This window comes from Adiantum capillus-veneris, chromosome 5 (genome assembly GCF_014529385.1).
Source record: "Adiantum capillus-veneris isolate H3 chromosome 5, ASM1452938v2, whole genome shotgun sequence".
Classification (NCBI taxonomy): domain Eukaryota; kingdom Viridiplantae; phylum Streptophyta; class Polypodiopsida; order Polypodiales; family Pteridaceae; genus Adiantum; species Adiantum capillus-veneris.
The window spans coordinates 99,342,867-99,487,045 of record NC_140935.1 but is presented as its reverse complement, the minus strand read 5'-3'; the positions used below and the strand labels follow the sequence as shown (position 1 = coordinate 99,487,045).

General features: G+C 41.3%; 1 protein-coding gene across 5 annotated transcripts; it reads left to right on the top strand.

Annotated features, from left to right (window-relative positions):
- The first annotated feature begins 70,097 nt into the window (after window positions 1-70,097).
- LOC147457804 (uncharacterized) lies at window positions 70,098-108,507 on the top strand. Of its 5 annotated transcripts, none has more exons than XR_015188148.1 (12): window positions 70,098-71,285; window positions 74,023-74,117; window positions 91,835-91,892; window positions 93,175-93,369; window positions 95,593-95,669; window positions 95,759-95,841; window positions 96,225-96,276; window positions 96,355-96,423; window positions 97,081-97,167; window positions 97,229-97,309; window positions 97,429-107,981; window positions 108,106-108,507. XR_015188148.1 is itself a non-coding variant. In XM_086512593.1 (11 exons), exons 1-11 carry the CDS (start codon window positions 71,135-71,137, stop codon window positions 97,556-97,558), a joined length of 1,062 nt encoding a protein of 353 aa, XP_086368719.1. In that variant the 5' UTR covers window positions 70,098-71,134; the 3' UTR covers window positions 97,559-108,506. The 5 variants fall into 5 exon arrangements, 1 of the variants encoding a protein (XP_086368719.1); XR_015188147.1 differs by having other exon boundaries at window positions 97,245-97,309; window positions 108,106-108,506; XR_015188150.1 differs by lacking the exon at window positions 93,175-93,369 and having other exon boundaries at window positions 97,245-97,309.
- Window positions 108,508-144,179: the final 35,672 nt, after the last annotated feature.

The following is a 144,179-nucleotide window of genomic DNA, read 5'->3' as shown; positions in this document are numbered from 1 at the left end:
GAGGGCGAGCCCTACATGAGGGGGGATGAGAGAGAACACCCACACACTCACACAAGGCATGCATGGTACAAAGAAAGCAAAAGGGACACTTGTCAAGTTCCTGCCCTCATTGTGTGCCTGAAGCCTATTAGTTGGCCACCCAAGGAGTCCAATGATAATTTAGGAGATTTAATTAATTTATTTTGCATTTATCTAGCCCTCTCTATCAAAGGGGGAAGGGGGGACACTTGTCTCAAGGCTACCCTTGCTGCTTGTAATGCCTCCAGCTTATGATTGGCTAGGCCTGGAGGGGTCCAATGAGCTTCAAGCATGAGCTACAAGGGGGGGGCGACCCAAGCAAGCTAGGGGGTATACTCACCCACTCACACTCCCAAGCACTCTCATGGTGTGCTAGGCAAGAGCTCCATCTCCTTCTCCAAGCTCCTTGAGAAGTTGAGAGCCTACACCAACACTCTTGGCTATGGAATGCAAATCCAACCAAGAGCTATGCTTCAATGCTTAAGCTTTCCATCTTCTCCATCTTCATTACTAATGATATTATGTATGCTAAGCAAGAAGAGTGATGATAAGTGAGGAATTATTTCTTTCTCCTATGGAATACTTCTTCTTCCTCTTCCCTACCCTCATTCCCTGCTAGCTCTCTCCACCTTCGAAGGTGTTTGAGGTCTTGGGACTGAGGCTTGGGATAGTTAATGCTTTCTACAAAGTGCATGTTATGATTATTGCAAGAAGGCTAATGGTTTATTTCAAGTAGATTAGTTACTTAATGCAAGTAGATTAATTGTATTGCAAGGTAGATTAATTGCTGCTTTAGGCACAAGTTGATGCATAAAAGTATACATCTTCATGCACTCAAATGATTTAGGGAACACAAAGACTAATGATGTTTACGAGTTCTTGATTGTTTTCAAGCTAGGAATGATTGTTGATATTATGCAAAAGCTTGGTATATGAAGCTTCCATCTCCATAATGCCAAAGAGGTCTCAAGGAACACAAAGATTGTATTGTACCAAGTCTCTCTTAATGAGAGAATCTATGATACAAATTCCTTTTGGAGGGGGGACCGGCTCCACAAATCCGGTCCTCAACTGTTGTCATATTCTCTAAAATCTCTCTCTCTCTCTCTCTCTCTCTCTCTCTCTCTCTCTCTCTCTCTCGCAAAGGTATTGCTCATGCCTAGTTAATTAAGTGTTATGATTAAGTTGCTACTACCAATAAAGTCCACCATCTATGCTCTCAAGGTTGCTCACTTTAATTCTCTTAATTCCGCTATTCTCTAAGTTCATAGGCCATTTCCATTACATTGGTATCAGAGCATTTGGTTTCTCTTTTCTTGCTTAAGAAGAGAGGTCCTTAAGTAGCCTATAAATGGTTGATGTTGTTAATTATATCAGGGTAAGTGGAATTGGGATCTATTATCGGTTTTGTTGAGCCCACTATGTGGGATATGGTGCACACCTCGGGAGCTTTGGAGTTAATAATGGAGTCTTTTTAGACTTGCCTACAACTTTACCATTATTGAGCCATAAGAAGTCCGAAAGGAGCTAACCCTCGGCAACTCTGCTATGTTAGACCTACTCCTCTACTCTCTATAATTAACCACTTTGAGCCATGGGTGTAGATACTTAAGAGCCGATTTTCAAAGGCTAAGAAGAGTGGCAACTAAGGTTTTGAATTTCCAAATCATACACTAAGTACATACATAAATTTTGTTAACATGGATGACAATAATCAAGAGAGTAGAACGAGCATTGATAACTTTGATTTTGCACATGAAGGTGCTAATGATGATGCTCCCATGTTTATCAAGTGTCTTGTTTCTAAGCTGCAACAAGCTATGGGAAACCCAACCCTACAAGGTGAAGTTTTCCAAAAACTTCATAGTTATGGGATTATCAAAACTCCCCCAAAAGGGAGAGCACATGATAAGTCTCTTCAAGAGATTTCCAAGAGAGGGCTCTCTACGGTGAGAGAAGAGGAGAACCCATATGAAGTGCTTAAATGATTACTAGCGGGCTTACCTCCATCCAAGAAGAAAGGTGAAGTCTCTACTATAGAGCCTTCCCCAAGAGAAGGAGAAAGAAGTGAGTCTCCCAATACTTCTGAAGATGTGGCTCCAAGAAGACGGTAGCCTCAACCATCTCCAACCCCCCCCAAGAGAAAAAGATTGCCGAAAAGTCCTCCTCCTCGTTATCACAAAAAGGAAGAGAGGTACCAAAAGAAGGAAAAGGAGAGAAAGAGGTCACCCTCTTCTCCATCTTCATCACCTTCCTCATATTCCAATGAAGGTAGCGGCTCTTCTCTCAAAGAGCCCAAAAGGAAAGGCCATCGCAAGCCCTATCTGGTATGGAGAAGGTCCAAGAAGCTGAAGAAGTTCAAGGAGGGAGGAAAGGACACCACTTTTCTTACCTATGATGGCACCTTTGGTGCTACGGACAAGATCTTGGCCTTCATCCAACAGTTTGATGTGGCCTTTGGTGATGAGGACTTCATGGAGTCCTCTAAACTGCGTCAGGTATCTATGCATTTTTAGAGCTCCACTCGTCAATGGTGGGCTAGCCTACGAGCCCAAAGGAAAGCTCCAAGGACATGGAAGGCTTTAAGAGCCTCCATCATGAAACAATTTCTGGCAAGCAACACTAAAGACAATGTCCTCACAGAATGGCAAAGCTTGAAACTCTCTCCCTACGAGTCTATCCAGAAGTATGTAGATAAGTTTTGGGATTTACTTCTCAAAGCCAGTGTCTACAAAAAGATAGGCTTTGAGGAGCAAAAGAAACAATTTTGTGCGGGTCTTTTTGATGAAATGGCCGAGTATATTAACTCACAAAGGCCTAATGCCATATCGGCGGTCATACACCATACTATGGTTGCCTCTCAAATCAATTTTCAACAAGGGGTTAAGAGAAACTCTAAGCCCATGGAAGTGAAGGATCAAAATGAGCCTAGAGGAAGGAATAATGCTCAAACTTCCTCCAAAGGCAACTCTAGCAACACCGATAACAAAGCTAAGAAGAAAGGAGTCTACAAAGGTAAGAATAGACTCTCTCCAACAGAGCTAGAGTGTTATCGTAAGGATAACAAATGCTACAAGTGTGGACAGCAAGGGCATGTCTATCGTGCTTGTCCCCAAAGAAATGCACGCAACAACCCGCCTTGAGTTTCTATGCTGGAAACTCCAAAAGAGGATGCTCATAGCAAAAGGCTTTTGTTTTTCCTAAGCTAGGAGATATGTACATACATGTTTATGAGTCGGGTAGTATCCTATCCCTTGTAAATATGCATGCTTTTCACAAGTGAATGAAAATCTATATATTCATATACATGATTGTTAAGGCGGTTACGCTGCTAGTGGAAGCTAAATAGCGAGAACTCAACCAACAACAGAATTTGTCAGACGAGGACGGAGCTTGACCCGCAGGCGCATGGAAACAACTAGGTGGGTGTCAAATCACCTACTCGACCTTCTAATGACAATCACTACTAAGGAAATCAAATCTAAGTTCTAAAATACGCAAGTGACTGAAATCCGTACTACGAACGAATGCTATACGAAACAGGATCTAGAATCATTGAATTGATCTCAAACTCAAGGGGAAGTCTATACACTAGGTAAGAACAACACCCTAAAGACTTGAACTGCAAAATCAACCTATAACCACTCCGTGCGGTAAACGCGTATGAAGACATGCCAAAATATACAGGTGATCGAAACTTGACCCCGATGGTACTAATGTGTAGCTCTACTCGTTGTGGTTCTATAGATATGCTGCACGCTCAATTCCGACACACGAGTTGGAAGAAAACTCACACCGAAGCTCGTAGGAACTTACCACACATAGAAGCCGATAGCGGGTATCTGTGCGTAGCTCTCGCCGTTGCTAACACAATGGCGGTGTTGCTTCTTCAATGGCGGCTCCGTAGCTCGCGTAGCAAGTAGATAAGACTCTCTCTCTCTCTCTCTCTCTCTCTCAGCACAGTCACGTCGCTCAAAAACTCACTTTGATTAATAATCTGAATCCCTAGGTTACAAAAACTTTGGCTTATATACCTCAGCCTTGGAGGTGAGAACATCTCTAACTAATTACATCAGCAAGTGAAATTACTTCGGGATTACAAGCTGGAAACTCAATTGAGTCCCGTTACTTAATGAATGGCTCAAATCAAAATTAATGTCGGAAAGATATTTATTACAATCAATGGTTACAAAATGATGAGTGGGTGTGATCCTCTGCTGGCTCAATACTCCCCCCCCTCCGCGTTCATGTCGTCCCTGACATGACTTTTATGCTTGGTCAATAAAGTCATGTCGTCTTGAGCATCTGCAAATGTGATTCGTATCGTAGGTTGCCGATGGTCAAGGTTGGGCCGAATATTTTGCTTTCGTGGGTGAAAAAGCCGGTGTAGAAAGCTTCTTCGAATGTTTGCATGTGGAAGCTAGGCAAAAACATAATCCTTTGGTATAGGAGGTGTAACACTTTTGGAGAAGGCTGCAATGAAAGATCGTACATGATATCAGACACCGTGTCGGCCGTCGATAGTAGACTCGAGGTCGTGGCTTTATCTGGCGCGAACACTTCAATGCAAGCTAAGAGAGTCCTGCAGATTTTCTTGAGCATCTGACATGAAAGGTCAGGAGAGCCAGTAAAGAGCTTGATGGTGCCCGTTTAGGGTTTTCACCATGTAGGCTTTACCTATTCTCTCTCCTGCCTTTGGTCCTGGCATCCTGGGATAATTAAGCCAATTTGGCTTCTTTTCTGCAATCCTGCCATGCTCTTTCCAGTTTTTGACTCTTGGCACCGGGCAGAAGGTTGCGTCCTCCCGGATCTCCTTTGGTGCCTCCACCAAGTAGATGAGGTAGGCTGGGTATTTGTTCAGCCAACCTTTCCTCCATCTAGGTTGTGAATCTACTATCTTCTTTGATTGTTCCTCCTTTGTGATGTCGCCTTCGTAAAGAGCGACATACTGCTCCCCTTCTAGTCTCTTTTTCGTCTTTAGCACTTCAAATTTCATCAAAGGGAAAGGCAGGCTGGGTTGCATCCACTGTTCATGGAGCACTTTTGTGTCTAGTCCGTGAAGTCTAATGGAGATTAGGAGTCTCCTCTCCCATTCCATTTCTGCCTTGGCACTCTCCTCTGCTGACTTTTCTATTTGGTCATGGAGCCTTTGTTCTTCTTCTTCAGAGATTCTTGAAGTCGAGGCCACCTCTTGAGCTGGGGCTGGATCTTCAATTGTGGTTGCCTCTCCAGTTTCTGGTAGCTCTATGGCTGCTCCACCTGATTCTTCTTGTGGTGTCTCTGTCTCTCTCCTTTGTTGCTCTTGTAGATCTTGGAGCTGTTTGCGGAGGGCCTCATTCTCTGTCCGTAGTGTTTGATTTTCTAATGTGAGCCTCTCCTCTGCGGCCAATGATCCCTCCGCAATGTGCAACCTTTGCACTTGCTCTAATCTTAGCTCTCTTTGTAAGCTTCAGACCTGGTCTTCCAAAACTGGTACGATAGCTCCCTCTTGTTTGGTTCCTGCTCTGCTAGCTCTAGGGGTAGACTTGAGTCTAGTGATTTTTCTTTCTTGGATCTCGACTCTTTCCCTTAGCTCAATGAGCTCATCCTTAGCCGCCTCCAACTCATCCTCTATCCGCTCCCTTGCTTCCTGTGCACTTGTTACTTCTCTTGAAGCCTCAGCTAGTTGGAGTATCAAGCCGTCTCTCTCGTTTTCCGCGTCATAGAGTGATGCTTTATGAATTTCAGATTCAGTCATAGCATTCTCTAAATTTCTCTGCAACTCCGCTTCCCTTTGTTTGGCTGTCTCAATCTCTACTTCCTTTGCCTTGGACCTTTCTTTTATCTTGCTGAGCAGTTCATGCACCATGTGCATGTCTTTTTCATCATCATCTGTCAACTCTAAAGCTCTTTCCGCCACCACCTCCACTGGCTTTGGCTCTTCTAGTATTTTCGGTTCGTCCAGTTTCTCTTCACTTTCTTTTTTACTCTTTGTCTTTTTCTCCGTCCCTCTCCGTTCATCTTGTTTTTGTAGGGTGATCCCATAAACTGCCTCAAGGGCCTCTTCTTCGGTGTATCCTATCTCTACCAGATCCTCATAATCATTTCTCTTTTGCTGAACTGGATCTATCTTCTTTTCTTTGGTCTCGGCTTCTGGCTTTTCCAAAACATCTGTGTCCACCTCTACTGTGGTCTCTTCCACAATTCTTTCCGTCTTCTTCGGGCTTGGTACATCAGTCATAGAGGGATGTTTGTCCTCAGCTTCCTTGGCTTTCCCTTTGTCGGCTTGCCCATCTTTCTCTTGAGACTTAGTAGACCCATCTACTTTCCTTTTCCCCTTGTCGTCTTTTTTCAGCTCAGCTTTTAATCGCTATACCTCCTCTTCAGTGTATGCTCGACAGGTTGTTGCTCCAAAATAGCCTCTGACTCCTCATAAGCTTTAATATATTGATCGTATTGATCAATATGTGGCCTGGCCAAGCTAGTTCCGACTTTAGTGGGGTCTGGCACCCACTTTTCTTCAAAGTCACCCTTTAGAGCTCTTTCCGCTCTAAACTGCTCCACTAATCTTTCCATTCTTGCCGCTTTCTGACTTTTGGTTTGTTGGGAGCAACCTTCTTCTTTACTTTCTTCTTAAGTGGCTCGTCCACATCCTCTTCAGGTTCTGAAACTACTTCTAGTTTCCGGCGTGCTCTTGTGGATGCCCTCTTGGATACTTCGGGCTGTTCTTCCTCCTCGTCGGCTTCTCTAAGCCACTCATTCCGGGAGGGAGCCTTTGGCCACTGATCTCTAGCTCCAATAGCTTCCTAAGCTATTCTTGTCAGAACTTCCGCTCCTCCTATGTATTTTGGCTTCTCATTGTGCATGGCAATTACTTGCTCGTGGATGTGTTGAGCGTAATTCACCTCTTTTGGCATATTGCTCTTTAATGCCCATGTGATGGTGGTCGCAATGGCATGGGGTGGTGTCGTATACTTTTGCGGTCTTTTACTGCAAACATGAAGAAATTGGTTGTACAGTCGGCAAAGGGTTGCCGCTCTTGGGTCCTTCATATCTCCATAGGTCGCATTCTTTTTCTTGGGCCCATAGACCTCTATGGCCTCCCTTCTTTCCCTGACCGAGCTCCCTTTGTTGTGCAGCTTCAATGCGTCTGTAATTAGCTGTGGAGTGATCTGTACTTCTACCTTCTCTCCATCCATGGCTGTCAATGTGGCTTTTCCATCCTTCTGAATGGATGTTGCCAACTCGTACACTCTTCTTGTATCCACACCTGATGGTCTCGAGGTGAAGAAACTGTGCAAGTCTGCCCTTTCCAGGTACCTGCTGATGTCTTCTGACCTGCTATAATCTACCAATTCCTGTGGGATCATCGGTACATCCACCGCTTGCCCTTGAGGATCTCTGAAAGTCCCCTGGTAGATCTTTATTCCCTCTTTCTCCAATACTGCTTCCTCCACCCAAGTTTTGGTTGGCTTGAGGGTTTCTGCTGGAATGTGAAATGGTTCCGCTTCTGCAATAACATCTTTGATTGTCGGTCTTTTTCTCTTCGTTGCCGATGACTTGGTGGAATCCATGGATCCTGTAACTCCAATTTCAGAAGTTAGCGTCTTTTTAGTACTGAAAGCCGAAATGAAGCTTTTAACTATCCAAATGACTTGAAAATTGAAACATGAGCTATTCAGGGCCTAAGGATGCAAGGTAGGTGAAAAAATATGCAAAGTGGGCTCAAAATCATGCTGGAGACATCATACGCGTATGATGTCTTTTGTGCTAAAATGACTTCATATTGGTTGTGCTTGTAGCTGATAGTGTATACATGATTATCATATGCTTGGATTTGAGTTTGGATCTCATTTGGTCAAGTTTTGGCCAATTTAGTCCAGTTCCGGCTCTTGGCAAAATTTTGAAAGGGAATTGGATTTTATGATCCAAATTGGATAAAACTTGGTGGTTCACTTTCAAATGGCATGTAGATCACTTCTGTTTGGTGGTTGAAACCCTGAGGTGCCAAAATCACATAGTGAGACGTCATACGCGCATGATGTCTTTTAGTGTATTTTTGGACCAAATTTCTCTATAAGCTTGGATTTGGCTTTAGATAGGCTTATTCAGTGGATTTATGAAGTTTGGATAGATTTTGGGCTAAAAATGGCTCTGGAGACATCATACGCGTATGATGTCTTTTTCATCAATTTTGCATGGGATTGGTTCTGTGGACTCCCCATGTACTACTGAAGGACTGTTCCTACTCAAATCTTGGTTTGGACTTGAGTATGTTGGATTTGGGCCAAAAATAGGCTTTAGGTGAAGGATTTTCCCTCAATTGGGCTAATGGGGTGATCCTCTTGACCAAATGGTTCCAAATTTCATATGTAGCATGTATTAGATATATATAATGGATGTATGATGACAAATGAGCAGTTTTGGCTCTGTAAGTGCAAATAGACATCATACGCGTATGATGTCTTTTGTGTCAAAATGGTGCTTTTTGGTTCCAGATAGCTTGTAGATGTGTTTAACAACAATCCTACAAAGTTTCAATGAGTTTGGAGTTATTTTGACAAAATTAGGACCAAAAATCAGTTTTATGGCCTACTTTGCGTTTTTTTGGTTTTCCTTGGGTTTTCTAACTCCAATTCTCATGATACTTGGTTCATAGGATGTGATTAACATGTGGAATGAGGCTATGCACTCAAATGTTGAAATGGATGTGAAATTCATGCTGTGAGACATCATACGCGTATGATGTCTTTTCTTGAAATGTTGGTGTTTTTGTGCAAAGAATGCTTTGTGCTAGTGCCCTAAGCCCTGCTAACTAGTTTTCAACTTAAAAAGTCATCAGTTTAGCTAAAAAGCCCCCTTATAGGCATTTCAGTCTCCGAAGTCGTCTTTTTGCCTTGGAGTTGAATTTCTTCAACTTTTCTTCTCGAGAGTTGCATTTCCAGCTCATTGGATATGTTGTGAAGCCATCTATTTGGTTGAACTTGACTTTGGCTCCCCGTTCTCCATCTTTCTCCCTTTGGTTGCCCGAAAGCGTCTTTTTCACCATCGATAAGTGAATCAGATTTCTTTTGGGTTTTGCTTGCAAACATAAGTCATCGATAGTTACTTGAAGCTGCTTGTGAAGTTTCATTTCATTCGGTCGTCAATTTCAGCCGTTATGCCAAAATGACGCTTTGTGTGTCCGTAGCCAAATCGGTTGTTCCGACCTACTTTTTGTGATTCAAACTTGGAGATATTCTATGGTTGCATTGTCCTTGATGTGGTTGAACTTCTTGTGAAGTTTCATGTTGTTTTGACAACTTTTTCCTGTTTGCCTCTTGCAGGCTCTGTTGACCTAGGGTTTTTCCAGTCGTTCTTTCTCTAGCTTTGAGTGTTAGAAACCCATCTTCTATACTAGGGTAACCCACCTATAAGTTCTTGCAAGGTTTGGTTAGGTGGTTGTGCCACTACCTAGCATTCTACCAAATTCCCCGTCTGCTCTTGTTTCTTGGTTTTGGTCAGTTTTTGCGACAAAAGTTAATGATAAGCATCAAAAGCTTATGGCAATGAGTCTACCTCTCATGTCTGGTGTCTTCTGAGCTCTCGTGGAAGTCGTAGAAGGTCGTAGAAGATCTGTGCTCTTGTGGCTCTCTGCTCTTCTCCAAGAAGGTAATAGTGTGAATGAGCTTGAAAGTGATGTGAAAAATACTTGACTTCGGACTTCCCGGTTCACTTGCCACCAAATTTGTCATGTGCTCCTATCTCGTTGTGAGATGCGCTTTAGGATCTGAAATTTCCCAAATCGGACTCCGTTTGACTTGTTTTCTTAGAATTCCGTCCACTTGCCAAAATTCTGCCGTTTCGAACTTTCCGTAACTTTTTCAGAATTGTACCCAATTTTTACCATGGGTTGCCCTTGTCATTAGGACCATCACCGTCTATTCTTTTCTTTTTTCCGATCTCATTTCACCTGCTTTTTTTTATTTTTCTTTTACTTTTATTAAGAAAATCATAAAAAATAAAGGAAAATAGAAAATTGAAGCCAAAAAATTCCAAACATACACAATAAATAGTTGGTAACCCTGTGTATATGAATATACACTTATTTGTGATTTTTGGACTTGGATTACCACTTTTTTCCACTTTTTAGCTCCAAAAACACTCTTATTTAGTGATATTTACACGTCTAGAGACCCAAATTCATCATTTGATCTCTTCTTGTTGCAAAACAAGGTATATAAGGGCATAAATATTATCAATATCCGCAATCAAACATAAAAATTTCAAAATCATGTAAGACACTGCCCTTGTAATATAATTTTTGGTTTTCTTTGTCTTTGTCGCTTGTAGCTGCTTTGTAGCTCCTGTATACCTGTATACCTCCCCCCCTCCTAGTCTGAGTCCTCCCGGACGACTATGAAGTGTCTGTGGGCGAAACATTGTAGTTGTTTTGGTCATAAGTTTCCAATGCAATTGTAGAGCGATGATACAATAGTCTTTCCAATAAAGCTGCTCTTTGTTTGATTGAAGGATTGGTGGTCGGGTTTTGGGTTGGTTTTGGCACTTCGGTAGTAGAATCAATAGATGGATTCTTCTTTACCTTGTTGTTCTTTTTCACAATCCAAATCTGCTTCCGCTTCGCTTGTGCTTGCCACAAACTCTTTGCGACCCAAACCTGCTTTCTTCTTTGTGTTGATTTCCTCGCCTTGAAATACCTAGGAGTTTCCGTGGATTGTACTGAAGGGAGTTCCTGTTTACAAATCCTTGGGATCCAAATTTGCTTGCTATAGCTTTGTGCCCTCATGAACTTCTTTGGAATCCAGATCTGTTTCACTGTCCTTGATTGTTTGGAATCACTCTGTTGTCTGGTATTGAAGACTGTGTTTTCCACCTTTGTGTTCTCTGGCACAACCTTTTTTGGTCTCCATACCAATTTTGACTCCGTTTTTTCCCAAGGTTGAGCTGTTATATTATTGCTTGTCTTCCTTATCCAATGTTGAGAATTCCTCGTCGAAGAGTAATCCGGTTGTATAGAAACTTTTGGTTGCCATTGCTTCTTCTTTTTCTCTGGTTGTTGTTTACCTTTGTTCTTGGATTCTTCCTTTGGAGTTGGCTCTGCTCCTTTGGTGAACTTAACTGATTGACTTTCACCTTCGTATTTGATAAGCACTGATTTAGAACTCCAGTCAATCATTGCATTGTATTGCTTCTGCCATGGTTGTCCTAGCAATAATGGATGTTGTGTAGCTTGGTCTTCAACCACGTAAAACATATGAGGATACACATACTGGTTAATCTGTATATGTAAAACTGTGCATCCGACAGTTTTGATTGAATTCTCAGAGTAACTCTTTAACTCTTGCTTGGCAGTTTGTAATTTAGTGTCATTTGTCAATTGTCTATACAAACTGAGTGAAAGTAGGTTAGTTTGAGCTCCTGAATCCAATAGTGCTCTAGCTTTGATTTGGTTGGTTCCTACTTTGCATTCAATGATGGGTTCTTCTATGTCATTATCCATTTCTGTTATACTGACTGCGTTTATTAGTATTGCTCCTTCATTGCGCTGTTTCTGATGCAGTAGTCTTATTTTCTCCATTCTTTCCTTCGCCTCGGCTTGAGCTTCCTCCACAATCTTTTTCTTTTTCTGGACACGCAGCTTTTCTTGATGTATTTTGAAAAGCATGTCTTGGGTTAGCGGCAAAAGATACTTTTTCACTCTGCATCCACTAATCCAATTGGACATTTCTTCTCCGTCTAATGTAGCAAGCTTGACGGCTCCACTTGGTGATAGATCTTTAATCACCAGAGGTCCCATCCCTCACTTTTTAAGCTTCTTAGCATGCTGTTTCAGAGTGTAAAATAGGACATAGTCCTCAACCTTAAACTCTTTAGTTCGCACATGCTTATCAAAAAATTCCTTTTGTCACCTTTTTTGAGCGTAGATAGAAGCTACTGCTTTTAGGCGAAGCTCGTCTAGCTTTTCCAGGTCATCTATTCTATCAGAAAGCTCGTGCCCTGTCCACTCTAGATCCTTAGCCACCCTTAAGGTTGAAATCAAGAATTCTATTGGTAAGATAGCATTTAGCCCAAAAACCATGTTATATGGGGTCGTTCCTATTGATGTTTTATATGCTACCCTATATGCCCATAATGTTGAATGCAACTTCTAGTCCCAGTCAGTTCTCGACTCAGATACAATCTTCGTAAGGACCGTGCATATGGTTTTGTTTATTGCTTCAGCTTGTCCGTTTGCTTGTGGATGATACGGGACTGATTTCCTATGGATTACAATGAATTCATCTAGAAGGATCTCTATCACTTCATTTATAAAATGTGTGCCTCGATCACTCACAATTTCTATTAGCAATCCATAATGTACAAAGACGTATTCATATAGAAATTGTGCCGTGGTCCTGGCATCTGCTCTTTGGGTTGCCTTTGCTTCGACCCACTTTGTTAGATAGTCTGTAGCCACAACGATGTATTGTGCATGAGTCTTATATGTAGGAGGTGAAATGGGTCCGACATAATCAATCCCCCATTTTGCAAAAGCTCTTGCCCCCATCATTGGTCTAAGCGGCATATCATCTCTTTTAAGTGGTACTTTGGTCCGCTGACAGTCATCACACCGTTTAACGTATTCCTCAGCGTCCATATGTAATGTTGGCCACCATATTCCTTCGGCTAAGACAAGTTTTGCTGTCTTATCACCTGAGAAATGGCCTCCACCTACTCCTCCATGAGCTTGCTCCAGGATTCGCAAATCCTAAGCTGGTTGTCTTTACCTCTCTTATAGAGTTGATCTCCTATTAAAGAGTAATCTCTATCTTCTTCTGTCTCTACAGATTTCTGACGAGCTTTTGACGTTCCTTCTAGGAAAGTTCTATTTGTGAGATATTCAACAATATACTGACTCCATTCCGGAGCGATCATTATCTGATATAATGTCGAATACTCTGCTGGCGGTTTTGATGAACATACAATACATACAGTGACATATTCATGTACGCTTTCTTTCATTCCTGGCCAATAGACTCCCAATTGTAACAAATTCCTATATGTGTTCCTTCTTGAACAATGAAATGCACATTCCTGAACATGTGCTTCGCGCAGATATATATTATATTCCTCAGAATTGATGCATAGTCGTAAAACATGATCATTTCCCAATTGATACAACCTTCCTGCAACCAATTGAAGATTCTTGGATTGCTGAATAGCAATATGTTTCTGGTTGTATTCTCTTCTATCAAACTCTTCTCCATAGGTTAATAGGCTAACGACATTTTGAGACCACTTCGGTATCATTTCTATGTTGAACAAGTACGCGTCTGGCATGTCGTCATCCACTCCTATAGGGTCTTCTCCATTCGTCAATCGCGAAAGATGATCAACTCTAAGATGTGTTTTTCCTTTCTTTACTACTATCGTGAAGTTGAATTCCAGTAAGATAATTAACCATCTCACTATTCTCCCGGTATTGCATGGTTTATTCACTAGGTAGAGCAAGGCTTGGTGATCCGTAAAAAACACAAACTTGTTGGCTAGAAGATAATGCCGAAATTTCTTCACAGCATATATCATTCCTAATCCCTCTCGCTCTGTTGTGGTGTAATTCTTCTCTGCATTGTTGAGTTGTCGACTGGCGTAACAGATAGGAAAATCCATGTTTCCTTCTTCTGGATGAGCCAGAATGCATCCTATTGCATATGCCGAAGCATCTATATGCACATGGAATATCTTCTCCCAATCTGGTGATTTCAAGACTGGAGCAGTAATGAGTGCCTCTTTCAATTTCTTGAATGATTCCTCACACTCCTCTGTCCATTCAAAGTTCACTATTAGCCTGTAAAGTGGTTGGCCTATTATAGCGTACATGTAAATGAATCGTCTATAATATCCGCAATGTCCCATAAAGCTCTATACTTATTTCGCATTGGTTGGTCTAGGCATATCCACTATAACTTTTATCTTCTCTAAATCCGTGGATATTCCGTTTTGTGAGACAATATGTCCCAGAATTCTGCCCTGTCGGACCATAAACACACATTTCTCAGGATTGAGACAAATGCGATATGTCTTACATTTCTCAAATACTTTTCTTAGGTGTTCTAGATGCTCATCTCTCAGAAGAGAATGTACACATAAGTCATCCATGTATATTTCTAGAAACAACCTTAAGTATTCTTTGAAAGCATGAGTCATCAGCCTCTGGAAGGTTGCGGGAGCATTGGTTAGACCAAAAGGCATAACCCGATAAGCATAAATTTCCCACTCTGTTGCAAAAGCTGTTTTATGTTGATCTTCCGGTGCTATGGCTAGCTGGTTATATCCTGAAAAACCATCAAGAAAGGAGTATGCTGTTTTCCCTGATACACGCTCTAGAACATGATCAGTTACCGGCAGGGGATAATTGTCCCTGATTGTTGCAGCATTCACTTTCTTTAAGTTGACACACACTCGGAGTTTTCCGTTCTTCTTGGGTACCACCACAATCGGAGATACCCAATCGGTGTGTTCAATCTCGTATATGAATTCAGCTTCCATTAGCTTATCTATCTCTTGTTTGATTCGCTTAGCAAACGTATCATTATATGTGTATGGTCTCTGTCTGCTAGGCTTTGTGTCTTGTTTTAGTGGGATTGTGTGTTGGCATATTGATGGGTCAACTCCCTTTAAGTCCTTATAAGACCATGCAAACACATCCCTGTACTCTCTGAGAAGACTCAAAAGTCTCTCTTCCTCGCCTGGAGACAAATCTGTGGCTATGTACACCGGTCTAGGTGTCTCACTTGGAGCTGCTAAATCAACTTTTTTTGCATCCTCCGGTCCGTCATAAGATTCGTTCTCCCTTCTCTCTCGAATAGGTTGGATTAATACCACCTTCCTATCCTCTATTGTGAATTTCCTGTAGTGAGAGGGAACATCCATGTTTTCCTTGATTCCGGCGTTTTCGTCCTCTCCACTCTCAATTTCTGTCGTCCAAACTTCTTTCAGAGTTTTCTTGAGCTCTCTGTACTTGTTTCTATGTTCTAACTTGGACTCCGTGTGTTCTCTGTTGCGCTTGCTCTTTTCTGATTTTTCTGTTTCAGTTTTCGTTTCATTCCTTTGAACTTGCTTTCTTGAGCTTCTTTTGTCTTTTCGTAAACTCTTTTGCTCATTGCCTCTCATTCTTCCAGAAATCTTGTCCTTAACACAATCTTCCGCCTTTACTAGCATTAGGAATTGCTTTTTTCCTCTTATTCTAGGCATCGGATTGTTTCTAACCCCCTTTGTTTTTCTCTTTGCTCTATAGCGTTTCTGGCGTTGTTTAGTTTGGTTCGGAAAATCATAAAATCGGACATCCGTTATAGTTTCTTCGTTTCCGCTTGAATTGTCCGTTGACTCGTTGTCTGCTTCATTTTCCCACTCTGGATGATCAGGAATGTCGTGAAACACCTCTTCTTCATCTTCCTTTTCCAGTGTTTCGTTCTTTTCAGTTTCTTTTTCGAGTATAGTTCTCAGCATGAAGTACGGAACCACGTCGTACCCGTCCTTGTCGCAAAATTTCATTGTGGGACCATCCGGAATTGCACAAACATCTAGGGTTGCTAGAATGTGTGTCCATTCTAATGGTTCAAGCGTGTCCTCTGGAAAGGGTTCTCCTATATAAGTTTCGTCTTCGATTGCCCTTTCTAAAACATATTCTTCTCGCCTCAGACTTCCACATTTCGAGGCTCCACACATCCATAACTCCTTGGGCTTACCTAACCAAGCTGGAAATTCGGATCCCGCCAAAGTAGCTGAATCAAACTCCTCTACCGGTGTTCGGTTCACATCTTTGTAGCTATGGTCTCTCAGGTTCACACGTGTAGTGGTATCCATATTTCTCAGGTATATGTGATTGTAGCCCCAATCCTGGACCATTTTCAACTGTCTCATGAATGGTCTTCCCAGTATGATATCATAGTTATTCTCCTTGCCAAAATCCACAATAGCAAAAGTATGTTCGTATTCAATGCCGCAAGAAGTTACAACGACTTTCTCTAATAACCCCATAGGTTTCTCCATGTGTCCATATGCTAATTGGAGTTTCAACCTAGTCTTCCTTATTGCTGGTTTCCCCCATTTTTTCCAGATTTCTTTTGTAGCAATGGCTACCCCAGCTCCGCTGTCTAGTATTGCCATCGTGTTCACTCCTTGGAATTCAACTGGTAAGGTTGTATTCCCCTGTTCACCTTCGCAATACTCTCCGACCTTGTTTAAGGGTACAGGCTTAGCGTTCTTTTGTGGTTTTCTCAGCTCTTGTATACCCTCTTGCAGTCTTAATGTTGGGTCTTTTATCCCAAATTTCTCCAAGCATTTTCCTACAGTGGTCCACATATGTGTTCTTAGCCTCAAAAGCTCAGCTAGAGTGATAGTGCATGTCACTGGTGTTGACAAGATCTCTATCAATCCTTGCGAGTCCATGAATTTTTCTGATGAGATTCTTCGTGAGGGAAGTGCTCTAATCTCGAATTTTGCTTCATACTCTCCTAAGTATGAAGGTAAGGTATTCAGTGAATGAGGTTTGCTCTCCATTGTTCTAAAAGAGCCCCCATCTCCCCACTTGAGATCCTGCCTCAAATTCCACTATGGGAGGATTCCTGATGTCCTTTTCCCAATTTGTTTGATTAGCTTGGCAACTTAGCTCGTTTGCAAAGTTTGCCTCTCTCACTTGTTTCCAAAATTCATTGTAATCCTCATCTCTTCCGTAAATCCTCTGTATGACTGGATGAAAACTCTCTATCTCCTGATCGGTTGTGTTCAATACTATGCGGTCATCCTTGTGTGTATTTTCAGGCTTTTGTGCACTGGGAGTCTTTTCAGCTACCCGTGAAATGATAGTCTCTTGCTGAATTGGGTTTTCCGTTCCACAATTCATTGTTTCTCTTGGTGGTTCTAATAAGGCTTGTGCAGTCTCGATCATTCTCTGGCACATTTCAAGTCTCTGCTTTTCCAATTCCGCGTTTGGGTATGTCATCCACCTCTGTTCTTGTGTTTGGTTGTTCTTTAACCTAGCTTCGTAAGCTCTCATCAGTGCGTCCAATGGTTCGTGTACTTTGTCAACTAGCACTGATCCCCCTGAGCTTAAGCTCGTTGTTTCTTTGATACTCTTTTGTTTCGTTCTTTCCGGGCTCATCTCTCGTTTCCCATTTTGACTCTCAAGTTTTTCTAATCTATCTTTAGTTCGCTTTAGTTCCTCAGCTAGAATAGCGTCTTCACGTTCTTTTCTCAACTTCATGCGTGCTTTTCTAGCTTTCCATGTGTTTCTCTGACTCCGCGGTCCTTGACTAACCACTTCAGTCGCTAACTTTCCATTGTCAGGTTCTCTAGTGGTTTTCTTAGCTTGAGCTCTAGTAACAACTTGCGTTGGTATCAGAGTTTCATTTTCGGACCCACTGCTGGTAGGAATAGTTTCTAGCATATTCAATGTCGTCTTTTGCACTTTGTTTGGATTCTTTGAACAATCCTCAATGAAGTGAGTAACCCCACACTCAGTGCAATAAGCGTTAATTCTAATGATTTCCGTATGTGGACAAACATTCATCAGATGGTCACCTCCACACTTGTAACAGGGTCCTAGTGCTGGTCTTGGTCCCACTTGATTCGTCCTTTGTGGATAGGATGGTCTTTGTCCTGTTAACCCTCCATGAGCTATGAACATCAATGTTCTTGCATCCAAATTGTATCTCTCTTCATCAGAAGCACTTGTAAGTGTTGGTGTTCCAACATTCCCAATCATGCCCCATGGTTCTGGTTGTTTGGGTTCTTCTGGTGGGTGATACATAGTTGGAGACATGTGTGCACCAGATTCTTCATAATAGGCTTGATTAGGCACTAAGGATTGTTCTTCCTGATTCTCTAAGGTTGGTGCATATCTAATGCCCACTGGTCTTGCTCCTGGTAAAGGTGGTTGTTGTCCCAATACCGGTTGCGGTCTTTCTATCCCCATAGGTCCTGGTACATTTCCCGTTGGGTATCGAGGTACTGGATGTACCTGAGGTGGTGCTAATTGAGCAAGAGGTGCATAGTGACGCTCCCTTACATACCCTTTGTTGTAATAGCACTCCTCTGTTGGATGGTTTGTCCATTTTTGTTCAATAGCACACCATTTTAGTGGTTTTGGCAATGGTTTTTGGTATGGTGCCATCCTCTTTAGAGCATCTTCTATCATTTGCTCTACATTTGGCATGGTTGTTGTTTGAACAATTTTTTTAGTGGTAGTCTCGCTCGCTATGGAGGAAGAGCTACTGGATGCAAAATCTGTATCCGCTGACACCTCTCCATAAACCGTACAGTTATCCACTAAGTACAATGCTTCTCTCGTTACTTGCTCGAAACTTGTACAAGCTTTCAAGTGCAATTCCTTCTTGAGAGTGTCGTTTCTCAATCCTTCAATAAAGAGAACAGATAGTCTGTCATCTTGTGGTTGTTCACGTACTGGACATCTCTCAATGTATTGTTTGAAGCAAAGTGAAGCTTCCTTCACTTTTTCGTGTTCTCTCTGTTTAAAAGCATATATTTGTGAGACCGTATTGTGCTTAATCCCTCGTTTTGAGAATTCCTCAGCAAACTCTCTTAGCAAATGGTCAATGTCATGGAATCCCCCTCTGTTCAGTGGTTGAAACCATGTCAATGCCGTACCTTCTAGAATAAGACCAAATCCCTCGTATTGTGTATGGAAATCTGTTATCTGCTCAGCTCTTAAGACTTGCTTAAAGAGTGACACATGTGCATACGGATCTCCTGAACCACCATACTTCTTTGGCATACACTTGGCTACTTGAGATGGTCTCATACGTCTATGGTCTGCTACCAATCTCATTGCTCCTGTGTCCCGGCCAAAGCTTTCTCTAGCATCATGGACTTCATGGGTTACCCTTGTCGGTTCCCCTGCCCTGAGTCTACTACTAGGGGGTAAATGTGATGGTTGCGCTTCGAACCTTGGACCTGGAGTGGTATATGTGGGGATTGGAACTGCACTACCTCGATTCGTATCCATTGACACTCTGGAATGTAATGATCCCATTGGTCCGGGCTTCGAGTACTGAGGTTGACTGAAAGAGTTAGCAGCCTGAATTCTTTGTCCTCCTGTTGTCATTGGGTTTTGCACTCCATTTGTTGGTGCTGGTCTTTGTGAGCTAGAAGTAACATAATACTGATGTAGTGGTCCCCCAAAGTACGTATATCCTTCTAATTCTTTCTTGCCCATTGTTGAGTATTGCCTCCCATACTTGTCGTAAGCGGCAATTTTCACTTCCGATCCCTCTGTGTAGGTAAAGACATAAAGTCTTTTTTGGTCTGTCAACTCTCCAGTGTAGGGTTCTTCACATCTATAATAGAGATCTTGCTCCCCATTATTATATTTGTATAGCCCCACATAGATGTTATCAGTGCTGATCCTTGTAGTTTCATTCTCTCTTCTTAACCTCGCATCAGGGAAGTTCATTATTGGTGCTTTCTCCTCAAGTTCTTCATCTACTTTGGCTTTGGTGCCCATCAATCCCCACTTGTCCACAATGTTAGGGTTTAGGACTACCAAATACATGGTACCCTCGTCATCTAGATATCTATCTCCGCTATAGCTCACAGGCACTAAGTCCTTGAACTCACTAGGTCTATCTTCTATCTTTACACAATAGCGGTCCATTCCATCTTTGTAGATCTTGGCACCTTGCTCATTGTCGTACTGGTATTTTATGAACAATAGCTTCATTGTGGCGGAAGGGTTTGATGGTCCTGCTGCCATATTTTCTTTGTTGTTCAGGTTCAAGTGTTCCAAGTGTTCGGTGAAAATCTCGTAAGATCTCTCTGAAGAAGTATCAGAAACACTTCCTTCAAAGATCGGCTCTAATGGTTGCACCCAACTTTGGTTTACACTTCCCTCAGTTGATATGACACTTGCTTGTTCCCCTTGTTTTGGTTGGTTATTCTGGAGATTCCTGCCCGATCTCAAATTCATCAATTCCCCTGAAGAACTTTAACTTTTCCGTCTCGGCAATTTGTTTTCCCAAGTTTTTGTGGTCAGAATTGATCCAAACTGATTGATACTTGGTCAATTGTTTAATCTTGTCAGTTGGACAACTTCTGTTTCATCAAGTGAGAATTTTGTTGCAGTTATGCTGAAAAAGACATTATACGCGTATGATGTCTTTTTTCACAGATTTGGACTATTTTGGTTATGCTCACTCTTAGTAGCCCCCTTATGCTCTGTCCACTCACAAAATTCAGTTTGAACTCTGTTTGAGCAAGTTATGGCTAATTTAGGCTTTTCTTGGCAATTTTCCGCTTTTGACTTGTTTTGGGTCAATTGTGATCCAAATGGGATGAAACTTGAAATATAACCTCTAGACAGCTATTACAATGGATCTGTGTTGGCAAAGTATCAAAATATGTCCAAAATTAGGTAAAAGACATCATACGCGTATGATGTCTTTTTCATCAATTTGGGTCAAGACTTGATATTTATGCTTTCTACAGTGTTTGTAACAATCTTGTCATGTCAGATATCAAAAATAAGTAGTGGATGTGCTAAAAGACATTATACGCGTATGATGTCTTTTGTCCCAGATTTTGACTATTCTTGGTTTTAAGCCTTCTCCAATGTTTATAATTGAGTTTCAAGTGTTTTTGTTAGGTTTGAATGTAAAAACAAGATCTGAATCCAAAATTTCCTATTCTTTGCGTTTCTTGGACTCCGACTTGTCTTTTTGGGTTTCTTTGAGTATTAATGCTCTTGTTTTAAGTTGAAATTAGGGTATAACCCCCCTTTTGAACACTCTAGTAAAGTCAAAATTTCTGTTTTGGTCTCTGTTTGGTCATTTAGACATCATACGCGTATGATGTCTAAAGTTGCAGATTTCCAATTTTTTGGCACAGAATCCTTCATAAAGCTTTCTCAAGTGCTCAGCAACTCCCAGATACACAGAAAATTTCTCTGACTTTTGTTTATTGCAAGTTTCACTACTAACTCGACGGTTTAGTGATCTAACATGCAATCAACCATACCAAGAAAATACTCTAATGATTACTAGCTCTAGATCAGGATCAAATGAAGTCCTACCTAAGCTATTCCTAATCATAAAATGGGTTTGGTAATTGTGATTTTAAAGGGATCCACTGCCACTCACGGACTAGCAAATTCTTCTTCTATCAACAACTACTCAACACCAACAAAACAACAAACAAATCTAAGCTAAACTAAAAATAATGTCAACACGGAAGACCCAGGAATACCCCACTTCCTAGTATCTCTCAAGATCTTCGGAGTCCACCACTCCTAGATCTTTTCTAACTAAAGTATACAAAGTAGTTTATACGACTCACCTCGTAGGATTAGTCTAAGGTCACCTACTTAGGGCTCTCGTCCCCGGCAGCGGCGCCAAATGTTAAGGCGGTTACGCCGCTAGCGGAAGCTAAATAGCGAGAACTCAACCAACAACAGAATTTGTCAGACGAGGACGGAGCTTGACCCGCAGGCGCATGGAAACAACTAGGTGGGTGTCAAATCACCTACTCGACCTTCTAATGACAATCACTACTAAGGAAATCAAATCTAAGTTCTAAAATACGCAAGTGACTGAAATCCATACTACGAACGAATGCTATACGAAACAGGATCTAGAATCATTGAATCGATCTCAAACTCAAGGGGAAGTCTATACACTAGGTAAGAACAACACCCTAAAGACTTGAACTGCAAAATCAACCTATAACCACTCCGTGCGGTAAACGTGTATGAAGACAGGCCAAAATATACAGGTGACCGAAACTTGACCCCGATGGTACTAATGTGTAGCTCTACTCGTTGTGGTTCTATAGATATGCTGCACGCTCAATTCCGACACACGAGTTGGAAGAAAACTCACACCGAAGCTTGTAGGAACTTACCACACATAGAAGCCGATAGCGCGCACTCTTGGTATCTGTGCGTAGCTCTCGCCGTTGCTAACACAATGGCGGTGTCGCTTCTCCAATGGCGGCTCCGTAGCTCGCGTAGCAAGTAGGTAAGACTCTCTCTCTCTCTCTCTCTCTCTCTCTCTCTCTCTCTCTCTCTCTCTCTCTCTCTCTCTCTCTCTCTCTCTCTCTCTCTCTCTCTCTCAGACACAGTCACGGCTCTCTCAGACACAGTCACGTGTAGTATCCTATCCCTTGTAAATATGCATGCTTTTCACAAATCAATGAAAATCTATATATTCATATACATGATCTTTGTTAGAAAGTCTGTAAATGAATTCAATGTTTCAACCAATAACAATAAAAAAAAGACGGAAATCAAGAGGAATTAGAATTGTCTACATTCCTAAGTGGATTCCAAAATGTTCTTATTGATGATACCCCCGTGAGCTATCTCCACAATGAGGGGACAATGACCATGCAATGGAGCTTTTACCACGAAGCTCACTGCCTAATAAGCCTTCTTATTGAGCTTTATAAGCTCCACAAGAGGAGTTCAAAAGGCAATAGCATGAACTGGTAAGTTTTGAGAGAGGTTAGGCTTTCCTCTAACCAAAAGAAAAGTGGATTTGTTAAAAAGAGATTCAATAATTAGGTCACATTATCTCTATCGGTGGTATTTGTATGGATCCACAAAAGGTAGAGGTAATAAAAAGATGGCCTAATCCAAGGAGTCTACATGAGTTGCGAAACTCTAAAGGTATGAGTGCATACTAGAGATGCTTCATAGGAAAACTTCATGCTTATAGCAGGTCCAATAGATGACTTAACAAAAAAAGAACGTTAAGTGTACATGGACTACAAAGAGAGAAAAATATTTTTGAAAATTTCAAAGAGAAACTTATCTCTCAACTTATGCTTACACTACGGAATCTCTCAAAGCTATTTGAAGTCCAATGTAATGCCTGGATGCATGCCTTCAAGCAAAAATTTGCTTTAAGAAGGGAATACCATAGAATACAAGATTCAAAGACTCAAATCCAATGAGCGAATGTTGGACATATACAAAAGAAACTACGAGCTGTTTTACATGCTGTTGACACATGGAAGTACTTCTTGCGGGATCCATCCATGATACGAACAAAGCTCTTCGACAATCAAATGAGGTGGGAAAATTTCTTTTTGCAATTTAAATTTTACATTGCTCACATTGCTGGCAAGCACAAACATGTAGCCGATGCACTTTTCCGATGGCCAAGGGTAGATAGGGTATCAATAGCAACTTAAAATGAACTATGTTTTATGATAGTTAAATACGCTTCTAACCCATGCTTTAGGGATATAATCATAGCCTTTACAAATGGAAGAAAAAGAACCACTCACGTTAGAGGATGGTTATCTTCCATACCTCAATAGGCTATATCTTCCTCACTTCCCATGCTCCTCCCATATGCGGGGCAAAGAGGAATTCAAATTTATTCTTTTAGGAATAAAAGCATACTTGTATTGGCTTACCAAGAAACAAGAACATACAAGAGTATGTTTCAAAATGTATGGTATACCAAAAGATGAAGTATGATAGAAGGACCATGGCTTGCCAACATCTAATTGTGTCGGATAGAAATCCTACCATGACCACTAATTTCTGATAGAGTCTCTATCAGAACTAGAGTAACCCTCTTATGTTGGCCTACTATTCCAACGGATGGCCAAAAGGAAAATCACAAAACTAATGATCCTTGATCTACTAAAATCTTGTGATTCGAAGTAGATCAATGCTCAAAATGGGAGAAGTACTTACCCTAACAACATTATGTCTCTAATAACATGAACATACTTCTAAGGGGAAAGTACCTTTCGGGGCTAAAGACGGAAGATCCAAAAGTCCCTTGTAGCTTAGGGTACCTAGGAAGATCTTTTGCAAAGGAGTATAGCCGATATCAAAACGAATCTTTTTAGAAGATTAAACATGCTATATCCATCTATTAGCTAGGCAAAAAAGGCTCCTGCCATTAGGCACAAAAGAGCCTTATCCTTTAAAGAAAAAGAAAAAAAAGTTGGGTCTTACTAAACTTCCCCAAGGCTCATCTAAGGCAAATTACACACAAGAATCCTATGGGCCATTAAAGGTATTATGCTAGGTCAGCACAAAGATACTATGGCCCCTTCTAAAATTTCAAGCCTATTCATTAGATGGCTTATCAATTAAAGTTGCCCAACTACTAGCTCATATATATCATTTTTCACGAGAGCCTATTCGAGCCTTATTAAGGAGATCCACCAATAGAGGCTATAAATGAAGACCCACCAGAGATCGAGGATGAAGCAAAGGAGCTCCAACCCAAGTTCATCCTTCGACACGAACACAAGGTATTAAGAAATGGTAAGATTACTGACGGTATCTTATTTAAGTTAAGAATTATCCTTTCAAAGATGCTAAATGCATGCAAAGAACATAGCTTAAGGATAATATGAACCTTGTTAATGATGCTTACAATGACACATAAGAGTAAGAAAATGTAAAAGAAATGCATTTTAAATGATCCATGTTTTTGTCTTATAAGACTCTCTTTTTATGTTTTGTGCACAAATTTTAAGAAGTATGCATACTTAGGATCATGTTTGTGGTGACTACGTCTCCCAAACACCAGGTAGAACTTGTCACTCTACTTTGGAAGTATGATATGGACTAAAAAGAGTAGACATGCTTGCGGAAGACAATGTCTCTCAAGCACCAAGTGGATTAGTCATCCACTCTGGAATGATGTCGTAGGGTAAAAATGGATCCTCTACCCGCTAAGACCAATGGACTAATGGGTGAGACTTTACCATCTCTACCTCATAGTCGAGGACGACTATGATTTCAAGAGAGAGTAATGTCATAAAATCTAATATCTAATATCTAACCAACCCAAATGATTTTCTCATATTAAATTGATCACTTAATGTGGGAGAATAAACGGGAACAAGTGTTAAGATATAGACATGTGCTTATAGATCTATCTCAACACGGGGCCAATAGTAAAGGGGCCCAAATGAGAGATGGTCTATCAAAGAGCAAGGCTAACAAATGGAGCATAAGACCTTAGGGTTAGCTTCATTGAAGACCTCCAATAATGTCTGTAAAAGGCCTTTGACCTTAGGTAAGCGAGGGCTGAGCTTGAGGCGCGGGAACCCGACCCAGCTCGAGGTGCTTGAGATGCTTGAGGTGCTTGACATGCTTGAGATGTTAGGGTTGCACTTGAGGTGAGCACCCAATAGCCCAAGCTTAAAGTGCTTAAGGGCCAAGCTTGTGGTGGGAACTGGGCCTATGCATGAGGGCTTGAGGTGTCAAAAAGTCAAAGATTCAATCCCTACAAGGAGGGGGTGAGCCCTACATGAGGGGGGATGAGAGAGAACACCCACACACTCACACAAGGCATGCATGGTACAAAGAAAGCAAAAGGGACACTTGTCAAGTTCCTGCCCTCATTGTGTGCCTGAAGCCTATTAGTTGGCCACCCAAGGAGTCCAATGATAATTTAGGAGATTTAATTAATTGATTTTGCATTTATCTAGCCCTCTCTATCAAAGGGGAAAGGGGGGACACTTGTCTCAAGGCTACCCTTGCGGCTTGTAATGCCTCCTGCTTATGATTGGCTAGGCCTGGAGGGGTCCAATGAGCTTCAAGCATGAGCTACAAGGGGGGGTCGACCCAAGAAAGCTAGGGGGTTTCTTAGGGGGTATACTCACCCACACACACTCACAAACACTCTCATGGTGTGCTAGGCAAGAGCTCCACCTCCTTCTCCAAGCTCCTTGACAAGTTGAGAGCCTACACCAACACTCTTGGCTATGGAATGCAAATCCAACCAAGAGCTATTATGCTTCAATGCTTAAGATTTCCATCTTCTCCATCTTCATTACTAATGCTATTATGTATGCTAAGCAAGAAGAGTGATGATAAGTGAGTAATTATTTCTTTCTCCTATGGAATACTTCTTCTTCCTCTTCCCTATCCTCATTCCCTGCTAGCTCTCTCCACCTTCGAAGGTGTTTGAGGTCTTGGGACTGAGGCTTGGGATAGTTAATGATTTCTACAAAGTGCATGTTATGCTTATTGCAAGAAGGCTAATGGTTTATTGCAAGTAGATTAGTTACTTAATGCAAGTAGATTAATTGTATTGCAAGGTAGATTAATTGCTACTTTAGGCACAAGTTGATGCATAAAAGTATACATCTTCATGCACTCAAATGATTTAGGGAACACAAAGACTAATGATGTTTACGAGTTCTTGATTGTTTTCAAGCTAAGATTGATTGTTGATATTATGCAAAAGCTTGGTATATGAAGCTTCCATCTCCATAATGCCAAAGAGGTCTCAAGGAGCACAAAGATTGTATTGTACCAAGTCTCTCTTAATGAGAGAATCTATAATACAAATGCCTTTTGGAGGGGGGACCGGCTCCACATAAATCCGGTTCTCAACTGTTGTCATATTCTCTAAAATCTCTCTCTCTCTCTCTCTCTCTCTTGCAAAGGTATTGCTCATGCCTAGTTAATTAAGTGTTATGATTAAGTTGCTACTACCAATTAAGTCCACCATCTATGCTCTCAAAGTTGCTCACTTTAATTCTCTTAATTCCGCTATTCTCTAAGTTCATAGGCCATTTCCATTACACGTTACATAGCCACGAAGATACTTTGTTACATCTTTCCCATTAAACTGATCCATTTTGTGCACCATTGCTTGAATAGCGTTGGTTGCTGACACTTCTCGTCTTTTTGTAGCATGCTGTTGTTGCATAAACAAGGCAAATGCTTGAAACATTTGCATTATAGCGGGATCAAAAGGCATGCCTTGCTGCTACGGATGATGATCACCCATGGTTGAAGTAGCTTGTAGATCCCCACTAACCCACACTCACAAATTTCGCGTCGGGTTCACCAAAAAGTGTGTCAAAGAGTTGGCGGTCTTGCTAGGAAGGTGTCAGGCCTCTAGCTGTGAGGGTTTGTGGGGAGACTGTGAAGGTTCTCACTGAAGCAAGCTTAGTGTTTGTAGCAAATACAATTGTGTATAGCCATTGGAAACTTACATGCAGACACACACATACGCACACGTGAAACCCCCAAAATAAAACAAAGATGAAAACATCAAGGCTTTGGTCGTATCTAATCAAAGGTAAGATGAAAGGGTTCACTGATCCATTTATAGCAGCAAGTCATTGTGCTCCAAATAGACTGCGAATGGTTCTTTGAAACTGTAACTTAGTGCTCACAAAGATGTAGATGTTTTGCCTATTGATAGGAGTGAGACGTGTGTACAAGTCCTCTTGGTTCATAGTAATATTAAGAAAGCAAGACTCAACCCCTAGAGGAGAATAAATATGTGCACATCGAAAGAATTAGAGTAGTCTAGTAGTGGCAAACTAAGAGGACGTGGAGAAAAAAGAATTTCTTGCAATCTTTCCGGCCCAAAGAGTAACACAATTCTCTATTGAAAGTGGATTTTACGGCTAATACAAACGTTAATCCTAATATTTTGCACAAAGTGAAAGGGTTGAAAGGTTACACCATCGGGATTATTCATCTAAGAAATTAGTTTAGAAAGCAGTCAAACAATGGAGGAAAGAGATAAGAGAGACAACCAACACACAAAGACCCACACAAGCTCAAGCCAAAGAAGTGAAGCACACCTCAAGACTTTGTGGTCTTGTAGCCAACTTGATGAAGTAGAAAATGAGTAGAAGTACCCAACACCATTTGTGAGCCACCAACAATGCGTCTTTATTGATGAAAGAAGGTTACATAGAGTGTATGAGTATTACAAGTGAGGAGATGGAAGACTTGAGGCGTGAAGTAGCAAGCTCAAGATGTGTTGGGCTGAAATTGAGAGAAAGTTTCACTCAAGGAGATGGCTAGGAGGTGGTGATGGATTGATAGAGTGGCTTGATTATGGGGATTGCTTGAGCGCTTGATTGCTTGATGGTTTGCTTCCTACCCAAGTGAGGGGCAAGAGGCTCTATTTATAGGTGAAGTTGCCCCTTGAAGAAGATATTTGCTTAGAAATATCCAAGGGATTTGTGTGACAAGTGTCTATCTTTTCAACATATCTTGAAATTATCTTCAAAATTTCTAGATCTTTCTCTTCAATAAATATCTAGAGGTTCTTCTAGATCTTTCTCCAAATATCTTCTCCTTGCCGCCACATGTCAAGGGTTAAGCCTCCAAGAGTTGTTGAGATATGGTGGGAACATGTGCATAAAGTAGCTTTATAAAAAATTGAGAGAGAGCTTGGCATACATCATGGATGACATCAAAAAAACTCGTAACCATTTTTCTAAGGGATTTTTCTAGGTCCATAATTACTCCAAAGAGCACCTACTATGTGTAGAATGACACCTCATGGGTTATACTATGACTAGGACCACTTTTGACCATGTTACACATGTCATATGCCACCTAGGATGCCTAGTAGATAGGAGGTATGTTTTATAGGCTCATTTCATCATGGCTCCAAGAAGAGGTTCACAAAGAAGCCCGGGATCATAGGACGAAGCCCATTCCCAATAATAGTGACACACCAGACTTCAACTAGCTTTTTGCATGATAAATAGAAAATGCATATACTTATGCACACTTAAGGCATACACATAAAATCCATAATATTGTAGGGCTTAGCTTTCGTTCCCACTATGCACGTGCCACGGCACGACAACGCATTGAGAAGAAAGTCTGCAATATACACACACCCTTTTGCTCACACATAAACACACACACACACACTCACACATGGACACGAGCTCATGCATGCACGCACACGTGCACACACAGATGTAGCGTTAATATGATGGCGTAGAGTACATAGGAAAATCTTTCAAAGCAACATGGATGCATCTAGAAATGAATGGTGGCATGTCACATTTGGAAACCTTCTCATCGTAGCTCGGATTTGAAATTCGACAGCAAATGATCTTGACTATCACATTGGGATACATATCAGGTAGGTGCATTTACACCTACTTAGAACTGGTCATGGAATGTCATTATAGTTTGATGTTCATAAAGATTGTCACCTGGCTAAGTGCAATAGATAAATTTTAAACTTTGAGTCATAGTTCAGAGATATTATAGGAACTTGACTTTTTGACTAGATATCCAAATAATCTGGACTTTTTGACCTTTTGGACTATTGTGGGTGGTGAGACCTCGTAAACTGTTTCTCAAATATACAAGATATTATACCTCATTGAAACACAAATAGAGTTGCTATGAGGCTGTGCCCTAATTTTTTGATATGGGTCCGAGGTATTTTGTATGGCTGGATGGGGCTGACACTTAATGGGGAACTGGTTTTTGATCATACTTAATACCCACTATAGCTGGCAAGAAGTAACCTTCCCATGGAGGATCTCACTGTGTGATGGCATAAACCGAGGTAATGTTGTCCATGCAAAATTGAATTCATACAGGAGGAACATTAGAACACAAATGACAATTGCTATGATGCTATGCCTTACTTTAGGTGATATGGTTGCAAGATAACTTATTATGTGGCTGGATGTGGTTGACACTTATTGTGAAATTAGTTTATTTGCTCACACTTGATACTCACTACGTTTGGCAAACCATAAACCTCCCATGGAGGGTCTCACATGCGAGATGGCATAAACTGATTTTTTTGATAATTTGCTCTAAGTACAGGCAAGGTGTTGTCCCATTTTTGTTAGGCAAGTAATAATGGTGTTGTTTATTAGGATTTTGGTTACTTTGATTCAAGCAGGTAATGCTTCTATCAAAAACACATTAAGTTTCACTCAACTGGTAGATAACCTACTCTACTTCCCACGATAAGCCCTGTAACCCTTTGTAGATTTTCTTGACTAATTCTTCAAATCTATGGTTTTTTCTTTTAAAAAGCTACACAAAAAGCTTTTACTTAGATTTATAACATGGTGATCGGGTTAATTCTCTTAGATATCTTGCATGGTGAATGAAGTTAAATAAGTTTAAAAATATTGCAGACTTCTTATGAGTACATGACTATTTAAAGTTCTCAATTTTGTTTAAAAGCCTTAAACCTCCTGTGAGGGTCTCCAAAGAGATGGCAATTACTGCAATTTTTTTGACATTCTCTCCGTAATACAAACAAGATGCTGTCCGATTTTTAAAAAAAGGGGGATACTACTTGATTTTACTGATATATTTGATGTAATTTGACTTGGATATATAGCTGAAAATAAATGATGGTCCGTAGGGTAAGCTGTAAACTAATTTTGCAAGCATGACATGGATAACAACTGGACCCAGTTCTGACACCTATAATATGCACAAGCATAGCCAGTTCTAACTAAATGCTTTTGTATGGATACAGGCAACAACTGGATCCTTCTCCTTGTAGGATTGGTGGAGGTATCTCTAGGGATTGGATATCTTTAAAGTAGATTACAACAACAATAATACCTGGAGACAAGATGCTTTACAACAAGCAATTTTTCATTTATTAGTTTTTTTGGCTAATGTATACTATTGAAACAAACATGTTACATTGTGTTATATACATGTACGTATCCTTCTGCTTAATATCATTTTCCTTGTCCATATGCCATTGCCCTTGTCCATTTGTCAATTCTGGTCTACTCCATTGTATGGTTCAATAGTTTGTATAATCAAACTATTGTTAGATTTTCATTTCACACACACACACACACACACACACACACACACACACACACACACACACACACACACACACACACACACACACACACACACACACACACACACACACACACACACACAAAATCGAGAGTCACTTATGACCTCCACTCACACCACGTGACATGTTCATTTGGCCCCATAGGTCGTATTTGACCTCGGTACGTGTCTAGAAACACCAGGATGATAATAGAACTCTCTCTCTCTCTCTCTCTCTCTCTCTCTCTCTCTCTCTCTCTCTCTCTCTCTCTCTCTCTCTCTCTCTCTCTGGAAGCCACTGGCAAGAAACACTCAATATCAATATCAAATATGCTCTCAAGCATTTGGATGCAAATACACAGGCAAATGACTACTTTAAGCTCTTATACATTTTGAAAAAGCAATGTTCAATGTGGCGCTCATTAACTCCTGAGCACGCATACAAGCTCATCCCAAGAAGCCCCAACTTTGCATTACACCATTTCGGTCTTTGAGGAGCCTCCCATCATGCCGTTTTATGCTTAGTAACACAGAGAAGACACCGGTTGTTGGTTCGACTGCACTCCCATAAGGCATTTAATGCACAGCAAGGCCAAAACTACAGTCTGCCACGTGACAGCAAGCCAAGCCACACCCCCTGCAAACAATCCCATCAGTGAATAGTGCCATGAAATATTCCGCACAGTAGCATATCGACCGCCTTCACCGATCACTACACTCTCTCACTCTCTCTCTCTCTCTCTCTCTCTCTCTCTCTCATATTGAAGGATGCCTCGTGCTAAGTAATGAGACGGCCTTAAAAATTGAAGGCATCTCAACCTTTTTAACCTCTATCCCTTTGTTACCGCCTGATTCATAATTTATATTCAACTTTAAACTTTTAGATACAGTGTTTTTGTAATTTAACCTTTGGAACTTACACCTCTTTTGTCATAATGAATTGTAGTGAAATGCACACTGATAACAAAGTGCACTGCCAACACCAAATTATCAAAGAGAAATTAAGGTTCGTTATCTTGTTCTTGAATACCATGCAGGCTATCTACTCTTTTGATTTTTTTTATAAAATTCTTAATACCAAAAGTTTAATCATTGTTTTGCTTTTTATTTCTTTGCTGCCTCAAAGGTGAGATTTTTTACATACAAATTTGTTCAAGTGAAGACCTTACTAATAAGGTTACTGTTATGTCTTAAAAAAAAATAAAGTACTAAGCTGAGCTTGAATTGCATTAATCACAGAAGGTGACAAACAACCCTAGCATATCCTTTGCAGAGGGATCTCCACGCAAAAATACATCAAAGGGGCCAAAACTCCAAACTATTCTTTGTTGTGAAGCTTACAATTCTTATTCCTTCTACAAGGGAGTTTCCACCAACATGTTTTCATCACAAAATTTGTGTCCAGAAGCTCACACTTCTTTTGAAAGAGTAACGTATTTTTGGACTCCCAAACTGCTCTCAATACTATAGCTCTTTTCAACTATGCATATGTCAGTCAAAAGATCCTCATTGTCAACACATCTGGAGCCCATAGCAAGGTCACGCCTAAAGAAGGGAGTTTCTAGCTATGTGTACACCCACCTGCATAATGTGCTTGTGAAGACTCTCATTTCAGGACATCCCCAAAACATGTGTGTAAGGTGTTTCATTTGGGTGCTTGCATATGAAATAGGTACCTTTGGCTAGACCCCTTGATTTGGTTTTTGTTCTGTCTTGATGGAGAGATTGCATGTGCGCTTTAGAAAAACATGAGCTTTTGATTTTGCAAATGTGTTTCACAAAATCTTCTCTATGGATTTTGAGTTATCTTTTGTGCTTAGGAAAACTTATCTAGCAATTTACCCATAATATCCTATTTTGACTACTAATTGCACATTTACACCAATTCACACATTAATTACTACTAGTAAAATGGTGCCACCTTCAACGGTGGCATGTCCTTTTTTACTCTCAAGCCTCGTGCAGAACTACCCATACCGTTGCACGACGTCCACCATGACAACCCTTGTGGGCGTAGTGTACGCTTAGAGAATGCAAGCACATGTATAGGTAGCGCAACATCAACGTGACATAGAGAACATCTGCAGAGACACACCCACCTTTAATGTGTGCTACCAGATGCACCTACAACTCTCTCTTAGCCATGGTGGTAAGAACCTTAGCCTCGTTGGGTTCTGCACTGCCCGTCATCCATGGAGCAGGGCTGCCTCCATGGGATTTGAGAACTTTGGAAGGTGTTTACAACCTACAGAAGTGTGCATGCACATCTTGTGATTCCCATCTACACACAGATGCGCTTGTGTGCCCTTCCTCCCTTTACAATGTTCGGGAAAAATCATTTTTCCAAACATACTAAATTCCTTTCCTTGAATTTGCCAACACAAAATTTTAGAAAATTAGGTTTATTTTGCGGGTTTTTACACTATGTTTCTCTATTTTGGTGTGGAATTTCTTCTTTTCCTCTTGACCTCAACCAAAAATTTTGAAATTGAAAATGACACGATATTAAGCTGAGACACATTTTTCCCGAACAATATTCCTCTAGCTGCTGCTGCAGGCAAGTGAACCCTAAGCAGATATCAAATCCAAGCTCACGTCCTTGATCACCCTCATTGAAGAAAAGAAATCGCGTATACAGTATGGTTGTGAAAGTGAGTGGGAAATCCAGGCGCTCTGGCTCCAAATATCAACTTATCAAATGCAACCACAATGGCCGTCCACACCACATGCCATGCTAGTTGCCCTTAGTCAAAGCTCTTTGATTAATTGTTGTTCAAAAGAATTGCTTCCATAACCATTTTCTCTCTTGTTACGGGTGTATTTCTTTCTCTTTTGTTGCTCTTGTGAAGCAAAAGCTCAAGCAGTTCTTGAGATCACCCTCACAAAAGTAGATCAATTATGGTGCAACACATGCAAGAAAAGAGGGTAAGAAAATCATCTAATGAGGTCATAGATGTGGCAAGTGGAAGCTCAAAAAGAGCTTCAGGGACCTCAAGTCCTCGATGCCCACATCCAGCCCATAGCTGGTCCTGCTTCGGTACTTGGAACTCGGCACGTTTGTGAGTTTGGATGAGTAAAATGTCCTTCGTTTTGAGGGGATGCATGATATAAACAACACAGTGGTTGACGGACACAGGTGACCATGCCTTTCCTTGGACTCTAGCTTTGCGACGCGAAGCAAGCAACACTCAAGCATCTCCTTCAGTTTCAACTTGGCCATGCCGGCCAGCTCTCGTAATTCCTGGAAATGGTCAGGCATCTCCTTTGATTTCATGTCCATCATGCCGGCCAACTCCTTTTCTCAATTGCTGCTACATCTCTCCCTTGTGTTTCTTCTCATCTTAATGTTTTACCATCTAGTACGGCTGGCGGCCAGAGGTTGCCTCTCTCTCTCTCTCTCTCTCTCTCTCTCTCTCTCTCTCTCTCTCTCTCTCTAAGCAATTCCATATCCATCCACTTCAATCTTGAAGGATCAACCATCAAATCTACGTTTTGAGTTTGTTCGATAGTCGTCGTAGATCACCTCAACGTAGTAGGCAATGATGATTGTCCAATGTTGAACACTGCTAAAAAACGTCTCTCCCTCTCTCTATAGATATCTCTCTCTCTAGCATGAGAGATGGAAGGAGACTCTCTCTCTCTCTCTCTACATTTTATCCTTCGATGTCGGCTCTTCCTATCATTGCGAAGCACAATTAGTGATCAGTCAGTCAGTCTCTCTCTCTCTCTCTCTCTCTACGCTCTAGTTGGAACTTGGAGGATTTTGAGACTGCGCTCCCACTCAGGTTGCACTCCTAGTTGGCTCAACTAATGCACTAATGCAGAGACCATAATCTCTCTATCTCTCCCTATCTCTCTCATGAATGCATAGGAGTGCATAACGGACATGCCATATACAAAGACTGGTGTGATGGTGCACGGATGCACGCATGATTCCATGGAACCAAGCCAGCTTTGGGGCTCCCTGTCAGGGTCATGGTTCACCGGTTTAAACTTTTTCCTCATTGAGTGGAGGCATTGTGAAGCGGCAAATACTTGTTGCATGGAACCAAGCCAACTTCGGGGCTCCCTGTCAGGGTCACGATTCACTGGTTTGAACTTTGTCCTCACTGAGCGGCGGTAATAAGAAGAGAAAAATACTCCTTGCATTGAAAGTGTCAAAACCGGCCCAGATAGTGACCGGTCTCTCTCTCTCTCTCTCTCTCTCTCTCTCTCTCTCTCTCTCTACGCTCCAGTTGGAACTTGGAGGATTTTGAGACTACGCTCGCCGCTCAGGCTGCACTCCTAGTTGGCTCAATTAATGCACTAATGCAGAGAGGGCACAATTTTTGGGCGAGCAATTTTTGGCGAGCGCTTTTTAAGAATCAGGTGAGCGGATTCCCAAAAGAAGGAAAATCTACCCATCTCTCTCTGTCCCTCTCTCTCCCTCCCTCTCTCTTTTGTTTCCACTATCTCTCTCTCTCTCTCTCTCTCTCTCTCTCTCTCTCTCTCTTTTCAACTAAAATTTGATTGTTGTTTCATGGACAACTTACATTCAAACAAAAAACACCATGGATGCATTCAATACACTATTAATAAGAGAAACAGAAGTTCCTTACACACAGTTATGGTCTGTTTCATATAGCAAACCCCAAATCTATGTGTTCCATTGCATCAAAAGTAATTACATATGGGGGGGGATACATCGTGGGTAACGTGGATGAAACAAGGGCGGTGGGGGGCCATATGCTCTAGGAGGAAACAAAGGTCGTGCCAATGGGGGCAGTGCACCAAATGGTGGGGGAACTCCTCCAAATGGCAAAGGGTACGAACTATATGTGGGGGGGGGGGGACTATAGGTAGTGAAAGAGGCAATGGATCAACTCCGGGTAGGGCCTTAGATGTGGAGGCAATGAATGCATTGGGAGACGGTCGAGTTGCACTCCATGCCAAAATTGGGGCGGTGAAAGTGGGATACGGTGCTGCTACTACCCTGCCCTGACTGCTGAGTGGTGTCGAGAAAGGTGGATCCAGCGGATGAAGCTGCTCTGACACTTGCTTCAGTTGCTCAGTTACTTGAGCTCTAACACTCCAATGAAATATCAATGTCTAGCCTAAATCGGAAGGTAGGCGCTGAGCTGGCTCTAGACAAGCACTGAAAACTGCCCAATCCTTCTCACAACTGATGCAATGCCTGCGTAGTAGTAAACATTGTGCTGCCAATGTCCCCACTCCTGCAAAACAATCCAACACAGCATCTCCCATGTCTGTGAAGGTACTTAGTAGCCATCTACAAAAAAAATTAATCTTGAGATTTGTTGTACCTATAATTTTATAGGAACAATAACAAAAAATTCCAAAAAGTTTCTACCACTTGGCAAACGCTGGACTCCTCTCAATACCTCTATGATAAGGCCTGCCCATACGATCAAGCGTCCACTGTGTGGAATCTGAACCTGGTAGCTTCTCCCACAACATGTCGTCATCTGCAGAGAAGCCACGCACATATGTTGCAATCTCTCCATCCGCTCGATCATACCTCTGAAGCCGACACCCACCGGTTCTAAGGGGTGAAAAAATGACCAGCAACAAAGTACCAACCTACGAATAACAGTAAAACATTATTATTTTGAAATGCAAACATCCAAGTTACTATTCATTATCAAAACAAAAAAAAACATATCCCCTCTAAATAGTCCTGAACAGTCGTGCAACTAGACTCCGGGAGCCGTATGTACAATACCCTCAACAACTGGAAACCAGCTCCCTCTGCCTTTGAAGTGACAATGGACAGATGTTCTGCACGACATGTCGCCACAACCATGCCATCAACCAAAAGAAACTTGGTTGCCAAAAGGAATGCAGCATCCACAAGCTCACTATCCCATTGGTTCCATAAAGGAACCCCACCCGTGCTAGCTGCATGTGGCCTAGTGTGTAAGGGAAAGGCCATGTACATCAAACGTACACCACCCAATCTCAAGCTGGGGTTCATCTGCCATGTTCCTGATAGAGAGCCCAAGAATCTACGTAGTGATTGCATAGAACTGCATGCAATCTTTTTTAGCATTAAAATTGTGGACATAACTTTGATTGTAATTAGCATGGCTTACTTGTCATTGCACAACACATCTGGAATAGCTTTTGCCAACTCCTTGACACTAGCATGCACTGCAAGGTGGCGTGGCTCTACATGCATATTTGTATGTAGAAACATAAGATCAAATATATCTTTCAAGCAATGCTAAAGAGAACAACACAACATTAACCATTTTCACGTACCTGGATGGTTATCTCCCACAACTCTGGCCATGTCTGATAGGTCCTTTGCAGCCCTGCCATGTGATGGTGAACATGGAGGGGACTCCTGGATGCCCCCCACTGGTCTTGGAGTGAAGGATAGTGTTGGTACACTGTGGCTCATAGCACCAAGGCTATGAGCACTATCACCGACTTCTACAAAATACTCCTCAACCACGTGCTCGCTCTCACTATCACTGGAAACAACAGCCCTCTTCTTTCTATTCCCACGTCGCTTGTCAGCCGGTTGTGCTTGCGAGTCTTTCTTTGAGGCCTGTTTCTTCTTGTCTGGTTTCTTTGATGTGTTTGGAGATAGAGCATCCTCTATCACAACCGCTTTCTTCCGTGATGCAGTATGCTCCGCTATTAATTAAAAAAGAACAGTTATTGAGCCCATGTTGTATTGTTGCATGGAAAAGGTAAAAACTATATAGAATGATACCTATGTATAGATCTTCCTCTTTGGGTGGGTACTCCTTGTCCGGGTAGTCCAGCCACCAAGGACACTTGAGCCACGCTCCCTTTGGCCACAAGTTGTCTATCCACTCATCAAGATATAAGCCCATCTCGTCTCTCTCCAACATGCACCATGCATCAATGGGGTGCTCGGGAATGGGAAAGACAAGAGCATCTCTCCACCATCTACAAGACATACCACAATATTTTGAGCCACCAAGAACAAGATTAGTGTGTCCTACTACATTCTTAATTTGTCAATTAAAGATGTCAAACCTATACAACAAGCGTCGTGTCGTGCAAGCAAAGTGGGATTGCTCTTCGGGATCCTGTGTGGACTTGATCTGAGCACTCCACTTCTTGAAGGCCTTGTCAAAGTGCTTGCGTCTGTATGAAAATAATGTGTGGGCAAGTGTGCAACCATGCCTACCTTCAGCCTTCTCGTGTTGGATAGCAACATCATGATTCTCGGCCTCCATTTTCTCGGCCACTCTCCTATAGCAAATAATAAGTCACAAGTTAGAGTATCAACAAATTGCTAGCTAGTGCACATAATCACTAAACCTAACCTTTCCAATTGCCACCAATACACATGATATCAAAGCCACTAGATCCAGGCCTTCTCCGTCAACCCTATGCCATTCTCCTTCAAGGATGCATCACCGCCTTGGAGCAAATCAAGTAAGTGGCAAAGGAAAAGGGAGACTTATTTTTCATTGCTTTCTCATCATGAAAATATCATGAGCAGTTGTGTGAGGAACTGAAACCCTCGTGGCCTTGTTTAACACTCGATTGTGATTTACATAGTTAAAAAATAAGATGCATTTACATTCACAAAACAAAAGTTGGGCTTACCTATTGATCATTCCCAAAACTAATAGAAACTCCGCTATCTCATGGGGTCGAAAATCAACTAGAACGCACTCCACCTTTGGTGCCTTCTCAATTGGGATGCCATTCTCATTCATCCACCGCATCCATGCCTCCAATCGGTGATTACCATCCCAAACCACAAAGTACCTCTCAACCATGTGACTAAGCTTGGGGATTTGACGAAGCTCCTCATCCAAATCATATGACATTGCAAGATCCCTCGAAGGGTGACCACGACGATGAAATTGTTTGTGATCCTCCCCAGGAATCCATTCACTAACAATAAATCTTGCCATGGTTGGTTGGTAGCTTTTGTTTGCAATGGAGAGTTGCAAATCGGTCACATGGTCATCATGCGTGCAGATGGCGAGGTTTGAAAGAAGTCGACATAGAGGTAAGCATGGAAGTTTGCCATCATATGGAGCTCTATGAGAATCCACCCAGCCCAATGAAATGTGCTTGTCAACTATATTTCCAAACGCTTCATCTCTTACATCTTCAATTGCGGTACCTGTTTCCATACGATGACTGGGTCCGCCGCTTGATTGTGTTGTTCCATCCACTCTAGTTACGATGGACACAATGCGATCTAAAGAACTCAACGCTTGAGATTGTTCGGTATCTTGAGTGCATCGTGGAGGGACTTCTTGCGCCGTAGTAACATCAACCTTATCCACGTCACCAATATTTTTGGATTGATTTCTTGTTCTCATGCTTGCGCTAAAGAATTAAAGAAGATAGAAATAGGTGATTTATTGGAAATTGTAGGTAAGAGTTTGAGAAAGATAAGTGAGCAAAAGAAGACCTGAGAGAGAGATCTGTGCAATAGAAGAAAATAGAGATGAAGAAAGTGAAAAGAGGAAGTCAATGCTCTTTATAAAGCTTTCATTTTTTTTAAATTTTAATTTTTTAATTTAATTAATTTGTCCTTGTGTGTGTGTGAGAGAGGAGGGTGAAGGTGTGTGTGTGTGTGTGTGTGTGTGTGTTGGTGTGTGCATGTGCACGCGTGTGTGTATGTGTGCGTACACACATGCTGGCGTTTGTGTGTGCACACACACGCGCCTGCGTGTGTGTGTGTGTACACAACCACGCCTCCGTGGGCGTGTGTGTGTGTGTGTTCACACACACACACTTTTTGCAACGTGTGTGTGTGTGTGGAGACACACACACACACACACACGTGGTAGTCCACATGGCCACGTAGCGGCCACAAAAGCCGCCGCGTGGCCACGTGGACTTGTCACGCGTACCTTCGGTGGCCGACGATACACGTGGCATGCCACATGGCCAAGCGCACTGCCACACAGATAGCACGTAGGCCAAGTGGCCTGCCACGTGTACTGCCCTGCCGGGCGACAGTACATGTGGCACGCCATGTGTACTGTGTAAAGAATGAGGATGCAAGAGATCTACACAAGACAAGCACAAAGCACACAGAGATGGAAAGATTCTTCTTCTTCTTCACAGAAAAGAGAGTACAAAAATGACTAAGTGCTAAAGCTGAAAAGTAGCACATATGTACATGCGGTCACTAAGTGTGAACTCGCTAGAAGCGTACTAGGCTGGCACTATAAGTGTAGTCCAGTAGTAGAATCACTGGCAGAGATCCTCCGTGTCGGTCACCTAACGCGCCAGTGAGTAAATGCCGTAAGCGGCCAAGACCCATAGTGGATGCCAGCTCAAGCTGTAGAGCTCGACATCTCAACACTCCCCCTCGAGCTCTGCATGTCGCAGAGTCCAAGCATAGTCCGGAAACGTCGAAGCTTCTCAACTCCGAGGGCCTTGGTAAAGATATCCGCTATCTGCTCCTCTGTGCTGACGTAGACCAAGTCGATGTTGCCCGCCAACACTCGCTCTCGAACGTAGTGGTAATGGACCTCTATGTGTTTGGTCCTGGCATGGAACACTGGGTTCCTAGCCAACTGCATGCTGCTAAGGTTGTCACAATGGATGAAAATCTGCTGGTCCACCTGCACTCCCAAGTCCTCAAGTAATGTGCGTAGCCAAGCTACCTCGCACGCTGCAACTGCTGCACCTCTGTACTCGGCCTCTGTGCTCGATAAAGCAACCGTAGGTTGGTTTTTGCTGCTCCAAGTTACAGCAGCACTCCCAAAAGAGAACATGAAGCCACTCATAGATCTCCTATCAACAATGCTACCTGCCCAATCTGCATCTGTATACCCATACAATGCTGATGGTGCATCTGCTGCATAGAACAATGCGTAGTCAAGAGTACCTTGCACATACCTAAGTGTGCGTCGTACTCCATCCAAATGTGGCTTCCTCGGAAGCTGCATGAACTGACTCTCCAAGCCTACTGTGTAGCTCAAGTCTGGCCTCGTGATAGTCAAGTAGATTAGAATACCCACAATCTTCCTGTACATGTTGACATCCTCAACAACATCACCCTTCTCTGCACTCAGCTTTGCATTCACATCCAAGGGAATAGAAATTGGCTTACAATCAGCCATACCATACTTTGACAACATGTCCAAAGCATACTGTCTCTGTGATAGCCATACACCCTCTGGAGTCCTGATCACCTCAATGCCAAGAAAGTAGCGCAACTCGCCTAAATCTTTCATTTCAAACTCCTGTTTGAGAAGACCCTTCACATGGTCAATCTCCATAGCATTGTCACCAACAACAATAAGGTCATCTACATATATGGTAATGACCACAATCCCCACATCACTCTCACGTACATAGAGTGAATGATCAGCATGAGCTCTCCTAAAACCAATACTGACAAGATACTTGGCAATCCTATCATACCATGCTCTAGAGCCTTGCTTCAAACCATACAAAGCTTTGAGAAGTCTGCATACATAATCTGGGTAACCTGGATCGACATAACCAGGTGGCTGATCCATATACACTTCCTCTTGAAACTCACCATTCAAGAAGGCATTCTTTACATCCATTTGATGCATAATCCATCCTCTAGATGCAGCCACTGCTATGACAGCTCTCACAGTCGTCATCTTTGCCACTGGAGCAAAGGTCTCCTCATAGTCTATGCCATACGTCTGTGCATAACCCTTTGCGACCAGCCTTGCCTTGTGACGCTCAATGTTACCATCAGCCTTATGCTTGGTTTTATACACCCATTTACAGCCAATAGCTTTCTTGCCACTTGGCAATGGCACCAACTCCCATGTGTCGTTTGCTTCCAATGCAGCCATCTCTTCATTCATTGCATCATCCCAATGCACATTTCCAACTGCATCCTCAAAACATGTGGGCTCCACATCCTGTATCACCTTAGCCATGTAGGCTTGGTGATGCGCTGGATACCCATCATAAGTCAATTTTTGAACTGGATTTATGACTCTATTAGATTTGCGCGGTCCTGGGTCACTCCTTTTCCCTTTAGCATCTTCTTGTACTTTCCTTACACCAGGTGTCTTGACAGTCGGAATTCCAAATTCCTCATCAAGACTTTGTTCAGAACCATCTGAATCCATGTCTACATGTGAAAAACCTGATGATGCATCAGCCATAAAGGGAGGTTCATCAACCTTTTCCTTTCCTTTTCGTGATACATTCCCTGTACCTGTTGGTGGAGTAACCTGCGTACGTAGTCTACCATTCCATGGTTTCTCAACAGAGCCACGAGAAGAGGACTCTTGTGGTCCACTCAAAACCTGTGACTGTGGCCTCACATTTTGTACAACCACATCATCTTTTACATCAGCCCCAATAGTGCCATGTGCATTACTGTACCAGCTGCTCATCTCATCAAAGACTACATCTCTGCTCACTCGTAATTCTCATGTAGTAGGATTGTAGCACCTGTACCCCTTTTGTTCAAGGGAATATCCCACAAGAATACATTTCTCTGCTTTAGGATTCAATTTCCTACGCAACTCATCTGGTACATGCACGTAAGCTATGCAGCCAAACACTTTCAAGTGTGCCAAATCAGGCTTTGTACCTGTAAACTTTTCCTCAGGTGTTACATCATGCACCGCAGCTGTAGGTGTCCTGTTCATAATGTACACAGCTGTATTTACGGCTTCAGCCCAGAAATGATGAGGCATGTTCTTCTCATTCATCAATGCACGTGCAACCTCTGCAATGTGCCTGTTTTTCGTTTCTGCGACCCCATCCTGTTGTGGAGTATATCTGCATGTAAACTGCCTGCGTATACCATGCATTCGCAGAAAATCTGAAAAATCATTGGAGAAGTACTCTCCCCCTCCATCTGACCTCAATGTCTTGATTTGCATATTTGTCTCCTTCTCAATCATGACTTTGAAGTCTTGAAAGTGACCAAACACTTCACTTTTGTTACGCATGAAGTAGACCCATACTTTCCTTGTATGGTCATCAATGAAAGAGACATAATACCTACAACCATGTATACTTGCAGTATCGGTTGGACCCCAAACATCTGTGTGCACCACCTCAAGTGGCTTTTTACATACATTGCGCTTATGTGGAAATGAGCCCTTTGACTGTTTTCCAAACTGGCATGCTGCACACACTTTATGCATACCATCCACCTTGAATTTGGGCAAACCTTTTACAATCTGTTTTGATTGCATGCTGCGCAATCTCTGCTCATTGACATGGCCAATGCGTTTGTGCCAAATGTCAACATCAGCCAAAACACCTGTGCCCTGTGCAAATAATGCAGCTTTTACCTCAGGCATGTCTACATTCAGCGTAAACATTCTGCCCACACATTTTCCCTCTGTGATCAGCTTACAACCATTCTGGAAATCTTCTACATAACAACCATTTGGATTGAAGCGAACTTGCAAACCCTGCTCAACCATTTGTCCAACAGAAACAAGATTCTTTGTAATGTTTGGGACATGAAGTACATCTGCTAAGTACTTTGATTTCCCACTCTTCGTATTTAGAGGTATGTCCCCTACATGAGCAATGGGGTGAGCTGTGTCATCTCCTGTCTGCACATAGCCTGACACATTTGGTTTGCGCATATCTCTAAACCACTCTCCACGAGACGTCATGTGATTAGAGGCACCTGAATCCACATACCAAACATCATCTTGGGTGGAATTCTCTGCAGTCATTGTATTCATTACATGCTGCATAATAAACATGCGCTCGTTTTTGCTGTCATCTGCATCTCTGCTAGTAGATGCATAGTTGCCCTGTTCTCTCTTTCCACTTGCTTTTCCCTTTGGACAGTCACGTGACATGTGACCTCTTTCACCACAAGTCCAAAATTCTCTGCTATCTGGAGTATGTTGTTGCCTGCTTGATCCTGCACCACGACCTCTTTGACTCCCCTTGCCTTGAGACTGGTTTCCCTTGCCACCTGTATTGTTTTGATTTGATTGACCTTCCAGAAATTGGTCCCTGCAACCCCTTGGGCCTCGACCACGACCTCTACCTCTACCTCTGTTGGAGTTAGAATAGAAGGCCTGTTCAGAATTATTTCTGCCATGTGAAGAAGATGTGTCAAGGTTCTTCTCCTCAAGAATGAGCATAGAAATCAAATCTTGGAACACGGGGATGTCGTCTCTTGTATTCATGGAAGACCTAAAATGTACATACTCATCTCCTAGACCATCCAAGCATGCACGGACAATGTCATCGTCTTCCACTGAGACTTTAATAGATCCAAGAGCCTCAATGATACTCTTGATCTTCAAGGCATAATCATTGATTGAGAGGTTGTTCCTCTTAACCTGATTTAGCTCCGACTTTAGTTGAAGCTTCCTGGCCTTGGTGTTCACCTCGAACACTCTGCTTAAGTTTCTCCATGCAATGGCGAGGGTTTCAGCATCCTGTAGATAGCCCATCATGCCATATGTGATGCTCATAGAAAGCCAATACATCACTTTGCTCTGGCCTTGTTGCCAGTCCCTCAAAGCTTTCCTTTGTTCTGCTGTAGCATTTGCCTCGGGAATCTCTGGTTCCTTTTCATTGTCTCCTTCTACATAGTCCCAATAACCTTTTCCTTTTAGGAAATTTGTTATTCTGAACTTCCATGCAGGGTAGTTATTTTTCTCAAGCTTCTCAGTAACAATCTGACTGAAACCGTCAGACATCTTGAAGCACTAAGACAAAATAGCTGCAATCTGCAAAAACCTGCAAATCTGTTGAACCTGCTATCGTGGTACCTGTAACGCTTTCTACACTCAACGAGTGTCCACAATCAAGCGTACCTACAACCACTGTACTTGTACAGTAAATCTTTGTATACTGCACTTTGGAGACCTGTTCAGAAACTTGTGCGAACGAAGGGATTGTGATGCTCTTGCTCTCTTAGCCTCTCTTGCCTGCACCAGACTCTGATACCATGTAAAGAATGAGGATGCAAGAGAGCTACACAAGACAAGCACAAAGCACACAGAGATGGAAAGCTTCTTCTTCTTCTTCACAGAAAAGAGAGTACAAAAATGACTGAGTGCTAAAGCTGAAAAGTAGCACATATGTACATGCGGTCACTAAGTGTGAACTCGCTAGAAGCGTACTAGGCTGGCACTATAAGTGTAGTCCAGCTGTAGAATCACTGGCAGAGATCCTCCGTGTCGGTTACCTAACGCGCCAGTGAGTAAATGCCGTAAGCGGCCAAGACCCGTAGTGGATGCCAGCTCAAGCTGTAGAGCTCGACATCTCAACATAGTGCACGCTGCCTGCTTGGCATTGCGCTAATCCATGTGGTACGCCACGTGTACTGTCGGATAACGATGGTACACGTGGCAAGTCCACGTGGACATGCGGCGGCCTGCGTGGCCCTGCGTGTCTAGGTTGACTGCCACGCATGCGAGTGCGTGTGTGTAACCTGCCTCTGGCCATGCGTTGGCCAGGGGTACGTGGCCGCCCATGGCCAACCCCCCCCCCCCCCCCCCCCCCCCCCCCCCCCCCCGCGTTAGTGCCCCTGCTCGCCTCCGCCCCCGGTAGCGCCCCTGCCCCTGCCCATGACCAACGCGCAGGCCATGGGCGCTTGGCCGCCCATGGCCAACTCCCCGCCCCGCCTGCCTCTGCCTCCGGTAGCGCCCCTGCCCCCGTGCTCGACTCCTCCTCCGCCCCAAGTAGCGCCCCACCCCGCCCCGCCCTGCCCCCCCCTTACCCTGCCTCCGCCCCCGGTAGCGATAACGCCCCCCCCCCCCTCTTCTCGCCGCCCGCATGGCGGGGGAGGGTGGTGGGGTGTACTATCTCGCTTCTTGCCCCCCTCTCGTTAGCACACGCGACTGCTCACACATCTCCCTTACACATAAACATTGAAAAAAAAATATTAAAATAATTAAATTCACGTGATCTCACAGTCACACAATCACAAACAAATATTTTTTAATTAAATATTTTGTAAATTTTTACATTAATTTTTCAAAATAATAAAATAATATTAATTTTAAATTTATAACGGCTATATTATTAGACGTGAGTATATAAACAATTTGTTAGTTTATACAATGTGATCTTGTGCTTAATTATTTGCTTAGCATATTATTATGGCTTGCTCTTTATTTTTCCTCGGTAAAGAGTTTTCTTATCCTTTTTACAATGGTAAATTTATAATATCTGAATCATTTCTTTTAGAATTAATTTCTCCAATGCAATTTACAACTTTAGATGCAGCCATTGAAGTTGGTGATATTGAAATGAATTTGCCTCTTGAGAGGACGCTCAACAATTTGGGTGAATTCATCTATGTACTGGATGAACAACTTTCACGTAAATACAAAGTCAAGGTATCCTATCAAACACAATATGCAGGCTTACCTAGCATGACTCCCATTGCCATTGTGGATAGTCCGTCAAAGGTGCAATTTGGTCAAAAGGAGTTAATACATCTATGTACCCCCCTCAAGTTTTGCTCTCAAATAGCTTCAAAAGGAGTACAAGACAAAAACTCTTACAGGCCGAAAAGAAGGGCACATTGACAAAGCTTTTAATGCAAATACAACAAGTGGAACAAGTTACAAAGATTCCAAGGTCTTACAATGGTGATCTTGTTCTAGAATTTCCACCTACCATGGGAAAGTTGCACCATATGGATGCAATGGAGCATAAGTATAATCCTCATTTGTGGTCGAAGCCACAAACGTCCAATATTGGTTTTCCAGGTGTAGTGCGTCTTAGTCATTGCATAAGATCTCTCAAGTGCATGAATGAACAATGTGTCCGCTTGGTTAATTATCATATTCTCGGACAATATTGTAAGATCGGAGATAAGAGCCTTACATGCCACTTTTGTAAGGCAATTGCTTTCTGTATTGCAACATGTGATTGTGTAGTATACTATGTCATGCCTTTTGATGAGACTGCCACTAGAGTCATGATTTATCGTGGCACACATTGACACAATGTGCGGAGCGGCACATCCAAAACACTAACGGAAAACACCAAGGTGATGGTGCAAAGGATTTTGACTGCTGACCCATACGCAGGAGCCAGGAAGGTTCAAATGTGTTTGGCAAAAGAACTTCTTTGCAACAACACCAACGAAGGAATTTTAGGCGAGCAATAGCTATTTGCAACCGCTGAGGAGTTGGGACCATTGGTGCAAGATAATTGGTATGAGCATTTCCTAGATTCTTATTTCAATGCAAAACTCTATGCTAAATTATTTTTTATCTAAACACTTTTACTATTGTTAGGTTTCGAACGTGAGTATCTATTTTACATAGAGGGGTTGACAAAGAATCTTTTGGCATTGATGCACTCCTAAAGCTGAAGCGAGACTGCACATATGACTTTTTCCATGGAAGCCGGTTTCCTGGTCAAGGTACGGAGGGGGATAAATGTTATGTCTTCAAAATGTCCACAATCGGTCCAGCATCCGGTGTGGACCTGGTGAACCGAATGAGACAAGATCGGGATGGCGATCTTCGACGTGCGTGGATCCAGTTTGATCACACCAGACGTGTTAACGAATGGGTGACTATGGCTTGTCATGTCTATGATCCAAGGTACATGGTGCACCTTAACAGCTTTGTGGCTTGCCTTTGACTCTCTCTAAAACAATTTGTTTGCAGCGTGCAGGACCTTTTGACTATTGCAACTTGTGAAATGAAACAGGAAGACATGGAAATGCAATGTTTGTTTTGGGAGTGCCTCAATGATGTAATGATATCGTGTGGGTGTGACAAAGCTAATTTCTTTGGCTTCATGGCGGATGAAGCTCAAGCAAATTGGAATGCAGTTCGAATTGTTTTCAATGGTGGTGACACGACCAATACAATGAGCGGTCGAGAGCGTTCTTGTCTTTTCCATTGGAAGCAAAGCTTGAATCAACACACAATGAAGTATGTGGTGCAAGTTTCTCAACACACACACAAAGAAATGTGTGAGAAGTGGAGGCAAGCACCAACAAAAGAGGCAGCAGCAGCAGCAGAGGCTTGTCTGATACGCCAATGGTGGCGTAACGGTCATTACATAGACCGTAACATTCCATACATGGATTCATGGCTTAGTTGGTGGGAAATTTGTATTGCACATTGGGGTGGCAATATGACATGTGTAGAAAGTAGCTCTGATGGACCAAACACTCCACGCACTAACCTTGTCGAGAGCAAGCATGGCAGCTGGCTAGCAAGGGAGGGTTTTCGTAAACACATTTCATTATATGATGCATGTACAACCAACCTTGCAAATTCCATCTTACAGAGTACAAAGGCCATTTCATACAGCCATGGAAAACACATTGGGAAGGGTCCATCAATACAAAATCTTGTGGAACGCCATGAAAAACTTCCCAGCCAAGTGATAAGAGTAGTGAATGCGGCTACTGAGGGCACTCCAATGTATAAACAACCAACTCCATTGATAGGAGATAAGGAGACATCAAGGCAAAAACGCGAGCCAAATGAGGCTATCAACGTGGAAGATGATGCATCGCATAGGCCTGAGTACAACTCACTCACCAAAGATTGCAAGAAGTGTGGAAGACCACGTAAGATCAACTTTGCAGAAGAAGGGATATCACAAACCCCAAAACAAAGTATAGTTTCTGGTGGGCAGTATGTAGTTGAGTGCAAGGTCAATGAGGCAATGTGGGCCATACGACAAACTCCACAAGGTAGTAGGGTCACATGTAGCGGCACGCCAAGAGGAGGATGCAGGTGTGGATGCAGTATTAAAGGTTCTAGCCTTGGTATACCGGCCCCATCTTTTGAAGGATATCAAAAACATCCAAATTGTGTGGTGCATCAATGGTTTTGGTTTTTTCCGGATCATGTCTTGCATTGCCATATAGTAGACCAGAACATTGAGCCGCAGCCTCAACATCCACCACACACTTGGCCCGTGCATGTGGGCACCAACCTATCGGAGGATGAGGTGGAAATATTGCATGAAGGGGGGTATCAAGTGGAGCTCAGCAAAGAAGGAATATCTAATGTAACACCGGTTGCTCCTGCACAAAATATGACCAACTCTCCTTTCAAGTCAAAAGATACATCCACTCCTGAAGGCAATGCAAGAGCCACAGTGCGAGATGGTGTGCGTGTATGGTATCGGACTTCCATTTCCGAGGATGCTGCTCGCAAGATCAGTTTAGCACTAGCCCTGAGAAGGTCGTAGAAGAGATATGTGCAGCAGATGGCGTTAATGAGGTCTTCAAAGTAGAGACCAAAAGTGAAGATGGTCATGTCGGGATGTACAAATTTTGTATTTGCAACCAGCCATCGTGCACATGTCCAGACTTCACGGAGCAGGTGTCAAAGCAAAAACCATATCTTCCATGTAAACATTTGTATTTTATTTATCTACGTGTGCTAGGGTTAATCCAAAATGAGAACATGTTTATCCATCAACCAATCATGACAGATGCTGATATCTTCAGGGCACTGAGCCAAAGCTGAACCTGTCCAAGCATGGATGCATAGCATTTGTCAATTCTCACGTTTTCTTAGTATGCTTCACAAAATGGAAAACTGTAATAGTTTCTAATTTTATCTTATGATGGCCACATTTTGGTACATTCATTTTTCAAATTTGGGAACTGGTTGTTTATGTGTCAAATAGTGTATAAAGTAATATAATATTTCCACAATGGCTATAAATTGCCATAGCTTGAATTATTTTTGTGAAAGCGTCTACTAGCTTCCGTAGCACACCTCTCTTACTTTTCACGATGTCCAACGATCTTGAGAATAAAATCAAGTCTGCGTGGGATACCATGGAAGCCATTCCCAACGAAGAGGCGTTGTATGGAGCCTGCCGATTGGTTTAGGGAGGCTCTAAAGGCAACAATCAATGTGTATCGCCTCTATCAATGCCGCAAGGAACTCAATATGCGGAGCTTACTCAGCTTGAATGAGAAGGGACAATTTCCTTTCTCTTGCTGGAAGAAGATTGGGCTTATCATAGAGGAGGATGAGGAGGAAATGACGCAGCAGCTAGGGAACGTGGTGAATCTTCTTTTGCCACTCGAAAGCAGCACATTGACTCCTAAAACCGGGCCTTCCAGAAGATGAATGCTTCTTGCCTATGTAATGCAAGTGCAATAAAATGTAACTTTCTATTATTAATGGGTGTTCTTGTTTTAAGTACCCTTGTCTCTGTTGTTTTTCAAACAATTTGTTTAGCTCGTATATCTTTGTCTATGTCTCAAACCGCCCTAATACCTCTCTCTCTCTCTCTCTCTCTCTCTCTCTCTCTCAGAGGGAGATAGAGATATGAAAAAGATGAAAGAGTTGACAAGGAGGAAGAGAGAATCTTTCTAGGAATCTGCTCACCTGATTCCTAAAAAGCGCTCACCAAAAATTGCTCGCCTAGAAATATCCCCCATGCAGAGACCATAATCTCTCTATCTCTCTCGATCTCTCTCATGAATGTGTAGGAGTGCATATGGACACGCCATATTCGGCAACTAGTGTGATGGTGCACGAATGTAGGCATGCTTTCATGGAACCAAGCCAGCTTCAGGGCTCCCTTTCAAGGTCACGGTTCATGGTTTGAACTTTGTCCTCATTGAGCAGTGGCAATGAGCAACGACAAATACTCCTTGGAACCAAGCCAGCTTTGGGGCTCCCTGTCAAGGTCACGGTTCACAGGTTTGAACTTTGTCCTCAATGAGCAATGAAAAATACTACTTGAATTCAAAGTGTGCAAGCCGTCATAGGTAGTGAATATACTCTCTCTCTCTCTCTCTCTCTCTCTCTCTCCTGGTCTCACATAGTCTATCTCGCTATCCATTTGCACCACTGTCAGGCTTCTGGGAACACTGCCAAACTGAGATGCTTCATCCACGTGTGTGTGTGTGGGGGGGGGGGGGGATCCCTCTAATTTGTGGAAATTTCCAAAATACCCGTCAAATTTCAAAAATTTCTAATTTCTAATTTATCTATTTTGGTCAGATTGTTCAAAATTTTCTAATCTTTATTCCTTTTCGATAAACTAAGATCTGTTTTTGAGTGCTTAGCATGTCTCTTTGCAGCTCTGTCACTCTCCCCATTCTCTCTCTCTCTCTCTCTCTCTAACAAAAAACGCAACCGTTTTTTGACCTAGTAGACAATAGTTCACTCTTTTGATCATAACTTCTTCATCCAAACTCCAATTTGGGTGATCTATAGCCTTAATCAAAGAGCACAAAGCCAGGCTACACATTGATGTAAAGATATAAATTTTTAGAGTTATGGAAGGAATTTTTATAGCAGCATTTTTAAAGGGAACAGGTTCAACAAAATTGACTCTCATCTCTTATTTTACATACAATGTCTTCCGGCACTCGCAAGGGTTCTTCTTCTTCAACAAGGTTCACAACCATTGTGGAAAATGATCCAAAATCTCCTAAGTGTGGAGATAGCAACACAACCACCCAACCAACGACATCGAAAACCATGATCATGGCATACTTGGTATTGTTGCAAGAGACCGTAAACAAACAAGGCAGACTTATGAGCACTTGCAATGGAGAATGGCACCCTAAGGGTACTTGTCATTGAGAATGAGAATCTCAAGAGGACACTTGAGATGCAAACAACATGTTTGATGCAACTTAAAGAGGAACTCAAGGAATGTAAACGCTCTCTTGTGGACTTAAATTCTTTGAAGGAGCGGATGAGCAAAGTAGAGCATGACCATGTATTGAAACAAGAGAAATTTGACACCATGAGCCGGGATGTATGCGACATGAAAAATGTATGTAGAAACAAGTCTTGGGCTGATGTATGTGGCAGCAATGTGGTTTCTAATTCCTCACTCATGCAAGCTATGGTTCAAACAAAGAATGTTGAGGATGTGGATGTGGAGGAGTTGAAGGAACGAGAGCGACGTTCCAAGAACTTTTTTATTCGTGGAATTCAAGAAGAGAAGTTAGAGACACCTCCTTCTCTTGCCATTGTTATCAAAGATCTTCAAAACCCACTTTGGCATGTCCGGAGTTATATGGTCTATGGAGCATAGAGTGGGGAAGCAAGGAGCTCCGCACTCGGGAGAACTGCCAATTATATGCATGTTAACAGCGGCTAACATAGGCTACACCGAATATGCATCAAGTGGGAGATATCTATGGTTGTGCATAATATTTCCACTCACTATGTATAAGTCTTGGGCTCACTCGGAGTTCCAAAGTTGTATTTGGTAGTTTGAGGGCTCAAGCTTAAACCCATAGTAGAAGGGATTGTGGTGAAAGCCCTTAAACGGAAGCCTTGAGGCAAGGAGGCTTCATTCTTGAGTATCCACTCTTGAGGATCCACTTTTGAGAGCTCCCTCTCTCTAGAGTGTTCACTCTTTGGCCTAGCCTTGAGCTTAATGTCTATGCTTGAGAGGCTAGTGCTAACCATTGTAATTAGAGTAAGCTCTTCTTGATTAATCTAATTCTTATTTTTGCATTAGTCTCTTCTTCTCTACATTTCATCTTGTCATGAAGTAGTATTACACTTTCATTATTCTAGATTTGAGAGATGTATGTACTTCTTGCTAGTAACCACTCTTATCTCTCTACCAACAATTGATTTGCGATATTTAGCATCGCAAATTAGGTTGATTAAGTTGGGTCTTAATCTTGTAATTTGTGTGTGTGCCCTATTCTTTGCTTGTGTGTGTAGATAGGTTTTATGAAGCTCTAGCACCATTCACCTCGTGTGTATAAGCTATTGATGAAGTGCCTTAATTGACATATAGTAATTAGTGTGTGCTTATCATTAGTGTGTTTGGGGTTTCTAGTCTATGGCAAGTCGGACTTCGATGGGCTTGATGTGTGTAGGAGATTAATTGATTAGTGATTAGAGTAGGTTTAGAGTTAGTCTTGCCATGGCTAATCTCTACTTGCATTGGAGAGGTGATCTCTTGAATCCTCTATCCTATTCATCCGATGCTCGTGCTTCCATACCCTAGCCGGGTTGCCGGATCCACGGATTTGATAATTTTGTGTGGGTTGTGATTAGGTCATGCTACAACGCCTCCCTACATTTGTATGTGAATATGCGTCCAAAGGAGGAGGTAAGTCCCTCGAGCAAATAGGGATGAGTGACCTATGAGACCGAGTTACAATTGAAAATATACTTTTGAAATTGTCATGGATACCCATAGAATGTGGGGGTTGGCATTGATGAACTAACAAGCAAAACCAATGTTGTACGTCTTGTTAAAACTTGGGAGCATGATACACAAAGGATTAACGGCTTGGAGGATTACAATGTACATTTATTGATGTGGTCAAAGAATCTCAAGCAACAAAGAGAGCAAGGAGGGATAGACTGTATGGTTAAGAAAGGATTGTAAGATTTTGAATCAATTGTGAAAGATGACAAGTACAAACATTATGTATGGCTGAAAATTATGACACTAAAAAGAGCACCCATTTTTGTAGCCGGTTGCTACATTTCTCATCATGATTCACCCTTTTATGCTTGCATGGATAGAGATCATCCATTTTTTATTTAGAAGAGGACATTGCTTATTTCAAAGGCAAAGGTGATTTTATTGTATTTGGGGATATGAATGTTCACGCAAAAACATTGCAACATGACTCAACAATTTGATATGCCATACATTTCAAGGGTGTTGGTGATTTTATAGTATTTGGGGATATGAATGTTCACGCAAAAAAATTGCAACATGACTCAACAATTTGATATGCTATACATTTCAAGGGAGTTGGAGGAAGGTCACTTGTATGATCATACTTAAATGGATGAGAAAGAGCCGGATTACAAAAATGGGTGCTCTTTTTGGCTAGCATTGGTTATTTGTTCTTGTACCAAAGAATTCTTTGCCATAAACCATCTCCATGATATCAACAAAGATAGATCACGCAAAAAGTGGTTTGATAAAGAATGTCAAGATGCTTAGAAGTCCTTGATAAGCTTGATGAAACTATGGACAAAGATGACTATCAAAGTCATTTGTATACATACAAGGGATTGATTCAAAAGAAGAGAAGAAGATGGGAAGTAAAGCAACAACTTTTTCAAGTCCAAGAAAAGGCACATTCATGTGGAAGATTTTGGAGAAACTTGAGGGGCAAGCAGGTTGAGAATTTTGGTAACTTGAGTCGTGTGGATATGTACACACATTGTAGGCAATTACATGAGAAAGCAAATGCTAAAAGATTTCATTTTGCGGTTCACTCCCATGTATGCCCTCTTTTTTTTACTATTGAGGATGTATGCGGTGGGCTTGAAAAGTTGGCCACTCGCAAAGTGGGAGATCTTCAAGGTATGAAGTCAGAGATGATCAAATGGATGGGAGATTTTACCCATGAGTGGATGTGTGATATGTTCAACTTTGCACTTCAACTTGGTATGCCTTATGATTGGAGTACTAATTGGGTTAAGCCTTTGCATAAAGGAGGGGATGTAAAGAATGTAAACAACTACCGGACTATAATGATTGGGACTCTTATGACAAAGTTTTTTGGGTGCATAATGGAGATGAAATTGAGTTATTGGGCTGAAGAGAATGAGAAGCGTGCAAAAGGACAAGCGGGTTTTCATCAATGCCATAGCACCATTGATCATCTTGTCACTCTTCATGTTCTCATGGAGAAGGGTCGATTGAAAGGCAAGTGATTGTATTGTTGTTTTGTGGACTTTAAGAAATCCTTTGATATGATTCCATGTAACAATTTGTGGAGAAGAATGGAAGAACTCCAAGTGCCAAGTGAGTTTATGCTTGCGGTTTCTGGAATCTATGAGAAGGTGATTTATCAATTGCCCATGGGAAAAGAAATTTCAGAAATTTTTGTAAGCACTATTGGGGTTAAACAAGGATCTCCATTGTCACCAACTCTCTTTGGTCTATGCATTGATCAATTGGAACAAATGGTATTTGACTGTATGCAAGAATTGGCACTCTATGTCCAAATTGGTGGCTTGCCCTCCACTTGATGGGGAGAGAGCAATGACTACACCTTGACACTAGACAATCTCAACCAAGTCATTCACCCAACCAAGTTTGACCCCAACACAATTGAAAAGGTTCACCACGACAATGACACCAACCAAGGCATCCTTGTCTTCAAAACCAAAGAGGTGTGCATAGCACTTCTACACCAAGGACGACTTCTCAAGGGCAGCAAAGTATGGATCAGTGAGGCTTTGACCCGTGCCCAAATCAAAGTCAAGAAACAAGAACTCTAAAAGGTTCGATAAGCGTGAGCAACTGGAAAATGGGCTGTCTACCAAGGCGGCAAGGCCATTGTCGAGGACTTTCGGGCTCCAAAAATCCCAAGCCACTTTCTCCCTCTTCCCCCCCTAAGTGACATATGTCACAGTTTTTGTTGTATCCACAGTAGTCATGATTATCCATGTACTCCTCTAGGAAGAGGTCTTGTCATGTATGTTTTCGTGGTCCCGTAGGTCATATTTGACCTTCGAGGACGATAATGAAATCTATCTATCTCTTCAAGTGTGTGTCTATGCAAGTAGAGCTATGTTCAACACTATAGGAAAATGATACATAAGAGGTCTAATCATAGTATTGAGGCCTCGCTCCCTAATCTTGCTAAGAGGCCTGCTACATTTGGATAAGGAATGTGCTTAAAATTCTTTTGTTCAAGCTTTTAGAACTCTCAAATTCTCAAAAATGAGTTGATTGGCCGCTTAGTCTCAGTGTTACACTTAGAACTGCATCCCATTGAGTGGCTATAGGGGCTCAAAGTCCTCGTCGCCTTCTTAATGTGAGGTTCCACCAAGTGGTTACATCGCTTACAACACTCCACCAATACGCTATAACACCTACAAAGTGGTAGTTTTTTCACAAATTTTGCAGTGCAAGCTACCCATCCAGCCTAGCGATGCACTTTATCACCCGTTGCAGCCGAAAAAAATACCTAAAAAAAGTTGAATGTCCTACTTTCTTTCAACGCCATCTAGGTAAAGTACCTATATTTAGCTTGTAGCATGTGACTATTTACACTGTCTATAGCTCTTGCTTCAGTCAACATGTCCACTTTCTAAGCTTGTGGGTTAAAAAATGGGTCAAAAAATGATTTTTGGATATGTATATATGTTGGGAGGGAGTTTTAAGTAAAAGACAAATAAAAATGATTTTTTTTAAAAAAAGTCAAATTTTGACTCTTAGTGACCCACGTTTTTGCTAATGTGGTCACACCCCTATGCTTCCTTCACTTTAAAAAAAGCTAGAGAGAGAAAATAACCCTTTAGGTCCACATTCTACATTTGTCTAAAAAAAAGCTAGAAAAGCCTACTCAAAACTACCTTCTTCAATGTCCTTGCCCCCTAAACCCCACACAACATTAGCCTTAATCCCTAAAAATTAAGATTCCTTACAAGGCCCATGCAAGGTTCATATTTCTCCTAATGCTCACAATTTTCCCAAATTGGATTGGGTGAATGAGTGAGTGTGGCAACAAGATAATCATACTCAGTGGCATACTCTTTAACACTAGTCTGGTAACCTAACAAGACATAAAAATGTCCTTTCAAGGTTTTGGAAAAAATTCCAAAACCATAGTATATCCACTCATTTTGAAAAATCCTTTCATGAGCTTATAGTTCAAGGACTAATACATATGGAAAAATGAGAAACTTGTAAAATTTCTCATCTCTTGGTCAACAAGCCTCCAAAGTTGATGGACCAGTGCATTTTACCCAAAACAACCATTTCTTACGGTTGATTGCATATAAATAAGAGTGGGAATTTTTGTAGCACATGAGATAAAATGCACCGTTTACTTCAATGGGTTGGTGATCAAAACATATGGTTGCTTTTGCCTCATTAATTTTTTTTAAGGCAAACAAAATATGTACAAAAAAGCTGCATTTTTTCCATCTTGTGGACCTATCATCAAAGTTTCTATAGTCACACTCAATACTGATACTATATATGTCTTCTTAGTTCCCTTTGGGATTTCGGATTCAAAAAGAGTCATGGAGCATGTCAAAATAATAATGGATCTCTTACTAAGTGGAACCTTTGGGACAATGATGAAGTGCTAAATACAGCAAACATAACAAAACTGGGTTTAGCATTATGACCTCTAGAATCCCATAGAAACTACTCAATAACTAGCCAAATTTGTACTTTATGATAAGATATGGTTATTACCTACAAAATACATACAATTGGCCTAAGAAACTAGCAATATTGAGAAAGCTATACTTGTTACACTAAAATGTCTCATATTCTTCAGTAATCAAAAAACTCAACCATCATCATATACTATGCTATATAGCGTGTTAGCTCCTCAAAAACTCAAGGAATATTAGCTTTATGTTGTACATGCCACTTAAACAATCAAAATTGCATTTAGATATCAAGAAAGCCACCCAAAAAATCAGAAAAGTGCTAAAGCAGGATTATGCAATTCTTGTAAGTTGGTCATAACTTTCAATTTTAACACTTAGTCCTTTCTTAGAAGCATCAAAACATGTTGAGAACTATGAAGGCTTACTCTCTAGAAAGCTAAACCTCACAAGCATGAAGTTTAGAGTGATATGGTTGCAAAAATTTGAGAAAAAGTCAAAAACACGACCCGTTTTCTCACACAGTTTAGGTTCAAACATGTTGTGCAAGAGTAAGGTTAATGGTGAGATCGATGTTCCAAAAAAAATGTCAAGTTTTTGTCAGCTCATAATGCAACTTTGTGGATATATAGCATATAAAAACTCATTTTCATACTCTTCAAATTATTCAAGCAAAATGGTCACTTAACAAGACACAAAAGTGTCCGATCCAAGGACATAAAAGTGTCATGTTACCATTCTAGTGTTAAAGGCATGTCAATGGCATCGTTTGCATCCGCGTAGCTATAATGGAGTTCATTCAAGAGATGAAGTTACCCAAAGAGTCACTAACCCTCATGTCAATGTCAAGCACAAAAAACTTGATTGTTAATGCAACCTTTGAATGATTATCTATGGCTCCATAGAGCTTGAAGAGTTTATCCCATGTTTCCTTTTGTTGTCACTTTGTTGCCACGTGATTCAAACCCAGGTTGAGAAAAAAAGTTTCTTGCGTGTGTTTATCTAAGTTGCATTTATACGCCCGTATATTATAAATTGTACATATATTACAGATTTATACGTTGTATATCTATATTATACACGTATATCCAAATAATTTTTTTTTCAATCGAAATATAGTTCGATCGAAATATATTTTTACTTATAAAAAAAGGGCACCGCGGCAGTTTGAGCGAACTGTTGCGATTGTGATTACTAGAGAGATAGAGATAGAGTTGTTGGAGCTTTAGAGAGAGTAGTAGACAACGAGCACAGCACATCCGCAGCGAGCCACAGAGCATGTAATTTTTCTTATAGTGTTTTTTTTTCAGTTAATTTGCTAGCACTGTTGTTGTGGAGCTTTGATCGCACCTCAGTGTTAGTTTTTATTTTGTTTTTTACTAGCGCTGTTGTTGTGGAGCTTTGCTCACACCTCAGTGTTAGTCTGCAGGTTTAGACACCTGTCCTTGGCTGTGTTGATCCTCGTGACACACTGCAAGGGGGGTTAGACTTTAGAGGCTTCGTCCTTGACTATTGCTGACCTCCGTGTCGCACTTCAGGGAGTAGCTTAGGTTGTACAATTAGACTTTTCGTCCCTGGTTTTTGTTGACCACCGAGTCGCACTATAGGGTGGAGTCCGCTATCATGCATCTTTTCTTCCTAGTTATTGCTGATTGTTGCGTCGCACTATTGGAAGATTGGATTTAAAAAAATAGATTCCTCGTCTCTGGTTGTTGCTGACCACCATGTCGCACTGCAGGGAGGGGTTTAGGGTTGTCAAATCCATCATCCTTGGTTGTTGCTGACCATCACGTCGCACTGTAAGGAGATTGGATTTAATAGGTTCTTCGTCTCTGACTGTTGCTGACCACTGTTTCGCACTACAGGGAGGGGTTTAGGATTTAAATCCATCGTCCTTGGTTGCTACTAACCATCACGTCGCACTGCAAGGAGATTGGGTTTAATAGATTCTTCATCTCTGGTTGTTGTTGACCACCCTGTCGCATTGCAGAGAGGGGTTTAGGGTTGTCAAATCCATCATCCTTGGTTGCTGCTGACCATCGTGTCGCACTGCAAGGAGATTGGGTTCAATAGATTCATCGTCTCTGGTTGCTGTTGACCATCGTGTCGCACTGCAGGGAGAGGTTTAGGATTTTTAAATCCATCGTTCTTGGTTGTTGCTGACCATCGTGTCGCACTGCAAGGAGATTGGATTCAACAGCTTCCTCGTCTCCGGTTGTTGTTAATGACCATCGTGTCACACTACAAGGAGAGGTTTTGAGTTTTTAAATCCATCGTTCTTGGTTGTTACTGACCATCACGTTGCACTGAAAGGAGATTGGATATAATGAATTCTTCGTCTCTGGTTGTTGCTGACCTCGTGTTGCACTGTAGGGAGAAGATATGTATTTTACATTCTTCAATCCTGAATGCTTTGACCATCACTGCGTCTTTCATTACTTTTGTTATTATGATGCATGAAATGTTTAGATCTTTCATTACTGGAGGTCATTATTGTCCATGAAATGTTTTTGTTTAGATTTATTAACAATCATATATGTCTAATTTTTATCTATTCTTGATTTACCTTACTTATATTTCCTTCATGCATTTTCAGGCTTCAGTCATGGTAGAGACAAAGTTAACGCATCAACATTGCAAAATTATTAGTGATGCTCTTATTTTGTCTCTCTATGGAGCTTCAGACAATCATTTGCGACGAGTATTTGATCCACTGCAGGCAAAGTTCAATGATTATGTGATTGAACTTATGGAACATTGTTGACTGAAGCTGTGCAGTGCATTCCCAGTTACGTTTGACCCAGCTCTGCACACTAATGGAGTGATGCATAACACAGTAAAGCAATTATTAGGCCAGGTCACTAGAAGTTTTGAAAGTATGGTTCATCCAGAAATCAAAACCAAACCTGGAATCTAAGAGCGAATGCAGCTTGTAGCACAACTACATTCAGAATTGAAGAGCAAAGATAAGATCGAAGGCTCTTCAAAACGTCCTAGGACAGAAGAGGATGTACCTCCTCCATCAGGTGCTCAGTTCTCCGTTATAAACCTGGATGATACGATGTGTCCTCCTGTCCTACACTTACTTGGGGAGCATTCCATCTTTCACTTGTAAGCACCCCAATTAGGTGAGGGACGTTTTGCAAATGTGAAACAAGTATCAGTGGCTCATCCTCTCTTCAAAGATCCTATCTATGCGGCGAGATATACAAAGACGAAATAGGAAGCAAGCCGACATTGCAGATCGTGCTAGAGGAGGCAACTGCTACAATTGTTCAGCATTTTGGCATGATATTGCCCCGTGCTCTTGTTCGGTATAGCATGATATGACCTATGTTGGTCTTCAAGCTTTGGAATGGAGGTCATCTTGAGTAGTGGATTCATGCATGTCATCATGATGGAAGCAAGCCTGCAAATCAGAGAGTTCCAACACACGTCTAGAACTGTACAGCAGTTCACAGACAACATTTTGCCAATCTGCAATAGACGATTAAATTATGTGAGCATTTCCACTAAAATTATGGCCGCAAGTCTTACACCTCAGCTTTGATGTAGTCTTCCCACTGGCCAATTCATCTACGTAGTTCCACTCATATCCTTTCACCATCTTCTTCAGACCTGCAAACTCAAACAGAACTAGCTACTAAATACACATCTAAAATTAAACTCTAGTACCATTTACATTACTTTATTCGTCAACGTTTTCAACTTCTTTAAATTATAAATACCAAAAATAATTTTTTCTCAAGTATGAGTTTTCACTTTACACCTGAATCATGATAAATAAATCGCTTAATCTATCTCAATAACTTCCAAGCGTGAGTAAACTCTACACAAAGCAAGATATCTTTAAAAGATCTATCTAAATTACCTCCAAGTGTGAGTGTAACTCTACACATGGCAAGCAATCCAAATTCACTACTCTGTAAATCTCTTCTAGGTGTGAGAATACCTCTACACAAAGAGAGAGATTATTATTTAATCTAACTAAATTGTCTGTAGTGTAAGTATTACTTTACACATGATAGACAATCATTAGACAAATCTAACGTAAGTTACTTGCAGGTGTGAACATAGTTCAACACACAACAAGTAACTCTTAACTTCAACTATTTAACTAAAGTTACATCTAAGTGTGAACATAGTTCAACACAAATCAAATAGCTGCTAACTTTAACTACTTTGAATCACCTCCAAGTGTGAGTTTCCTCTACACAAGGCAAGTAATCATTAACTATCTTACTTAACTTACCTCTCTGTGTAAGATATACTTCACATAGAGAGCAAATAACTCAAAACTCCAAAGCTTTAAAAAAAAAGAAATATCCAAGCTCTAAATTTTCACTAGAAAAAATATGGCTAAATTTAAACTAGCATTTTTATATTTTTCTTTGTGTTGTAAAGCTCACCTATAGGTGAGATGAGGGAAGAGAGATCAACGGAATGAGCAAAACAATTCGTTTCATCGTATATAAACATATTTATTTCGATCGAACTAATATTTAGATTGAATCAATATTTCGATCGAAATGCTGAAAGATTATATGATATGGTGTTTTTCTTGATGTGGCACCGTATAATACGACGAATAAAGATAGGTGTCGTATAATACGCCCGTTTAAGGTGTATTATACGACACATCGTATAACGTACAATGCAACTTAACTATTTATCGTCTTTGAGTTCTGTTGTGTAGCTAGTGGAATAGACCATTTTGTGTCTCACCACATTAATCACAACCCCTTTGACAAGAGCTTGTTGGGGTATAAAGCCCAATGTGGTCGCCCAGGTAAGTGGGCGGGCCGCCAGGTATGTACACATATTCTTTTGTAAAAACCTAATAAGAACTCACTATGCTCTACACATTACAGTAGAGCGAGTTCACCATATCTTCGTGCTCTTCTTCTCGCACTCTCTCTCGCGTCACACTTCCGCTCGTACTCCTTCAACTGGTATCAGAGCTCAGATCGAGGCTCGGGGCAGCATTTGCAGGTAGCCAGAGTCACCTTCTCAGATTGGAGTGAGATTCGACAGGCGAAGACACGGCCCCAAATCTTGTGGGTGAGCCCGAAGGGCTCGGTGTTCTCAGAATTTCATTCTGAGGTCATCTCGGCCACCGTTCGGCTTCGACAAAGTTCTGCGCAGGCCATTTTCGACTACGTGGTCTCAGCGGGTGCAAATCCGACTCTGCAAATTTGGGATTTCGGCCTACGACTGCAGTTGCTCAGGATATCGGTACTCCCAGAGTGTTGATTTGTGGATGTCTACACATCGAAGGACGGCTCACAGTTCTTGGAGGCGTGTCACATACGACACGGGCGCATCTACACACAGACTGTAGGCGACATTCACTAGTTCATCAGGTAGCTTGTGTTTGCTGCTTGATATTCCAAATTTCATCCTAACATTGCAGGTACTTCCACATGGGATGTATTGTCAGAGATGATGTATGTCTGTTGAGGGTTTGCTGGCTGTGAGTCACGCAGCAAACAACCGCCGCAGTGGTTCCAACATATAGTGGGAAATTTGTGGATGTATGACTTTGTGGGAAGTCTATGTACTGTTAGATTTACTGCAGCCTTTGTTGAGGGTAGAGTGAGGTTTTATTGAGCTGGGGGATTCTCGAATGTTGAGATCCTTTCGGTGATACAGGTCTTGGAGCGATCCCTCGAGCACCCTTAGATAGGCAGCTAGGATGTATTGACTATGAGTTAGACAGTTGGGATTGCATCTTTGCTTTACTGCCGTTGAGGCATTTTTGCAGTCTATGCTTACAGGACAGTGAGAGACAGTACAGGTGCAGGACAGGTTTACCCACAGCTTACAGTGTTAGAGAGACAGTGGTTTTTTGAGCTGTTTTTTGGTCTGTTTTTTTAGTACACCAAAGCCATTTTACAAAGGAGACTCTGCCAAAATTTTTGCAGATTCTGAAGCTTTCTTGGTTCATTTGACAGGTTGATATTGGTTCAGAGGTCAGTTTACAGGGGAAACTCTGCCGAATTTTTCCCAGGAAAGTAAACTACTGTGAAGCGTAGCTATGGCTGGATCATAGGACACTGCTCTTTACAATATCAAGAAGCTAGATGGAACCAATTTCCCATTGTGGAAGAAGCAGATTTGGCACATGTTGGTTCAAAAGAAGCAGATAAAACCTATAAAGCTCAAGGGGATAAAACCAGAAGATATGGACGAAGATAAATGGAGCGAAATAGATGAATTGGCACTTTCTACCATTATGCTGACTTTGGCAGAAAGCGTTTACTTCAATGTAGCAGATGAGATTTCGGCTTATCAAGCATGGTTAAAGCTGAGTGATCTTTATGAGAAGCAGAGTGCAGCTTCACAGGTATACTGGCTTAAGAAGCTTGTTGACTTGAAGATGAAAGAAGGGACACCTATGTCCAATCATCTGAATGAATTCAACACAATCTACAGTCAATTGTCAGCTCAAGGTGTCAAGTTTGATGAACCTGTTAGAGCTATGTTCCTGTTGATCACATTGCCGGAAAGTTGGGACACTTTTCGCACAGCTTTGAGTAGTTCTGCACCTCCAGATGGTTTGAACATAGCAGGTCTAGAAGGAAGTCTGCTTACTGAAGAAACCAATAGAAAGACAATGGACAAAGGAAAAGGAACAGCCTTAGTTGTCAGGGGAAGGACCAAAGAAAAGTACAAAGGTGAAAAGAGGAATCAGTCTCGTAGCAAGTCCCGCAGTGCTAAAGGCAAGAGTGACATAGAATGCTACCATTGTGGCAAGAAGGGTCACATGAAAAGAGACTGCAGAGAATGGAAAGCAGAAAAAGGCAAAGAAAGCTGAAGACCATGGTGAGAAGAACAAGTCCTCAGTGAAGATTCAAGAAATAAATGTGACAAACACTGTTGCAAAGGATGAAAGTCCAGTGTCAGGATACATCTACTTCTTGAAGAATACAATGGACTCAGCTCTTCTTACAGCATCTGATGGAAATGCACTGAGTGACTGGACTATAGACTCAGGGGCATCACTTCATGTGTCTCCAAACAAGGAGTGGTTTACCTCTTATGTGACCACTAAAGATCATGTTCGGCTAGGCAATGGGCAGACATGTGAGATCTTAGGTGTTGGAGATGTTCAATTGAAGTTTCAGAATGGCTCTTCTTTCACGCTGAGAGCTTGATCAACACAGGTTTACTTGATGATGCTGGCTACGTCACCACTTTTGGACAGAACATGTGGAAGATATCCAAGGGTTCTATGACAGTAGCACATGGAGTAAAGTCTGGAGGACTTTACATGATTTATGTATCAAATGTCTCTAAAAATGTAATCAATGTAACCGAGCAGCCGAACGTTTCTTTGTGGCATAGCCGGTTAGGACATATGTCCAAGAAGGGAATGGAAATCTTGTCTTGTTCTGGTTATTTGCCTGGCTTTTCATTTAATGATTTTGAATTCTGTGAACATTGTTTGTATGGTAAGCAAACACAGCAGCCACATAAGCATAGAAGCAGTAGAAGAGATACACAGTTGGCACTTGTTCATAGTGATTTGTGTGGACCTATGCCTAACCTATCTCTAGGGGGCACAAGGATGAAGCGTTTAGTGTTTTCAAAACGTTTGTGACACTTGTGGAGAATCAGAGTGGCAAGAATCTTAAATGCTTACGCACTGACAATGGTGGAGAGTATGTTTCAAAGGCCTTTCAGGACTTTTGTGAGTCAAAAGGTATAAAACGTGAACTTACTGCTCCTTGCAATCCTCCTCAAAATGGTGTTGCTGAGAGGATGAATAGGACCATACAAGAGAAGGTCAGAAGTATGTTGTCTAATGCACAACTGCCAAATGGGTTTTGGACTGAAGCTGTATCAACAACTGTTCATCTTGTAAATAGATCTCCTAGCAAGGTTTTGCAGAAGGATTTAGTGCCAGAGATGGTATGGTCAGGCAAAATGCCCTCATACAAGCATCTCAGAGTCTTTGGCTCTGAGGCATATACTCACATTCCAAAGGAATTTAGGAACAAACTTGAGCCAAAGAGTAGAAAGTGCATCTTTCTAGGCTATGGTAATTCTGGTGAGATGGGGTACAGACTTTGGGATCCCGAATCCAGAAAGGTTGTCCACAGCAATGATGTTCACTTTAATGAATCCAAATATCATTCTAAACCAGAGAGGGTTGAGGAGATTAGAAGAGTTTTCTTCAAAGAAGATGGACCTGCACGTGCAAGACAAAATGCCAGGGCTCAAGAGGAGCAAGGACAGGATAGATTGGAACCACAGGTTGTGGCTGAGCCTGAGCCACCTATTGTGCGTAGATCTGGACGTATCACGCGACCTCCTGATAGGTTTGTTCCATCTATGAACTATGTCATGTTGACTGATTGCAATGAGCCTTCATTTTACAAGGAAGCAGTGCAAATGAAGGACTCCAGGAATTGGCAATTGGCCATGCAGTCAGAGATGACAGCTCTGCATAAAAACCAGACATGGAAGCTAGTTAAATTACCACAAGGCAAAAAGGCTCTACCTTGTAAATGGGTTTACAGGTATAAGATCACCGCTCATGATAGTCAGCCAAAGTACAAAGCAAGGCTTGTTGCCAAGGGCTTTAAGCAAGAACAAGGCATTGACTTTGATGAAGTCTTCTCTCCGGTGGTCAAGATGACTACATTGAGATGCTTTCTTGCATAGGTTGTCATATTAGATTTGGTGTTGCACCAAATGGATGTCAAGACAGTGTTCTTGCATGGTGATTTAGATGCGGAAATTTACATGCAGCAGCCAGAAGGGTTTGTTGAGAAAGGCAAGGAAGATTTGGTATGCCAATTGTTAAAGAGTCTTTATGGCTTAAAACAATCACCGAGGGCATGGTACCATAAGTTCCACAAGTTTATGCTTTATCAAGGCTACAAACGTAGTGAGTTCGATCACTGTCTATATACAAAGAAGGCTAAGGATGGCAGTTGGCTGATCCTTATTTTGTATGTGGATGACATGTTGGTTGTTGGCAAGCACTTGGAAGAAATTTCAGCTTTGAAGTCAAAGATGGCAAAATCGTTTGACATTAAAGACATGGGTGAGGCAAGTCATATACTTGGTATGCGCATTGAGAGAGACAGATCAAAGAAGTTGATTTGGTTATCTCAAACAGAGTATATTGACAAGGTTTTGCAACGTTTCAATATGGAGAAGGGAAAGGCATTGAGTGTTCCATTGCCACCATATGTGAAACTTAGCAAACAAGATTGTCCTGTGTCTGAGGAAGAACAGGCTGAAATGGATAAGATTCCATATGCGTCTTCAGTGGGTAGTTTAATGTATGCAACGATTGCTACTCGCCCAGACATTGCATTTGCAGTGGGAGTAGTAAGTCGATACATGTCAAACCCAGGCAAGAAACATTGGGAGGCAGTGAAAGGAATATTGAGATACCTGAAAGCTACAAAGAGTATGCGTATATGCTATGGGAGTCAGGAGCTAAGTGTAAAGGGTTTTACAGACTCAGATTATGCAGGTGACTTAGACAACCGAAGGTCTACTTCAGGGTATGTCTTTACATTGGCTGGTGGAGCAGTATCATGGCGTTCTAGATTACAAGATTGTGTTACTCAGTCTACTACAGAGGCCGAATATGTTGCAGCATCAGAGGCATGCAAAGAATCAATTTGGCTTAATCGACTAGTAACAGATTTGGGAATCAAAGAAGAGATGCATGTGTTATATTGTGATAGTCAAAGTGCTATACAATTGGCTCGCAATCCAGTTTATCACTCAAAGACAAAGCATGTGGATGTGAAGTATCATTTCATCAAGGAAATGCTCGAGGATAAGCAACTTCAGCTTGTCAAAGTTCACACCATAGAAAATCCTGCTGATCTACTTACAAAAGGACTTCCCTTAGAGAGCTTTGCGCATTTTCGCAAGCAGTTAGGTGTAGGGTAGTACATCACTTCTCTACATCTCTTGTATATTAACTTGTATAGTAGCTTCTCTCACACTTAAAGTACCACATTGGACTTTAAGTGGGAGGTTGGTGGGGTATAAAGCCCAATGTGGTCGCCCAGGTAAGTGGGAGGGCCACCAGGTATGTACACATATTCTTTTGTAAAAACCTAATAAGAACTCACTATGCTCTACACATTACAGTAGAGCGAGTTCACCATATCGTCGTGCTCTTCTTCTCGCACTCTCTCTCACGTCACACTTCCGCTGGTACTCCTTCAGAGCTTGTATGTATTTGTGTTTGCCATGTATGGAAGGCTTCGTCTATGAAATTCTCAATTCCTTGCATTTCTTTGGTCATTTTTGGAAGGTTTACCCTAACAAGAGGCAGGCTCTAGTTTGGGTTTAATTCAGCTAGTAACTTATGAAATTGCTATGTTTGCAACGCTTGTCAAATTTAAGAGAAGAAAGGCTAAGTAGTCCAAAGGCTTTTGGTACATTCTTTGTGTGAGAAAAATCTAGGATAACTAAAATGGAGCCCTTAACCAAAATCTAGGATAATGGCCTCACAGGTAGGGAGAGATGCATCCCCCCCCCCCGCCCCCCCCCCCCCTCTCTCTCTCTCTCTCTCTCTCTCTCTCTCTCACACACACACACACACACACACACACACACACACACTCGCATATGGGAACCGTCCCGAAAAAATTAAAAAATTAAAAAATTAAATCTAGGATGATTGAAGTGGAGCCTTAATCAAAAAATAAACCAAACAGTCTCATTGGCTGACTTATTAAATGCATGTGTTTCTCTTCTTGAAGGAAGCATCAAACTTCAAATGACAGTGCCATAATCATCAATATTTTTCTATGAATACGACCCCCTTTGTCGAAAATATGAGTAGTTTTATTGCATGTAGATTAGTTTTTGTATAGGTGGTCAAAACAAAAAGTTTCTAGACCGCTCATAACGCAGGAAGATCGGTATGCTCCTTGCCTCATGAGCAGGGAGGCTCACAAGACGATTTAAACATTTTCTCATGTAGGAAAACGGAGTCTTTTTTAGTGTTTTTCATACAATACATAACATCATGAGATTCTGCTCGAGAGGCATCGCATACCTAGCTAGGTACGATTGGGGTCAGGGGACTGGGGCCGGCGATCCCTTGCCCCCAATCGTGCCTAGCTAGGTATGCAGTGCCTCCCTCATAGAAGATATTGATGTTGAGGTAAGTCACAATGTGGGAATTATTGTGAGAATTTGTCCAAAACTTCTTGTGGCTTGAAGGAGGAAGGTTGCACAGGGATGTGCTTGCTCGGGGGTGGTGCTCAGCTGCAATGTAGAGGTTGTCATCGTGCATGTTGGGCAAGGTTTGGCCTTGGGTGGGGGTCCCAGCTACCTGCCTTCTGTACTTCTACTACACCATGTTGGACTTCACATTTTTGGAGTAGTGATGGAGGACACCCCACCCGTCCTACTTGTCGGGATCCATTGGTGCCAAGTTTTCTTGGAAGTCCTTGGTTCGATGCTACTCATTTCTGGCTAGAGGGCAACTTGGTGGTTGGTGTTCCTACAATAGGTACTCCTTGGTAGGTCACTCACAGTTTTGTGGGTTTCGAGAGGGAGTTGGTGGTGCTACTGAGTGGCCATCGACTCGAATGTTTACAATTGCTTCTTTGTTTCGGTTGGTGGGAGTTTTTGCTTGTGGCAGAGGTGGCTCTTCTAATGGCATCATACAGACCGAGCACTTTTGGCCTTATTGTTTGTTTTATGGTCTGTACTTGTGTTATAATGTATGGTTGCATTTGTTGCCAATTGTGGGAAAGGTTGCGATAGGGTGGCAAACTTCTCAACCTTAGTGGCACCCGTAGGGTTTGTCTTGTAGATTGTTAATTGGTTAGGTGGTTGTAAATTTGAAATGTTGTATTGGTTTCCTGGTTTCCATTTATGGACTTATAAGTGAGTTTTAGATGCCCTGGCTTTGTATGAGCAAGGCTATGTATGTTCTTTTTTTGGTTTTTAATATCATCACTTACAGGGTGTGAGTATTACTTTACAAAAAAAAGAAAAACACATTTCATCCTCTTTCTCACCATTATATTGTGGCTCATGAGAGGCCTATCTTAGTATGTTATCAATTTTATTTCTCTTAATTGTAAAAACACAAGTATAACAAGTGTTAAAGAACTCAGGATGGTATGCCAAAAAAAAAAAAAAAAAGGGTTTTTTTTTGGGAAGGGGGGGGGGGGGGGGTTGTTTCCCCCCTTACTATTTAGTACCCCTTATATAGCGTGCTATTGTGGGGTATTTAAAAAAATCTATCTTTTAATATGTTTGAATGAATAAAATGATTTTTTAATTTTATTTTATTTTCAAAATTAAATATAAAAATCTTTTATTTTAATGTACTTTGGTAAATTGCTTAAAATTTTTTTATTTTAAAATCCCTCCTTTCAAATTCATGTTATACATTAACAGGTTTAAATAATGTACCCCTCAAGCAAAAAATAAAGATTATTGTTAAGGATGTTTGTGTGAATGTGAGTGTGGGAGAGACAAAGAAAGAGAAAGAGATAGAGAGACGCGGTTCAATAAATGAGTGCACACTTCAAAAGCAAAGAGAATCGTCTTTATTTTTTCAATCTCAGGATTTAGCATCAAAGAAAAAACAATGATTTGAATATATACACTTACAACCATCATTGCATTATCTTCAAAGGTAAGAAAAACCAACCAAACACTAAGGTGTTTGCCATTGGCATGCAAAAAATATAGCAACATGCAAGTCTATACTAAGAGGCATGGTTGATTTGTTAGGGGCACCCTTGCCGTTCAATTTATAGAATATAATGGCTATGGTATTTTAGTCTATTTTTTGAAGGCCAGCTAACATTTTTGCCTGTAAAAAAATGGGCAAAATACCCCAAAACAAGTAAAGTGCTAGTTTCAAAGCAATCGCACCATAGGCAAAACGCAGCAAGTACAACATGGGAATGCCCAAATTCTTGATAACTACTAACAGGTAACTTTAGTGGGTATAAGATTAAGTACATTTCCCTCGCTTATATAGTGTTTGATTAGAAAATGTTTTTTTAGCACAAGAGCTTTAGGACCGTTTATTAGTTAGTTGTGTTGTTCAATGCAAGTTAGGGGCTTCCTTGTAAAAAACCCATGGACTGTTGCGACAATATTTGTGTTTTATGGGCTCCATGGCTCGAGTTGAGTATGGACTTCATGTAATGTTTTTGATATTATGCTAATATAATATACACCACTCACAATTGTGAGTTTGGCAAAAATAAAATAAAATAAAACAAATTGAGCACAAGATTTTTAACCTACTTAATCACCCTTGGCTCATTTAGAATTGAGCTTGACAGGTGCTTTTGGAGATCAAAAGCACAAGTTTCCACAGTCTATGTTTAATGATTAGTTCTACTTTACATCTTATAAAGTTTCAGCCTTCATATACAACTTCCAACTCTAAAGGGTTTGGTAACAAGATATCCTTTCTTGATGTAAAGGCAATAATTGAAGCTGAATATTCCAAGCCACTATGTTTGAGTATCTATCAAGTGCATATATTTAAACAATGGTGTGTAGTGGCTCTCAAAGCAAGGGATGGAGTTACATTGATATGTGTGGAAGGGGGGGGGGCGGGGAACGCTCCGCAATCGTGCAATTGTGCAAGAGGCGGAGAGTTATAGACACAAGAAGGCACAAGGCCACTCAAAAGCTCACACACAGAGAAAGCACCCACTTTCAATCCCACCATCCACAACTCTTAACACTTTTCTTTAGTGAAACATGAAAAAGTAACTTACAACATGTGAGGTGTTGGGGTGATTCAAGACGCAAAGGCACAACAAAGGTTTGGAATAAAAAAAAGAGATTGCAAGTTAAAGCAAGTTGATATGTTAGGTGGCCACTAAAAGAGTGCTCCTCCTTCTAGTACATTGTGGCCAAGATACTTTGCATATGTATATACTTATGTTGACATAGGTTACAGATTGTTTTTCTATCTATGTACATGTAGATTGTAGATTCCCTCTTGAATAGCAGGTCTTGAGTTCAAGACTGATCTTTTTCTTTGCTATACTCACAATTGTGAGTGGGCGAATTATATTAATCCGGAAAGGAATGTGCAGAAATCCTCAAGCACGATAGGTACCTTGATGGACCATATCTTGAGGCTACAAAGACTAATCTTTGAGGTCTTTTGGGATTGTTTCTGGGACATTAATAAAAATTTCCCTCGTTCTCTCTCTCCCCCCCCCCCACACACACACACACACACGCGCGGGTGCGGGTGCGGGTATGTTTGTGTCCATTCTTCCTCATTCTCTCTCTCCCCCCACCCACACACACACACACATGTATGTGTATGCATGTGCGCGCATGCATGCATCTATAAATAAATACGGGTGTATGTTTGTGTCCATATATATGTATGTTCATATTTGTGAGTGTGCGCTTGAATGTATGTATAGACACCGTCCTGGAGAGATCTTAGGAGAGGTCTCGAGTATGTCAGAATACATCAAAAAAAAAATGACGACATTATCAGCTTCAGCTCTTCTTTCTCTATTGTGAACTCAAACCTCTGTTAGAGCGTCCTCTCTCCCTCTCTCTCTCTCTCTCTCTCTCTCTCTCTCTCTCGTGGGTCATAATGGAGAAGGATGGCGAAGCTGGGGTAGTGGGGGCTATGGCGGGGAGCACGCAGAGGTGGAGGCCGGGTGTGGGCGCGCTAGCGTTGGGGCAGGTGCTCTCTCTCCTCATCACCGCCACTGGGGTCGCCTCCTCTCGTCTCGCCTTCCTCGGTAACACTCTCTCTCTCTCTCTCTCTCTCTCTCTCTCTCTCTCTCTCTCTGGGGATTGTTCCTGCGACGTTAAAATTTCATGCAAAAACAAGGTAACAGACCTGCTGGCAATGCATTTTAGTCACTTCGTTGCCACTGCCATTTTCATTGAAAATCAACATGACAAAATAGATATAAAGTCAAGGGATGAATTCACAAAACAGACACCTAATAGCTAGCTAGCTGGATTCAATAGTAAAAATTAAAACATAAATGATATCATTGTATATCTCCTACTTGCAATTAAGTCAACTTGCTCACGTACCTCGATGCACTCGCCAATATGGCTTTTAAAAAAACGGTCTCCACAATTGTACTTGTCCTTAGCAGCCGATGCAACTTAGTGCATGTTTCCATTCTTTGGTTTGTGTAGTTGACCCTACTCTTGATCTTACTAAATAAATAAGCTCAATGCTTTCACACACAATATCAGTGAACTTAGCTCCCACAAAGTTTCTCTCAAAGATCCAAAGGTTCTAAGCTTTTCAAATCTACTTCAAATAGAGTATCTGGTAATTTGTGTGCACACCAATTTGGAATGTTCTTCCTCCAATACTAGGTCATTCCTAAAGAAAAGTACCTTCCATGTCTTTTGTGACCATTTGCATATCTTGACGGCAGAATCTTGTGAGGAAGGGCAGTCCTTAAACAGATGTAGGGGATCCTCAGAAGCTAATTTGCACTTAGAGCTTGTATTTGTGCCAATCCCTCTAGCAAGAACCTTATTCCTAGTTGAGATAGCCTCCCACAACACCTTCCAAGCGAATATTTTTATTAATCTTGACCATTTTACCTCCCAAACATTGTTTATACTCTTTAGGCAAATTTTTTTCCTTTAGGCCAATGCCAAGATTTCTAATCGAGCTTGGTCTTGGCGTGGTAGGCATTGGACTATTGCTCTGAACTTCTGAGACTCTAGTGATCAATGGTCTTTCATTTTGATTCAAATTATGTTGCATCACTAGTTGGTCCACATTTTTTATGTAGAAGTTACAATCGTCCTAGAAATGTACCAGCTTGGAGATCCCTTTGTTATTCACCTTCCTGGCAACTTCCCTCGTGTAGGAGTTCAAGGATCCTCCTCCTAGTTTAGAGAGCCAAGGTACAAGTGTAGGAGGGAGCACCGGAAGTATCTAAAGGTCTCTCTCCATTCTAGTGGGAATGCTGCTTTACTTCACTTTCTTGGTCTCTCTCTGATGTAGCCCACTAGCTTCAAAAATATCAAGCTTGGACCTAGAATTTTGTCATGCACTTAAGCCTCCTTCCATGGGCCTCCTTGCAAGAAAAACTCTACTTTTGTACTGTGAGAGAATAGTCTGTTAGATATTGAATATATTCCATCAAGCCTCCATGATTAAGGATAGCAAGGCCTGACAACCAATTGATGAGCTGAGCTTTGGAAGGCACCCTACCCATAAAGCCGAAGATCAATGAAGAGCTGGCCATCAGTGCTAACTTACGCTAGGGGACCGACATTTATACGCATTTTGTACCTCTACCAGGTTTTCTTAAGGATTTGGAATGCTTTCTCTCTGATTGAATGATCCATGGTAGCCTATGCACTCCCAATTTCTCCAAAATCTCTCTTGTTGTACACGAACCCTCCTTTTGATAGCTCAAACTTTTTATCACTAACTTCTAGTTGGGCTATGCACTTCTGCAGCTCCAAGCACCTAGATTTGCTTGTAGATCACCTTCCATGTTGCATACTCCTTGAATCCTCCCTTGCTAGCCATACTCTTGTCGCCGTGAACTACCTCATTAAAAGAGGGCTTGGTAAGCGGTGTTGTCATTAACATTGGCCCATCTTGCTCTTAGAGTTCTACGGGACACTACCCTTGGTGGGCCATTGCAACATTGTTGTCCTTGCTACAACAACATCCGCAAAGGACATTTTTCTTGGCATCTCCATCCTTAGGGTCTCAACTCAAGGATACCTTGAAAAGCCTCAACAAAAGAAAAAAGGAGAGACCTTAGCTAAAGGCAAACAAAATATCACACGCAAATCTCATGAAGGATTGTGATTCGTGAAAAGCTTAACGAAGGTTCACGAGTGGTGGTGGTGGTGGTGGTGGTGGTGGTGGTCACTCTCCAAACGTTTGCATCTACCAGCTCAAGCACAAGGTATACAATACCTCGAGAAAGCTCAAGTTGATACTACCGATGATAGATCGAAATTTGTGACCATTTGCCTGTAATTGATGTTGGATTGCCATTTGCAAGCACATGCCAACTTAAGCATGCCACGATTCATGAGCAGATTCTCAACCTCTAATGCAATTCACAATCCCCCACACACACACACCCTCCCAAGGATAGGAGCGACAGCACACTCACAAGAATTCAAAAATCACACAACTAACAGAAGAACCCTTTCGACACTACTTCACCCTACGCTTAAGACTAGCTCATCGCAACTCCCATTGCTTCTTTAGGTTTCCATTGTAGATGACCTAGTTGACACAATACCAACCCAACTAGAATGCATCTTTCCACAAAAGCATCTTAGAGAATCATTGACACATAAGGTCACAACCTTCTCATTGGAAGCACAAGGCTTGCTATTATAACTCATCGTCTAAAGACAATCTTGAGTTTTGGTTAGCATTTTGGTTTTGAATTGTTAGATATGTAGTGTGCACATGATTGTATTTAAAGATAGTCAAGATAACTTTGCTTAGCTTTTGGACCTCTGCAGGTATCCATGCTCCAACAACCCAATCATTGTGCAACTATATCCTCCTATTTATCTTTTATGGGAGCATTTTCCTATATCAAAAGAGAAGAATAGAGGTACAAAAGTCTTGTCTATTGTGTCAACAAACGAGCTTTACTTTTTGTGGATCTGAGTGCCTTTTTTTTTTCTTGTTTGGAATAGTCAAATTGTTTCCATTGGCATCAGTTTGATCAAACTTGAGTAGCTATGCATCTCGATTGGAATTCTAAACCCTTTTGAGTGAAGATCCTTTTCTTTTAATGCAGAACTCACCAATAGGTGAGTAGAGAATTGAATTAAACAAAAAATGTACAATACTAACCCTACTCAGATCACGCCGAGCTAGGGCATCATCAAGAGTATATAGCTCAATCCACGTCTTACACCATTGAGTGAAGATCAAATTCTCTTCAAAGGGCTGGCTAGATCTCTACAAAACATATGAACCTTTTAAAACATCTAAAATGAAAAACTTCGTGAAAGGTGATGGTATAGGAGATGAACAGCCTCATGACATTGGAAAGTAAAACGACTTTGCACTCTCTACATACAATTTGAAGAAATTTGGAAAATAGAGTTTCACTAATGCTAAAAAATAATCAAAATAATTTATTAGTTACTCAATGTTTAAACCATCATTTAATCAAGACACTAAGGCAATCACATATATGTAGAGAGAGAGAGAGAGAGAGAGAGAGAGAGAGAGAGAGAGAGAACATAATATTGAGGGTTGGAATGGATGACCCCCCCACCCCCCCTTTTTCCTCCTCGCCCCCCTTATATCACAAGAAGTTTTGAACAAATTCTCACAATATTTCCCACATTGTGACTTACCTCAACATCATGAGCTTATGTGAGGGAGGCGCCACATACCTAGGTAGGCAAGGGACCACCAGCCCGATGGGAGAGCCGGTGGTCCCCTGCCCCCAATCGTACCTAGCTAGGTATCCGGTACCTCTCGAGCAGAAGCTCATGATGTTATGCATTGTATGAAAAACACTGAGAGAGACTCCGTTTTCCTACATGAGAAAATTTCTAAATCTTCTTGTGAATTATATGGGTTTTCTTCAGTTTTGTGACGGCTTCCGGTTCCGGCCTTCACCACATCACGGCAATGTCCCGGCGCATGAGCAGTGGATAGACGGTGCACTCCACCTTACCCTGAGCCTACCCTGGAGAGAGAGAGAGAGATCCACCCCGAGCCTGCCACCCCGAGCCTGCCCTACAAAGGAAAGAGCGAGAGAGAGATAGGTTGGGACTGCAGCTCGGGGCCCCCTTGCCTTTGTGTGTCTTGGCTCTACACATCGAAAAAATCTACCTCCCGTTCTCTCCTCCACGTGCGAGTTCCCCTCTTTTTTCCTTTGAAGGTCAGCAGTAGCTGCCTCCCTTGCCCGCGCTTATAGTAGCCGAGCACGTTCTAAGGACCGTCAAGGTCGGGGGTCGGAGGGCAGTAGATCTGCGCCGTACATCTACTGTCAGTTCTGAGCCGGAATAATAGCTTGCACGCGACAGATGACCACCACGTCAGCACTGGGAATGTAAGGCGCAATCATCGAATCAGGTGATGGCAAGTCAGCAGGTGGAATGCATGCGTGAGTCTCCAATCAACACGCACCAACTCACCAGCTGGAAAGGCCTCTGCTGCTGCAAAATCAGTGTTCCAAATATCCCCCTGCAGTAGCCCTCGCACACCCTCGCACAGTACTGGTTTCTGAATTCCGCAATGAGTTGTGCTCGACCAATGATTGCCTAGCTGCCTTCCCAATGATTGGCCCTCCTCCCCCCGACCTTGACGGCCCGGAATGGTCCTGTGGTGACCATTCCCTGCATTGCTTGCTCCCCCATGGATCCCGGCCTCCGCCGGTCGCCAAGGGGTCACAAGCATTACAGGGAATGGTCACCACAGGACCATTCCCTACCCCATGATCTGCAATAGCATCATGGTACTATGCATTGCCGCAAGCACGGTCGCCAGCTTCAACCTTCTTCCTCATCATCTACAACCTAAGTGCGCAAAGAATAGGGAAGCGATGGAAATTTTTCGTAGCCCTACTATTCTCCCCCTTCATCACTTGCACGCAGGCGTCACCTGGCCCATTCGTCATACCATCAGCCGTGCAAACTAGCGCGCCCGCGAGAGAGAGAGAGAGAGAGAGAGAGAGAGAGAGAGAGAGAGAGAGAGAGAGAGAGAGAGAGAGAGAGAGAGAGAGAGAGAGAGAGAGAGAGAGAGAGAGAGAGAGAGAGAGAGAGAGACCGCCTACGCCTCCCCTGATCTGCGCATCACCAAGAATATTCCCTCCAATCACAGACCTCCCTCTCTCCTCCAGCTATCCTCAGGACTAAATAACACATAACATTAAACATTAAAGAGGGGGGGGGGGGGGCGCCTCGTCCATAAAGTACACGGGGCCAACTCGAGGGATTGACGGCAGAGGCGAGATCCATCGTCGATTAAATCTCCAGGTGGACAAAAAATTAGGGTTCCCATCCGGCCGTCGCGCCTTGAACCCAGGACCTCCCCCACCACACGCCGCAGCTCTATCCATCCCACCTATCGCGCATCACTGCAGATAATGCGACTACAGACGTACATAAATCCTCCCCCCCCCCCCCCCCCCCCCCCCCTGTTGCCGAGATCTAGCGGCTCAAATCGCACGCCCCTATCGTGAACGCGCCCTGTCGTCGATCCCACGAGTTGGACCCCGTGTCATATATAAACGGGGGGGGGGGGGGGGGGGGGGGGGGGGTTAAAGGGGATCGAGGGCAGAGAAGTGCGCGCACAGAAATCAAGGAGATCGCAACCGTAGATGTATACTTAAAAACTAAACCCGGGCAGCGCTTATGTTTTAATAATAAAACCCAATAAAAATGGGCCATGATAACAGCATGTGCGTGCGAGTGGTATGGTTAACCTATGCGTCTCAATTTGGGCGACGAGGCCGTGGGTTCAAATCGAGTCGACGTCCAGTTCATTTTTTCGCGTTGACTTGCCTCGAATTTTTGCGCGTCCAAGTTTAATCCGCCTCGGGTTTCCCGCGCCCACTTTCGGGCCGTCGATCCCCTCAACCCCCCTCTTTAATGGTATGTGTCACTTAGTGTCATGGCCCAACCATCCCACAACCTTTTCACATCTGCCTTTCCCTAGAATACTAGTATGTCACCCACGCGTTGCTCTGGCAAAGAAGTCAAGCATGACTTCACTTTTAATAGAATCCTTCAAGTTTCCGAAATGATTTTTTTAAAAAAAAACTTTCTCTGTATTTTTTATATGCAACACGAATTGTATCATCGATTCTCCATTATAGTAGACAATATTGACTTATGGAACACTTTTACTACATAACTAATAGTGGTAAAATCAACATGGTAAGGAAGGAGGACCATAGGATACACTCACAAGGCCATTATGATATGTATAACTAATGTGCACCACACGGGCACCATTTAAGAATTTCAGGCTGTAGGAAAAAAACTTATCTTTTACGGGGAAGGAAGTGATGGTTTCAGTGGTGTCTTGTTCATTGCTGACATAGATTTGGAGCCAAAGATAGTGCTAAACCACCCCTCTGGACGAGTCCTTGGGGTTAGAATCAAATGGGACAATCAACCTATCACCATAGTAAATGTTTATGGCCCTTGCAACGCACCGGATAGAGCTAAATTATGGATGCAGCTCAGGGATACTCCGATCGAAGGGGAGTGGTTGATGGTTGGAGATTTCAATATGGTCAAGAAAAGCAAGGACAGAACAGGCTCTGTCAGTATACTGGCTGGCTCAGAAAAGTCCAAATGGCTGAGCTTATATGAGAAGTGGACTATGATTGACTTGTGGGAAGTGGGCCCATGGAACAACATGCCCGGATTCACCTACACAAGCCTTTAGTATGTTCGCACTGCCTCCAAGCTGGACAGATGCTACTGCTCTCATCAAGCCGACTAGATCTCATCGACGCTAGAGATGAAGGTAATCTCAACAAAAAGCCTCTCCGATCACATACCATTACACTTACAATTCAAGAAAGATAAAGGGGGAGGGCAATCCCCGAGAGGGGAGAAAAAGCTTCTGCTTACAGGGACACACATGTTCAAAGACCCTCTCTTCAGAAGCATCACCAAGAAAGCATTGGGAAAGCTAAAGAAAGATGTGGGGATGGCTTGGAATCTTTCTAAATCTTCTTGTGAATTATATGGGTTTCTTCGGTATTGTGACGGCTTCCGACCTTCACCACATCACGGCGATGTCCCGATGTCCCGACGCAGGAGCAGTGGATAGATGGTGCACTCCACCCTGAGCCTACCCTCGGGGGGGGGGGGGGGGGGGGGGGGGAGAGAGAGAGAGAGAGAGAGAGAGAGAGAGAGAGAGAGCTCCACCCCGAGCCTGCCCTACAGAGGAAAGAGCGAGAGAGAGATAGGTTGGGACAGCAGCTCGGGCCCCCCTTGCCTTTGTGCGTCTTGGCTCTACACATCAAAAAAATCTACCTGCCGTTCTCTCCTCCACGTGGGAGTTCCCCTCTTTTTTCCTTCGAAGGTCTGCACTTGATTCCCTCTACGATCCTTGCCTGCATTTTATTTGTTTCTCTCTAATCATCAGCTGCCTCCCTTGCCCGCGCTTACAGTAGCCAAGCACCTTCCAAGGACCATGATCTGCAATAGCATCATGGTACTATGCATTGCCGCGTGCAACAACAAGCACGACCCCCAGTTTCCACATTCTTCCTCGTCGTCTACAACCTAAGTGCGCAAGAACAGGTAAGCGATGCAGGATGCAACTGTGGAATTTTTCGTAGCCCTACTATTCTCCCCCTTCATCACTTGCACGCAGGCGTCAGCTGGCCCATTCGTGACGCCATCAGCTCCATCAGCCGTGCAAACAAGCGTGCCCTAGAGAGAGAGAGAGAGAGAGAGAGAGAGAGAGAGAGAGAGAGACCACCCTACAAACCTACGCCAGACAACAAGCCTACGCCTCCCTTGATCTGTGCATCACCAAGAATATTCCCTCAAATCACCGACCTTCCTCTCTCCTCCACAACCTTTTCACATCTATGATCTGCCTTGCCCTTTCCTTCTCCCAAGAGAGCATCTCATGAGATACCCTCGTATTAGACCTGCTTCCAAAATTGGGGCGACATATTCAAGAAAAGGTGTGCAGGTCGAGAGAGAGAGAGAGAGAGAGAGAGAGAGAACCTCTTCCTCATCCCTCCTCCACTTGAGAGCAACCCCGTGCTCAGCAAGTTCTCATGGCCCTGTTATGGAGGTGAGCGTAGTCAAACTGCAGATTTAGTGGAAAGCTTGGGTGCCAGGCCGATAAAGGCCATACTACACATCATCAAATGGTGAGAGAGACAAATGAGCCAAAGAGGAAATGGATATGTGAGACAGGCGCTGCTTGATTTTTGCCTCCTCGTTCAAATTCATGGCAAAGCAGCGATGGCAGTTCTGCCCTACCGCGAGTCGCAACTCCTTCACACACACACACACACACACACTCCCTCTACGTCCTCGAACCTACAGCCAGGGCCCACACAAGAGCTGACTCACCAACAACCGACGCGGTATTTCTCTTCATGCCTCTCTCTACGTGTCCTCCTACTTCCAGCAACACAAAAATCTTTGTGCTCGCACTCTAATTCAATATAAAAATAAAAGAGATTATTACCAAAAGAGCCCCCCAAATACCGTTGGTTGTGAGAGTGAATTTGTTCAAAAATAAAAAATTCTGCAGCTTTCCATAAGAAGACTGATTGTATATCATACAAGATGCTAAAACCAGAATTTGAGTTGATTATGCAGGCTTTGGAGATGAATTGTTTCATTATTTTTAGACATAATTGCCTTTTTTTTTTTGCGAGGCAATTTGTGATGAATTACATGCTAAGCACCCAAAAAGATTGTTAAAAAGGAATAAAGATCAGGAGATCTTGAAGAACCAAACCAAAATAGATACAAGAGTATTTTGGGAATTTTTGAAATTTCAGGGGTATTTCAAGGATTAACGAAAAAAATATTCCTGTGTCTCCATGTTGTTGGCTTAACACACCATCACCACTCTCTCTCTCTCTCTCTCCCCCCCCCCCCAAACCCACCCATGTGTGACCTCCCCTCAAAAGGGAATTAGTCATTAGAACACAAAGCCAACCCTATGCTTTTGCTTTCCTTTTCCCATGCTAGAAGGGATCTTCGTAGATTCTCCCTAACGTGACCTACTTGCAAAATTAGAGAGACATATTTTAGCCTCTTTTATATCTCCCCTCATGCAAATGCTACATCCTTTTGTGATAATACAAAAAAAGACAGTTTGCAACCTTGCCAGTAGGTTTGCCAAAGTGTCTCGTTAAGGGGAATCAACAAAGATCCCTTGGCTTGTGGCTTTGCCAGAAAAAGAGAGGGGGATGCCACGTGGAGAGAGAGAGAGGAGGGGGGGGGGGAAGAGAGAGAGGGACATGCCGGCTGTCTAAGTTTGGGAATCTTGGTGAATTCTGGTAAATTTGAGGGATGATTTTGTGATTTTTCACGCATTAGAGGAGTATTTGGGTCGGCAGCCGGTGCAAATTTCTATGGCTCTCTTCTACCTCACTCTTCTTGTCCTGCATCAACTGCACCACTTCATCCCGTGTCTTGCTTCATTTCTTGATTCTTCAATCTGGTTCAATAGAAGGAAAGGGGGGCTAGGGGACGTGAAGGAGAAAAGGGGAGAGAGAGAGAGAGAGAGAGAGAGAGAGAGAGAATAAGCTCGCACCGAAGGAAAGGCAGCTGTTGGAGGCGAGGAGAGGGAAGGAAAGCAGGTGTCAAAGGGTTAGTGTTGATGTGCTCTACAGATTTCCATCCGAGAAAAGGACGAGATCTTGATCACCAAGGTCTCTCTCTCTCTCTCTCTCTCTCTCTCTCTCAGAGAGCTATGGAGCAAGCAGGACCTGGTAGGTTGACGAGTGTGAGCCCCTCAGGTACTGCTCTGCGTTCGCAAGCTCCGATAGTGTTGTGAGGGAAATCTGAAAGCTTGACAACAAAGTTGTGATCATGAGGAGAACATAAAGTGAGGAGCGCAGGTAAGAAGGGCAGAAGGCGAGGGCTGAAAAGGGAATGTGTAGGCAGGGCCTTGCTCTCTGTCTCGCAAGCAGGTAGGACACATATCCTGAGTAGATGAGGAAAATTGGCGAATCAATTTTCTTTCTGCAAGCTAATGGGGATGCAAGGATTGGGAGCGACTACACAAGGTTGCTCGCATCTGTGCAACCGAGAGAGACGCAGAGGAAGGGAGACAATGATAGGGCACCAAAGTGAGCCAGGTGTGGCGTTGATGACGATGGCTGCTTTTGGTTGTTTTCCTTTGGGGTTGTGCACGGAATCTATGTGGATTCCGTCTAAAAGAAGCGGAAAGGACCGAAGACTATTAGTCTTGGGTTCTTCTTCTATGCAATCTTCTCTTGAGAGCATGCCTGTCAAGATAAATGTTATTGCATTAAATATGAGAACTCATTTAAACATAGAAAAGATACCACAATTGCATAGAGCTTAAAGAGAGCTTTCATTTAGGTCCTGGGTTGCATGATTCTAACCATTGTTGTGAAAGTTTTGACTGTTTTTGTGAAAGGTGTCCTACAAGTGCGACTACTTAATTTTCTAATAGTGATAGTCCTTTACATGCAAATTTCCGGAGTGATCCCCTCTTTGGGGAGACATACTAGAGCTTTGTGACTTCTATCAATAGCTCATCTCCTTTTCCTAAGTCTCCATGCATAATTGAATACTAGTATGTGACCAGCGCATTGCTCTGGCAAAGAAGTCAAGCATGACTTTACCTCTAACAGAATCCTTCAAGTTTCCGGAATGTTTAAAAAGATAACTTTCTATGTATTATTACAAATTGTATAATCGATTCTCCATTACAGTAGACAATATTGACTTATGCAACACTTTTACTACATAACTAATAGTGGTAAAATCAGCATGATAAGGAAGGAGGACCTTAGGATACACTCACGAGGACACTATGATATGTATAACTGATGTGCACCACATGGGCACCATTATATATAATACCCTCTCTCTCTCTCTCTCTTTTTATTTATGTCGGTCTCTATATCCATCTCCTCCATATATTTAAAGTTTCATCTTTGGCTTTGACATTGGTATAAACATTGGGAATGCAATTTGCCTTAATATTTTTGCTACTCTTTTTTTATTGCTTGCATCTCTACCTCTTTGTTGTGATCAAGATACAATAGCAGGCAACCCTCATAGATTGTCTCAGAGGAGGAGTTGCTCATTTGATGGATTCATTCTCTCTCTCTCTCTCTCTCTCTCTCTCTCTCTCTCTCTCTCTCTCTCTCTCTCTCTCTCGCGGCATCACATTTTGTTCATGAAGTTGTTCCTTAGGGTGGCATGGGCATCTGACTCCTGGCTATCGATCGCAAGAGACCTCTCTCCCTCTCTCTCTCTCTCTCTCTCTCTCTCACACACACACACACACACACACACACGTTTAGACAATAGCTTGACTGCAACCACGTGGATCCCTATTATTCTTTGTAATTTTTGGAGCAGTTGATGAATTGTAGTTGACTGTTGAGCTACCATGTCATAATAATCAATATCTAATTCTCCTAAATGATTTTCTCATGTTAAACTGATCATTTAATATGGGGAAGTGCCAGGGGAGAAAAAGCTAGAATATTGGTTAAGCTAGCAGACCGGCCACGGTAGGGATCCAAAGGAGGGAAAATAGGGATCCAAAGGGGGGGCCATCTGCAAAAGAGCCATGTGCAACAATGGGCTAAAAAGACCCTAAGGTTCATGCCATTAAGACTTCCAAAAGTCAAAGGTTGTGTCCAAAGGTCAACCATAAGGGGAATTGGATGCTTTGTGTGTGTACAAAAAAAGTCTTTGGAATCCCTACATAGGAGGGGGCGAGCCTTGGGAGTAGGGGATGAGAGAGAAATTCACACACACACACACACACACACACACACACACACACACAAACACAAAGGGAATGAGGTACACATGTCAGCTCCATAGCCTAGATGCCCACAAGGTGTACCCAATTCCTATTGGATGGCCTTGGAGGTGGACCAATGAGAATTAGGCTAGAGTAAATCTAGTTTAATTAATTTAAAAACACTTAATAAAAGAACCAATGAGAATTAATTCCTTTAGAAGACTATTGGACAGTCTCCCAAGGGGTCCAATGAGCATTCAGCAACCCAATGGCTTTCCTGATTTCTATTGGCCAGGAGGCAAAGGGGTCCAATGAGAGTTTAGTTGAATTATTAAATTACCTAAAGCTCTCACAAAAGGGCAAAGGGGGACACACGTCAGAAGGCTATCACTTATGCTGCTTAATAGTCATTGGCTTGACCTTGGGAGGTCCAATGAGGGTAGAGCAAGAGCAAATAGCAAGAGGGCTCGCCCAAGAGAGAGAGGGGGCTGATTTTTGCAAGGCATTATGACACACACACTCACACAATCTCATGTGTGAAGAAAAGAAGACTCTCTCTCCTTCTCAAGCTTTAATGGAAAGCTTACCACCTACTCCAAGCTTGTGAGAAGGGAGGCCTACACCAACAACTCTTGGCTTTGTGATTCAAATCCAACCAAGAGCCAAGCTTCAATACATGCTCATCTCCTCTACCATGCTAATTAATAAGCTAAGCTATGCTAATATGAGTGATTATGTGAGGATATGTACATCTTTCTCGTAAGATACTCCTTCTTCCTCTCAATCTACTCTCATACCCTGCTAGCTCTCACCATCTTCGAAGGTGTGTGAGGTCTTGGGTCTGAGACCGGGGATAATTGATGTTGTGTTTGCTAAGTGTTTTCCTTAGTGCATGAAGCTTTCATCTTCATTGCACTAGCTAGTCTTGAAGGAACACAAAGAATTGTATTGTACAATGTCTCTCTTGATGGGAGAAACCATAATACAAAGCCTTTTGGAGGGGGGACCGGCTCCATGCAAATCCGGTCCTTAACTGTTGTCAATAGCTTAATTTCTCTCTCTTTTGAAAGTATTGTTCATGCTATCTAACTACGTGTTATGCTTTTTGTTGCTCTCTCCACCCAAGCACTCTTGTAATTCTCATTAGGAATCTGTTCTAATGAAATGCCCACTATGTTCATGCTAATTTCCGCTACACACAAGTTCTTAGGCCATTAAATGTTACATTGGTATCAGAGCACAAGGTTTCTCTTTTCTTGCTCAAGAAGGGAGGTCCTCAAGCTAGCTATAAATGGTTGGTATTATTAATTGCCTGTGAGTAAGTAGAATAGGGATTTTTCAGCCTTGCAGTGCGCCTACCTTCGTGCAGTTAACGGGGCATCACCGTCGAGAGCTATGGTCTTAATAGTGGAGTCCTACAGGGCTTGCCTACGGCTTAACCACTATTGAGCTATTAGAAGCTTGACAAAAGCCGTTGCTGTTTTGGTGTTGAAAGACCCTCTCTTCTATTCCTTGCAATTAATGGTATTCGAGCCACGGGCACAGTAGCTTGAGTGCTTTTTCTAAAGGGGTAAAGAGGAGTAGTAACTAGGGCTTGAAGTTCCAAAGTACACCTAAAAAGTTTACACCTAAAAGTTGTTAGAATGGCTGACAATAGTAAAGAGAGTGAAATTAATGTTGATAACTTTGATTTTGCTAATGACCAAGCTACTAATGATGCTCCGATGCTTGTTAACTATCTTGTTTCTAGGCTTCAACAAGCCATGGGCAATCCATCTCTTCAAAGTGAAGTGCAATGGCAGCTCCGTGCTCACGGGATTCTCCAAGCTCACCACCATGACGAGAGAACACCTAGGAAGCCTTCTTGTGAGACTTCCAAAAGAGGTCTCTCTCCGATTCGGGAAGAAAAAGAGAATCCATACGAAGGGCTCAAGAATTTACTTCTTGATGATGCATCTCCTTCCCAAAGGAGAACTCAAGAGCCTCCACCAAAGGAACGAGAAAGAAGTGAGTCTTCCGCCACCTCGGTGGAGATGGCTCCACGAAGACGGCGGGCTAAACGCTCTTCATCACCACCAAAGCGGAGAAGACCATCGCACTCTTCTCCACACCATAATTCAAAGAGGGATGATAAAAAGCAAGAGAAGAAAAAGGCGAGAAAGAGGACACCCTCTTCTTCATCCTCTTCCTCTTATGAAAGTGATGGTGAAGATGCCGAAGATCAAGACAAGAAAAAGGCGAGAAAGAGGTCACCCTCTTCTCCACCTTCTTCAAATTCTTCACCTTCTAAAGAAATTGATGGTGCAACCTTTGAACCATCAAAAAGAAGAGGCCATAGGAAATCCTATGCCGCATGGAAGAGGTCGTCCAAGCTGAAGAAATTCAAAGAGGGAGGGAAGAGCATCTCTTTCCTTACCTATGATGGCACCTTTGGTGCTACGGACAAAGTCTTGGCCTTTATCCAGCAATTTGATGTGGCATTTGGAGATGAGGGCTTCACGGAGTCCTCTAAGCTACGCCATGTAGCTATTCACTTTCAAAAGTCCGCCAGGCAATGGTGGTCTAGCCTACGAGCCAACGGTGAAGCTCCACGAACATGGAAACCTTTAAGAGCTTCTATTATGAAGCAGTTTTTGGCCACCAATGCCAAAGACAAAGTACTCACCGAATGGCGAAGATTAAAGCTCTCTCCCTATGAATCCATCCACAAATATGTAGACAAGTTTTGGGACCTACAACTCAAAGCCATTGTCTTCAAAAATTTGGAATTTGGAGAGTAAAAGCAACAATTTTGTGTGGGCTTAACCGAAGAAATGGCGGAGTATGTCAACTCCCAAAGGCCACGTACCATATCGGCGGTAATACACCATACTATGGTGGCCTCTCGAATCAATTTCCAAACGGAGGCTAAAAGAAATAATAAGCCCACGGAAAACAAGGGTTCCAACGAGCCTAAGGGGAAGGACAATGTCCAAAAGTCTCCTAAGGGCAACTCCAACAAAGCTAAAGAGAAGGGAGTTTACAAAGGTAAAAAAAAACTCTCTCCTGAAGAGCTTGAGCGTTATTGCAAGGATAACTGGTGTTTCAAGTGCGGCGAACAAGGGCATGCGTTCTGAACTTGTCCCCAAAAGAACAACCGCCAAGATCCTCCTAGAGCTTCCTTGGTTGAAATCCAAGAGGAGGAGACTCACCAAACTCACCACAAAGGATCTCCTCTATGCCATGCTTGGGGAAAGGTAAGAGAACGTGATGCTTTTATTCTCTTTGACCCTAGTTCTACTCACAATTTTATATCTATAGAGTTGGCCACCAAGCTAGGCATACAAGCCTACGAGATGGGAGATATCCTACCCGCAGACATTGCTTTCAAGGAGCAAGAAGCTTCAATCACTCCCTTAATCGGGAAATTGAGGCTTCATGTTCAAAGCTATGTGGACAAAGAGGACTTCTTTATCTCTCCTCTCAAGCATGAGGATGTAATCCTAGGGGCACCATGGTTTGACCGCCTGGCTGCCAATGTTAAATTTCCTGAAAGGAGAATCTCCTTTAAGTTCAGGGAAAAAGACATGTATATAGATGCTAAGAAAATGGATAACACTATCCCCATTATACATACACCAGCTTTCAACAATTCAATAAAGAGCTCTATTTCCGTGTACATGATTTTTGTTAAAGATTCTCAAAAAGAACCTAATGCTTTAGCAAAAGAAAATAAAAGCAACCAAAAGGAATTAGAGTTATCCAATTTTCTCAAGGGGTTTCAAGATGTTTTTATTGACGACATCCCTTGTGAGCTACCTCTTAAACGAGGTAATGATGACCATGCAATTGAACTTCTTCCAGGAAGCTCACCGCCTAACAAACCTCCTTATAGAGTTTCTCAAGCTCAACAAGAGGAGATTATGCGGCAAGTGCATGAGTTAGTTGAGAAGGGCATGGTTAGGCCTAGCTCATCTCCATTTTCCTCACCTGTGCTATTAGTGCAAAAGAAAGACGGCACATATCGTATGTGTGTCGACTATAGAGCACTAAATAGGATCACTATCAAGAATAGGTTTCCCGTTCCACGGGTAGAAGACCTATTTGATAAGCTACAAGGATCAACCTAATTCAGTAGGATTGACCTAAAAAGTGGCTATCATCAAATAAGGATAGTTGATCAAGACATTGTAAAGATCGCATTTCGCACCACATTTGGTCTTTACGAATACATTGTCATGCCTTTTGGCTTGACCAATGCACCAGCCACATTCAACCGCTTGATGGAGAAGCTGTTCAGGCCTCATCGAACCTTCATTGGAGTGTTCTTTGATGATATTATCATCTACTCTAATTCATTAGACAAACACAAGCAACACCTCCAGGTAATATTTCAAGTTTTGAGAGAGAATAAACTTTATGTTAATTGAAAGAAAAGTGAATTTTTCTTTCAAGAGATTCAGTATTTAGGTCACATTATCTCTCAAGATGGCATCCAAATGGATCCATCCAAGTTACAGGTAATAAAAGGATGGCCTAAACCAAAGAATCTTCATGAACTAAGAAGCTTTATAGGTATGTGTGCATACTATAGACACTTCATAGAAAAGTTCTCACAAATTGCAAGACCATTACATGACCTAACAAAGAAAAGCGTTAGGTATACATGGTCTGCTAAGGAGAACAATGCTTTCGAAAAGCTCAAAGAAAAGCTTATCTCTCAACTTGTGCTTACACTACCGGATCTCTCAAAACCATTTGAGGTCCAATGTGATGCTTGTGGTGATTGCCTTGGAGCCATTTTTCTTCAAGAAGGGCACGCCATAGGCTATGAAAGTCGAAGGCTCGACCCTGTTGAGCAAGCTCTAGGCATATATGAAAAGGAACTCCTTGCAGTTCTACATGCCTTAGACTCATGGAAGCACTATTTATTGGGGACTTTTTTCATTCTACGAACGGATCACCAAAGTCTTAAGTACTTCATGACGCAGACCAAGCTCTCCGACAAACAAATGAGGTGGGAAAATTTCCTTTCGCAATTTCATTTTCATACTGCTCACATTTCTGGCAAGCATAATCAAGTAGCCGATGCACTCTCAAGACGGCCGAGAGTGAATGCGGTTTTCATAGCAACTCACAATGATCTATCTTCCATGATAGATGAGTATGCTATTGATCCCGATTTTAGAGATGTGATTTCAGCCCTTGCATTAGGGAAGAAAGAAGAACCATTTACTTTACAAGATGGTTATCTTCTCTACGGCAGTAGACTATGTGTTGCTAACTCACTACGTCAGAAAGTAATGTATGAATCTCATGCTCCACCTTATGCGGGGCATAGAGGGATTCAGTCTACCTTAAAGGGAATTGAAATATATTTCTATTGGCCTACCATGAAAGTGAACATACAAAAGTACGTTTCTCAATGTGTGGTATGCCAAAAGACAAAATTTGATAGAGGGAAGCAAATTGGATTGCTTCAACCCTTGCCAATCCCTAATTCACAATGGGAGAGCATATCCATGGATTTTATCTTTGGATTGCCTAAGTCTATCCATGGGAATACGGGAATATGGACAATAGTAGACAGGTTCAATAAACAAGCTCATTTTATACCTGTCAAAAAGACTTTCAACGCCCATCAAATGGTAACCCTCTTCATTTCACAAATTTTCATGTACCATGGCTTGCCAATGTCCATAGTGTTGGATAGAGATCCTAGAATGACTAGTAATTTCTGAAAGGGTCTCTTTGAGAATTTAGGGACAAGGCTAAACTTCTCTTCGGCCTATCATCCACAAACGGATGGCCAAAGTGAAATAGCTAACCTAACAATTCTCGATCTACTAAATGCCTATGTAACGGAAGTAGATCAAAGATCCCAATGGGAGAAGTACTTACCCTTAGTGGAGTATGCTTACAATAACACTCTACATACTTCCATGGGAAAATCACCTTTCGAGGTAATTGAGGTAAGATCAAAAAGTCCCTTGCCACTTAAGGTACATGGGAAGATCTTCGTTGCAGATGAGTCCATTCTTCGACATGAAGACAAGGTACTAAGAGGCAGTAAGACTATCCGACGATATCTTATTAAGTTTAAGAATTATCCTTTTGAATATGCTAGATGGATGCAAGGCATACAATTAAAGGATAACCTAAACCTTGTCAATGCTTACAATGCTTCCCAAGAGTAAGCAAATGTACAAAATGTTAAAAATGAACAAAGTTTTTGTCTTATAAGACTCTCTTTTTGTTTATTTTGCACAAAAATGAAGTAGTATGCATGCTTACATCAAGTTTGCAGAGACGACGTCTCCCAAACACCAAGTAGAGCTTGTCACTCTACTATGGAAGATTGATAGGACTAATGTGCAGACATGATTGCGGCAGCCTTAGGCTCTCAAGCGCCAAATGGACTAGTCATCCATTGTGGAATGATGTCGTAGGGTAACATAGGGATCCTCTACCCACTAAGAAAAGGACTCATGAATATGCTTTATCTTCTCTACACCATAGTCGAGGACGACGACTATGATTTCAAGAGAGAGGTAATGTCATAATAATCAATATCTAATTCTCCTAAATGATTTTCTCATGTTAAACTGATCATTTCATATGGGGAAGTGCCAGGGGAGAAAAGGCTAGAATATTGGTTAAGCTAGCAGACCGACCACAGTAGGGATCCAAAGGAGGGAAAATAGGGATCCAAAGGGGGGCCATGTGCAACAATGGGCTAAAAAGACCCTAAGGTTCAGCCCATTAAGACTTCCAAAATGCTAAGGTTTCAAAATTCAAAGGTTGTGTCCCAAGGTCAACCATGGGGGGAATTGGATGCTTTGTGTGTGTCCCAAAAGTCTTTACAAATCCCTACATAGGAGGGGGCGAGCCTTGCTTGTAGGGGATGAGAGATAAAGTCACACACACACACACACACACACACACACACACACACACACACACACACACACACACACACACACAAGCTCCCTTTACACAAAGGGAATGAGGGACACATGTCAGCTCCCTAGGCCAGATACCCACAAGGTGTACCCGATTCCTATTGGATGGCCTTGGAGGTGGACCAATGAGAATTAGGCTAGATTAAATCTAGTTTAATTAATTTAGAAACACTTTATAAAAGAACCAATGATAATTAAGCCCTCTAGAAGACTATTGGACAGTCTCCCAAGGGATCCAATGAGCATTCAGCAGCCCAATGGCTTGCCTGATTCCTATTGGCCAGGAGGCAAAGGGGTCCAATGAGAGTTTAGTTGAATTATTAAATTACCTAAAGCTCTCACAAAAGGGAAAAGGGGGACACATGTCAAAAGGCTATCACTTATGCTGCTTAATAGTCATTGGCTTGACATGGGGAGGTCCAATGAGGGTAGAGCAAGAGCAAATAGCAAGAGGGCTCACCCAAGAGAGAGAGGGGGCTGATTTTTTCAAGGCATTATGACACACACACACACACACACTCACACAATCTCATGTGTGAAGAGCCGCATCCTTTGTCAAGTTTTTTTGAGATGGGTTGCCAAAGGAACCCTGTTTTTGCCTATCTTGGTCCCCAACTGTTGTATTAGATAGCTTAGCATCTTTCACAAATTTTGCAAAATGACGTGTACAAATTTTGAATTGCTAGTATTCGCGTGAATGGGACCTTGATTCTCATTAACAAGTACCATCTTGATTAAGAAGTTGGTCGAAGCTGGTCTCTCTTGCATGACTATGTCTCCTGCAGACTTTGTGCTCACGTCCGCTGTGTGGCTGACCCCACCATCTTGAAGCATGGCATCACCCGTGGGACAAGTACATTTGTTATTTTCCACAATAGTGGATATGACATAGCCCTCATCTGTACCAAACTTGCCTTTCTCATGCATTGTTGTGTCGCCCTTTTGCTCCACAATCATGGGAGTAGAGCGGCCCGCTACCATAGATGCTCCCGAAGCCAGTACGTTTTCTTGGAAACAATAGGGCCCAAGTTTTCAAAAGCGCAGAGTTAAGATCTTTTTTTTTTTTAATGTATATGTATACTCTGGGTTTTGTTTTGTTTTTTTTTTTTTTGGGGGGGGGGGGGGGGGGGGCAGCAAAACATGTGGTGGGGACTTGAAAGAGAAACGAATATAAGCGTTGACAAACCAACGCTAAGAATGTAGAAAATAAGCGCTAATTTTCTAAAGCTACATGCTTATTTTTTACTCACAAGCCAAGTTTGTGGATATCAAAGATCTCAAAGGAATTAAATGCATATCTTTTTTTCCCAAAACTCAAAAATTGTGAGTGAGAATGTATAAAACCCAAACAAAAAATTGCAGAATTTCTACTCTCTTGGTGAGTAAATGCATGTCTTTTTTTTTACATACTCACAATTGTGAGTTTAGAGAATTTATATTGACTCGAAAAGAATACAAGTGCCCTCAAGCACAGCATGTGCCTTGGTGAGTAAATGCATGTCTTATAATGTTGTCTATTTAAAATGACCCAATTACCAACCTAGTGTTTGCTACATGGAAGCCAATTTTGTGGATTTTGAACACTTTAAAAGGAATTATGCATTTCTTATAACAATCCTCAGTGAAAGTTGACTAGTTAAAAGGCCAGAGTGTGTAGAATGACCAACCTAGTGCTACACTAATGCATTGCATTTATGGCACATTGAACATATATCTTTCATATGATTTCAAAAGAGGCAGTGAGTGAGTGTGTGTGTGTGTGTGTGTGTGTGTGTGTGTGTGTGTGTGTGTGTGTGTGTGTGTGTGTGTGTGTGTGTGTGTGTGTGAGTGAGAGCGATAGAGAGAGAGAGAGAGAGAGAGAGAGAGAGAGAGAGTGAGTTGATAATTTTTAATGAGATTTTTATACCATATGGACTAGGTGCAATGGTACTACTATGCTTTACTTGCTATTGTGGATGTAGAAGCAAACTACTTAGGTACACTTATTTTTGCCCTATGTATATGTATAATTGTTTCAATGATGCTGGGTTGGTAGATGCATTGACACTTTGCAATCAATATGAAACCTTTTGGTTATATATTTTGGTACTGTGGGATCCTAGGGTGGCATATGTAGTCCAAGTTTGGATTTGAGAGGTCATTGCTTGTAGGATGTATATGATTCCAATCTTGTGATTGATAGATCGCAAATGCGTTACCAATGGTTGAGCATTGTTGTGCTAGGGGTAGTGCAACATACTCAAATTCTCATAGGAAATAGATGTATATGGAGACTAATGTGGATAACTACATGGGTGATTTGATGTGTGTCTTCAATGCCATAGAAGGCACTAAGGCATTTGGTTGTGCATGGTTTTTTTTGGTCAGTGTATGTATGCTCTTAACCACCAAATGTAGCTATGCTCATACAAGCTTTGTTTTCTTACAAAGACAAATGTATCATTCATCTAGGAATGTTTACAAACAGCCCTATACACATGGTTATTAAGAGTCAAGAATGGTACGCGTCTAGGAAGTGTACTTATGCTAATACAAGCTGTGTTTTCTCTCAAAGACAAATGTATCATTCATCTAGGAATGTTTACAAACAGCCTTATACACATGTTATTAAGAGTCGATAATGGTACACGTATAGGAAGTGTAGCTATGCTCATACAAGCTCTGTTTTCTCTCAAAGACAAATGTATCATTTATCTAGGAATGTTTACAAACAACCTTATACACACGTTCTTAAGAGTCGATAATGGTACGCGTATAGGAAGTGTACTTATGCTCATACAAGCTCTGTTTTCTCTGAAAGACAAATGTATCATTCATCTAGGAATGTTTACAAACATCCTTATACACATGTTATTAAGAGTCGATAATGGTACGCGTATAGGAAGAGTACTTATGCTCATACAAGCTCTGTTTTCTCTCAAAGACAAATGTATCATTCATCTAGGAATGTTTACAAACAGCCTTATACACATGGTTATTAAGAGTCGATAATGGTACGCGTATAGAATGTTCATGTTGAATTATGGAATGGTTACAAGGAATGTTGTAGTATGGAATGGTACGTGTGTGTGTGTACGTGTGTATGTGTGTGTGTAGGCATAGGCTTGTTCTTTGTGAAATATCACCATTTGCTCCAAATTGTTTTTAATATATCCCTTTTAACCTCTTTTTCCAATATTCTATGTGCAATTTCTGCTAATTTGATGTGTTTTCTTTAAGAAAACTTAGATGAATTGAGTTGCTAATCTTCAATTGCAGCTGTAAAGGCCTATCAATACACAACAATCACAAGTATTTTGCTACTTGACAAAGGATCTCTCCTCTTTGTGTTAGCCTTGACATGGCTTGTTCTGAAAAAGAGGCATACCCTTGGAGAACTTGGTGGTGTCATTGTTTGCATGGCTGGAGTTGTGGTGCTATTCTTTTCTGATGTACAACCTAATAGCAAGAACGGTAATCTCCACTACAATATAATATAGATTAAGAATGTCTGCCTATATTTTTTATGTTTGAAAAATTGGACTTGAAACCTTAATCCTCCACATAATACCCTACACATCACAACAATACAACAAAAAAAACAACAATAACATGAATAATAAATTCCTGCAAGCAACACCTTTTACCTTCTTGATGGATTGTATTCAGTACTTTAATATAGAGTTGGCCCCCTTAGTCACAGCAAGCACTTAGGAACATCTTGGAGACTAGAATGCTCCAAGTTATTGTGGTTGGGACTACCTCTTTGACTTTCTCGAGGCCTTTGACCTCTTTTTTCTTCGTCAAGGCTGGGGATTGGGGGGGGGGGGGGGGGGGGGGGGGGGGGACCTCAGCACTAAAGGGCACGAGCAATTTAATGAAGCCCAAGCGGTGGGATCTACGATAGCAAAACTAGGACACGGAGATCGCAACGTGCGCAATCGTAAGATGGCCAGAGTAAACTAGGACACGAAAAAGTAAACTTGGACCAGCAGGGAGTTTATTTATCATTTCATGGTTTGCCCACATGTCAATGAAAGCATCACAGGGTAGCGGTTAGTGCATTGGGCTCTCACGACGGTGGTGAGGGTTCAAGTCTGGTTGCCTGCGCCAAGCGCCTATTTTGTTCCACCTTCCATTCGCCTCGAGATCCGCGCGCTTCTCTCCAGCCCGTTGATCCCATCGCTCGCCCTCATTAAAGCTCTGTGCCCTTTAGTGTTGAGGGGAGTGCAGGGGATAGCCTCTCCCAACCATCCATCTACTTGACATCCCTGGCTAGAATCCATAGCTGCATTGTTAGACCGTTGACAGGTCTACACCCAAAAAATGATCAGCAACCAACCAATCATTTGACTCTCAAATCAGTGCAACCATAGTCTTGTAGTAGGCCTATTGTTATGGCTAATGATATGCCAATTGTTGAAGCTCTCACTATGCTGACCCCTCCTTCCAACCCTTATTGTCATTTCTTGTAGTGTGTGCTCCAACCTCCACCGATCACCCACATCACTAGGAAAGGACAATAAGGGTCCTCTCCCTACACCTTCTAATTTAGATTTGCATCTTAAAACAAAAACTCTGCGAATATGCCACATTTTTAATTAAATCGTAGAATGCCCAAGCTTGCCTTTTGGTCAAAAAAAATTACTTACATTTCCATTGAGTTATAATTTATTTTGAGACTTTGCATTGCTCAGTTGAGAGACATAATATATTAAATTTTGAGTCCTAGGATTATAGTAGGGTCACGGGGTGAGTGCCGCTCATATGTTGGTATATGGTCACACAAAACTACAGCGGATACTTATGTATGGTGAATGCTTATGATGTTTCTAGTGTGTGTATGCCTATAGACCTTACGTGCTAAATTGAACATGATGAGGGTCACGGGGTGAGTGCCGCTCATATGTTGGTATATGGTCACACAAAACTACAGCGGATACTTATGTATGGTGAATGCTTATGATGTTTCTAGTGTGTGTATGCCTATAGACCTTATGATGTTTCTAGTGTGTGTATGCCTATAGACCTTACGTGCTAAATTGAACATGATGAGCCAAATCAAATTTTAGGGCCTCATAAGCAAGTCGATCAAGACCTCATATTGACTTCAATGATTTTAAATGATAGGAGTGTATGGCCCATCCTATGGAGAGAGAGAGAGAGAGAGAGAGAGAGAGAGAGAGAGAGAGAGAGAGAGAGAGAGAGAGCGGCCCTATTCTTGGCACCAATCGACTCCCAACTCCCCATCCCAGGGCCTCCCTCTCTTTTTTTCTTTGCCTTGGCTTCCACTGCCTCCTCCAATCCCTCTCCTTATGTCATGTGGTAGGGCTCTCCAAGTTGCATTAGATATAGTTGAGAATTTAAGAAGCCTCTTTTGTTCACTTCTTGAATGTAGCAGCCTTTATTTAACTCATGAAAGTTAATTGAGAATCCACATAACCACCAAATCCCGACATGTGCCCAACCAACCAAGCTGCAAATCTCACCATATCTATTATTTTCCAATGCAACGTTTGCAAATACTAGCTAAATATTTCAATACATTCATGATCACTTGAAAACTTGTTCAGTAATATTAAAAAATAGCTACATTCTGTTTCGGGACCTCTACACACATACATAGACTCGACGTACCTACATATGGGAAATTGATGTACATAGCATTATTAAGGATTTTTTCTTTGTTTCTTGCAGGTGCAAAGGAGCTCATCAAAGGAGATATGATGGTCTTGGCAGCATCATTTCTTTATGCAATCAGTAATGTCATTGAGGTAAACATAATATAATAATCCACTTGTATTCTCTGATCATAAACTTTGATATTGATATGTTTGATGGATGGATGCAAATGTGATTGTAGGAGGTAATATTGCAAAAGGATGGTTTTGTGGAGCTTACAACATGGCTTGGATTTTTTGGTTCGATTATTAGTTCTTGTCAATTGTAAGTAACAAATGTGTGCGTCTTGATATGCTTAGTAAATCATCAAGAGTTGATTATGCCCCCGACTAGTTTTTTAAATAATTTGATAAGGCTTTATGGCTTGATTATGTGAAATTTTATGTACCAATCTTGATCTTTCTTGATAGTAATTGGATATCATGACCTATACCATAACAATTTTTAAGAATCAGAAACTTCTTTCTACTCAAAGAGCTAAAAATCTAGGTTATTTCTAGTTATTGTATGCATTCTTTGAGATGTACCATTTAAAGATTTTCTTCAATGTGGCTTATGAACAAGAGCCAAAGTGTCACATGTTTATTATTAAATTTGTAATGAAAGTATCACAATTTGATTGTCTTTGTGATGAAAAAGCTTTGCAGATGCATCTTGGAGATACATGAGATCAAGTCAATAAAGTGGAATGTGCTTGAGGTAAGTAGCAAAAAATAGGCTACTGTCAATTTCTTTTCTTATTTTAAAGATATAAACACACAACCTTGACCATTCTAGGTATTGCCTTTCTTTGGTTATGCAATATCACTCTTCACCTTCTATACCTTGGTGCCTATCTTTCTCAAGGTAACCTCACAAAACTAATGCATGTAATATCTATATTTTTTTCTTTTTATTTGGGCGGTGAAGTTTTCTCATACGCCCAAAATGAAAATGCGTTTTTATTAGAGTTGTTTTCCCAGCTCAATATGTTGATTTAAATTGATTTGCATTGAGGGTTTTCCCTTGTTTTTCTCAAAAGAAGCATAATGAGATTTCTTTAAAATTAACTCAATGGATGAAATTAGTTGCTTATATATCAATAGATCATGGTTTTTTTGGAAATACTTATAGAGTGAGTGATATCACATACAAAACCAAGATTAATTACAAAGGAAGCCTTGTTGATAGTTTTTTGTAATGAGTAGTTGCTTGCAACAAATCTATGTATAAGGCACTGTATACCTAAACATTGTATAAATGCTAAGTTCAAGGCTCATAAGAGAGAGAGAGAGAGAGAGAGAGAGAGAGAGTGTGTGTGTGTGTGTGTGTGTGTGTGTGTGTGTGTGTGTGTGTGTGTGTGTGTGTGAGAGAGAGAGAGAGAGAGAGAGAGAGAGAGAAGAGAGACTAATGAAGATGGATTCAAAAAACCAGTATAGAAAAGATGAGAGAGTGTTATAAATACCTACAAAGTCTCAGTCATCTTATGACCTTAATCTTTTTATTACGATATCGGAGAATCAGCTCAACGGCTCAACATCATTGAATCTATCCCTTATCTCTTCAGACATATGGGCAACTTTGGTGAAGAAGTTTATTTATCGACAAAAGGTAAGTGGATACTAGAAAATTGATTAAATCACATTTTAGAAAATATTTGTTTTCGGTAAAGAAAGTATATTTTGCAGATTGGTATGCTATATTATTTTGCACTCTCAATTGTGGGACTAGGACTTATCATTCATTCTTCCTTGTGAGTATCTTGAGGTTATATTTGTAAGAACTACTTATGTGTAATCTAGTAACTCATATTTGTAAGAACTACTTACATGTAATCTAGTAACTCATATTAGAGTCTGTTATTGATTGCAGCAATCAAAGACAAAGATTGGAATATCCCGTAGATTCCATGCAAATAAAGCAACATAAGGATGAGCTTCCACTCCATAAAATTCATTCAAGCAACCAAAGTCCCTCTCTGCAAGATGAAATCCATTGCTAAAACTCACCAAATCAATTCCCAAATTAGCAATATTAAGAGTTAAATCACAAATAAATGTCATCTCAAATCTCACACATGGAAAGATACACCATTTCTTGATTGAATCGGAGCTATCGTTAGTTTATTTTGTTAATTTTCTACAAATTTATGTGTGGCACAATCTCAACCCAAGTATTTACAATTCACCTAAAAAAATTATTACACTCTTAATCACATGTCAGTGACATTTGGAAGATGAAGCACCTAACCATTGGGGCTTGTTGCCTACGGTGGTAAACAAGGTGAAGGTCCACATGGGCATCTTGATGGGCATTCTAAAACAATAAAATGAAAGAGAAGTCAAGTAATCTAAGGCTATGAAATGAAGGGACAAACTAAAACAAAATAAGATCTCAAATGTTCACATATCAAGGTAATAAATTGTGATGGCATGGCCTGCTAGAATGATAGAGGAACGAAGGAATGAAAAAGTTCACAAAGCCTACAGTTCAAAGTAGAATTGGATGAGAAATGGTAAAGGTTACATGTAGTCCCACGTGTCGAGCAAAAACTCCTCTTGTACTAAGGTAGATTAGAGGTGGATCCCGTCAAGAAAAGATTATTATTGGAGAAAAGTTCATTGAAAACTTGGTATCAGCTACTGCCATGCACCTTCTATGTTTTGAATTGGCCTATCATTGTTGGATTGCATCCATCCCTATCTACTAGAGCATCACAAATTTACACTCGTGGATGAGTTACCTCCAACTTGTGGTACCCTGAATGGATTTACTTATACTTATAGGAGATATCATGAGTGTGCAACCATACAGGAAAAATTGCCTATCTATGCACCCTATAGCATCACCTGTGGGTGAGTTACCTCCAACTTGTGGTACCCCAGGGGATTTACTTTATTTTTATAGGAGATGTCACTTGTGCGCAACCATACACAAAAAAACTCCTATATATGCACCATAAAGCACTATCCCATTCTCCTATCTACAAATGCTAAAGAAGTCATATACCCCCTTTCTATAGTGTTTGTATAATTAACTTGATGCCCTCTCGAGAATATATATACAGGTTGTTTCAAATCTATCTATCAAAAGTTGTAGATATTGTGTGCTTGTAGAAATTTAGCCAAAGTTTCCTCTAGATACTACCATTAATTTCAAAAGGTTATTACATAAGTATGCCTTCTACAGAGCAAGATTCCCATGAGAAATTTAAATACTTGCTCTTGGTTGAGCTAACAACTCTTGGAATGTGCCCTTGCTCTCTTGATGTTATGATGATGACTGAGCTAGGCTTGAGTTAGTTTTGAGCCATGATATGGTAATGCATTGTTGGGTTTAGCACCTATATTACATGGTTGTGAGATCTTCACTCTCTTCTCACATGGAAATTGTGGAAACTCCCTCCTTTTCATAGGTTCTCTTCTAGAATCTCACTAATGCTTGTTAAGACTTTTATTTAAGGAGAATAGACTTTTATTTAAGGAGAAACCTTATTCCTCACAGTTTTTTTTTAAAGAAAACAAATGCTTATACACTTGTTATGGGTTTCTTGCACATAAAAGGATACATATGCCTTGCTAAGGCTTGCAAGTGGATTGACTAGTTCATATTTTGGCTATTCTAGCAAACTTGACTTAATGATCCTAAAGAATTAGTCTAACATTTGCCTTGATAAGCTTGGATATGCCCAAATTACATGGATTGCAATAAATGTATGCTGGTTGTTTTGTGACTCTTGTAAAATATGATGGATAATAAGTCTTGAACCTTGATTTTCTTAGTGCTTGATGGGCCTAAGTTTTTGCTACCTTTATGTACTTTTACTTGCATGATAATGCTTCGATGGGTTGGACACATATACAACCCTACCGTGGTTGATTCTTTCTTTTACACTTCATAGCATTCTCATACACCCCAAATTAATAGTGTTTTTAATTCTAGATAATGACTCTAAATCTACCCTATGCTGATTGGAATGGTTTATCTTACTCTAGGAATGCTAAACATCTAATTATGAAAAATATAAGTAGCACTTTTGATTGATTAGTTCTAGCATCTTAATGCTTGAGAAATCTTGAAAATGCACTAACTGTATAATGCTCCAATAATCTTGGGTAGTGGTCTCGTTTGCAAGCTTTGTGTTGCTTCTTTAGGGCTTCTAGAGTATCATAGTATTTGATCCGGAGCTTCTTGTCAACTTTGGCCAAGAATGCAAATCAATTGGAGTGTTGATCTCCATTGCAATGTATTCAACAAACCTTGCACAAAGATTTTCTACCACGAGGCCAAAGATTCTACATTGGAAAATGAAGAACCCCGTGTGGAATGTCTCTTCAAAGATTTTCATGTAGTACAAGGGCAAGAACATTACTGTGACATAAATCCCATAGAGTACTTAATCGGGCGATTGATCTGATATCATAGCAAAGACCTTGGTTTCCCTGTAGAAATGACATCCATGGGGTATCTGTTTGCTCTGCTTTGTGGAAGGTTTGGATCCATGTAAGGAGCATATTGGCTATCTTTGTGAACATAATGCAAGAAGATCTAGAATCCTTTTAAATATTTATATGGCTTCTGATAATGTCTTGAGCATATAATATTCATAAGCTTTGTCCTTTGGTGGACTCAGGTGAGGGTAGTTCAGCTACGTTGAATGTTTCTTAAGAATGATTTGATGGCTACCCGAACTGTGGACTTTTGGAATTGGGTAAAAAGTGTGGTCCCTTCTAACTTCTAGTGGAGCTTGAGTATAAAGGATTAGGTACTTTGGGTGCTTCTTTAACCAATACATTCTTCAAGTTGGGTGTTGATCTACAATATCCATAGCTTGATCTTTGACTAGTCATTCTGTCACCTTGAGGATTTCATATTTTACTAGAAGAAAGGTAGATATTGTTGGTGCCAGGTTTTTTTTATTTTCTTTGAAGTAAATTGGGCGACATTAGCTGAATGTAAAATCCTTTTCTCCCAAACCATGGCCTCCTTCCAGATATCCTCAGTCTTTGTCTCTATGTTTACCTTTAGAGCTCTTTTTGCTTTAGTTGTGAAGCTATCTATAGGCCCTTGTTCCACCTCAAGCTCTAATGTGGAGGACTCTAATGGCACTCTGTTGAGATCAACATCCTCTTCAAGCTGTAAGAATTCAAGTGCCCCAGCCTCCGTTGACATTGAGTCTGGCAGATATGCTTCTATTATTTTATGCTTTCCCTTCAACTGTTCCTGAGATGATGTTATGGCTACTTGTAAATCAGTTATCTGCTTTTGATAAGTCTCATCCTTGGCCATAAAAAAGAGTGAGATCTCTTCTCTGCATCTCTTCCAATTTGAGCTCCGTCTCTAAGTTCTTCTTTCTTTTCTCCATGGCTTGATATGCCAGATTGGATCCTTGCATGTGAGGATTTGAGGGTTGGAATTTAATTTTTCCAACATCTCACTTTGATCCTTCCATCTCGATTCTACTTGTGATGCTTGAAGGTTTGCTAAGCCATTGGACATGAGCATTGGTATCTAGCAGAGTGGCATTGACCTCTTGTAGCCGCGTTCTTCTCACGGCCTTCACTTATAGTTGTCATCTGCTCTACTAATGTGGTCATGTTCTATTATTCTCTCAGTTGGTGAGTGCTATATTCCTTTAAATTGGAAATCTCTACTTGTCATTTCTTGTATAGGGTATTGTACTCTTCCATAAATGCATCAACTTTATCAATTCAGATAATTAGATGGGCATTTTCCGCTTCAACCCGCTTTATCTTTTCCTCTTTTTCATAGACAGGTGTTTTCATCTTTTCCACTATATGGTGTGCGAAATGTGCATATTCCTCTTTGTCTTGCAAATTGGTAGGTTGGGAAGTACTAGCCATCTCTTACTGATCTTCTTGTTGTGTTTCTTACTCAACTTTCTCTTGATTCAGATCATCAAGTGTGGTATCTTTGGGGATTTCTTCTTTGAGGTCTTCTCAACTCTCCATTTTTTGTGCAAACTCTTGTTTATCTCAAGGTAGCTCTATGTCTGTCTGCATTTTCATCTTTCCTTCTTCTTCTATTACGTCAAAATGCCTAGTGTTGTTGGAACTAGTTGCTCCATCTTCTCGTATTATTGGGTCTCCTCTTGATGGGTTTCTTCTAGCTTGTCCACCTCAGTTTGGTGTGGAGAGGGTGCATCTGCTGAAATGGGGAAAGATGGCAGGTTAGCTGGCAGATTCTTTGGCACTTCAAAGGTTCCAACTTCCTCTTCTTTTTTCCTTTCCAAATCCTCTTCTTGATAAATATTTTCTAGTTTTTCTAGAGGGTCCATTTGTAGAAAGGATTCTTTGTTCGCAACTTCATCCAAGGATTTGGTTGCCGAAATTCATCGAACTCTCCTTGTAGGCCCCTTTCTCTATCAAAAGCCTTTTTTTCTCTCTCCAATCTAATTTCTCTTTGTGCCGGCTGCTCAATGATTACAGGTGGTGGCTTTTGGGATCTTTTTTCCAATCGTTCATCAACTTTCTCTTTACCCTTGGCCATTATCTTCTTTTCTTTTTCTAACTCTGGGTAAGGATCACTTTCTTCAGAGATTTGATATGCAGGTTCCTCCATGGGACCCTCATCACTTTCCTCATTGCTCTTGACCGGATCTTGTTGAGCCAATTTCATTTTGGATCTCCAAATAAGTGGTGGTGGCTCATCTTCATATTCTTCTCTTTCTTCATTATTTTATTAGGCTTCTAACCAGGAGTTTTGGTATGGGGATGGTGGTAGATTGCATGCCATTCCCACCGCATGTTAGGCAATGCATGTCAAGACCTCTAGTGCCCCCAAGTACTTAATCCCTTTGTCTTCTTGGTGCGCTTCAAGTTGAGCATGTAGGAGGCATGATCTATATGCATGGGCAGCTTAGTCTTCAAGGCAGTTGTAAATACCAATGCCATTGTGTGGTTCGGGCATGTATACCTTGGTGGTCTCTTGGTTGAGAAGTGGAAATGTTGGTGAAACAACGGGTGGCTTCCTCTGCTGGCTTGTGGATCATATCTTGAAAGGTTGTCATGGCAGTGTTGTAGGTGAACACCCTCATTACTGAATCTAGAGGGAAATGTTGTTTTCAATATAGATAATCTAAGAGCACTCATGGAAACAATGCAGAGTGATTTTCACGATAAAATCTCTGAATACAACAGTGCTTTGGCAAATCAAGCTATCCTAGATTATATTGAGCAGCAAAACAACCTCGATGAGGATGATGATAAGGCAGCAAAAGACGACGAGAAGGAGGATGAACCAGAAGAAAGGCATGATGATGATGACTCTCCTCCATCTCCACCTTCAGGATCTGGTGTTGGTGGAGCCGGGGCCACAGGAGGAAATCAGCCCAACACAGACTAGCCAGACCATTATGAAGGTCAGCAGTCGGGTGATCAGCCCAGCTGGAGATCAGCAACCCAGCAACACTGGGAATTCACCAGTGCACGAGTCACAGCACAGTACGGATGAGAAAGGGAAATACAAAGCTGTGACTGAGGTTCTAAAAGGTGATGAGAAACATTCATTGCAACTTATCACACTGAACAGGAGAATAAGAGATCAGCAAGCTCCTTTAACCAAGAGGTATCTGGAGGATGATGATCTTTTGTCTGATCTGGAACGGTTTCAGCGATTTTATGTCGGCGCCAGAGAAATGGTCCAATATTGGAAATCAACTGCTTTCCATGACCAAGAGGTGTGCCAACTACCTGAGCATCCTAGCAGAATTCAATTGCTAGAAAGAATACCCGAATGGGTACTAAATTCTGGTGACAAAATAGTTAATCCACACTGGCAGCGGCAGTCTACTGCTGCAGACTGTCATTCCCTAGCCATTGAATTAGAGCTCCTGTTGGGGAACAAGCCAACCTATAAATGTATGAAGGATATCAGAGGTCAATTAAAAGAGGTTTTACTACAAATGAAAAATGCCAGGAGAGTTTTGGACCAGAGGGTACAAGCTATTCTTGAAGATCGGGCTACCACCAATAAAGGACCTTCAACTCAAATGACAGTAGGAGAACAAGCAACTGCTCTCCGAAGACTGTTTCAGCTAGTCAGAGTAACTAGAAAAATGATGCAGCGGGAGAATTAGGCTGTCCTCGATTTTCTAGAATTTGTACCCGATTCTCCAATCCTCCTGTATGCTTTACCAGCCAGAGAAGCTGAGCTGCCTAGGTTTTTCCCAGCATTGTATCCTCAACATCTAGAACCAGCAGATCGGCTAACATACTACAATATTACTGATAATCTTCGGGATTGGTATGAGCGATCTACAGTCGAATGGAAAACCTGGCAAACACTGCTCAATGATGCTCTTCAATTAAATGATCCTAGGGAACTAAAGGAGGAGATACAGAGAATTAAGTTGTGCATGGGGCAATGGAAAATCCAGCTTAGAGGTCTCACCAAGATCACAAACCAGCTGCTGCAGCTTATTGTGGAGCCCCCTAAAATCCCTAAAAAGGATGTTACGGCTAAACCAGGCCTGGGACCGCAGTACAGAGAGATGGCTGAGATTCTCTTTGAAGCTAGGATTAAAACAAATCAGCCTCTCCCAGAAGGATGGATCCATACAGCTTCACATTGTCACAAATTGGCCAGAACTCGTCTAACAAAAGGCAAACGCACGCTCTATGATCCCAACACCAAAACCTATCATCCTCTCACGCCTTATGAAGTAGAAATGACCACAGAAAGGCGGGATCAGCTTGAGCAAGAGGCCATTTACAGACTTATCCAGAAGGGCAATGTTGGCACTAGGACTTCTGAAACACCAACACGACCAAAGGGCAAGAGAAAGCGAGTTCAGTGGAAGGATACTGGGTAGTTCCATCTCAGAATCCGATGGTGAATTTTTCCAGCCGTTCTCGAAATCAGATGATGGATTTTTCTAGCCAAATTCAGAATCAGACGATGGATTTTTCAGCAAGGTGTTGGAATTTCTTTGGCTAGACACCCGTGGAATTACAACTATAGGGGTGTCAAGCATGAAGTATGGTATAAAGCTAGCAATACCATGAGAGCTAGCCACTTCAGAAGAATACTATCATGAGGAACATAGGCCAACTCAGGAGGAACATTGGCCAACTTAGCAAGCAGGCAAAGAGGTTCCTCAACACCTCAGAAGGATCAGACGGTGGATTTTTTTCAGAAATTTTGGAATCTTACCAAAATTCAAGAAAGAAGGGAAGGATGCAGATGGCAGTGTTGTAGGTGAACACCCTCATTCTTTTCTTTTCCTTGGATCTCATTCATTCCTCTTCGGCCCAGTAACTTGAGAGCCTCGGCAATTATCTTCTTGGAACTTGGTTGGCTCGTAGCAGATTTGAGTTGTCCCTTCTTCTTGATTGGAGTTGAGAGATTCATAAGCTTTTTGCAAATCTATTGCATAGGGTTCCATCTGGTAAAATGGCAGAAGGCCAAGCTTCTTATGGGCCTCTTGGAGCTTTGGAGCTTGAGCCACATTATAAATATCCTTTGGCATCATCAAAAGCTCTACCTCTTGGTTATCTACTGTTCTGAATCGGCCATGGAAGATGGCCACATGATTTTTGTCTAGGATATCTCTTGCAAAAGTTTTGTTTGCATCTCTGATTGACTCCTCTTCTAGCTGGTATTATGGAATTTCTAGTAGCTTCTACTTTTGGGTCTTCTTTTTAGTGTGGATAACTAATTTTGCATTGATCCTAGAGTAAATACACCATAGGCTGGCATTAGGTGCATCTCAGAGAAGAAAAATCTCTTGTAAGCTAATCTAACCAAAAAATTTGCATCAGAGATAATAAGCACTCTTATTATTAAGGGCATGATTTTGGCTTCAAAAATGGATTTGGGTTATGCATAGGGAATGTAGACATTGAAAATATAGAGGATCGGATGTTTGGGGAAATTTGGATACATGTATGCCTGGTTTAGATCAATTTTTTACTTAAAAGGTTTTTCAAATTGACTAAGTGTTGATACAAAAGTTTGGAGTGTCCAAATTGTACCAATTTGATGTGCAAGCTTGTGAGGGCATGATGAAGCTCATGGGAACAAGAATTTGCAAATTTGAACTCATTTGGTACTAGTAGATAATAAGCATGCTTATTATCTACTATCCAATTTTTTCATCTTTTTTGCATTTTCTTGGGTTGGCGAGCTTGTACTTGATGTTCCCCTTCCTTGAATGTAGTTTTATACTTTTTTGGTTTGGAAGTGGTTTCCTTGGGCTGATTTTGAAATTTGGAAGCTCTAGTGCGCTTTTTGATGGTGTGACCATGAGATAAGTAAATTTTTGACGTGTGATGGGGTTCATAGCCTTGAGGCATCATGTAAATAGGGTACATGAGGACAAAATGCCAAGTTGGGTCATTTTGGGGTCAAAAGATAATAAGCATGCTTATTATCTACCCTTGAAAAAATTTAGCTTTTTCAACTTTTAATGTTAACACTTGTCCTATATAGGTCTAGTAAGTAACTTTTAGCCCTAATTTGAATAGGTTTTGGTCTCTTGAAGTTTTTTTCCACACTTGATCCTTTGACTTTAGCAATTTTGCTCGTGACACTTGATAAGGATCACATTTCTTGCATCCAAGCTTTGGGGTGGTGTCCCATATGTCTTGAGGAGTGGCCCTATCAATTTTGGTACCTTTCAAAATGATTTTGAAGCCTTGGCTCAAAAATGATGCTTTGTGATTGTCCAAGCCAATTTCTTGTATTTGTGGCTCCACATGGCTTTCCATTTGATTCCTTCTAGGTACATTGGTTATGACACCTATGTGAAAGCCTTCTATGAAGTGAGATTTTGATTCCGGCTCCGAGCCGAATTCCAGTTTATTATCTATAGACCCCCCTAGCCTCAATTCAAATGGTCATATGAGTCATTAAGAATGCTCTATTAGTACTTGTTATGCCCCCTTTTAGTTTGGTCCACAAATCTGGTCGCTACAATCATTTTTCATTTTGTTCTTCCCTAGGAAGATTTTGCTAACCTAGGGTTTTTATGAGCTACCCCGACCCTGAAAGTAAGTTCAAACAAGCTTGTTAGTAAGTTAATAACTTGCCCCTCATGTCTCCTGCAAGACCATGTAGCATGGAAGTGGGTAGAAGAAGTAGAAAACACATGTGAAATGGGGCTCTGAGGGCTCTCTAGAAGACAAAGTATTTGACCTACCTTGGCTCCAAGAAGACAAAGTATTTGACCTACCTTGGCTATACATACATGGGCTTCTCGACTCATATTCTCCCAAACTCCTTGGTTAGTCCTATTAGATTGTAAAATATACTTTCCTTTCAAAAATTTCCTTATTTAGACATCAATTGCTCCTTTTCGAAGAATTTCACCAAAGCGGGCTTTGTAGGCCCATTTTAGGCTTTTTGTCATCGTCGTCATAATTGAACAAGATTTGACATGCTTGTCCATCTTCCCTTCATAATCACCAGGGTATCTTTCATTTCTTTATCTAATTTTGTTTACAATTTGTTTTCCTAAAGACACACAAACACGAGACTTCACCATATTTTTGTGGATTTCTCCATTTTGATCTCACTAATTTGGCAAAAAAACACACAAAAAAAGTGAAATTGTAGTATTTTTGGCTTTTTGGTGATATTTACACACACCTAGGGATTATCATATTACAGTACCCCCATTCTTGTTTCTTATAAGGTCATCTTGCTTGGATTGCAAAAACATTGCCTTTTTTCCAGCCAATTTTATCTATCTGGGTTTGCATTCAGAATTCCTACCCCCCTCCTTGTCGGAGTCCTTCGGTACAATAGGGTGTAGAGATCAAGAAGTGCAGTGCATGCGTAGTCAAGTCATGTCTATGCATAGTCATGATTGTCTCTACCATGCTACCGATGTCAATGCAATTCAAAACACTATGTTGTGCAAGAGGAGGGTCTTGAGTAGATAGCTCAAGGGTTGTCGATGTCAAAGCATCCTATCAATTAACTCTTTTAAAAAGTAGACCTCGGAAATTGTGCTCATTCTTTGATAGTTCTTTGCAAACAACCACCTATTTCTATGGATCGTTTTGAAACAAGGTTGATTGTTGTTTTGGTGGTTGTTAAAGCTTTGGTGCCCATTTTTAGGTCACTTTGGTTGGTATCAATGACTTTAAATTTGCCTTAGGTTTCCATTTGTACATTGGTTTGGGTTGGCGCTTGGCTTCAAGGTGCTTTTTTGGCATGCATATCCACTTAGGCGAATGTAACTGCTTTGACCTTGTTGATCATGGATTTAAAGGCTAATTATTATTTTATTGATATTTATGCATCAAAATTGAACTTTAAATAGCCACTTGCTTGCTTGAAAAGGGACCCCTCTATAATGGTGCAAAAGATATACATTTTCAGTCCCAAAGAAGCACAATCATCAAGCATACCATGGGCCAAGTGGTTGAAAGATGAGCAGAGTGCAGGCTGCAGTGAAGGTGTGCAGTTGATCTTTTGGTACCCAAAATTGCTGGTTCCTTGCATGCATGTGCTATGAGGATGAATTTGATGTTGAATAGTTGACATTTAGTGCTGATTTGACCTTCCTTTCTGGCAACTTAGAAGTTCAAGGAGAGGCTTTCCACTCGTCTTGGCTATGAGAAAATGGTACTCGCAACTATCCCCCCTTGAGTGTTAACTTGAGAACCTTGTCATCCCAATCCTTGACAGCTTGTATGTTCTCATTCATGGAACTCCCATTACTATATCTTCATTCATATGCTCATTGGGAATATAGATAAACATGTGCAAATACAAAAATCCGTGAACAAAGATATTGAGATTGATCACACCCACTGTTGGAGAGAAATCCTTATGGCAGCCTTTGACTTCAGCCATGAGGTACTCAAATGGTTGGGTGGTTGCCCTTTTATAGGTTGAATAGTTTACTACATTGAGCCTAGCATCTGTGTCTACGAGTGCTTTGACCTTGAATCCATATTTCAATGTTATTGTGATTCTCGTGTCCAATCTGTCCAGCCATTCATCATCAGTCTCTACCTCATCTTTTGCTAAAGGTTGATTAAAGTGTAGAGGGTGAATATGAAGTGTATTGAGTGGAAAAAACTCAAGGATCGTTTGCATTGCGGCTTTTTGATTTAAGATTTGCATGTGCACCTCATCTTGAGCTTCCTTGATCACCTATTGTCATTTGAGCATTCTTTGGAAGAGATCATTAGTCAATGGCAGATGGTATCTTCGTAAATGACATCCACTATTTAATTTTTCATTATTTTCTTATCTAAGGTGGTGAGTTTAATTGCCACGCTTGTTGAACTTTCAATTACAAAAGGACCATGTGCTTTTTTCTTGAATTTAGAGATGTGTTGTTGATTTTTTCCACTCCCTTAAATTATGCAAACTATTGCATTATTATAATTGATAATGGCTTCGACACTCTATTTTCGGCAAACCGTATTGCTGCTTTAGTGAGTAAACCAATACCAAATATCCTTGCTTGAGGATTTTTGTCAACAAATGTGAATCAATGACTTGCTCTTTCTTGAGAATACATATGTGCAATAGTGGCTACTCTCTGCTTGAGGATTTTTATCAACAAATGTGAATCAAATATTTGCATTGGTTTTCGTTTTTGAGCATATATATGTGCACCAGTGGCTAGTCTCTGCTTATCTAGCTATTCTAGATCCTCAAGTCATTTGGATAGCTCATGACCTTTCCATTCTAGCTCCTGTGAAACTCTAAGGGTTGGCAACAAAAACTCCATTGGCAATATAGCATTGAGTCCATAGGCCAAGTTAAATGGAGTGGCATTTCAATGAAACCCCGTAAGGTCATAAAGTTGAGTGAAGATTCATCTCCCAATCAGTTCTTCTCAAGCTTACAATTTTAGTAAGCACCAAACTTAAGATCTTGTTTGTATGTTTGGTTTAGCCATTTGCCTGAGGAGGATGATAGAGCATGGATTTGTTATGGATCACCATAAACTTGCTTTAAAAAATTTATATCACTCCATTGAGAAAGTGCATTTCTTGATCACTCACAAGATCAATAGGAGATTTGTATCTTGTAAATATGCACTCATACAAGAATCCAACAGTAGTTTGAGCATCGTTCTTCCTGGTGGCTCTAGCTTTTTCCCATTTAGTCAATTAATTTGTGGCCACAATAATGTATTGTGCCTAAGTTTTGTACATAGGTGGTTGTATTGGACCAACAAAGTCTATACCCCACTTAACGAATGCTCTTTGATGCAATGACATGCTGTCAATTCTAGTCGGCATTTTTGCTCTCTGACAAGAGTCACATTGTCTCTAACAATTTTTTTTGCATTAGCAAATAGAGTTGGCCACCATATGCCAACCATCAATATAGCTCTAGCCTTAGTTTCATGAGAGAAATGACCCCCTACTAGCCCGATGTGTGCTTGTTCTAAAAATAAGAAGGTATACAATTCATTGGCACACAGTCTAAGATGTTTCTCTTTTCCTCGTCTATAGAGTTGCTGACAGATTATGGTATAGTTAGTTGCTTCGATCTCAATCGCTCTTTCTCTTCTTTTGCTCATGTCTTATGGAAATTTTCAATTTATCAAGTATTATACTAGATATCTACTCCACGTTGGTGTAACAAATATTGGGAATAACGTTGCATGTGGAACGGTTGCTCTTTCCTTGCACTAGAAACAATTGTTTACATAGGCATGAACATCTCTTGTCATAGTAGGCTAGTAAACTCCTAATCATGTTAGTCATTGCAAAGTCTTATCTTCTACAAAATGGATTTCCACTATCATGGTATGAGCTAATTTGCTTGTTCCTTGGGGCTTATGCACAAAAGTAGAATCTCATCTTTGTTTTTTTTATACAATCTTCCAACCCATAACCGATACAAAGTTGATTTCTCTATCAGCCATGGTGTACTTGGAAGTGGTATCTCTGAATCTACTTGAGCTATGGTCATCAAAGCGATAAGATCTTGTGACCATCTCAAAACCCTCTCCACAAAGAACAAATAAGCATCTGACAAATCATCATCCACTCCTTTCGGAGGTTCCTCAAAAGTCATCTTTGGAAGGTGATCTGCACGTTGATGTGTGGTGCCCTTCTTGACTACCACTATAAAATCAAACTTCAATAGGGTGATAAACCATCTTACAATCCTCCATGTATTGCACTTGTTCACTAGATAGAGTAGGGCTTGGTGATCCACAAAGAAGACAAACTTATTAGCCAATAAGTAATGTTGGAGTTTCTTGACCGCATAGATCATTCCAAGTCCTTTCCTTTCGATCATGATGTAGATCTGTTTTGCTATGTTTAGCTGCCTATTAGCATTGTCTCCTCTCGTGGTTGGGCTAGTATGCAACCAATAGAAAAATTTGATGCATCCACATGCACATGAAAAACTTTGTTCCAATCTGGGATCTTCAATATTGGTGTTGATGACAAAGTATGTTTAAGATTTTGAAAGGACTCTTTGCATCCTTCGGTCCATTCAAAGTGAGTGATAAGACTATTTATGGGTTTTGTAATGATAGCATATGTGTAGATAAATCTATGGTAATAGACACAATGTCCCATTATGATTGAACTCCCTTGACACTCATTAGTCTAGGCATCTCAGTAATTGCTAACATTAGTAGCAATACCAATTTTCAAGTTGATATGTCTGAGAATCTTACCTTCAATTTTAGCCCAAAATCTACAATGGAAAAAGTATGTTGGTATTCAATTCCACAAAAGCTAACTATCACATTTTCTAGTAATCCCAAGGTCTTTCAATGTGTCCATCTACAATTGCAGTTTCATTTGTGTTTGTCTAATTGCCAGATTTCCCTAGGCTTCACATTTTGCTTCTATTGTGATGGTGATACATGTCTCACTGTTTAGAGAATCCATGATTGTTACATCATTGTATTTTACTGAAAGTGTTGTGTTTCCCTCATTTCTTTTGCAGTAATCTCCTACCTTGTTCATATGTACGGATTTGATCATCTTTCTTTGCAATTCTTTCTTATGCAACTCTTAAGGTTGTCTTTGGTTAATCCCATTGCACCCATCTTTTCTAGGGTGTTTTGCAGATCCCTCCATAGATGTGGGTCTTATCTTCAATAGCTCACCCAATGTGATAGTACATTGGATATGAGACAACATGATTGATTGTAGGTTCACCACATCCAAAGTTTGATTTGGTATATTCAATTTTGTGGACTTACATACCAAAGATTTATCTTTGTTTTCTCCCAAGTATGAGGATAATGTCTGGAGTATTTGGTCCTTTGATAGGCTTGATTGCTTTGATTCTTGATCTTCGTATAAAGATTGTTTGTCCAACTCCATGGGTGGTTGATCTAGCCAAAATTACTCTATTCATGCCGATTTCAAAGTTAGAGTTCTATTGTTCATCTCTCTAACCCATTCCCATAGATGATTTGGCCAATCTTTCTCCATTAAGGAAATTCCATGTAGCCTTTCCTCACTATCTAGAACTATCAATTCATGTTTTTTAGTTCTAACTAAATATTCCCTCAATTCTTTAGTGTCCATGTATCCCTTCCTCACTATCTAGAACTATCAATTTAGGTTTTTTAGTTCTAAATAAATATTCCCTCAGTTCTTTAGTGTCCTTTATCTCTACAGGTTCTGGTTTTTGTTTTTCTTTTAATTGGTTTTTTGATGATTTTCAATTTTGGTTTTTTTGTTTTCACCATTGACTGCATGATTTGCACCGAGTTCTTAAAAGCTTCAAGTTTTACGGCCTCCATGTCAGGTGTTGTGTAGTTTTTCCATTATATTTCCAATGTTTGGCCTACTTTCAATCCTTCTTGGAAGGCCTCCAAAAGGCTGCATTGATGGGTTCATATACTTTGTCTACCAACACAAATCCTCCCAATCTTGGTTTTGATTCTTTGAACTCTGAAGACATTGACTGAGCTATTTCCTTAACCATTTTTTAAATTTTCTCTTCAACTTTCCTTTGTTGTTTTTGTCTTCAAAGCTCATATTGTCTTTGTCTCTCTTTCTTGGAGTCTCTTGAAGGATTTTGTTCTATATGGGACTCGCTTGCACTATTTTGCCTATTCTTCTTAGCTTGTGCTCTAGTAACTACTTGGACCGGAATCGTGGTTTCATCGTCTGAGGAGCTACTCGGCATGACATTTACCACGTTTATGGTTGTTTTTCCTTTGTTTGTAGGATTTCTATGACACTCATAAAAAAAAACCCCACCTTTTCTATTGCATTGCATGCAATAAGCCTCAACTAGTCTAGCATTCTTATCGAGCTCTCGACAATCATTTTTCCAGTGGTCATCCAAGCCACAGTTATGAAAATTTCCTATTCTTGGTTTAGGCATTTGTTTTACCATAGGTGGCCTTGCTCCTTGATTTGCAATAAAGTAAATTGGTGTTGCCTCTCGAGGTGCCTGATAAACTTGTTCTACCATGGCAGGGGTACTCAATCCTCTACATAACTTTCTTCATTATAAGGCGTAACTATTGCTAGAGCCTTCTCTTCCACTTGCCCTTCAAGAAGCATCTACTTAACTGGCAATATTATTTCTCGATAGAGGAGGTTGTTGATGTAGTATTAACTATGGTCTCTCCATAGCCATGGGTGGTTTTTGTATCGACCCCATGTTAGGAAGATATCTATACATTAGTTGTCCCTGTTGTTTCATCAATACAAATTGGAAATTTCCATCATATTTGGGCTTGTAATAGTACTCATTTGTTTCCTGATTTGTCCATTTTCCCTCAATGGCACGCCATTTTGATGGTCTGGGTTGTCTTATAGGTTACCCTTGTTGTGGACCATGCCTCGGCCCTCGCATGGGCATCCTTTGCATATTGCTCATCATATTGTTCATGCTTTTAAGCATTAGCATTTATAGGAGTTGCCACAGTTGGTCCTACATGTGCAGGCACAGTTGTCGTGGTACGCTTGCTGTGGGTATCCTTAACATGCTCTCTCCATTGAAGATTTCACAATTATCCCCTCTATTGCATCCAAGCTACATGCTTCTCAAGTTGTATGCTTCTTGCTATACAAAATGGCATGCAACTCTTTGTTGAGTAAAACACCTTCTAGGAATAATTAGGCGAGTCTTTCCTCATTTGGAATTTTCAACTCCAGACATCAATCAATGTTTTGCCTCATTTGAATCACATAGTTTCTTACAATTTCCCCCTATTTTTGTTTAGATTTGTATATTTGTGCTACCGTTTGTGTTTACTTTCCATTTTTGAACAAATACATGTACCAATGTTGGTAGATCAGTGATGGATCCCTGAGGTATGATCTAGAACCAAGTTAAGGCTTTACCTTCCAAAGCCATTTCAAACCCCTTAAACCAAATGTGGAAGTCCGTTATGCATTCTCCTCTCAGGACCTGCCTAAATCTTACTAAATGGTCATATGGATCCCTTGATCCAGTGTATTTTTTGGCCCATTTTTGAAAGTCATTTGGTTTGTCCCTACAACTGTGTTCATCACCCATTCTCTTAAGTGGTGCCTCTCAAACTAGGTGTTCGAACTAGTTCCTTGGTAGGTGTGACTCATGTGGACCTCTTCTTATTGGTGTCACCCGTTCTTCTCTTGTTAATGGTGGTTTTTGCATCCCTAACCCAATTCCCATCATTGAGGCGACTGCCTCGGGCCATACTACCCCGTTAGTTGGCCATACTACCAAATTCTCTCTCGGTTAGTCTCAGCATTTTTTCTGCTTTAGGTCTCATATCCATGATGATTTCTTGGGTCGAGTAGCCCTAGTACTTTGTCAATTCAACCTCCCTTGAAGGCCTCATAACAAAATTATTGTTATAACAATACCTAAAGAGGTGGATGGGAAGGTCTGTCAGACCTTTCTCCCTTATCTTGAAGATATGCATGATTTTCAAGGGTCTCATCTATCCTCGTTTAGCAGCATGAGTTTTCCATATTAAATATGTGACATTATTATCCTCCCAAAAACAAATTCCAAGTCGTAGGTTATCATTAGGTATGCGCTTCGGAGGGTCTATTTAGTCGTACCCTTTTAATTCTAACACTAGTGGTCCCTTCTTAGTGGTCATGTCTCGAATCAAAGTGTCGGCTTCCAAACCCCATCGATCCATAGTGTCAAGGTTTTGAATTTTGAGACATTGCACTTTGTTTTGGTCCATGTAGAAGGTATCTTGATTGTTAGCTCTAACCTCCTCTTCAAACTCAATTGTGTGATCATTTACCTTCACCACATACTCCTCATTGGGGTTCAAACAAATATGAGCCCCGTGCTTGTTAGCCTTGTAGAAGGTCAAAATGTGCTTGAACCTGAGAGAGGTTCTAGTCCCCAATTGAGTTGAGAAGGAAGAAATCTAAGGACTTGAGTCGAAGTAAGTGTCACGCACGTCTTCCACTATAGTCTCTACTAGCCTCCCTTGGTTTACGCTCTCCTTTATGGATACTCTAATCTTAGTCTCTCTATTGTAGCCCTAATTTCCTACAATACACGGCCTAATCTTAGGTACATAAAGTCTCAAAATACTCAATGGAAATAAATACACGGCCTTTAGTGCCAATACCAACCAGTTTCAATTGTTGTAAATCCAATCTAGCTCTTTCTCAAGCTAGATCTTGATCACTTCTATACAATCAAGGGTAAATAAGTCAATCTATTGTTCAACAAGCCTATACAAGGACTCTTGGTCAAAATTTTCAACTCCAATCCTGCCAAAGTTATCACAAGGTCAATCTGCAACCTTCAAATCCAAAAAACTCAATTTCAATTAGCAAACACTATCCAAATGACTTCAAATTTTCTAGGCTACTTGTATAAGGTGTCTATCAGCCATGTGAACCAAAAAATATTAAAAAGAACTCTTTGGCTAGCTAAGGATAATAAGTATGCTTATTAACTACTAGGTCAAAAAAATGATCATTTTCACTTTTTTTGGTCCACACTAGTCAAGCATGTATCCACCAATAAGCCTTGAATGAGGTTATTTCCATTTTTGGTCAATTTGGTCCAATTCTCCAATAGTTTTTGTATCTGGAAATTTCAAGTGGTCATGCAAGGTCGAACGATGTCCAAATTACTTGAAACTTCTCCCAAGCACTCTATCACTACTCTAGACTCAATCCCCTTTGGAAAAATTTGCAAAAGTTGAAGTTTTAGGGCAGGAGATATCAAGTGAACTTATTATCTCTAGGGTCAAAATGAAGAAATTTTTTGCCTTGTCGTGGATACTCACATCCTAATCAAGTCACAAATAAAGTTGCATGAAGTTTTGTTCGATTTGGAAGCTCCTAAGCCAAATTTTGTGTCTATAGTCTGGTTTCAATGATTTTTTAGCCTATCTAGCAACTATAAGTCCAAATGCTACCAAACTTGAATCAAAACCTCCTTAAACTATGGTAATACATGTGGAGTTGAGAAATGGTCAACATCTTGCTTTTTTAAGCCCCCAAATTGATATTAAGCACGCTTATTATCTAGGTGCCAATTTTTGTAGCTTTTTCCACTTTATTACTTCCCACAGTTGTGACAAAGTGTTTTAAGACCTGTCAAGAAGTTTCATCAAGCTCTATTTGGTACCAAGTGTTTTTAGCCCTTGTTGCCTGTATGCTCAGAGTGAAGGTTGTTTTGGCCCAATGATGACCAAAAATGCTATTTCTTGAAGCTCTAAAATCACCTTACATGTACCCAAAAACTTTGAAATTTTCTCGCAAACAACTTCAGTGATGTTAAATCAAAGGGTGAGATAGATCAAAAACCTTCGTCAATTCCTACTTACCCTACTCCTACTCACGTCAACAAAAGATAGAGGAAAGTGTCCACCCATACTGGTTTTTCTTTGTTTTTCTTTTCAAAAAGAGCATCAATCCTCAAATTTTGACATAGTTTAAGCTATCAACCTCTCAAAATCAGCCTAATCTAAGCCTAAAGGTTCTTAGCAAGTACAACTACCACCAAGTCACCTCTAGTAGACACATCTCGATCGTGCAGTTTCTAAAAGTTTGTTTTTGTACTCCAGGCAAACCTAGAGGAAGTTTTTGGACAATACTACTGAGCACTGAAATTTTTCCCTAGTTTACGTCACTTTGTCCTCGACAACAGTGCCAAAATGTGAGGCTCTCCGAATGCCAAACCTCGTTATCCTATTGTAGTGACAGTGAGAACCACGAACATAAATGTCATGCCATGGTACGGGTCAAATCAACTAGTGTATGGAGGCTACAAGAGGTTATCACTCTCTCAAAAATCACACTCAATGCCTATCTTACTCAAAACATGCTCAATTGCATGCCAGGTAGCAATTGCTAACTACGATGCCACAAAAAAATCTCATCGTTTCGCCAAGTAAACAAAGTCCAAACAAGACAAAACTTATAGGATGGATAGGTAGTGTCTAAAGACACTTTTCCATGCCCTCAAATTCCCCATTTTGACCACTTGTCAAAATTGCACTTATTATCTGCAAGGCAGATTTGACCTAACCATTTTTAGCCCTGAATGCACCCTAGAGCCTTTAGCAATGATACCCCTACACCCCTCCAATGCATAAAATGCAATTTTGTTATGTAAATCCTAAGTTATGATCAGATCAAGGAGTAGGTGAGTAGCAACAAAAACACAATCTTACCACAAGAAAAACACAACTTTATGAAGATCTTTCACCTATGAATGCGATGAAGTAGACGGCACTTTAAACGCATGCTGCTAGGAGTGAGGCTATGGGGGGTGCAGACGGTGAGGTTCCATGACAAGGTGCATGGCGTGCAGAGAAATGAGAGCGAGAGAGGAGAGAGAGAGAGAGAGAGAGAGAGAGAGAGAGAGAGAGAGAGAGAGAGAGAGAGAGTTCGATACTACAATAAAAACAACTTACACTATTATGATTGATGTATAGCCTTTTACATATATAGGTAAAAAAATACCATGCAAACTGCTTCTTCTTAATTGCATGCTGGGGAAGATGTTCCCATGGGGTTGGAAACCCAACAACCCCCCCTCAAGCCCGAACTAACAGACCACTCTCATGATACCTTGAGTTTTTGGTATACTCGACAATCGTGAGTTTTAGGTTCTCTCACAACCCAGGATTTTTGGTGTATCCATAACCTGATGCTAAGTCGGTAACCCCCCCTTGAACAGATAGGGTGTAGGTCAAAAAAGTTAGCTACCAATGATTGGAGTTTTTGGTTCACTGCCAAACCTTGGGTTTAAGGTGTACCCAGTAACCTCATGAGAAGCCGAACAAAAAATGGGACTCGAGAACAAAAACTGATAAATTGGAAGGAATTACCACTCATACGTGGCAGTGTCTAGAGACCGTACAATTTTGATATGATGACAACTGACAAGCATGACAATAATTGACAACAGATAATGTAAAAGAGGCTTTACAGATAATTTTGTGGACAAAAGAGAAAAACTTCTATGACACTTGACTGATAAAAGAAATTTGCACAGTCCAGTACCACATTCTCAAAGCATTATCATTGAAAAATCACTGTGTGATCAATATCCATCGAGCTAATCCCGAAGGTCATAAAACTCCGTGATTAAGTACTTCTTCATGTTCTGAATCACTTGCCTCATTGCTGGATTTATTCGAGCCAGTAATCTGACATAATTGGCATACATATCCAAGATAAGAATAATAAAGCTTTGTGAACTCTGTGGTGATGTACCAAGTCTTTGGCAAATAGTAGTAGCATCAAGAAATCTAAGGATTGCACAAATCCAAAAAACTTTGTAGCTTCCCAATGCGGTAGTATCTCGGTGTATATACATCGAGAACTCGCCCAAAAACTCTTAAAAAGAATATCATTAAACTTTCAAGTATGCTCCCTTTGGAGATATTGTGCACTAAAACCACGTTGTGTGCTCCAAATCAACCCCAGGGAGGACTCCTCACTAGTATTTTGAGAGGCTAAACAAGGTTGCAGTGTTATTATACCAACTAATGCAACCACTGACAGCGTTTTGAAAATTATGCTTCACAACTGCCCTTTGCAGGCAACTAGAAGCTCTACCTACTTGCGCTCCCTCTGCACCAGCTGTGTTTTAATATGCTGCCTTCAACCTTTGTACACAATTCCAAGCAGCCCCTGTTGACTTTGCATGTATCTTCTGCAATGTTTTGAAATGCCTTGCCTTGCCAGCACCTGAAGCTCCTCGCCTGCATCGCTTAGCAAAACCTCAAAGTTCCACGGAATTTTGATATGCAACCGCCTTTTCGTTGCTACAATCACCAACCAACAGCGCTTTTCTCCTTCAAGTTCCTCCTATAGCCGATTTTCTCCAGCGTTTTGAGATGCTGTGTGCATAGGCTTCTTCAGCTGCCCACCTGGGCTCTGATACCAGATGCTAGGAGTGAGGCTATGGGGGGTGCAGACGGTGAGGTGCCATGACAAGGTGCAGGGCGTGCAGAGAAATGAGAGCGAGAGAGGAGATAGAGAGAGGGAGAGTTCGACACTTCAGTAAAAACAACTTACGCTATTATGATTGATGTATAGCCTTTTACATATATAGGCAAAAAACTGCTTCTTCTTAATTGCATGCCAGGGAAGATGTTCCCATGGGCTTAGAAACCCAATAGATGCTTCATGAGGGAGTTATGAGCTTGAAAAGATCACAGAAGAGTACACAGTGTTCTGTAGAATAGTAGTACCACTTATTACTCAAAAAGACTCTTCTAGGTTTTACAAAACAATTGGCTTTTATACCTTAGCCAAAGGTTTTGAATTCAAAAATGAGAAGCTTTCTAACTCTTTTGTAGCCTAAGCTTTCATTGATACAATTTGGAAGCATTTAACCCCACTTTGTTTGACTCATAATCACATAATTATTTATCAAAGAATTACAAGGGCTTAAGGCTATAGATATGGAGATTGATCAAAAAAATGAGAGAAGGTATTGGTCTATTTCATGAAACAAGAAAGTGAGGTGATTATGCACTTTCAAAATTTCAAGTCTATGGTTGAAAAATAGATTGGGATACATTTAAAGTGCCCGACTTTAGACGGAGGGGGGAAATACTTCTCAAATGAGTTCAAAGATATTTTGAAAAAGCATGGAGTTCAAGGCAGTTTTCATGCATGCATACTCCATAGCAAACTGGTGTTGTTGAGTGGAATAAGAGACACATAGAAAAAGTTGCTAGAGCAATGCTGAATGAGAAGAACATGCCTCATTGTTATTGTCTTGAAGTTGTTGCTATAGATGTTTACATTATGACCAAGACTCCTACTATTGTAGTGCATGATATGACACCTAAAGAGAACTTTAGTGGTGACAAACTTGATGTGTCAATTTTCAAAGAGTTTGATTGTATTGCTTAAGTGCATGTTTAAGATGAGTTGAGAAGAAATCTTGACCCAAAGGTAGAAAAATGTGTGTTCATTGGTTATTCCATTGAGCAAAAAGGGTACGTGTTACAATCCTCATAGGTAAAGTGAGGATGTTTTCTTTTCAAATGTAATGGCAAGATGGCTACCATTTATGTGTTTATTTTAGTGGTTGAAACTTTAGGATGGGTGTTCAAATAGATGGATATATGGAATGTCTTGTTAAATGGAAACTTAAGTGAAGTTGTTGAGGCGGTCCGGGGTGGGCAACAAGAAGAGCAACCTCTAGACACCCTTCATAATTCATGTGCAATTCATGTCCAAAGGCTCACGCTAATAAGTAGGGGGCTGGGGCACAACACAACACAAACCAAAACAACAAACCCACAGCCAAATCCCAACTACACAAGGGGCACCACCTAGTTTAAGAGCGAACTAGGATGCAAAAGAGGAGAATCGTTAGAGCAACCCACAAACAAGCAAGGAATTTACAATAACCCTAACACCAGTGGAACACTCTCACACACTAAAACACGAGAGAGAGAGAGAGAGAGAGAGAGAGATGGTGTACAACTTAGCTTCAACTTTATATTTTGCACAAAAAGGAACTTAGAGCTTGCGGAATCAAGTGACAAGATTTGGTTATAGCATCACTAGCACATTGTCTTAGGGTTATGGGAGCCCTCTCACCATCCACCCTCTTACAATGGTAGCCAAACAATAGCCAATGAATCACAAGCAAAAAAACAACAACCTTCAATGAAACAAGTCACCTTATGAAGCTGAATGAGTTTGCCAAGCCAAATTGGAGGAGAAGCGTGAGCCTTTGGACATGAATTGCACCCAAAACTACCAATTCATTGATGTTGGGGTAGATACAACAATGGTAGGAAGAATATCTTCTACTCGCACTTGCTCAAACTAGCTCAAGCTTTTCTATGCACCAAGGTGATGGTGTATAGAAAGCTTACTCTCTCTTTACAACCAAGATAGAACTGGCGTGTGGTACGCTCAATCTAGTGTGCAATGGTATAGTGATTTCTTTTACAAGGAGGAATGGGTTCTATTTATAGGTTTTAGAATCCTTGATTAGGATTAAGCCTAATCAATTTTATTAGGAAAGATCAAGGATTATGAATTTTTATGAATTTCAAATGAGAATGGGGTCTCTCTTTTCTCTTGAGTCACATGGATGTGGGCTCAAGTAAGAGAATTATTGATGTGGTGAAAGGAGAGAAACTTCCATGGGAGTGAGTGAATTTGGTTTACTTGTGCGGTTGCCTACTCCATATGTTGATAGTGTGGGTGCAGGGTGCATTTTTACAAGAGAAGTTAGTTGTTAGTGGTAATAATCACTAGAATTGTTAGTGATATATTTACAATGGGTAGGATGAGTTGATTTGATGAAGGAAGAGGGGTGAATTAAAAGAGAATCATTAAGATGGTGAAGCTTTGAAGAAGCTTGAACTCACCCTTGTGTAGATTGTGGAAAAAATGACCGCTGGTCTTCTTCTCTTCTTCGCTTCTTTATGCCGCCGCCACGGTTGACTACCACGATGAAAAGAGGATTTGTTGATGAAAAATCCTCAATTTGCAGAAGTTATCATGGTTAAGATGCTGAATTTTAGATATTTTTAGGAGAGGTAAATGAAATTGTAACATAGAAGCAATAGAGAGAGACATGGAGAGGGTGTATATATGTAGAGGTTCATAAAAGAACTATAGGGATGAGAGAGAAGGGTAATGGTGAAGAGGGTGGGAGAAGCCATGAAAATTGTAGGTTTGAGTGAGGGAAGGAGAGGGAGGGATGTGTAAGAGTGAGTAGGTGTGTGGAAGGGTGAGAGAAGACTAAGGGCTACTTGTGAGAAAAGTGGGCAGACTGAGGTCCACTCAAAAAATCATAGCTCACCACTGGTAGCTCCAAAAATCATAAAAAAATTTGAGGTAATTATTCAGAGCGTGGGCTACATTTTCTATTTTGACCACCGCTCCAAATTCAGAGTGGAGATAGGTACCAAAATTCTCATCAAAAAGCCTGTTTTTTATGCCTGCAAAAGTCTTTTAGTGGCCCCCTCCTTTGTTGAATTTGTACAATGCATCCAAGAGTGAGCCCCTCCTTTGTCATATTATAATACAAAGCATCCAAGTTGCCCTTGACCCATGCATGGAGGAGGATTATTGGTGAATAAAGAAATATACACATGGTGGGACTTGTGTATGGACTATTCATGGACTTTAGCTCAATGAGCACATGGTGTTAGAATAATGAGTAAAAATAATAATAAAAATATGGAGGAGTTATGGATATGGAAAGATATTGGAATCATATGATATGGTCCCTCCTTAAATCATTTTGGGTGAAAGAGGAAAAGGTATGCAAGTAAATAATATAATAAACGTAACCAATGAGTAGAAATCAATTTTTTGTTTTCACGAGGGTGAGGGTGAAAATGTGGGAGTGATTTGTATAAAGGAAAAATATGAGGTTAGAGTATGTACATATTGGCAAAAAATATAATTATGGTGTAAGAGGATGAAAGAAGGTGTACATAGGTTTAATAAAACACACACCTAAGTAGAAATATTTAAATAAAATACCAAAATAATTATTAAAAATCTCTATATTTAGGCTATATATACAATGAAATATTTACACACAAAGAGGCCATAATATACTTTTTTTTTTTTGGCTCAACTAGCCCAGTGATTAGCTAGATAAGGGTTTTTAAGAAGATATGGGAAAAGCCCCCTAACTCACACACGCCTATGTACAGTGAAATGGTAGGGATAGCCATAGCGTTTGGGTGAATTTGGTAGGGTGGAGTAACTTACTATGGCAATTATGGACAGCCGAAAAACGGCTATCATTAGCCCTCCCCCCCAAGAGAGTACTTCAAAGTCCTTGACAAGATCTTCATTGTTTGGCCCCTCGGAATTTTGACTGGAGTTACATTGGTGCTTCATGTAACAATACTTACATGAGACAGCGGCCTTTGGACAGATCTTTGGTAGGTCCTTTGGTAGAAGGCGACTCAAATAGGGCTTCAAGCGATACCTGTTTACCTTCTTGGAGTGTTCTTTACCATTCAAGTCCATAAGCTAATAGTAACTTGAATTGAAAGCCTTCTTGACTATGTATGGCCCTTGCCATCTAGTTTCAAACTTGGCATCAAAACGATTGTCAAGTCGATTGTCATACCTTAGCACAAGCTCTCCTTCCTTGATGCCTTTGTCCTTCAGTTTCTTGTCGAGCTTTTCTTTCGCTTGTGTGGCTTTCCTCTTGTAGCACTCATATGCTGCTTCTCTTTTCCACTCAAGCTCCACTAACGTAAGAAGTCGATCCATCCATACCTCTTGATCATCTTGTGCTGCTTTGCCATGAAGTCGCATTGTTGGAATGTTGAGCTCGATAGGCTGCAAAGCCTCTTGACCATAGACCAAGTGAAATGGTGTGAACTCCGTGGCTTCCCTATATGTGGTTCGATATGCCCACAAGGCACCATCTAAGAAGTCATCCCATAATTTTGTCTTGTTTTGCACCATCTTTCTAATGATTCCTGCAATGACACCATTAGCCCTCTCTACCAAACCATTTGATTGAGGATAGTAGCGTGTGCTATGCCGATGTAGAATGTGAAGCTCATTACAAACTTCTGTGAGCAAGCCCTTCCTAAATCCTGGACCATTATCAGAAACGATCTCCAAAGGTGTGCCAAATCTGCAACAAATGTGAGTGTATACAAACTTTCTAATTGTCCTCTCATTCACTCTTGCCACACTTTGAGCTTCCACCCACCTAGTCATATAGTCTATAGCCACTAGAATGTAGAGTTTACCATTTTTTGTCCTAGGCAAAGGACCCATAGCATCAATGCCCCACTTTTCAAAGGGTCCATTTGCAAGCACTATTTGCCTCGGGCCATGCACCAACCTTCTATTTCCATTTATCTGACAATTGTGACAGCTTTTACACCAATGTTGAACATCCACATGCAAGCTTGGCCAAACATACCCCGCAAGCAAAATCTTCTTCACAGTTGATTCTTGGGCAAAATGACCACCACATGCCTCTTCATGCAAACCTTTTAGAATGGCTGGAATTTCCTCGATAGTTGGTACTCTTCTGCACACTTGATCCTTCCCTCTTTGATAGAGGGAGCCTTCTAGGAAGAGATAGAAACTTGCCTTCTTCATGAGTCTCCTCTTCTGAGCCTTCGTGAAGTCTTGTGGAAACTCACCCTCCAAAATGTAGCCAATAATGGGAGCCAATGACTCCAATCCCTGGTATCTCGGTTGCTTGACAGCTGCTGCCACCATGATGACCTGCACTTCTCTCTCAACACATGTAACTTCTTGTTGTGCAAGTAAATCGGCATCTTCATTTTGTTTCCTTGGAATATGATATAGTTGCACTTCTTCAAACTGATTAAACATCCTACAAATGGCATGAACTTTTGTCCTTAAGCTTTCATTCTTGCATGCCCAAATGCCTAAAATCTGTTTAACAATGAGAAGTGCATCTCCCTTTACCATGAGACGTTTTATCACTTGGCCAATGCACATCTTCAAACCATGAAGTAGTGTGTCGTATTCTTCTTCATTGTTGCTAGTTGAACCTGGTAGATTGACCTTCTCTTTCATGACCACCTCTCCACTTGGGTTGAGCAACACTAGCCCTCCCCCTGCTTTCCCTGTGGCTCGTCAAAAATCTCCATCAAAGAACAAGGTAAAAGCATTGGGAATACTTTTTGGTGGTGGCAATGGTGGGGTCTTTACTTGAGGCACCTTAATTTCCTTCTCATGTACCCTATAAGTGAGAATCCCTGCCAATTGTGCACGCACACTATCTTCTACCTTGAAAGAGTATTGGAACTCTTGCAACTCCATAATCCACTTTGAGATCCTAGTACTAAGATTCATTTGAGATGACACCCAAGGAAACAAATTTTCTGCAGTGAGAATTACAAAAGGTTTTGGTAGCAGGTAGGATCTAAAATTTCTCACCGCAAACATGAGAGAAAGCATCATGAGTTCTGCTTCTGTGTAGTCTCTCTCCAAAGCATTCATGACCCTACTAGCAAAGTAGATGGGTCGCATCCTTGTACTGTGGGGATCTTGTTGTAGCAACACAGCACCAATTGTTTCCCTTCCAACACTAGAGCTAACAAAGAATGTGTACTCCCAACAAGGAGGCATGAGTGTTGGTAGCTCTGACAAAATGACTTTAATGTTACAAAAATACTCTTCAAGCTCATCAGACCATGCAAATTCTACTTGTTGCGTCAACTTTTGCAAAGGATGAAGCAACTCCGAGGCTAAGTGAATGAAGCGTGACATATACTTCACCTTCTGAATGAAAGAGATGACCTCCTTAAGACTCTTCGGTGATTAAGAGCCTTTGCTTTTGAAGGATCCACCTCAATGCCTTTATAGGAAACCTTGTGACCGAGCAAGATCACTTCATCCTCACCTATGTGGCACTTGTCGGGGTTGAGTTGACCTCCCATGTTGTAGAGGTTCTTTAAACCTTCTTCTACCCTTTGTAGATGCAATGATTTTGAGCTATAAATGCAGAAATCATCAATGAACACCCTAATTGACTTTCCAAAGAATGCTTGAAACACCATGTTCATGAAACGTTGGAATGTTTCAGGAGCATTTGTCTGACCAAATGGCATGACTCTAAAAGCATAACAACCCCAAGGAGTGATAAAGGTTGTTTTCAATTGATCTTCCAATGCGATACCTATTTGAAAGTAGCCTGAGTAGCCATCACACACAGTGTACTTCTCATGACCAGCTACCTCATTTAGTATCTCATCCTGAAATGGGAGGGGAAAGTGATCTCTTTTTGTTGCCTCATTGAGTGGACAGTAATCCACACACACCCTCCACTTTCCGTTTTTCTTAGGAGTGACAACAACGGGAGAGACCCACTCTGAATTCTCCACTGGATAAATGAAACCTGCTGCTAGAAGCTTTCTTACCTCCTTGAGTAAAGCCTGCTCCTTGATGACTCCTAGCCTTCGTAGCTTCTGAGCCTTAGGTGTGGCCTCTGGCTTCAACTCAATTTTGTGTTGAACAGCATCTACTCCACGCACATCGGTGTAGTCTTTAGCAAAAAGCCTAGGAAATTTCCTTAGCACACATTTGAACTCCTCTCTTTTCTCCTTTGTAAGTGTTGTAGATAGCATACCTTCTAGCATTCTTTCATCTTCCACTTTTTGGTTCTCTTGGGAACCTACCTCCTCCAAACCTTGACAAGAGGTCTCTTGGTTGGTTGGCTTAAACCTTACCCCCATGACTTCGATGGAAGACTCCTCTTCAGTAATGCTGCCGCTAATTTCTTCTTCTGAAGTGCTATTGGTCCAACCTTCTTCCGTCTCACTTTGAGATGATTCTTCATGGAGCTCCTCTTGGCGTTTCTCCTTCATGTCAAAGACAACCTTCTTATGATTGTCGTTCCTGCAAATTAGCTTTCCACTCTCCCAATCCTGCAAAGCTCGCATTTTCATTAGCCATGGTCTCCCTAGGATAAATGGGTAACCATTTCCTTTGGTAGACATGACATAGAAATCCACTGCCTTCTTAATGCCAAAGGCCTCCACAAAAACATTTTTACAAATGCCTACGCACCTAGCCTTGCTATTGTTTGCCATCTTGACCTTAATTTTAGGTTTCTCATGGATGTGCATGCCTAGTTTTTTCATGAGTCCCTCTGTCATGATGCAAATTTGTGCACCCCCATCCACTAGACCTTTCCTAACCAATCTCCCTTTTATGTAACAATCTAGCACATGTATAATGTCCTCATTCATTTCAGCTTGTGCAATTTTTACAACAGGCACACTCTCTTTTACCTTTCTCCTAGTGCTAACTGCCCTTGTTAAATCCCTCCTAACTTGTGGACATAATGCAAGAAATTGAGGCCATGAGATATCAGGACCCTTACCTCTCATGTCTTCCAACAGGTTGTATGGAGCCATTCCATGTCCAAGAGGAAAGTCTTGGAGGTTGATACGACGTCGAGTCCCTTAGCTTCCTTGGTCTCCTTTGCCTTCTTTTCTTGTCCATGGTCACTTTGTGATGTAACTCCTTCTTTCTCCTTACCTTTCCCTCGGCCACGCTTAATGCCATTTGCTTCCATGTCAACCTCTCTTGAATTTGTCACCTCTACCACATGCACGTTTGGGTCTGGCAAAGGTGGAACTCCTTCCACTCCTTGTGGAGGTGGTCTTGCTCCATTTGGCCTTTGTATAAGCCGTGGTTGCTGACTAGTTCCTTCACCTGCATTCATCACTGGGTAATTCAAGTTAGGTCTCCCTGGCTCCCCACGGGGCCAAGGACAATTATACATCCCATGTCCAGACTCACCGCAATTCCAACATTGCAAGACTCTCCTAGGTCGTGGGTCTCGCTCTTCAGACTTCTTTGCTTGTCCCTTTGGACCTACGGCTTGTGCAAGGTGAATTGACAAGCTGCTTAAAGATTCATTTAACTTCTCAATCACTTCCGCCGTTACCTCAGGAAGCTCCTTAGATGTTGATGCTTGTGACTTACCTTTGGGTCTAAGACCTTCTATTGGAACCTCCCCCCTTAAGCACTTGAGTTTCCTATATTTCTCAGCAGCCCTAGTTTCAGCTGCATCAAAGGTAGCAGGTGCACCCACCTCAACTTTTACCTTAAGGTCAAGAAAGAGTCCGGCTATGAACCTCTCCTTCTTTAGAAATTCTGCACCATCACCAGGGTTAGCAACATTTCGTATCCATAGAGCCCAAAGACGTAGGAACTCTTGCTTGTACAAGTAGTAGTCATCTAACTCTTTTTGCTTATGAGAAACAATGTCTTGCCATAATTTCTGAGTGTTTTGGGGATCAAAGAAGTATTTCTTGAAACGATTCAAAACTTCCGTGTAATTCCCTTTAACTTCCTCAGGCAAAGAGTCAAACCAAGTGCTAGCATCTTTCCTAAGGACCACCTCAAACATTTCTACACATTCTTGATCAATTACTATCCTCTTGATACGGCAAGACATCTTGAAATTCACTAGAAATAATTCTGCATCCTCTCCAGGCTCTCCAAAGAAAAGAGGATATCCAGACATTTGGCGTTGGCTCTCCATTGAATTGATTTCAAAGTGACGCGTTTTTGTTTTTTCTTTCTTTAAAAGATTTACACAATAATATTTTCTAAATTACAATCTATTCTACAACAAAATAAAAATATTCACATCAAATGACCTATGATAATCAATAAGAGGGAGAATGACATGGTTTGGTGACGCGAGAATTTCTCCTACTCTTTGGGCACCAAACATGAATACCATACGTTGTTGAAAATGGATTTTTCTAATTAAATTGCAATGTTTACTCTAATGTGTGGAGTGAAATGAAAGGGAAAAACCTGTATTCCTGGGCCATTATCCATGGTCTATGCATGACCTAATTCTTAAAACAAAACAAAAATATAGACGTCCAAACTAAGGTCGTACCTAATGAGAGGCAAAATAAAAGGATTTACTGAAGCGTTTATCTCTACCAACCTAAGAGGACCTAAAATTCTACGAATTACTCGCTGAAATTGCAACTTAGTACCAACAATTATGTGTACCTTTTGCCTTGCAATGGGAATGAAGGGATCATACAAATTCTCGTGATTCATGCAAGCTACTTGATTATGCTAAAGGTTGAGCCTTCTCAAAACATACACAAGCCTGTTCCTCCGTGGGGGCACCAAAATTGAGGCGATCCGGGGCGGGCAACAAGAAGAGCAACCTCTAGACACCCTTCAAGGCTCCCGTGCTGCTCAATGGGGCTGGGGCACAACACAACACAAACCAAAACAACAAACCCACAGCCAAATCCCAACTACACAAGGGGCACCACCTAGTTTAAGAGCGAACTAGGACACAAAAGAGGAGAATTGTTAGAGCAACCCACAAACAAGCAAGGAATTTACACTAACCCTAACACCAATGGAACACTCTCACACACTAAAACACGAGAGAGAGAGAGAGAGAGAGAGAGAGAGAGAGAGAGAGACAGAGATGGTGTACAACTTAGCTTCAACTTTATATTTTGCACAAAAAGGAACTTAGAGCTTGCGGAATCAAGTGACAAGATTTGGTTATAGCATCACTAGCACATTGTCTTAGGGTTATGGGAGCCCTCTCACCATCCACCCTCTTACAATGGTAGCCAAACAATAGCCAATGAATCACAAGCAAAAAAACAACAACCTTCAATGAAACAAGTCACCTTATGAAGCTGAATGAGTTTGCCAAGCCAAATTGGAGGAGAAGCGTGAGCCTTTGGACATGAATTGCACCCAAAACTACCAATTCATTGATGTTGGGGTAGATACAACAATGGTAGGAAGAATATCTTCTACTCGCACTCGCTCAAACTAGCTCAAGCTTTTCTATGCACCAAGGTGATGGTGTATAGAAAGCTTACTCTCTCTTTACAACCAAGATAGAACTGGCGTGTGGTACGCTCAATCTAGTGTGCAATGGTATAGTGATGTCTTTTACAAGGAGGAATGGGTTCTATTTATAGGTTTTAGAAGCCTTGATTAGGATTAAGCCTAATCAATTTTATTAGGAAAGATCAAGGATTATGAATTTTTATGAATTTCAAATGAGAATGGGGTTTCAAATGAGAATGGGGTCTCTCTTTTCTCTTGAGTCACATGGATGTGGGCTCAAGTAAGAGAATTATTGATGTGGTGAAAGGAGAGAAACTTCCATGGGAGTGAGTGAATTTGGTTTACTTGTGCGGTTGCCTACTCCATATGTTGATAGTGTGGGTGCATTTTTACAAGAGAAGTTAGTTGTTAGTGGTAATAATCACTAGAATTGTTAGTGATACATTTACAATGGGTAGGATGAGTTGATTTGATGAAGGAAGAGGGGTGAATTAAAAGAGAATCATTGAGATGGTGAAGCTTTGAAGAAGCTTGAACTCACCCTTGTGTAGATTGTGGAAAAAATGACCGCTGGTCTTCTTCTCTTCTTCGCTTCTTTACGCCGCCGCCACGGTTGACCACCACGATGAAAAGAGGATTTGTTGATGAAAAATCCTCAATTTGCAGAAGTTATCATGGTAAAGATGCTGAATTTTAGATATTTTTAGGAGAGGTAAATGAAATTGTAACATAGAAGCAATAGAGAGAGACATGGAGAGGGTGTATGTATGTAGAGGTTCATAAAAGAACTATAGGGATGAGAGAGAAGGGTAATGGTGAAGAGGGTGGGAGAAGCCATGGAAATTGCAGGTTTGAGTGAGGGAAGGAGAGGGAGGGATGTGTGAGAGTGAGTAGGTGTGTGGAAAGGTGAGAGAAGACTAAGGGCTACTTGTGAGAAAAGTGGGCAGACTGGGGTCCACTCAAAAAATCATAGCTCACCACTGGTAGCTCCAAAAATCATGAAAAAATTTGAGGTGATTATTCAGAGCGTGGGCTACATTTTCTATTTTGAACAATGCTCCAAATTCGGAGTGGAGATAGGTGCCAAAATTCTCACCAAAAAGCCTATTTTTTATGCTTGCAAAAGTCTTTTAGTGGCCCCCTCCTTTGTTGAATTTGTACAATGCATCCAAGAGTGAGCCCCTCCTTTGTCATATTATAATACAAAGCATCCAAGTTGCCCTTGACCCATGCATGGAGGAGGATTATTGGTGAATAAAGAAATATATACATGGTGGGACTAGTGTATGGACTATTCATGGACTTTAGCAATGAGCACATGGTGTTAGAATAATGAGTAAAAATAATAATAAAAATATGGAAGAGTTATGGATATGGAAAGATATTGGAATCATATGATATGGTCCCTCCTTGAATTATTTTGGGTGAAAGAGGAAAAGGTATGCAAGTAAATAATATAATAAACGTAACCAATGAGTAGAAATCAATTTTTTGTTTTCACGAGGGTGAGGGTGAAAATGTGGGAGTGATTTGTATAAAGGAAAAATATGAGGTTAGAGTATGTACATATTGGCAAAAAATATAATTATGGTGTAAGAGGATGAAAGAAGGTGTACATAGGTTTAATAAAACACACACCTAAGTAGAAATATTTAAATAAAATACCAAAATAATTATAAAAAATCCCTATGTTTAGGCCATATATACAATGAAATATTTACACACAAAGAGGCCATAATATACTTTTATTTTTTTATTTTTTTGGCTTAACTAGCCCAATGATTAGCTAGCTGAGGGTTTTTAAGAAGATATGGGAAAAGCCCCCTAACTCACACACGCCTATGTACAGTGAAATGGTAGGGATAGCCATGGCAATTGGGTGAATTTGGTAGGGTGGAGTAACTTACTATGGCAATTATGGAGAGCCGAAAAACGGCTATCATTGTGTATATGATGCAGCCACACGGTTATGTAACTATGAGTCTATGTGACCTTGTATGTAGTTTAAAGAAAGCATTATATGGACTGAAGCAAGCACCTAGATCTTGATTGAAAGGTAGATCATCATTGTTGAGGTCCTTTGAGAGAACCCCCTCTAGACTCAAGCTAAATTGAAAGTTAAGTGAAGCTGTGTATATGATGCAACCACACGGTTATGTAAATATGAGTCTATGTGACCTTGTATATAGTTTAAAGAAAGCATTATATGAACTGAAGCAAGCACCTAGATCTGGATTGAAAGGTAGATCATCATTGTTGAGGTCCTTTGAGAGGACCCCCTCTAGACTCAAGTTGTATTCCTCATGTAGGTCCTTTACTATGTAGCAAAACCAAGTGAACATAGGATATTCTTCTTTTTTTTTTACTTGAAATGTGAAAGATATTTTCACCAGCTAGACATGCCTTACAAGCTTCAAAATGGTGACATATAGTATCAAATATCATATTTTTATTCCAAATTTGGTACGTTATGGACCAGTTTGATAGCATGTGGCAAGTCAAAAATCTACATCCTACAACAGCCCCTTGGGTCATTATTCTTGATCATTTTCTCACCCACAGGTACTGTCATCTGTATGTGTGGGTGTGAGTAGGTGTATGTGTACTCATGTGAGCAGCGGACACTTGGTCAGTAACGCAGCTGAGTAGTGTCATCTGATAAGTATGGCACAGCATAGTGGTACTAGTCGGTAACGTGAAAATAATAGTATCTTTATGATGATGTCACCTTCCCTTCCCTTTATTAAAAATGGACAGTAACACGGCTAAGTATCTGTATACAATTCTTATTTCCTTAGATTCGGGTGGCACCTTGTTGGTAACGTAGGAAAATGGTATCGTTTGCTAGTGCATGTTGTATTTTTTGCATATTGCAGCATTTTGTTGATAGAGTGGCCAAAAAATGTTGTTAATTTGTTTGGTTTTTTGGTTTCGTGGCTTGTATTATTTTTTATGTGTGTGATTCATGCGATACTTGGTTGATAACGCGGACTGAGTATTTCTTGGATCATATTTACTTCATATTATCTTCCTCTTCAATTTGATGAACCTCTAAAATTTATGACATATCATCTAATCTCTCTCTATCTCTATCTTCAAGAAAATAAAGATTCACACCATGCAATATCTATCTCTCTCTCTCTCTCTCTCTCTATATATATATATATATATATATATATATATATGTTATTAAGAACCTGTAAAACAGTTGAAGATGCTACATATAATTCTCTCTATTTCTCTTTATGACTCTCTCAATATATAAAATAATCCTCAAAATATTATTCTATGTTTCTTCAACATTAAGTAGTTATAAAGATAATTCAAAATACTACTTAGATCTCACTCTCTATCTCTATGTCTCTCTCTAAAAATATAAATCAAATTAGCAATCCCAAAAAGCTACTCTTTGTTACTCTATTTTCAAATTTTCAAAATGATACATAGTGCATTTCTCTTTATCTCCCTCTATGAAAATATAAAACAATTTTAAACATTACTTTTGTCTATCTTCAAAAATTTAGGAAACTACTCTAAATGCTTGCTAATGAGTTTTTAATATCCTCTCTCTCTCTCTCTCTCTCTCTCTCTCTCTCTCTCTCTCTCTCTCTCTCTCTCTCTCTCTCTCTGTGTGTCTGTGTGTGTGTGTGTGTGTGTGTTAACCCTCACGGCTCACAGACACCCTATCACCTATGACGGACGTTGTAACCTACGACTGACATTGTATTATTTATTTGGTAGAGTCAGGTACCGGGCTTGTCAGTCCAGTAGGAAAAGGGTAAGAGTGATCGCCGAGATAAGAGGCGCACTCTAACTGGAACATTCAAGGGATTAGTTGGCTAAGCATGGGCGCCCAAGTGTGAATGGGGCAAGCTCATATAGAAGTCAACTCAACCTAAAATTCACTCATTCTCTCATTTGTGCAATAGAAGAGTGCTCTTGCTCCATCTCCATCTTCTTCTTCTTCATCTCCTTGTGTGTGTGTGTGTATGCGTGAGAGAGAGAGAGAGTGTGTGTGCGATCGAGCATTGCGACGACGGCATGGCGACGGCGAGGCGGTTAGGCGCGGCGAAGCGGCGGTTCCTTCTTCTTCATGGCGAGGAATTCTCCACGAAGCAAGCGTAGAGGGGTGAGTGACACACCATCGCCTTCTTTGAGCTTACTAAGTTAGGCTTGTTGTGTGCTTGGAGCCATTTGTGGCTCGCACACGGTGTATCAGCAAGTTCCTTGCATTGACACGTGCGACAGAAGCGCACATTTTTGGTGCCACTGCCTGGGAATGCCGTGCATTAAGCTCGAGTAGCACTCTGTGCTTCTCCGTGGTGCAATTTCAATTATAGGAAAGGTAGGGAAGGAGTGTGTGTGTGTTGAGAAGAGGGATTTAGTGTTATAGTGTGTGTTTTTTTTGTTAATGGAGTTTTCAAAGGTATTGTGTTTATTCTTTGTGTATTAAGGTAGTTAGTTTTCTTTGTTAATGGAGATTTCAAAGGTACTGTGTTTAATCTCTGTGTATTAAGGTAGTTAGTTTTCTGTTTACAGTAAGTAAGAAGTACATTAGTGAGAGTTAATAGAGTGTGTTAGTATGTAAGAGTAGGTGTATTCGTTAGAAGTAGATAGATAGAGTGTGTGTGTGCTCTCGCGTAGGCCGCGGCGACCTTATCCTTTTTTTTAATTTAAAAAAAATAAAAAATAAAAAAAAATTAAAGGTAGGACTGGGATTGGGAATATCTCCCTGACCCCCAGACCCAAGCCCAAGCTCACGCTCAGCCCTAGGCCTCAGTTGCCTTTTAAAAAAAACGAATTTTAGCTTCACACATAGCTAAAAATCGATTTTTTGAGGACCAACGGAACTTCAGATGTCCGAAAATTGTGCTGTAAAGCACACAGCGACCCTCTAAGTGATACGCTCATTTCGAGCTATCACACACTTTAATCAAAAAAATCAAACATTAAAAAACATTTAAAAAATATTAAAAACGTAAAAAACATGAGTGAAAACGGACGCTTAAAAAAGGTAAGCGGTTAACCTTCGAGGTTAATCGCCAACGCTTGAAGGGTGCCAAAGGTACATTCATCTCCGCTCTGGTCGTGTGCTAGAGACGGAGCAACTAGAGAGAATTTTGACTTGCGCGAGTTCTCAATATCCACCTACTTTAGGTTCCGGGCCCTCGGCGGGGACCCAAGGCAGTACAAACCAAGACCCGAACATAGCGGCTAGTGACTCTTCCTCTGACTGCGACGTCATGGAGGGTTTCCCAATGCCTAATCCCGATAGCTCAAGCCAAGACATGCATGCCATGGGTCCTCGGTCCGGGCCGAGTGTGCTTAGCCGCCTGAAGGAAACCTTTAGTAGATCCACTCGCTCCGAACATGGAGCTAATGATGTAAATGAGGGGGATGGGAAAGTAAATTCTCCATTCGTGACAAACGTAGACCCTATACCATTAGCGAATGTGCACGTGAATACTTCATTCACTGCACCTCCTGACTCTTTAGAGTTATTTCCCTCCGAGGTCATATTACCCGATGGTAGAAGCCTTGCCGAAGTGCAAGAGGTTGAGCGATATATCCTTGCAGCGAGGGAAAAGAAATTCAAGAGCTTACGCAAGGCGGAGCAATGAAGAGAGTTAAAAGAGAAAGCTCCTATGTCAATATCCTTGCTAAGAGAGCAATCAAGTGCTCCTGATTTAGCAACCGCTAAGGGCCAACCCCTAGAAAGCAACATTGCATCTAGCTCAAAGGACACCCCTAGCACCTCAATCCTAGATGGAGTGTTCTTAAATGAGAACTGGGAGTACGAATTACAAACAGAGACTTTGACCGACCTATACACAGGTCACACCTATCACGTGGGTTGGTTAGATGTCCTACAATCCACAATGGGTGCTACAAGTGTGGAGGATCAACAACAAAGATTTTGTGAGGTCATCCATAGGGTTATCGAGTTAGAGAGACAGAACAAGGGGATCAACATGCCTTCAACGGGTCTCATGAGATTCTTGGATACAGGGAAGGCTAAACAACCGACCTTATCAAAAATGGAGACTCCCTCGGTAAGTCCGATGGATCCCCCATATGTTGTTTCTCCAGGGGTCTCAGTGCAATCTGAGCCCACAAGTGATAGCTTCACCTTTCCAAGTCTAGCTCATCTTTCCCTTGATGACACCACGGCTACTATGCCTACCCCAATGATGGGCATGCCAAGAAACACGCCATGGACCTCATTTGTTAGTAAAGCACCGCTACATGGTAGCTCAATGCCTGCAATAGTACCTACAAGTGTGTACCAATCGTATGCACCTATGGGTCATCGTACTCATGTAGTCCCTACTCCTCCCATTGTCTCAACTACCTATGCTCCACAACCACAACACCCAAGTTCTTATTTCCATGGGACTATACCGGCTAGCATTAGCATGTCACATCCAACGTCTGCTATGCCCAGGGCCACCCATATGAACTATGGACCACCACATGGCACAACATCATACCAAACGTGGAACCCAAGGGCTTCCTATGCGCCAAGCCCGATGCCAATACCTACTCCACATGTAGTCTCTGGAGCACCTCCACCCACGGTGCCTGCTCATTTAGGTGACTTGGCAACATTTGCTCAAGCTATTGGTCGATCTATTGCTGAGAATATGTGTAACACGTCTAATAGAGAGCCTAGAAGTAAGGCGGTACAAATAGCCAAGCTCACACAAAAATTTAGTGGAGACGGGGATGTGAGAAAGCATATCGAAGTGTTTGAACAAATATGCGATTCTCTAGGAGAACACAATGACCTATATAAGAGCAATGCTTTAAGCTTAACCTTAAGTGGAAAGGCTGGGGATTGGTATAGAACCCTAAGGGTGGAAGAAAAAACGATTTACCCTACTCTTAGGACACTATTCTTAAAAGAATACATACAAGAGGGAGTTCTTTGGGGTGTTGCCTCTCAGCTCCAGAAAGCCCAACAAGAGGAAGAAGAGTCGGTGAGAGACTTTATAAGTCGCTTGAAGCATTTTAATTCTTGTTGTAATCCAAATGAGCGCTTCAACAATAACAAATTTCTTGATAGATTCATTAGGGGATTACGACATGAGGATATCTACAATGGCCTAGTCATTAGAGGTATCACCACTTGGGAAGCAGTCACCACCAATGTGATCCAATTGGAGGATAATTTAATGATTCAAGGAGAAAGAGTGTCTGTTGAGTCTAAATCTATTAGCTCACAAGCATCGGGGCATCAGCCAATGACCCTAAAGCCTATTGCTAAGGAGCCAAAAATATCTGAGATGACTTTAGCAGATCTCACGAAGGCTATTCAAGAGAGTCTTAGAGACAATCGTGCTTCGCAAAACAATCATATGTATCCAAGAAGGGATCAACAATGGTGCTCAGTATGCTATGGACCGCATAGTACCAGTGAATGCCCTACTTTTAGAGTAAAATTCAATGGGAACTGCAATGCATGTGGGAGGTATGGTCATCAAGCTAAGGATTGCATAGTATTTAAGCATGAGATGGCCAATAGACCAACCTTAGCATGGACAGACACACCTCGAGTGCCTACATTGATTCCGGCCCCACCTCTTGAACAAACATCACAACATATGGTCCCTAGGGTCCAAAATGTTGTTCAAACAACACCCTTACCACCTCCAGTGCTAGGACCGCAACCACCACATTCGAGAATCACTTCTGTGAATCAAGTGGGTTGTGAGTCATCTATTTCTTGTTTGGAAGGCTGTGAGGAAGATATAGATCCTAATATCGCCTATGGGATGGATGTTCTTGAAGAAAGCCAACAATACTACATGGAGGACTATTGGGGACAAGTCAAACCTGTATATCAAGTAGCTGCTCTTGCGGCAAGATGCTAAAATATCAATTACACTGCTAAGAGACCACCTCTTCAATGCTATGAGTGTGGAGGTCCACATCGTGTAGCCGAGTGTCCTATTAGGCTACAAAAGAACGCCACACTTATGCAAACCAATCAAGCGATCACGTCTACAATGCCGATACTCATGTGTAATCGATGTGGCATAGATCATTTGATTGCCCAATGTCCAAATAATCCAAATGCACTGAAGATCACGCCATTAAACTTGATTGAAGTTACTGAGGAGACATCACCAAGTACACCCGTGGTACCAGTAAATGTACTCACACAATCGATGCGCCAAAAACAAAATTATATTCTTGAGGAAAGAGACACGGCATCAATTGCCCAATCTCAGAAAAAGAAGAAAACACAAAGAAAGAGATCGCAAAAAGCAGCGACGTCAGACCCCAGTTCAAAGACCAACATAGGGACTAGTGACGACCCCGTATATATGAACAACGCTGAAGAAGATTCTGATTCAGGTGAAACCATGGAGACCAAAATGACCACTAACATAGAAACCAACAAGGAAGATCTTCATGAGCCACAATGGCCGGGATCCAAAAAGAAGATAGGAACTTATCCAAACCCTACAGAGGAGATCAAGCGAGTCAAGCAATTAAGGAGTTTGGTAGAAGATACCCAAAGGGATCTAGAACCAGCACCTAGGAAGATCCAGATTACAGACACCGTGTTCCCTACGCAACAACAACCTCACCAAGTCCATAGACCCTTGGACATACCTAGTGTCATCCAGGAAGAAAGTGACTTAAAGTCATGGGAAAGTGGGCGTACTCACTTCTTGATGGAAAGAATGTTTACAGAGGGACTACCTGATCCTATCGAAGAAATGGAGATCCCATCTTCCCCACGTCAAGGGACTCAAGGCCAAAAGGTGTCGTTAAACATTGCCAAATTGATGGATTTCATGTCTTCAGAAGTTAGAACCACCATCATGTCCAAACTATATAAAGACCCCGAGCTAGTCTCAGCTCTTCGATACTTCCTCAATGGAGAACGGAAGTTTGGGCTACCACAATTTTCATAGATGTATGGAGTTGGGGAGATGCCAATAGAGGAGGAACACATAGATCCACAACCCAACCTAGATGAGAACCTTGTTATAGAAATACCTGTTAACAAGTTGCGACAATACTTTGAGCAATGCGACTATACCAATCACTACTAAGGGATTAACTGTGAAGGGAATCCTTGATGGTGGCGTTGGGGTTAGCATTGTGACAAAAAATGTCTGGGAAACTATGGGAAGACCTCACCTTGCGACCACAACCATAGTAGTGAAAATGGCCAATGGGTCTATTGTTAAACCTATTGGGATGCTAGAAGATCTCAAGATCAAGGTCTTTGGACATAAAATAAGGATTACCTTTATTGTTATGGATTTCTCCAAACACACTATGGCATCAGAGATGATCAAAGGACGTCCTTTGATGAGGGAAGCAAAAATGGTACATGACTGGTCTAAAAACCATGTCTACTTGCAGTTCCAAGATTCTGGGTCGAGCACATTCTCTAGGAAACAGGTTTATAATTGATCATAGATCTGACACCACAGTTCACTTGGCCCCATTGCAGTATTGTTACACGTGTAAAGCGGACACTGATGTTGGGGAAGAATCTCCTTATATGGATGTACTACCTGGGATGACTGAGTCGAACAATGTGGATTGGGTCCACCTAGCAGCAACCGTAGACACTTGGGGAAATAGGGGGACGACCTGGGTAACACTTGAGGGGGATGAAATACCACCACTTGTACCCTTAAACATGCTAGAAGCAATGCATATAGCTTCTCATAATCTACAAGATGAAAGTTTGACTGGCATTGAAACCAGTAGCGCCTCACAAGACTATAGCCCGCACGATTTGGGTCAGAATCATCAGTTGAAATTGGCTCTGAGGACAAAGAATCTGAGTTAAATCTTAGTGCAAATGTCGGGACAAACCATTCAAGGCCCAGTGGTAACCTAGATGATAATCTATCCAAGGGAGCAGAAGACACAAGTAGTGATTCATCTAGTGAGTCTTCACTAGAAATCGACCGTAATCGAGAATTAAACAAGAAGAGTAAGAGATATAAGAGGCGACGATATCGAGCAAATGTGTGTGCTAGAATAAATGAAAAGAAATCTACCGTAGAATGGCTTAATTATATAGGGGCATGTGATGTTCATCAAAAGTTGGTAGATAACTGGGGTGAATACCTTCAAAGCGTTATGTGGTGTAGTCCACAACCCATTGACATCGCACAACTAGAGGATACAGAGAAGCCAAGGTTGAGCCGTACCGTAAGGAGACGACAAAATCGAGAGAGTTAGCTCAACAACAAAAGGAATCAGAAGTTAAATCACAGTCCACAGAACAACAGGATCCACAGACTTACACCCTACACCTGAACAATTCAAATCCTATACCACAGAGGAACGTAAGGTTGTGTATACAAAGGCTCAAAGAAAACCTATCGATGGGAGCAATGGAATCTATGACGGTGCAGCGATAGTTAAGGAAATAGAGTTAGCAGACCCAGGAGAAGAGTCTAAAACTGTTTTCATTGCCCAAGATCTGACCGAGACTGAGGAGTGTGTACTTAAAGAACTTCTCAAGGAATTCAGGGATATATTTGCCTGGACTTATCATGATATGAAAGGTGTTCCACCTTCGGTGGTGCAACACACAATCCCTATAAATATCATGGCTAAACGAGTTCAGCAACGACCCTACCCAATGAATCCTAAATATGCAAAAATCGTTCAAGAAGAGATTGAAAAGCTTGTGGAATGCGGATTCATATACCCTATTGAGCACTCAGAATGGGTGTCACCAATAGTGATTGTGCCAAAAAAGAATGAGAAACTCAGAGTGTGCGTGGATCTCAAGAAGGTCAATGCCGCCACTAGGAGGGACCATTACCCCTTGCCATATTTAGAACATGTGCTTGAAAGAGTTGCAGGGAAGGAAGCTTATAGCTTTTTAGATGGGTACTCTGGCTACAATCAAATCACAATTGTGTTGGAGGACCAAGCTAAAACAGCCTTTATAACCGAATTTGGAGTGTTCGCATTTCGTGTTATGGCTTTTGGCTTAACCAATGCCCCGGCTACCTTTCAAAGATTAATAAACACTGCTTTTAGAGAATATTTGAGGGAGTTTTGTGAAGCTTTCTTAGATGACCTTTGTGTTTATTCCTCTTGGAAAGAACATCTATCATGCTTACGAAAAGTTTTTGAGAAGTGTAGATTGTATCGCATCTCCTTAAACCCTTTCAAATGCCAATTTTGGGTTAAACATGGAGTCATTTTAGGGCATACAGTGTCCAAAAATGGGATTTCCACAGATGAGAGCAAAATTAAATCCATTGTTGAATTGCCACCACCTACAAACTATAAAGGAGTTCAAAGGTTCATGGGCCATGTTGGTTATTACCAACGATTTATTTTAAACTTTGCTAAGATACCTTGTCCTTTGTACAAGCTTCTTATTGAGTTCCAATGGACTACGGAGTGTGACCGTGCTTATGAGTCATTGAAAAAGACTTTGACTAGAGGTCCTATTCTACGAGTGCCCGATTGGAATGTAATTTTTCATGTGCATATTGATGCATCAAACTTTGCTATTGGGTGTGTTCTAGCTCAACCAGGAGAACATAAACTAGACTACCCCATTAGCTTTGCAAGTCGTCAGTTGAATGATGCCGAAAGAAACTACACCACTACAAAGCGAGAAGGTTTAGGTATGACTTATGCAGTGAAGAAATTTTGCTACTACCTTTTGGCCAACAAGTTTGTGTTCTATGTTGATCATTAAGCCTTGTTGTATCTAGTAAATAAACCTTGTTCCACGGGAAGAATTACACGATGGTTGTTAATTATCCTTGAGTTTGATTTTACCATTGTGGTGAGACCTGGTAAAAGACATGTCATGGAAGATCATTTGTCTTGCATACCCAATGGTGAAGACCCTACTGGAGTCGATGATGAGTTGCCCGATACTTCTCTATTCCTAGTCAAAACCATACCTGAATGGAGTGAGAAGATTGTGAACTTTCTAGTTAATGGTTTTCCACCCAAAGAGCTTCGTAAAGACATAGCTCGAAAACTATTAAAACAATGCGAACCTTACTCTTGCAAGAACTCTCTACAGGCTAGGGAAGGATGATATTCTTAGACGTTGTGCCCGTGAGGATGAGTATTTATACATAATGCAAGAAGCCCACATGAGTATATCCGGAGGACATTTCTCAGGAGAACTAACAGCTAGAAAGGTGTTGCAATCAGGCTATTGGTAGCCAACCTTATTTAAGGATGCATCACTTTTTGCAAAAGGATGTGATGAATGCCAACGTTACAAGATCACACAACAAAAGGATAGGATGCCCTTACATCCTGTTAAAGTGACTCAACCATTTGAAAAATGGGGTTTGGACTTCGTAGGCCCAATTAGTCCGCTAGCTCGTAGCACTCAATCTCGATATATTATCATTGCCACTGACTATGTGACAAAGTGGACGGAAGTTAGGGCGACACGTAAGGCCGATACAAGGTCAACTGCCAAGTTTCTCTTTGAGAACATTATTACAAGATTTTTGTTAAGTATAGAGCTTAATTTACCCTTGTAATTTTCTATGGTAAAAGCGCACATTTGTAAGGCCCCCATTATGAGGAGAAGCCATCATGCGTGAAGGAAAATCACTCACCGGAAACCAAAATTTTCACGGACAAGAATCAGGGGAAACTTTAAAGGCCTCGGGGACGGAGGCCCCCGAGACTTTTTTTTTCGCCGGAATATTATGGCTGGACGGCGGCCGGAAAGTGGTCGGAAAACAACCGGTCGGTTGGCCGGTGGCCGGTAGTCAATGGCCGATGGCCGGAAGTCAATGGCCGGTGGCCGGTGGCCGAATTCAAAAACGGACTTGTCTTCTCAAGGGCGGCCACACATGGGCGGATTGGAGGGTCCAATTTGGACTTATTCACACAAGGGCGGCTACACATGGCTGTCTCTCATAAGAGAGGGCAGCCCTTTTGGCCTATAAAAGGAGGCCATTTCTACACACATTTCATAGTGTGAAGTTGATGCAACAAGGTGAGTGTGAGGTGGTGAGAGTGAAGCAAGGCGGGAGCTCCATTAAGGGTATAATCCCTTTGTAAACTACTTCTTGTTTTGAAGTACTAAAGCCATTGAGTGGCTGCTTTCCCGTGGACGTAGCCCACATTGGGTGAACCACGTATATCGTGTGTACTCTCTCTCTCTCTCTCTCTCTCTCTCTCTCTCTACTCTATAATCTCGTGTATATAAATCTGTCTCTCTCCATTAAGTAATCTACTCAATTATCTATTTAGCTACCTCTTATTTCCTAACAATTTGGTTGTCCCTTTGAGATTGTGAATGACAATGGTACTCATTTTATAAATGGAGTAATAAAAGAACTCACTAACCAACTTTATGATAGCTCACCATAAATCCACACCTTATTATCCACAAGCAAATGGCCAAGCTGAGAGCACCAATAAGACCTTAATCTCTATCTTAACCAAAACGGTGGAAGCTCATCGCACAGATTGGGATTTAAAGCTTACATCAGCTCTATGGGCTTATCGTACTACGTATAAAGTTGCCATTGACTGCACACCATTCAAGATAGTGTATGGCCAAGAAGTGGTTATGCCATGGGAGTTTGTCGTTCCTAGTCTTCGAGTAGCTTCTCAAGAAGGTTGGGATGGTAACCCCTTAGTTGAGCGATTATATGTCCTTGAAAGGCTAGATGAAGAGAGGCAATTAGCTGTGCAAAATGCATTTGTGGAGAAAGATAGGAGGAAGAAATGGTTTGACCGTCATCTAAAGAACAAAGATATCAATGTTGGTGATAAAGTCCTTATGTATGGAGTGCGTAACGGAAAGAAAAAGTTAAAATATGCGGGAAAATGACCATATAGATTATGTGAGATCACCCCACAAGGAACCATTCGTGTGGAGACTCTTGATGGAGTTGAAACCATTGGATTCCTCAATGGGAGCAAAATTAAAAGATACTATGATCCTTTAAGCCAAGAGGAGTTGCGTGCCATCCATACAAAAAAGGCAGCCAAGGCACAAATAGAATTGAAGAAGATACAAGCTCAAGCTAAGGCTAAGGAGCGACAACAACGTATAAGACGAAAACGAGAGGCTAACCTTGGAGTCACACATGCATTCCACGTTGAAATCGACGAGGATTGGTTGGACTCTAACACACCTCTACGATACCCTATTGAGCTAAATAGCACCTATGGAAAAGTACTATATAACGCCTTATTGGACACGAGTGCTAAATATAATCTGCTATCATATGGGGTGTGGTGTCAATTAGGGAAGCCACCTCTATTTGAGAGTATTATCCAAGTCAAGGGTGTCAAACAAGAAAAAAACTACAGTTTTTGGAATCTGGCACACTTCTGTCAGTTATGACAATGGGGTTGTAGCTCAAGACTTTTTGGTCATGCCTATTGGAACTATGGAGGGTAATATAAACCTAGGACGCAGGTGGATGATAGCCACCAAATGCACTATTGATTGGGGGATAGGGGGTGTCACAACACAGAAACCAACTCTTAGCCCTGCCATGCAAGCCATAGTCCCTGAGATATTGCCTCTTAAGGAAATAAAACCCAAAACATTGCATGTCTAAGAGGTTGAACCATGTGTCCCCATAGCCCAAGTCTCTAGAGCTTCAACTGATGTAGCTGAAATAAAGCTTGAGACACACAAGACCCATCCCAATACAACAAAGAAAACATACAAGTGGGTCCCTAAAGCTTCTTTAGCAACCATAGCCAATGCTAAAAGACAGCAGCCTGGTAAGAGACGTCCCAGAAATGTAAAGAAATGTTGCGTTGGATTCCTAAAAAACTATTGGAAGCCCAAGGCTACTATGAAGGAAATGATCAAATCTGGGTGCCAAAACGTAAATTGTGCTCTTACCACCGGGCCCATGTGAGCTCAATCTTGTGGCTCCAAAACAAATTGAAGATCGTGGAAAGGAAAAA

What these genes read in the sequence shown, in the direction of transcription:
- LOC147457804 (XM_086512593.1), top strand. Translation starts at nt 71,135, where the DNA reads ATGGAGAAGGATGGCGAAGCTGGGGTAGTGGGGGCTATGGCGGGGAGC. An exon ending in TGTAGAAGCAAACTACTTAG is followed by an intron (nt 91,893 to 93,174) that starts GTACACTTATTT and finishes CTTCAATTGCAG; the next exon opens with CTGTAAAGGCCTATCAATAC. An exon ending in CAATCAGTAATGTCATTGAG is followed by an intron (nt 95,670 to 95,758) that starts GTAAACATAATA and finishes ATGTGATTGTAG; the next exon opens with GAGGTAATATTGCAAAAGGA.